General features: G+C 42.5%; 2 protein-coding genes across 7 annotated transcripts; one reads left to right on the top strand and one right to left on the bottom strand.

Moving 5' to 3' along the window:
- Positions 1-15,235: 15,235 nt before the first annotated feature.
- LOC307024112 (uncharacterized protein) lies at positions 15,236-22,583 on the bottom strand. 6 transcript variants are annotated; one of them, XM_079657946.1, is made up of 12 exons: positions 22,487-22,582; positions 20,745-20,838; positions 20,160-20,274; positions 19,843-19,977; positions 19,561-19,647; positions 19,078-19,185; positions 18,673-18,736; positions 18,346-18,407; positions 17,799-18,001; positions 17,224-17,383; positions 16,336-16,442; positions 15,236-16,094 (listed from the first exon to the last, which is right to left on the bottom strand). In XM_079657946.1, the coding sequence occupies exons 2-12, from the start codon at positions 20,829-20,831 to the stop codon at positions 15,909-15,911; spliced, it is 1,314 nt and encodes a 437-aa protein (XP_079514072.1). In that variant the 5' UTR covers positions 20,832-20,838; positions 22,487-22,582; the 3' UTR covers positions 15,236-15,908. The 6 variants fall into 6 exon arrangements, 4 of the variants coding, with proteins under 4 accessions (XP_079514072.1, XP_079514071.1, XP_079514074.1 ...); XM_079657945.1 differs by lacking the exon at positions 22,487-22,582 and adding an exon at positions 21,372-21,561; XR_013803839.1 differs by lacking the exon at positions 22,487-22,582 and adding an exon at positions 21,372-21,561 and having other exon boundaries at positions 15,970-16,094; positions 16,336-16,467.
- Positions 22,584-48,642: 26,059 nt separating this feature from the next.
- Positions 48,643-127,373, top strand: LOC307023402 (leukemia inhibitory factor receptor-like). Its single transcript, XM_079656632.1, has 18 exons — positions 48,643-48,775; positions 48,874-49,028; positions 102,544-102,695; positions 102,894-103,032; positions 103,126-103,395; positions 103,487-103,613; positions 106,302-106,441; positions 106,551-106,693; positions 106,978-107,131; positions 107,237-107,298; positions 110,470-110,692; positions 116,410-116,589; positions 116,687-116,788; positions 116,889-117,050; positions 122,197-122,325; positions 122,476-122,569; positions 122,675-122,726; positions 123,912-127,373. Exons 2-18 carry the CDS (start codon positions 48,959-48,961, stop codon positions 124,395-124,397), a joined length of 2,685 nt encoding a protein of 894 aa, XP_079512758.1. The 5' UTR covers positions 48,643-48,775; positions 48,874-48,958; the 3' UTR covers positions 124,398-127,373.
- Positions 127,374-144,179: the final 16,806 nt, after the last annotated feature.

The following is a 144,179-nucleotide window of genomic DNA, read 5'->3' as shown; positions in this document are numbered from 1 at the left end:
AAAAGTCACTTTTAGGGGCGAAAAACAGCCTCTGTCCACTTCGTTAACAAACTGATAGGCAAATGGACAAAAGTGGGATTAAAGCATATGCGGGACCCCCGCGAGCTCCAGACTATGTGCATTGTGTCGGGGACCCCCGTGAATGATAAGACCCATCATTTAAATGCAAAAACCCCCATTAAAAGTCACTTTTAGGGGGAAAAAACAGCCTCTGTCCACTTCGTTAACAAACTGATAGGCAAATGGACAAAAGTGTGATTAAAGCATATGCGGGACCACCGCGAGCTCCAGACTATGTGCATTGTGTCGGGGACCCTCCACAATGATAAGACCCATCATTTAAATGCAAAAAACACCATTAAAAGTCACTTTTAGGGGCGAAAAACAGCCTCTGTCCACTTCGTTAACAAACTGATAGGCAAATGAACAAAAGTGGGAGCGGGACCCCCGCGAGCTCCAGACTATGTGCATTGTGTCGGGGACCCTCCACAATGATAAGACCCATCATTTAAATGCAAAAACCACCGTTAAAAGTCACTTTTAGGGGCAAAAAACAGCCTCTGTCCACTTCGTTAACAAACTGATAGGCAAATGGACAAATGTGTGATTAAAGCATATGCGGGACCCCCGCGAGCTCCAGACTATGTGCATTGTGTCGGGGACCCTCCACAATGATAAGACCCATCATTTAAATGCAAAAACCACCGTTAAAAGTAACTTTTAGGGGCGAAAAACAGCCTCTGTCCACTTCGTTAACAAACTGATAGGCAAATGGACAAAAGTGTGATTAAAGCAATTTTCGGGACCCCAGCGAGCTCCAGACTATGTGCATTGTGTCGGGGACCCTCCACAATGATAAGACCCATCATTTAAATGCAAAAACTACCATTAAAAGTCACTTTTAGGGGCGAAAAACAGCCTCTGTCCACTTCGTTAACAAACTGATAGGCAAATGGACAAAAGTGGGATTAAAGCATATGCGGGACCCCCGCGAGCTCCAGACTATGTGCATTGTGTCGGGGACCCTCCACAATGATAAGACCCATCATTTAAATGCAAAAACCACCGTTAAAAGTCACTTTTAGGGGCGAAAAACAGCCTCTGTCCACTTCGTTAACAAACTGATAGGCAAATGGACAAAAGTGTGATTAAAGCAATTTTCGGGACCCCAGCGAGCTCCAGACTATGTGCATTGTGTCGGGGACCCTCCACAATGATAAGATCCATCATTTAAATGCAAAGACCACCGTTAAAAGTCACTTTTAGGTGCGAAAAACAGCCTCTGTCCACTTCGTTAACAAACTGATAGGCAAATGGACAAAAGTGGGATTAAAGCATATGAGGGACCCCCGCGAGCTCCAGACTATGTGCATTGTGTCGGGGACCCTCCACAATGATAAGACCCATCATTTAAATGCAAAAACCACCGTTAAAAGTCACTTTTAGGGGCGAAAAACAGCCTCTGTCCACTTCGTTAACAAACTGATAGGCAAATGGACAAAAGTGTGATTAAAGCAATTTTCGGGACCCCAGCGAGCTCCAGACTATGTGCATTGTGTCGGGGACCCTCCACAATGATAAGAGCCAACATTTAAATGCAAAAACCACCATTAAAAGTCACTTTTAGGGGCGAAAAACAGCCTCTATCCACTTCGTTAACAAACTGATAGGCAAATGGACAAAAGTGGGATTAAAGCATATGCGGGACCCCCGCGAGCTCCAGACTATGTGCATTGTGTCGGGGACCCTCCACAATGATAAGACTCATCATTTAAATGCAAAAACCGCCATTAAAAGTCACTTTTAGGGGCGAAAAACAGCCTCTGTCCACTTCGTTAACAAACTGATAGGCAAATGGACGAAAGTGTGATTAAAGCAATTTTCGGGACCCCAGCGAGCTCCAGACTATGTGCATTGTGTCGGGGACCCCCGTGAATGATAAGACCCATCATTTAAATGCAAAAACCCCCATTAGAAGTCACTTTTAGGGGGAAAAAACAGCCTCTGTCCACTTCGTTAACAAACTGATAGGCAAATGGACAAAAGTGTGATTAAAGCATATGCGGGACCACCGCGAGCTCCAGACTATGTGCATTGTGTCGGGGACCCTCCACAATGATAAGACCCATCATTTAAATGCAAAAACCACAGTTAAAAGTAACTTTTAGGGGCGAAAAACAGCCTCTGTCCACTTCGTTAACAAACTGATAGGCAAATGGACAAAAGTGTGATTAAAGCAATTTTCGGGACCCCAGCAAGCTCCAGACTATATGCATTGTGTCGGGGACCCTCCACAAAGATAAGACCCATCATTTAAATGCAAAAACCACCATTAAAAGTCACTTTTAGGGGCGAAAAACAGCCTCTGTCCACTTCGTTAACAAACTGATAGGCAAATGGACAAAAGTGGGAGCGGGACCCCCGCGAGCTCCAGACTATGTGCATTGTGTCGGGGACCCTCCACAATGATAAGACCCATCATTTAAATGCAAAAACCACCGTTAAAAGTCACTTTTAGGGGCAAAAAACAGCCTCTGTCCACTTCGTTAACAAACTGATAGGCAAATGGACAAAAGTGTGATTAAAGCATATGCGGGACCCCCGCGAGCTCCAGACTATGTGCATTGTGTCGGGGAGCCTCCACAATGATAAGACCCATCATTTAAATGCAAAGACCCCCATTAAAAGTCACTTTTAGGGGCGAAAAACAGCGTCTTTCCACTTCGTTAACAAACTGATAGGCAAATGGACAAAAGTGGGATTAAAGCATATGCGGGACCCCCGCGAGCTCCAGACTATGTGCATTGTGTCGGGGACCCTCCACAATGATAAGACCCATCATTTAAATGCAAAAACCACCGTTAAAAGTCACTTTTAGGGGCGAAAAACAGCCTCTGTCCACTTCGTTAACAAACTGATAGGCAAATGGACAAAAGTGTGATTAAAGCAATTTTCGGGACCCCAGCGAGCTCCAGACTATGTGCATTGTGTCGGGGACCCTCCACAATGATAAGACCCATCATTTAAATGCAAAAACCACCATTAAAAGTCACTTTTAGGGGCGAAAAACAGCCTCTGTCCACTTCGTTAACAAACTGATAGGCAAATGGACAAAAGTGGGATTAAAGCATATGCGGGACCCCCGCGAGCTCCAGACTATGTGCATTGTGTCGGGGACCCTCCACAATGATAAGACTCATCATTTAAATGCAAAAACCACCGTTAAAAGTCACTTTTAGGGGCGAAAAACAGCCTCTGTCCACTTCGTTAACAAACTGATAGGCAAATGGACAAAAGTGTGATTAAAGCAATTTTCGGGACCCCAGCGAGCTCCAGACTATGTGCATTGTGTCGGGGACCCCCGTGAATGATAAGACCCATCATTTAAATGCAACCCCCATTAAAAGTCACTTTTAGGGGGAAAAAACAGCCTCTGTCCACTTCGTTAACAAACTGATAGGCAAATGGACAAAAGTGTGATTAAAGCATATGCGGGACCCCCATGAGCTCTAGACTATGTGCATTGTGTCGGGGACCCTCCACAATGATAAGACCCATCATTTAAATGCAAAAACCACCGTTAAAAGTCACTTTTAGGGGCGAAAAACAGCCTCTGTCCAATCCGTTAACAAACTGATAGGCAAATGGACAAAAGTGTGATTAAAGCAATTTTCGGGACCCCAGCGAGCTCCAGACTATGTGCATTGTGTCGGGGACCCTCCACAATGATAAGACCCATCATTTAAATGCAAAAACCACCGTTAAAAGTCACTTTTAGGGGCGAAAAACAGCCTCTGTCCACTTCGTTAACAAACTGATAGGCAAATGGACAAAAGTGTGATTAAAGCAATTTTCGGGACCCCAGCGAGCTCCAGACTATGTGCATTGTGTCGGGGACCCTCCACAATGATAAGATCCATCATTTAAATGCAAAAACCACCGTTAAAAGTCACTTTTAGGTGCGAAAAACAGCCTCTGTCCACTTCGTTAACAAACTGATAGGCAAATGGAAAAAAGTGTGATTAAAGCATATGCGGGACCCCCGCGAGCTCCAGACTATGTGCATTGTGTCGGGGACCCCCGTGAATGATAAGACCCATCATTTAAATGCAAAAAACCCCATTAAAAGTCACTTTTAGGGGCGAAAAACAGCCTCTGTCCACTTCGTTAACAAACTGATAGGCAAATGGACAAAAGTGTGATTAAAGCATATGCGGGACCACCGCGAGCTCCATACTATGTGCATTGTGTCGGGGACCCTCCACAATGATAAGAACCATCATTTAAATGCAAAAACCACAGTTAAAAGTCACTTTTAGGGGCGAAAAACAGCCTCTGTCCACTTCGTTAACAAACTGATAGGCAAATGGACAAAAGTGTGATTAAAGCAATTTTCGGGACCCCAGCAAGCTCCAGACTATATGCATTGTGTCGGGGACCCTCCACAAAGATAAGACCCATCATTTAAATGCAAAAACCACCATTAAAAGTCACTTTTAGGGGCGAAAAACAGCCTCTGTCCACTTCGTTAACAAACTGATAGGCAAATGGACAAAAGTGGGAGCGGGACCCCCGCGAGCTCCAGACTATGTGCATTGTGTCGGGGGCCCCCGTGAATGATAAGACCCATCATTTAAATGCAAAAAACCCCATTAAAAGTCACTTTTAGGGGGAAAAAACAGCCTCTGTCCACTTCGTTAACAAACTGATAGGCAAATGGACAAAAGTGTGATTAAAGCATATGCGGGACCACCGCGAGCTCCAGACTATGTGCATTGTGTCGGGGACCCTCCACAATGATAAGACCCATCATTTAAATGCAAAAACCACCGTTAAAAGTCACTTTTAGGGGCAAAAAACAGCCTCTGTCCACTTCGTTAACAAACTGATAGGCAAATGGACAAATGTGTGATTAAAGCATATGCGGGACCCCCGCGAGCTCCAGACTATGTGCATTGTGTCGGGGACCCTCCACAATGATAAGACCCATCATTTAAATGCAAAAACCACCGTTAAAAGTAACTTTTAGGGGCGAAAAACAGCCTCTGTCCACTTCGTTAACAAACTGATAGGCAAATGGACAAAAGTGTGATTAAAGCAATTTTCGGGACCCCAGCGAGCTCCAGACTATGTGCATTGTGTCGGGGACCCTCCACAATGATAAGACCCATCATTTAAATGCAAAAACTACCATTAAAAGTCACTTTTAGGGGCGAAAAACAGCCTCTGTCCATTTTGTTAACAAACTGATAGGCAAATGGACAAAAGTGGGATTAAAGCATATGCGGGACCCCCGCGAGCTCCAGACTATGTGCATTGTGTCGGGGACCCTCCACAATGATAAGACCCATCATTTAAATGCAAAAACCACCGTTAAAAGTCACTTTTAGGGGCGAAAAACAGCCTCTGTCCACTTCGTTAACAAACTGATAGGCAAATGGACAAAAGTGTGATTAAAGCAATTTTCGGGACCCCAGCGAGCTCCAGACTATGTGCATTGTGTCGGGGACCCTCCACAATGATAAGATCCATCATTTAAATGCAAAAACCACCGTTAAAAGTCACTTTTAGGTGCGAAAAACAGCCTCTGTCCACTTCGTTAACAAACTGATAGGCAAATGGAAAAAAGTGTGATTAAAGCATATGCGGGACCCCCGCGAGCTCCAGACTATGTGCATTGTGTCGGGGACCCCCGTGAATGATAAGACCCATCATTTAAATGCAAAAAACCACCGTTAAAAGTCACTTTTAGGGGCGAAAAACAGCCTCTGTCCAATCCGTTAACAAACTGATAGGCAAATGGACAAAAGTGTGATTAAAGCAATTTTCGGGACCCCAGCGAGCTCCAGACTATGTGCATTGTGTCGGGGACCCTCCACAATGATAAGACCCAACATTTAAATGCAAAAACCACCATTAAAAGTCACTTTTAGGGGCGAAAAACAGCCTCTGTCCACTTCATTAACAAACTGATAGGCAAATGGACAAAAGTGGGATTAAAGCATATGCGGGACCCCCGCGAGCTCCAGACTATGTGCATTGTGTCGGGGACCCTCCACAATGATAAGACTCATCATTTAAATGCAAAAACCGCCATTAAAAGTCACTTTTAGGGGCGAAAAACAGCCTCTGTCCACTTCGTTAACAAACTGATAGGCAAATGGACGAAAGTGTGATTAAAGCAATTTTCGGGACCCCAGCGAGCTCCAGACTATGTGCATTGTGTCGGGGACCCCCGTGAATGATAAGACCCATCATTTAAATGCAACCCCCATTAAAAGTCACTTTTAGGGGGAAAAAACAGCCTCTGTCCACTTCGTTAACAAACTGATAGGCAAATGGACAAAAGTGTGATTAAAGCATATGCGGGACCCCCACGAGCTCTAGACTATGTGCATTGTGTCGGGGACCCTCCACAATGATAAGACCCATCATTTAAATGCGAAAACCACCGTTAAAAGTCACTTTTAGGGGCGAAAAACAGCCTCTGTCCAATCCGTTAACAAACTGATAGGCAAATGGACAAAAGTGGGATTAAAGCATATGCGGGACCCCCGCGAGCTCCAGACTATGTGCATTGTGTCGGGGACCCCCGTGAATGATAAGACCCATCATTTAAATGCAAAAACCCCCATTAAAAGTCACTTTTAGGGGGAAAAAACAGCCTCTGTCCACTTCGTTAACAAACTGATAGGCAAATGGACAAAAGTGGGAGCGGGACCCCCGCGAGCTCCAGACTATGTGCATTGTGTCGGGGGCCCCCGTGAATGATAAGACCCATCATTTAAATGCAAAAACCCCCATTAAAAGTCACTTTTAGGGGGAAAAAACAGCCTCTGTCCACTTCGTTAACAAACTGATAGGCAAATGGACAAAAGTGTGATTAAAGCATATGCGGGACCACCGCGAGCTCCAGACTATGTGCATTGTGTCGGGGACCCTCCACAATGATAAGACCCATCATTTAAATGCAAAAACCACCGTTAAAAGTCACTTTTAGGGGCGAAAAACCGCCTCTGTCCACTTCGTTAACAAACTGATAGGCAAATGGACAAAAGTGTGATTAAAGCAATTTTCGGGACCCCAGCGAGCTCCAGACTATGTGCATTGTGTCGGGGACCCTCCACAAAGATAAGACCCATCATTTAAATGCAAAAACCACCATTAAAAGTCACTTTTAGGGGCGAAAAACAGCCTCTGTCCACTTCGTTAACAAACTGATAGGCAAATGGACAAAAGTGGGAGCGGGACCCCCGCGAGCTCCAGACTATGTGCATTGTGTCGGGGACCCCCGTGAATGATAAGACCCATCATTTAAATGCAACCCCCATTAAAAGTCACTTTTAGGGGGAAAAAACAGCCTCTGTCCACTTCGTTAACAAACTGATAGGCAAATGGACAAAAGTGGGATTAAAGCATATGCGGGACCCCCGCGAGCTCCAGACTATGTGCATTGTGTCGGGGGCCCCCGTGAATGATAAGACCCATCATTTAAATGCAAAAACCCCCATTAAAAGTCACTTTTAGGGGGAAAAAACAGCCTCTGTCCACTTCGTTAACAAACTGATAGGCAAATGGACAAAAGTGGGAGCGGGACCCCCGCGAGCTCCAGACTATGTGCATTGTGTCGGGGGCCCCCGTGAATGATAAGACCCATCATTTAAATGCAAAAACCCCCATTAAAAGTCACTTTTAGGGGGAAAAAACAGCCTCTGTCCACTTCGTTAACAAACTGATAGGCAAATGGACAAAAGTGTGATTAAAGCATATGCGGGACCACCGCGAGCTCCAGACTATGTGCATTGTGTCGGGGACCCTCCACAATGATAAGACCCATCATTTAAATGCAAAAACCACCGTTAAAAGTAACTTTTAGGGGCGAAAAACAGCCTCTGTCCACTTCGTTAACAAACTGATAGGCAAATGGACAAAAGTGTGATTAAAGCAATTTTCGGGACCCCAGCGAGCTCCAGACTATGTGCATTGTGTCGGGGACCCTCCACAAAGATAAGACCCATCATTTAAATGCAAAAACCACCATTAAAAGTCACTTTTAGGGGCGAAAAACAGCCTCTGTCCACTTCGTTAACAAACTGATAGGCAAATGGACAAAAGTGGGAGCGGGACCCCCGCGAGCTCCAGACTATGTGCATTGTGTCGGGGACCCCCGTGAATGATAAGACCCATCATTTAAATGCAACCCCCATTAAAAGTCACTTTTAGGGGGAAAAAACAGCCTCTGTCCACTTCGTTAACAAACTGATAGGCAAATGGACAAAAGTGGGATTAAAGCATATGCGGGACCCCCGCGAGCTCCAGACTATGTGCATTGTGTCGGGGGCCCCCGTGAATGATAAGACCCATCATTTAAATGCAAAAACCCCCATTAAAAGTCACTTTTAGGGGGAAAAAACAGCCTCTGTCCACTTCGTTAACAAACTGATAGGCAAATGGACAAAAGTGTGATTAAAGCATATGCGGGACCACCGCGAGCTCCAGACTATGTGCATTGTGTCGGGGACCCTCCACAATGATAAGACCCATCATTTAAATGCAAAAACCACCGCTAAAAGTAACTTTTAGGGGCGAAAAACAGCCTCTGTCCACTTCGTTAACAAACTGATAGGCAAATGGACAAAAGTGGGATTAAAGCAATTTTCGGGACCACCGCGAGCTCCAGACTATGTGCATTGTGTCGGGGACCCTCCACAAAGATAAGACCCATCATTTAAATGCAAAAACCACCATTAAAAGTCACTTTTAGGGGCGAAAAACAGCCTCTGTCCACTTCGTTAACAAACTGATAGGCAAATGGACAAAAGTGGGAGTGGGACCCCCGCGAGCTCCAGACTATGTGCATTGTGTCGGGGACCCCCGTGAATGATAAGACCCATCATTTAAATGCAACCCCCATTAAAAGTCACTTTTAGGGGGAAAAAACAGCCTCTGTCCACTTCGTTAACAAACTGATAGGCAAATGGACAAAAGTGTGATTAAAGCATATGCGGGACCCCCACGAGCTCCAGACTATGTGCATTGTGTCGGGGACCCTCCACAATGATAACACCCATCATTTAAATGCAAAAACCACCGTTAAAAGTCACTTTTAGGGGCGAAAAACAGCCTCTGTCCAATCCGTTAACAAACTGATAGGCAAATGGACAAAAGTGTGATTAAAGCAATTTTCGGGACCCCAGCGAGCTCCAGACTATGTGCATTGTGTCGGGGACCCTCCACAATGATAAGACCCATCATTTAAATGCAAAAACCACCATTAAAAGTCACTTTTAGGGTCGAAAAACAGCCTCTGTCCACTTCGTTAACAAACTGATAGGCAAATGGACAAAAGTGGGATTAAAGCGGGACCCCCGCGAGCTCCAGACTTTGTGCATTGTGTCGGGGACCCTCCACAATGATAGGACTCATCATTTAAATGCAAAAACCACCATTAAAAGTCACTTTTAGGGGCGAAAAACAGCCTCTGTCCACTTCGTTAACAAACTGATAGGCAAATGGACAAAAGTGGGATTAAAGCATATGCGGGACCCCCGCGAGCTCCAGACTATGTGCATTATGTCGGGGACCCCCGTGAATGATAAGACCCATCATTTAAATGCAAAAACCCCCATTAAAAGTCACTTTTAGGGGGAAAAAACAGCCTCTGTCCACTTTGTTAACAAACTGATAGGCAAATGGACAAAAGTGTGATTAAAGCATATGCGGGACCCCCGCGAGCTCCAGACTATGTGCATTGTGTCGGGGACCCTCCACAATGATAAGACCCATCATTTAAATGCAAAAACCACCGTTAAAAGTCACTTTTAGGGGCGAAAAACAGCCTCTGTCCACTTCGTTAACAAACTGATAGGCAAATGGACAAAAGTGGGATTAAAGCAATTTTCGGGACCCCAGCGAGCTCCAGACTATGTGCATTGTGTCGGGGACCCTCCACAAAGATAAGACCCATCATTTAATTGCAAAAACCACCATTAAAAGTCACTTTTAGGGGCGAAAAAACAGCCTCTGTCCACTTCGTTAACAAACTGATAGGTGTTGTGTATTAGTAGAAAGAAATTAATGAAACAAGGGACAGAGGCTACGGGTACTCAACTCTTTACTGTTCGTCATGCTTAACTGCCACAGCATCAACTCCCGGGCTTACTCTTCTTCTCTCAACATTGTATGTATACTCTGGTTACACTTTGCCCCCTATTGGTAGGAGTATATTAGAACACAACATTTCCCCCCTTCTTAAAAAGAGTTACTTCTCCCCTTGAACAGCATGCATAACATTAGCATTTTAAACAGACACTTACGTAGTAACCATGAAACCATCTGTAATGATAATAACTTCACATATCACAATATGCAGAACATTTTCAAACATTAATTCAACCACAGTTTAAGTGACATAGTCCTCAATCCAAACAGGCTGCTTTCTGATTCGCTGGTTCCTGCTCTGAGCACCATGCACTGTAGCTGGCTCAGCAGGCCTCACTTCTTCTGATGGAGGAGTGAATGTTTCTGGAAGCACCGACAGGTGTGAAGCATCCCAGGTTTTTCCATTATCAAGTGTGTAACTGTGAGGTCCTTTCTACTTGGTCACTTTCAGAGGCTCACTGAACTTTGGCTTTCCCTTTTTGACATGCAGCGGGTTTCTCACACGCACCAGGCTTCCCGGATGTATTTTGGGAATCTTGGCATTTCTTTTTGCATCAGAATATGTTTTCATGTGCCACTGTTTCTTTTCCACTCTGTCTCTCAGTTCCTGATCCTGAGTATCCGTAAGCTGTGGCAGGATTGAGAGTTTGGTTCGCATTTTTCTTCCATACATGAGCTGGAACGGAGATGTCCCTGTAGTGGCGTGAGGTGTAGCTCTGTAGACCTGAAGAAACTCAGCAACGTGAGCTTTCCACGGAGCGTTCTCTCTCTGTGCCGTGAGAATGCTTTCCTTCAGCACTCTATTTAGCCTCTCCACCGCTCCATTTCCTTCTGGATGGTAGATTGTAGTCCTGATGTGTTGGATGTCTCTTTCTTCTAGGAAAAAGGCGAGTTCTGAGGATGTGAATTGTGGACCGTTATCTGTCACCACAGACACAGGGTTCCCTTTTTGGCTGAATACTGATCTCATGAAGGTGATCACTGTTGCAGTAGTGCATCTTGGGGCAAAACACACTTCTGGCCATTTTGAATAGTAGTCCGTCATAGTAATAGCAAACTTACAGTCCACCGGACCAGTCTCAAATGGGCCCACGATGTCGAGGGCAAGCTTTTGCCATGGCCCCTGAGGCAGAGGGACTGGTGTCATAGGTGCAGGGTTAGTTTTAGCTGTTTTATCATTCATCTGGCAGGACACACAGGCAGCGATAACCGATTGTACCAGTGCATCCATTTTAGGCCACCAATACAAGTCTCTGAGTCTCTGTTTTGTGCGTACAATGCCTTGGTGGCTCTCGTGTGCTAAGGATACCATGTGTGAGTGTAGCTTTACTGGAACAACTAACCTGTGACTCCCTCTCAGAATGAGTTGTTCATGTGCAGAAAGTTCATTTCTCACCTGGTAGTACGGCAACATGTTAGCAGGCAGGCCTTTGGATGAAGCTGGCCACCCGTCTGTCATGTAGTTGCGTAGCTGACGTAACTCTGGACAGGAAGTGCAGGCATCTGTGAAGTCAGACGAGGGAACAGCAGTCAGCAGGGCAGAGACAGCAGCAACCATCTCTGGTTCCGTGTCTGAGGTGCAGTCCTGTCCGTGTGGCAGTGGCAGGCGGGAAAGGCAATCTGCTGCATGGTTCTGAGCACCGGGTCTGTAGACAATATCATAGTTGAAGCAGAGTAGCCTGGCCGACCAGCGTGCTACTCTCATACCAGCTCTCCCCATGCCTTTTGTAGCCAAGAGTGTGGTCAAAGCTTGGTGATCAGTCCTTAAGGTGAACTTTGTTCCCCACAAGTAGGTTCTCCAACGCTCTGCAGCCCACACACAGGCCAAAGCTTCTTTTTCTACCACAGAGTACTTTCTCTCTGCAGCACTAAGAGAGCGCGAAGCAAATGCCACTTTTCTTTCAGTGTTGTCACGATGTATCTGTGTCAGCACCCCACCTATGCCATAGTCTGAGGCATCTGTAGACACTATATGGTGGGCCGTGACGGGTCAAAAAGAGCGAGTGATGAACTGTCTGTGATGAGTAGTTTAACCTGCTGAAAACTACTCTGTGCCTCATCAGTCCATGTGAATGTAGCTCTGCGTAGCACATCTCTCATTGGTTCCACCACAGTTGCATAGTTCTGTATGAACTTGGAGTACCACGATGTTAGGCCAAGAAAAGACCTGAGAGTCACTGGATCACTGGGTGATGGAGCATCCCGAATAGCTGCAATGTGGTCATCATTTGGCAGCAGACCTTCCTTGCTTATGCTGTGTCCTAGATACGTTAGTTTGTCCTGGTAGAATTTGCATTTATCTGTGTTGAGACTTAGTCCAGCTTCCTGCAGTCGGTACAGTACTGCTTTCAGGCGGGTTTCATGCTCAGCACGGCATGAGGAGTAAACGATGATATCATCCAGATATGCCTGCACTCCAGGTAAATCTTTCAGCACCATGGACATCATCTTCTGAAATGCTGAGGGTGCTGATGCTAGCCCATAGCAAACTCGCTTGTACCTGAAAAGTCCCTCGTGAGTAATGAAAGCAGTCAGATCTCTGCTGTCCTCATGCAGTGGAAGCTGGTAGTATGCATTAGCCAGGTCGAGGGTTGAGAATATGGTAGCTCCTCTGAGTTCTGAGAAGAGCTCCTCCATGTGTGGAATGGGGTAGCAATCCATTATGACGGCCTTGTTAGGCTCCCTGAGGTCTGTACACATCCTTATTTTAGATGAGTTCTTTCGTTGAGTCACAACGATCGGTGATACCCAGGGAGAGGCATCTATTTTTTCAATGATGTCAGCATCAAGAAGGCGCTTTAACTCTGCAGAAACAGCATCTCTGACTGAGAATGGAAGCCTTCTCAATTTCTGCTGTACAGGCTTCACCTCATCTTTCACTCTTACTTTGTGTACTACGTTCCTAACACAGCCCATAGGTAAAACTGTATTAACAGGTGCAGATGCAGTAGGTGTCGGTGTAGTAGGAGTTGCAGGTGGGGTTGTTATCTCTCTGACTGTGTGCTCTGACTTCAGTACCACTCTGTTTCTCATGATGACCATTTCCAGTGCCTCAAACAGGTCCAGGCCCAGCAGTATTGAACCTGACTTCACAATGAAAAGGGTAGCTGAGGCAGTATTTCCGTCATGGAATGCACGTAAATGCAGTTTCCCTAGTACTGGGATTCTCTGTCTTGAGTATTTGACTAGAGGAACCTTTGTAGGTTTCAGTGGTATGTGACTGAAATAGGTCTCGTACACATGAGCCGGCAGCAGTGACACTGAAGAACCAGTATCTACTATCATCTCAAATGACTGGTTAGCAGGAGAAAGTCCCAAATCTACAGTGCACATTATTTTCTTCTCTTTTGGGGCAGAATTATTCAGCAATAAAACAAACAGTCAGTTCTGGAATAACGACCTCCCTCACTTCACGTTTTTGTTCTGAACGACACACTTTGGCAAAATGCCCAGTTTTTCCACAGGATTTGCATATTTTGTTTGTAGCAGGGCATTGTGTGGAATTGGCCATATGTTTATCTGAATCACATCTGTAACATCTTCGTGCTTGCTCAGACTTTCTCTCACCTTGCCTTTGTTTACTTGCAGCGGGACGTTTTTGTTCCCATTTTGGCGCGCTGATCTCTCTCACAGGCACTTCACTGTTGGAGAACTCGGCCACGTTGCGCGCCGCCATTTCCACCTGATTTGCAATCTGAATGGCTTTATCCAGTGTCAGTTTGTCTTCTAGCAGCAAGCGTTCACGTATGCGTCCACTGTAGGCTTTTTCCACGATCTGATCACGCAGCATATCCTGTTCTGCATTTCCAAATTCACAAAAAACGAGCATTTCACGTAGCGCAGAGACGTACTGTGCAATTGTTTCATCATGTCTCTGGGCTCGTTGGCGGAACCTGTGTCTCTCCGCAATTACGTTTACCTTCGGCACAAAATGCGCCCGTAGTGCAGCCACGGCATGGTTGTATGTAGTTCCCGTTTCAGTCAATGTGTAGAATATCCTCTGTGCTTCGGTTCCGACGCTGTGTAGCAGCGTTGCACGTATACGGGTATCCGGCCACTTGGCTCCTTCCACGTCGATCACTAGCAGATAGTTTTCGAACATTTTTAGCCATGTTCCAAATGGCATAGTAGGTTCTCCCGGACACTGAAGAAAGGTGGGAGGTAAAGGAGTAGAAGCCACGGCCATCCTCGTCGCCAATTTGTTGTGTATTAGTAGAAAGAAATTAATGAAACAAGGGACAGAGGCTACGGGTACTCAACTCTTTACTGTTCGTCATGCTTAACTGCCACAGCATCAACTCCCGGGCTTACTCTTCTTCTCTCAACATTGTATGTATACTCTGGTTACACTGCGCCCCCTATTGGCAGGAGTATATTAGAACACAACAATAGGCAAATTGACAAAAGTGGGAGCGGGACCCCCGCGAGCTCCAGACTAAGTGCATTGTGGCGGGGACCCTCCACAATGATAAGACCCATCATTTAAATGCAAAAACCACCGTTAAAACTCACTTTTAGGGGCAAAAAACAGCCTCTGTCCACTTCGTTAACAAACTGATAGGCAAATGGACAAAAGTGTGATTAAAGCATATGCGGGACCCCCGCGAGCTCCAGACTATGTGCATTGTGTCGGGGACCCTCCACAATGATAAGACCCATCGCAAAAACCACCGTTAAAAGTCACTTTTAGGGGCGAAAAACAGCCTCTTTCCACTTCGTTAACAAACTGATAGGCAAATGGACAAAAGTGTGATTAAAGCAATTTTCGGGACCCCAGCGATCTCCAGACTATGTGCATTGTGTCGGGGACCCTCCACAATGATAAGACCCATAATGTAAATGCAAAAACCACCATTAAAAGTCACTTTTAGGGGCGAAAAACAGCCTCTGTCCACTTCGTTAACAAACTGATAGGCAAATGGACAAAAGTGGGATCCCAGCTAACAATTGCACGTGGCTGCCACGTTACAGCCACGTGATGCTGTTGTTGTGACAACGTGGCAATTTACTTGGAGGTCACGTGATTTTGTATGGTTGAAATAACGTGGTCACCACATTGAAATGTAACGTTCACACCACCTTTAGACCACTTTCTATTTGCAATTATATTTTCTTTCGATTAGCTTTAATTATGTCAAAGTAATCAACACAACTCAAATTTTAATAATACACTTCTTAGACAATTTTATTTGCATTTCAATGGTTCAAATGCATAATACATCATGACATGATTCAAATTGACAGATAGATATATATCAATAAGAAATTCCATAAACCCATAATTAATTTTAGGACATGTAGACAGTAGAATGATATTTTTTATCATATTTCTACAATTATGGAAATTTAAATATTCTCTGCAAACTTAAGGTGTATAAGTAACCAGTTTAATTTGTATGTTCCTGAACAAAAGAACATAATGAAGCCATGGTCAAATGTAGTAACACAAAGAGGGATATAAATGATATCAATTGCAATCTCTTTATATGAAGGCATAACAGGTTTACCTAAACTACTTTCTAAGTACCTCAAGGAAATAACCTAACAATAGATAAAACATTGTCCAAGGTAATACAATTATAGCTGGCCAGCTGAACATTTGTGGCTTTCGAACCGAGACCTTGTAGACTAAATGAACATTTACGTTGGTGGCGCTATATGTATTTAATCAGTTATTATATATATGAATGGCAGTAACATGTATCTACTATGTAGGTGAATTTAAATGAAATAAAATATTTATTTATTCAGTTATTATATTTTTTGTACAAGCTGGCCGAAACGTCCGCCCCGACAAATATACCTGGCCAAAACGTCCGTTGGCCGAAACGTCCGTGCACCAATGACCAGGCATAATATGTGAAATGTTCATCTGAATCTGTATCTGTATCGACTGCAGATGCGACGCTCTTCCTTCTCTTTGCAGCAGGTTCCTAAAAAGCAAGAACGCACATTAGGGAATACATGGTATATTAGAAAATAAAATCCTTAATTGTTCCTAATTGATGAGTAGTGATAATGATAACTAACTTTGTGAGAATGCAAAGATTTAAGTACTGATGACACATACTATATGTCAAAGTGGAAAATGTATGTGATATGTAAATGCTTTATTGACAGACATTTGGAGAGATGGACCAAATATTTAAGTAAGTCACTAGAATCCACTATCACCTTGTATTTTGGCCCTCCTTTTTTCTTCGGTGCATATTTTAGATTTTCGGACAGTTGCTCCTCCACCTCGGAAGCCTTGGCTTTAGGATGGTTTTTCAAGCATGCTCCTGTAGGAAAAGTAGCACCAAACTGCTAACCCCAAGCAATGCACGGAAGAAAGGAAGAGTAACAAGTATATGTACAGGTGAAAGAATTAACACTAAAACAACTATTCCTCACAAATCTAAACTAAATAATCCTAAGGCAGTTTTATATGTTAATATTTGTAATTAGAATGGTATTCACAGACGAACACAGGATACATCCCCCAAATCTTTACTGGCACCAAATATTCAAGATGGCCAGACAAATGGGTTTCTTGCTGAACCATTTCCCTCATTATCATGATCACCCACTGGGGACCAGTATCTCGCACTTGGGACCAATATCCCCATTAGCGCCGATGTAGGATCAATATCCCCCATTATCACCCACCTGGGACCATTATCGCTAACCGAGATGATTACCCCCCATGAACAGCTGAAAAATGTACGCGGTAGTATGGCCAAACCCCGGAGAAAATGAAGAAAATCCAAGATGGCCACAACAATAAAGATATAAAAATAGAATCAGCACCAAAATCATGAGGGTTATTGGCCCATGGATGACCAATACTCATACAAATAAGTAAATTAGAATGTCACATAGTTTTGAAAGATCCACTAACGAAGATGCAGACCCAGACACGTACCCACTCATGCACATGAAACATAACATCCCCAAAATGGTCGTTTCGGTTATAATAAATGATAATCAACATGTTATATTGAGTATCTCTGGAGTGCATCAGGCGAGCTTCATAAAATACTGAAGAAGCAATTGCATGCCATTTATGACTTAAACACTTACTGATGAGGACCTTGGTGACCGACAGGTCAATCAACGCGTTCTTGCCCTTCTTTCCCTTGAGGCTATACGTTGACCATAAGGCATTGGTTCCCAACTTGGAGAGCATCCTCCGGATGGTGTCTCCGATGTTGTGGCCACCCAAGGAAGTCATATAGCATGTCTGCAATGTAGATAATTAGTTTTCTTAGTAAAAAACCCTTGAGTACCTCCAAGTGAAAATGCTAAATTGTCAGATATATATAACAAAGGCAGCATACTACTACAGTTTTGAAATAATTCAGTGGTCCCAATTATGTCTATCTATCTATCTATCTATCTATCTATGCCTGCCTGCCTGCTGCCTGCTTAGGTGCCTGTCTGCCTGACTGTCCGTCTTCCTGCCTGTTTAGCTGTCTGTGTGCCTGCCTGTCTGTCTGCCTATCTGTCTGTATACTTGTCTGTATGTGTGCCTGCCTGCCTGCCTGTCTGTCTGTCTTGGTGTCTGCCTATCTGTCTCTTTGGAAGATGGAGTTACTTCTTCATAAAATGTAAGCGATTCTTAACAAAATAAGTTTTTCTTTCACAATGGAACATACCAATTGTCTCTTGAAGGCCTTATGTGTAAGCCTCTCACAAAGCCTATCCAGCTCCTCAGTACTGCTGACAGGGTCTGGTAGTACATCGTCCAACTCCTCTCCTGCTGCTCTGCTGGCACTTGTCAAGAAGCGCAGCATTCTAAGGATTTCCCCCTGTGACTCTTCAAGGTTTTGCATACGCATCAGCATCCTGCTCTGGAATCCTGTAGCAAGATAACACAATTCCACATTTTTAAATACTATGCTTAGAATTTGCATCTATTCACCCACATACATGTATAATGCATTAAGGCAATTGCGACAAATGATTCATTACATTTCATGTTGCGTTGAAGTTAAACACATATTTCAAGCAACGGCAAGTGCTAGATCCCAAGCTAAACGTAAATGGAATGAGAAAAAAATGCGAAAAGGATGCCATAATCATCAATCAATTTGTCTCAAAAGAACACAATGTTTAGAATGAAGAAATCAAAATTGAATATTTTCTGGATCACAATTTTGAAAAATATTCTTGAAGTAAAACTGTTACATTAGGCTTTGTTACCTGTCGGCTCACTTTCAGGATTTATTGCAGCAGATGTAGAAGCTCTGGGTGTTGTGGGGGTGCTGAAAACATTACATGAAATTATTACTTCACTGCAGTACATGCCAACAGTAAGCCATAGTTACATGGCATGAGTAGTAACAGAGATTCGCTACAGCTTAATATCAGATTGGTCTAATGTACTACATGTACTAGTCTAAATGCTTTAGCACAGGGTGACTGTACCAATGAATGGCCTAGACCAATCATGGTGAGCAATGAGATATACATGTACGTACTACTCTCAGTAAATACTTGGGTAAAACTACAAAGCCTCAGATTCCTTACCTGGTATGGAAGGGTTGCTTTCCTCCACGATGATCCTCAGACAGTCGTGCACTTGAAGTCATCACTGTATACAGAGATAGTAATGTCATTAATTTATAAATGTCTGTATCAGAATATTTAAATTAATATAAAGTGAAAGGCTAAATGGAGCAAAGTGAAAACAGTGGTGCCCCTTTTGAGTGACCTCATTTTAAGACCACCTCTCTTGGGAGACCACTACAGCATGCACCAATGGCTACACATCCCATGCTATTGAACCTCTTATGAGAGACCACCCTTTATGACAGATCGGTTTGGCTTGGCAGATGGGGTGGTCTCTCAAGAGGACCAATGTATATCATTACTCGAAACAGTTTTTTTTTTTAAATATGAAGACAAATGCACAATGTCAATAGTCCTAAATACCTGATCTTGTGTCACTGTTAGGACACACAGGAGACTGGATTCTATGCCCAGAAATAGACCTGGAAGGGGTACTGGTACTTGGTGATATCGCTCTCGGTGCAGAACAGCCTTAAACAGAATTTAATGAGTGCGGTTATCGATAAAACATTATTAATGCATTTTTCATTAGGACATGAAAGCAATACTTTATTTTCACTGCAAGAAGATACTCCCAAAATATCAATTTACCGGTACTGATCTACCTGGTACTGCATAAATGTCTGTACCAAAAAGTAATCATTGTTCTATATGTCAAAATAGCCCATAGTTAGCCAGTTAGATACTGTGTGTAAGAAAAGGTTGGACCTCCTGGGAATAAAATTAGCATACAAGCAAATGCTGTTTTTTTCCTTTTGTGACTCAAGCTTCATGTTGAAACTAAAATAATTGAAATTAACAGTTGAGGATATAGCTCTACTTGATCCTTGTGCCAACCTCATTTACCATTTGTCCGTTGAGGAGGTGTTGGTAGCTCGGCCAGAACTAGAGCAGGGACACTGTCACTTGCCTCCAGTATCTCCCCTTCTTCGTCTGTATTAATATTATTTAATAAAGATTAACAGGTGAAGTGAAGCACCACATTAAATGACATTTAATAAAGAAAACTGAAAGGGTTAATATTTCTTATTCCGTTGAACTGTTTTTCTATTAATTTGTGGCAATTATGAAGCCATCTATGTCGTCACATATTTAAATATACTCTTATGCCCAATTCTCTGTATTTACCATCAGCATCTTCAGTTTCTGAAACCTGAATCTTTGCAGGCTTCTTAGTTTTCCGTCGACATTCTTCTGTGTCAGTCTCTACATTGGAGGTATCCTCAGCCTTTCTCGCCCTTTCTTGAGCCTTCTCATAGGTGTCTGAAGTTGGAAACAATATGTTATATTAAGAGACATGATATACTGACAAGGTAATAAAATTAACGTTATTCTGTTTCCTTTTTTCACTTCAATTTATTACAGTTCCCGCTTAGTACACAAAACTAGCATGAATTATGTACTTAATCTAACGTTTCAAACTGTAAATATTAAATGCTTCCTACCTCCAAATGAAAATATCCTAACTTCATAAAGCTTCCATTTCTCTTTGTCAGGCAGCTCCCCTCTCCTGGCTTTTGAAGAGGCTCCACCCCTTGCTGGCCAATAGCAACACAGACGCTGAAATATAACAGCAGCGACTGAATGTAGTTAAAATGTTTTAATGAATTGCGTAGTGATATACAGTGGTCCTGTTTTGAGATCAAGGGCTATACATCCCATGTTATTGAAACTCTGATGAGAAGTGACCTCTCTTAAGAGACCACTTTTTTTGGCCCAAGGGGTGGTCTCACGAGGCCTGTAGATAGTAAAGATGATAAAAGCTTAAGGCGCAGTCACCGAAATGTCACTAACACCCCCCCCCCCTTGACTCCTGACTAGTACACCTCCACTGAGTGTGGAGGGAGTGGAAAAGTGCGTCCACCAGTGGAAAAAGGGCCAAAATTCCTCTAAAGGGGGAAGAAAAGCCCCCTAGACACCACCGCCCCAACCAACCACATATGTGAAACGCTTTAAGTTCCATTTTTTATCAAACGGCTGCAAACCCATATATTTGACAATGTTCCAAGTACATGCATGTATTTACTTACATCTCTTGTTGACTGTATCCATGACTTGAGGACGACTTCAACAGCCATCTCGTCCACAAACTCTACTACAACAAATTCGCCCGACATCTTTTACCTGAAGACCAAGACACAAAAGCTGTTTATCACTAAGCTTACTATCATATATTTAATTGCTACATCATCTGTGGTATACTTTGGATAAACTATAACCCATGCAGAACAACTAAATACTACTAAACTACTATAATCTGATAATGGCGGTTACGAGGGCTGGGCGCAGCGTGGGCGCGCGTGGCTAGCTCTATTAGGCTTGCACCTGGTCAGCCTGTCGTAAATTCCTTTACATTCCCATAGAGTACGTTCGTCTATTAACTGGGTAGTCGCTATCTATTGAAAAGTCGGGACATATCTCAACCAGATATAGATCTCCCACGGATTTAATGTAAGCTTTGTTCACACAGCCCAGCGGCCCTGCTGAAAAAAACAACATGGAGGCCGAGTCCGAGATTAGGCCACACATGAGGCCACAAGGCACCTGCTTAATTTCGGCAGAAAAAGTGTAAAATATGCTGAGAGCTGTGCATAGAACACTCCCCCATATGTTCATGACCCGAATTACAAAACTTTAAAAAAGGATGGCTTCCTTACCTGCAAGTATATATTGAAAGTTCTTGACTTGAATAAAAAAAACGCGGTTTAGGCCTAACTTTCCAGAGATTGACAGCGTGTCCTCGTTTTCGCAGATCCGTTTAACCGTTTGTAGGTCGCTGAACGGCATTAATTTTAACCAGCGCTAGTGGGGGCATCGAGGGACAGGAAAGGGTGTCGAACTGGGAAAAACGATCGAATAACTGTCTGTTTTGCAAAAAACATCCCATCTTCTGGGAGAATAGATGGATATTTGAGGGACTATATAATTTGTATGCGTATGGATCGACCAGGATGTGAAGTGGTAAATCCAGAACACTGAGAAAGGGCGCGAACGAAATTTGCCGTGATTGGTTGAATTCTTAGGCTGGTGAGAGCATATACAGTTATAAACATCAACAGCAACAAATGGACGAACAATATTCAACTACATAATAGAGTAGACTCCATCTATTTGCATACAAATCATATGTATGTGCACCCACTTGCATGGAAAGGAAAACGTTATATTTCAACGTGGCCACAACCAGTAGCGTGGCGTGGGGAAAAAATTAGGGGAAGCCAATAATACGTCCTTTCTTTTGGGGTGGGGGGGGTGTGGTGGTCAATGTAATAACGTAACCAGATGAGTGATTACAGCGCCCGGTATCATTTTACACACATTTGTATCATACAGATGCAGGACTTACACACGCCTGTTATCTGACCGACAGGTCCGCACGCACTCTCCAGCCGAAACTCTAACAAGCATTCATTCACAAACTAAATCAGGAGACCTTTAACGTTTTACGTCCGGTTCGCTCCTTTGTTCCTCGCTGTAAACGGCTCCAGTTTGGGCATTGGCCTGTCATCAGATTGTATTTGTTGTTGCTGCTGCTGCAGCGGAAGTTTAGTCCAATTATTTTTGATTAAATACTCCAAATCTCCACCCTCCATAATTGCACTTGCTTCAGTTGCTTGCTACTTTCTAACGGCGGTGAGAGTGGTGCAGTGACGCTATCTATCTTCTATCGATTAGATTTATGATTCGAAAATTATAAAAGTAGGGTAGACATGTGGATATTATCCGACTGAACAAAACGTGCATTTACCGAACAGGTTCGTTTTCCACTCACCTTTTTTCAAGCTATTTTCCAAAATCCTATGGAGAAATCCCATTGCTTTTTTGTCGAGGGAAACCGAGCGCAGCTTACTTCCGCTTCTTGGGACGCGTCACTGCACCACTAAATGTATGCGATTTGATTGGATTGTGAGGCAAGGGAAGCCAGCCGCCTCTGGCTTCCCTTGGCATGGCCCTGACCAATCACAGGTTGGCAGGGACATGACGTGAGCCTCATCTGATTGGTCAATCCCTCCATTTTTTTTCACCAAGGGAAGCAAATTTCGGCTGGCCTCCTCTCGCAACAGAGAGTGCAATCTACTGTTTCACCATAACATCTAGAGGGGCGCTGTTTCACTATTTGTAAAATACTCAATGAGAATGGAGGAGAGACGGGCCGGCAGCAACACACAACAATGAATTTCCGAAACTAAACGAAGTGTTTTTATTTATTTATTAAAATTATAACTACAATCCGAAAAAACAGGGGAAGCCTGGCTTCCCTTGGCCTCCAGGAGAAAACGCCACTGGCCACAACGTGGTATTTATACGTTATATTTCAACGTGGCCACAACGTGGTATTTTCTTTGTAAAACCACCCAAGTAATATTTTTTGCACAAATTACTATCCTTCAAACTCATATTCTGACAAAAAGGAAATAAATTAATAAATCTATAACATTAAACAAATCAGTATTTTTAGACGGGTGCTTGTGGTGAACCACAACGTTGGGGCCACGTGGCTACCACGTTGTGCACACTTAGACGGGTGCTTGTGGTGAACCACAACGTTGGGGCCACGTGGCTACCACGTTGTGCACACTTAGACGGGTGCTTGTGGTGAACCACAACGTTGGGGCCACGTGGCTACCACGTTGTGCACAGTGCCACCAAACTACCACTTTTAGGCCACGTGGTGGCAACGTGGCGTGTTAGCTGGGATTAAAGCATATGCGGGACCCCCGCGAGCTCCAGACTATGTGCATTGTGTCGGGGACCCTCCACAATGATAAGACCCATCATTTAAATGCAAAAACCACCGTTAAAAGTCACTTTTAGGGGCGAAAAACAGCCTCTGTCCACTTCGTTAACAAACTGATAGGCAAATGGACAAAAGTGTGATTAAAGTAATTTTCGGGACCCCCGCGAGCTCCAGACTATGTGCATTGTGTCGGGGACCCTCCACAATGATTTCCAGGAGAGATTCCATGTTAAATTATATCCTGCAAAATGACAGGCTATAACCCAGGAACAAGTGTTTGAAAGGCGGGGAAAAGTTGTTTAAAATAGTCTGATACCTCCAGGGCGCATCACCGCATTTTACAAGCCAGGGAAGGTGTCTGAATCCTGGGTAAACATATTTTAAATAGTCTGACACCTGGCACTGTATTTGCCCCTGGGAACCTTCAAGGTTATATTCATGTTTTATTATTTATTTAATAATCACATGATTTTTACAAAAACAGTATACACAGTATACATATATACAATAATAATAATAATATAACAATATACATAATAAAAACATGAAAAGTGGTGAAAATGAGAAAATGTATCCGAAAATAATGCCTCATAATGCGGGCATGTGGACAGTAGCCAGAGACTCACAGGCACACACACATGCAGAGATCCAGGGGGCGGAGCACATGGCTTTTTTTACCCAGAAATAAGTCTCTGAGAGGCGGGGAGACTCAGAGGACAGGCTGCGTCACCTCACTTTGTAACCCAGGAAAAGAGCAGGAATTCTGGCTGCGTGAGTGTTAAAAGTGCATTCATCTGTGTTAATCTGACAGCCGCAGAGGTGCTGACGGAAAACAAGCGGAAGAAATTGATTATTTTAACCAGGAATAAATGTTTGCAAGGCGGGGAAAGTGTTCCTGCAGCCCCTCCATAACGGTAATAATGATTAGAAATGATTTCCAGGGCAGAAAGCGGTTTTTAAATGTGGAAAAAAATATGTTAAACTGTTTAAAAAGCACAAAGTGATTTGAGTGCAGTACTCATGTGTCCCCACAGGAGGGCGCATCGTCCCAAGGAGCACAGTGCATGGTGACAAGGTACGATTTATACCCTAAAATAGCATGCTAAGCGTGGGTGGATTAGTTTCAAAGCAAGCACACTCTACTCATGTCAGACTTACATTAAAATAGACCGGGAAAAACATCTCTATTTAGCCCCTCACAGAGCCCCAAAGGACGGACTAAGCAGCTCCAGCACGGCTCCTTCACATGCACACTCTGCTCATGTCAGACTTACATTAAAATAGACCGGGAAAAACACCTCTATTTAGCCCCTCACAGAGCCCCAAAGGACGGACTAAGCAGCTCCAGCACGGCTCCCTCACATGCACACTCTGCTCATGTCAGACTTACATTAAAATAGACCGGGAAAAGCACCTCACAGAGCCCCGAAGGACGGACTAAGCAGCTCCAGCACGGCTCCCTCACATGCACACTCTGCTCATGTCAGACTTCCATTCAAATTGACCGGGAAAAGCACCTCTCTTGGGCACCTCACAGAGCCCCAAAGGACGGCCTAATGACCTCCAGCCTCTCTCCCTCACATGGAGCTCAGGTTATGTCATACCTCCAGGAGAGGGACCGGGAAAACCACCTCTCTGTAGCCCCTGACAGAGCCCCAAAGGACGGACTAAGGACCTCCGGCAACAGTGGTACTTCCATAACCTCGTGCACCGTGAGACCCCGGGCCCCCGGATTTAAGCACTCCCCCACGGACTAAACCCAGATGTTCACACCCTACAGAACTTCATGCCCCTGGTTACCCTAAAGGGGGTGGATTTTGCGGTGCTTTACCGTCCGCACATCGACATCCATATTCGGCCTTATTCACGACACTACCACCCCTTCTTTGGAGGATATTCTCATGCTCCTGGTAACCCTTTAAATAGTCTGATACTGTCAGGGCTCATCACCGCACTTTACAAGCCAGAAATAATGTTTAAATGGTCGGGGAAAGTGTTTTTAAACGTCTGGAAGAGAGTTGTAGCCTGTCATTTTGCAGGATATCATTTAACATGTAACCTCTCCTGAAAATGCACAGAATATGTCAATGTCCAGGAGAGATTCCATGTTAAATTATATCCTGCAAAATGACAGGCTATAACCCAGGAACAAGTGTTTGAAAGGCGGGAAAAAGTTGTTTAAAATAGTCGGAAAAGTGTTTTTAAACGTATGGAATAGCGTTTTAGCCTGTCATTTTGCAGGATATAATTTAACATGTAACCTCTCCCGGAAATGCACAGAATATGTCCATTTTCAGGAGAGGGTCAATGTTAAATGATATCCTGCAAAATGACAGGCTAAAACACCCAGGGATACGTGTTTGAAAGGCAGGGAAAAGTTGTTTAAAATAGTCTGATACGTCCAGGGCGCATCACCGCATTTTACAAGCCAGGGAAGGTGTCTTAATCATTGGTACACATTGTTTAAATAGTCTGATACCTGGCACTGTATTTGCCCCTGGGAACCTTCAAGGTTATACTAATGTTTTTTTATTTATTTATTTATCACACCATTTTTACAAAAACAGTATACAAAATAAACATAATAACAACATGATTACAACATGATTAACAGGGGCCTGGGGGCCATATTAGCCGTCTAACTTGTACAGTGCACCGGGGAAAAAAGGTTGAGTCCACGGCCCCTTTCCCCTCATCAGGAGTATCAATCGGTCCTGAAGAAGAGGTATCGCTGCTCTCCGCCCCTGAGTCCTCTTCGGAGGTAGCTGACGGTGGTAGACCTCCTTCTGATGATGATGCTGCAGCAGCTGCTGCCGCCGCCCTGAACATGGAGCGGATCTTCAATGCCTCCTTTAATCCAGGCGTATTCGTGTAGAACCGGTCTGCAGTGCTTACGTCGTGGCACATAAACCTAGAGAGAATCAACCTGCTTTCTGGATCTTGGTGATTCTTGATTTTGTCAGCCAGGGCAGTGCGCAAGATGGTGAAGGTGACGGCTGTTTCTAGCCCAGCATCAGCCCAAGCCCTCTTCAAGTGAGCGTTCAGGTTCTTGGAAGCCTGCTTCCCCGATGTGAAAAGGAAGAATTCACTCTGAGGACCCGACAAGCCCTCTTTTATCCCCATCCACTGCATGACCCAGCTAAACTCCTTTATTGTAAGCACCAGCTGTGCTTCACCAAATGTCTTGGCAGTCTTGTGATCCTGCACATGGATGATGTAGCCCTCAGCAGTGCCCCTTCTGTCCGCCTCAAAGACCTCCGTGTTGGTCATGTTTGCGTACACACCCGGACGGTGGCCATACAGGAGGCTCCAATGGAGGGTTAGATAGCCATATAGCAGGTACTGGGTGATTGAGGTCGGATTGCTAGCCATCAGGTCAAGGAGATCAGGGATGCGCTTCTCAGCGGCCGCCATGGCGGCGAGAAGCTCCGCCTGGCTCGGCAGACGATCCAGCTTGTCCCTCTTCACCTTAAACTGGTGGAGAGTGACAGACTTTTTCAAATCTTTAATGTTGGCTTTCACCTCTCTGATGATGTGGGTCATATCAGACTGGGTGAGCCTGCACCCCCGGAGCTTTGATGCAGACATGTACCTCAGGAAATGGTTCACAGTCTTCAGGAACAACAGCGATGTTGTGACTGTCCGGCCCGACTCTGAAATATACTCGCTCCAGCCACGGACCCTCTTTGTGTCTTTTAGAAACAGCCAGTCTGACAGCCGGTCAACACCATGGGCCATGAATACTAGGAAGTTCTTTATCCGGCTGACATTGGACATACAATTCTCTTTCCGTTTTACTGTCGGTGCGAGACCCTCACAATGACCTCTGTATGTCTGAATGTACGTCTCCATGCTTTTAGGCAACGTGATTTCACGCATGGTATTCCCCCGTCCCTTCCCAGTGGACCATTGATTTTGGGGAGAGGGCCAGTCCTTAGCCAGATTAGCTTTCAGCTTATTGGAGACAGACGCACGGGTCTTCTGGCATACAGGGGTCTCACTACAGGAGGCTTCTACGGACCGCATGACAGTCTTCACCGGGGTCTTGCTTCCGGAGGCTTCTGGGGACCGCATCACAGACTTGAGAGGGGTCTCACTCGCAGAGGCTTCTATGGACCGCATGACAGTCTTCACCGGGGTCTCACTACCGGAGGCTTCTGGGGACCACATGACAGTCTTCACCGGGGTCTTGCTTCCGGAGGCTTCTGGGTACCGCATGACAGTCTTCACCGGGGTCTTGCTTCCGGAGGCTTCTGGGGACCGCATGACAGTCTTCACCGGGGTCTTGCTTCCAGAGGCTTCTGGGGACCGCATGACAGTCTTCACCGGGGTCTTGCTTCCGGAAGCTTCTGGGGACCGCATGACAGTCTTCACCGGGGTCTCACTCGCAGAGGCTTCTATGGACCGCATGACAGTCTTCACCGGGGTCTTGCTTCCTGAGGCTTCTGGGGACCGCATGACAGTCTTCACCGGGGTCTTGCTTCCGGAGGCTTCTGGGGACCGCATGACAGTCTTCACCGGGGTCTTGCTTCCGGAGGCTTCTGGGGACCGCATGACAGTCTTCACTGGGGTCTCACTACAGGAGGCTTCTGGGGACCGCATGACAGTCTTCACCGGGGTCTCACTACCGGAGGCTTTGTCGGACCGCATGACAGTCTTCACCGGGGTCTTGCTTCCGGAGGCTTCTGGGGACCGCATGACAGTCTTCACCGGGGTCTTGCTTCCGGAGGCTTCTGGGGACCGCATGACAGTCTTCACCGGGGTCTCACTACCGGAGGCTTCTGGGGACCGCATGACAGTCTTCACCGGGGTCTCACTACCGGAGGCTTTGTCGGACCTCATGACAGTCTTCACCGGGGTCTTGCTTCCGGAGGCTTCTGGGGACCGCATGACAGTCTTCACCGGGGTCTCACTACCGGAGGCTTCTGGGGACCGCATGACAGTCTTCACCGGGGTCTCACTACCGGAGGCTTTGTCGGACCGCATGACAGTCTTCACTGGGGTCTTGCTTCCGGAGGCTTCTGGGGACCGCATCACAGACTTGAGAGGGGTCTCACTCGCAGAGGCTTCTATGGACCGCATGACAGTTTTCACCGGGGTCTTGAGAGGGGTATTGCTGCCGGAGGCTACTGTGTTCATGCCGGGGGTACTTGAGATTGCTACGCCCTTAAATCGTATACATTCTTCGTCTTCCTCAAGCAGAGCAGCAGTGGCATTCTGCTTCCTGGGTTTTAGACCCTGTTTTAGCCTGGAGCGCAGGGTCTTCACCTCATCAATGAGGGCATCCTTCTGAGCCCTCAATGCCACATTGTCCAGCCTCACCTGCATGCAGTCGTCTTCGTCACACTCGGCATGTGGGGAGAAGGGTGGAGGGTGCACCGGGTATTCCTTCTCATTGTCTATATCCAATAATGTAGCCATTCCAATGATGGGATTAGTCTCTCAGAGGTCATGGAGCAACTGCATGGCCACACTATGCTTCAGCCTTGCCATGACCTGATGTGCCTCATCTCGGGAGAACTCAGGGTGGTCACGAGTTACATGACGGTGTAGTTTCTTCCCAGCATACGAACACCCTTTGATGGGACAAGGTTTGGTCCGAACATTTATTCTACCACTGGCCATTTTAAGAATGATGCCTCTTTCCTCTAGGTTCCTTACTGCATGTTTGTGCTTAAGGTGCTTATTCAAAGCCAGATAGCGGAGACTGCACACCGGGCATTCGGTCAACATCCTTCCCAAAACACACACAATGAATTCTATTTAAATGGTTTTCTGTTTCTCCGTTTATATGCGTTAGCCAACTGGTGATTGCAACCATGGGTCCGATGCTTCAATGCAGGGAACACGGACCAAGGGGAGGACTTGGGTTACCACCTGGTTAAAATGGTCCCACCTCCGCACCAAAGCGGGGCTGGTGATGGGTCCGATACATTGATTGTTTTTTGTTTCATGGTTCTGCCACGAGCTCACAAGACAGTTTTGGGTACAAAAACGTAGGGATAACAGTACCTCCGGGCGCTCCATCCCGCTCCAGCTTTCGCCGCAGCGGGGGGAGGAGGCATTGAACCCCTCGCACCTGCCCCCGGAGGAGGCAGGGGAGTCAGGTACCCGGAGGCGCACGGTGGACGGCCAGGGCGAGACCGCCACACCGCACTGGAGTCAGAGTTCCGAGTTTTTTGAGCCAGGTCCCGGTGAAATGCAGTACGGAGCACCCGGCAGGAACCTCCAGCAGACCCCCCCGCGCGGTTCCCTCGTCCCTCGGAAGAGGCGGAGAGGTGGGTGTTTTTCATCTGCTGGCGGACTGCCGGGGAGAACGTGCTGCTCGGGAGCCAGGCTCAGAGTTAGTGGCAGTGAGAGCCTGTGCACCTGCCTTTTACAGCAGGCACGCGCTGGTATCGGGGTGGGGAGAGATGGTAGAAGCAGAGGCTGCAGAAACAGCCAGAGCCTTCCCCTCTAACACACCCCTCATTTGGTTCATGAGCACTGGGCAGAGTCCCCTGTCAACTCTCCTTATATTCCTCCGGAGACCAGTTGGGACATGGCAGCATCCCAATTCGCCTGGTACACCATATCGTTAAATAAGCTCAGTAATGTACTGCACAACATCACATGGGTAAAATGAGCTACGTAATGCCCTGCAATATCACATTTGGTTTATTTCCAAAAAGCCTGGAAAAAACACATATCCGTCATGTCCTGTAAAATATCATTCTTTGTTTATTTCCATCCTTCAGGCAAATACACATATCTTTGTCCGCTCCAGGAGCACCCGCAGTTTGGATGAACCGACCGCCAAGCACCGGAAGCTGGACCCAGGGAGGAGGCCCTCCGATGGCGGGTCAAATTTGCTGATACCGCAGCTGGCTGGACACTAGCCGTAGAAGAACACCCGGACGGGACCAGGCATGTCCCTCTTTGCAGACAAGCATATATGCGCTCCGGCATTCGCCGCTGACTTTGTCAGCCCCAGGAGCAGAGTCAAACCCGCAGTTTGGATGAACCGACCGCCAAGCACCGGAAGCTGGACCCGGGGAGGAGGCCCTCCGATGGCGGGTCAAATTTGCTGATACCGCAGCTGGCTGGACACTAGCCGTAGAAGAACACCCAGGCGGGACCAGGCATGTCCCTCTTTGCAGACAAGCATATATGCGCTCCGGCATTCGCCGCTGACTTTGTCAGCCCCAGGAGCAGAGTCAAACCCGCAGTTTGGATGAACCGACCGCCAAGCACCGGAAGCTGGACCCGGGGAGGAGGCCCTCCGATGGCGGGTCAAATTTGCTGATACCGCAGCTGGCTGGACACTAGCCGTAGAAGAACACCCAGGCGGGACCAGGCATGTCCCTCTTTGCAGACAAGCATATATGCGCTCCGGCATTCGCCGCTGACTTTGTCAGCCCCAGGAGCAGAGTCAAACCCGCAGTTTGGATGAACCGACCGCCAAGCACCGGATGCTGGACCCGGGGAGGAGGCCCTCCGATGGCGGGTCAAATTTGCTGATACCGCAGCTGGCTGGCCACTAGCCGTAGAAGAACACCCGGGCGGGACCAGGCATGTCCCTCTTTGCAGACAAGCATATATGCGCTCCGGCATTCGCCGCTGACTTTGTCTGCACCAGGAGCAGAGTCAAACCCGCAGTTTGGATGAACCGACCGCCAGAGCACCGGTACGAGGCCGGGCCGGCGGAGGCCTTCCGATGGCGGGTCACGTTTGCCATTCGATCAATGTATTTGCAGACAAGCATATATGTGGTTGTTACGCAGGATCAAACCGGTAGTTTGATGAAGTAGGGTGCTGTGCCCGGAGCAAGGCCAATTGCTGAATGCCGCAGCCGACTAAGGCCGCTATGCCACAGTGGAGGATGAGAGAAACAGGTGTTTGTCTTGCATTCTGCGGCGAAGTGGGGAGGTGGAACTTCCACCCAGCTATGGAACCCGTGGTGGGACCCCTGAGTCAGACGGTTCGTCTTGGAAATGCTTCATATCGGTCGGCCTGGGAGGTAAGAGACATGCAGGGTAACGGACACGCAGGGTTACCCCCACGCAGCCCACGCAACACGGAGGAGGCAGGGGAGTCTGGTACCCGGAGGCGCATGGCCGCAACAATGCACTGGAGTCAGGGTTTCGAGTTTTTCGAGCCAGGTCCCAGTGAAACGCAAGACTCCAGCAGGAGCCTCCAGCAGACCCCCCCCCGACGTTTCCCTCGTCCCTCCCGGCCATCAGAGTCGAACCCGCAGTTCGGAGGAACCGACCGCCCGAGCACTGGCACGAGGCCGGGCCGGCGGAGGCCCTCCGATGGCGGGTCGCGTTTGCCATTCAATCAGTGAGAAATTAGAAGAGGAAGGAAAAAAAAAGACTAACTTGTCTTTTTGGAGTTCCATAAAAAATGGGTGAAAATGAAAAAATGTATCCGAGAATAGTGCCCCATAAGGCGGGTAGAGTCCCCTGTCAACTCCCCTCGCATTCCTCCACACTCACAAAGTAACACTTTACTTTTTGGAGAACCATCAAAAATGGCTAAAAGTGTTGAAATGTATCCGAGAATAGTGCCCCATAAGGCGGGTAGAGTCCCCTGTCAACTCCCCTCGCATTCCTCCACACTCTGAAAAAGTCAGAGTTATTTTTTGGAGAACCATCAAAAATGGCTAAAAGTGTTGAAATGTATCCGAGAATAGTGCCTCATGAGGCGGATTGAGTCCCCTGTCAACTCCCCTTGCATTCCTCCACACTCACAAAGTAACACTTTACTTTTTGGAGAACCATCAAAAATGGCTAAAGTGTTGAAATGTATCCGAGAATAGTGCCCCATAAGGCGGGTAGAGTCCCCTGTCAACTCCCCTCGCATTCCTCCATACTCTGAAAAAGTCAGAGTTATTTTTTTGGAGAACCATCAAAAATGGCTAAAAGTGTTGAAATGTATCCGAGAATAGTGCCTCATGAGGCGGATCGAGTCCCCTGTCAACTCCCCTTGCATTCCTCCACACTCTGAAAAAGTCATTTATTTTTTGGAGAACCATCAAAAATGGCTAAAAGTGTTGAAATGTATCCGAGAATAGTGCCCCATAAGGTGGTTAGAGTCCCCTGTCAACTCCCCTTGCCTTCCTCCGGAGCCCAGTTCAAAAACTTAAAGTTTGGTAAGAACCATGCTGGGGGGTCTCCGGGCCACAAAATGTATCCGAGCCAGAGTGCACATACAGCGGATGAATTCCTCCATGAAGTTACACAGCCGTTTTTTTTCTGAGTCCTCTCAAAAACCGGGTTTCCGATTTCGTGCAGACAGTAGCTTGGAAAACATGAACGTTTTTTTACAACGGAGGAGGGGAAGTCTGGATTCCCCTCTTCGTTGTACATTGCAACGGGGGAGGGGAAAAGTGTTCGGGGCTTCGTCCTGAAGCGCCGAACACTTGAGCATCGGAGCCCCTTCTCCGTTGTAATTTCAAAAGTTCATTTTTTTGATTATTTTAACCTGACAAAGTCATCCAAATATGTCGCTTGTATAGCCCAAAGATATATAATGCAAATACAATAAAATAGTAAAAGGTACAATTGTGCTCTGCATTAACCGGAATTTGATTTATAAAGCCCTGAAAATGATTAAAAATCATTTTCCAGGGGAAAAGTGTTAAAACGCCTGATTAAAGCATATGCAGGACCCCAGCGAGCTCCAGACTATGTGCATTATGTCAGGGACCCTTGTGAATGATAAGACCCATCATTTAAACGCAAAAACCACCATTAAAAGTCACTTTTAGGGGGAAAAAGCAGGCTCTGTCCATTTCGTTAACAAACTGATAGGCAAATGGACAAAAGTGTGATTAAAGCATATGCAGGACCCCAGCGAGCTCCAGACTATGTGCATTGTGTCGGGGATCTTTGTGAATGATAAGACCCATCATTTAAATGCAAAAACCACCATTAAAAGTCACTTTTAGGGGGAAAAAACAGGCTCTGTCCATTTCGTTAACAAACTGATAGGCAACTGGACAAAAGGGGGAACACGGCCCAGCCGCTGCTCCACTGCTCCAGGCTGTGTGCACTGTGTCGGGGACCCTTGTGAATGATAACACCCATCATTTAAACGCAAGGGCCACCATTAAAAGTCACTTTTAGGGGGAAAACGCAGGCTCTTTCCATTTCGTTAACAAACTGATAGGCAAATGGACAAAAGTGTGATTAAAGCATATGCGGGACCCCAGCGAGCTCCAGACTATGTGCATTGTGTCGGGGACCCTTGTGAATGATAAGACCCATCATTTAAATGCAAAAACCACCATTAAAAGTCACTTTTAGGGGGAAAAAACCGGCTCTGTCCATTTCGTTAACAAACTGATAGGCAAATGGAAAAAAAGTGTGATTAAAGCATATGCAGGACCCCAGCGAGCTCCAGACTATGTGCATTGTGTCGGGGACCCTTGTGAATGATAAGACCCATCATTTAAATGCAAAACCCACCATTAAAAGTCACTTTTAGGGGGAAAAAACAGGCTCTGTCCATTTCGTTAACAAACTGATAGGCAAATGGACAAAAGGGGGAACACGGCCCAGCCGCTGCTCCACTGCTCCAGGCTGTGTGCATTGTGTCAGGGGGCCAGGTCAAACCCCTCCATGCACACCGCCAGAACCAGAACCTCACGCCCCTGGTGACCTTAAAGGTGTTTGTCTTTGTTTGTTTTTGTATTCCACATAGACAGGCTGGGGTTCAGCACCACGGACAGAGCCTGCCCGCTACCTCCAGGCCGCATCACCACATTTTACAAGCCAGGAAAGGTGCATGGATCCTGGGTAAACATTGATTAAGTGTTTTTAAATGTGTGGAACAGTGTTTTGTCACTTTCAAAACTCTCCTGTCATTGACCGGAGAATTTGGGTCGATGTTGTATTCAATCTGGCCATTAATATTCCAGTGAGACGAAGTACGTACATTGACCGGAGTGATCCCATGTTAATTTTGTCCAAAAACCGGAACATTCCCTACCCTAGAACCTCTCGATGGCCCCCGAATGCCAAGTTGCTTGAAGCTAGAGTGAGAGTTACATTAACAATGCGCTCCACGACCTGTCTCCAAAATTGGGCGGCATTACGCACATTCCTCTCCATGTCAGCGTCTATCGTCTACGCATGCCTCAAGGTGTATTTGAGTGGATTCATGCCTCTCAATTTTAGTAGAAAGATGTTTCCAGTCTTTTATTCCGTTTACCCATGCATTGTTGTAGAACGGTGCCTTTCGGTTGGTTAAAAAGCCAGCAAGGCTCACAGTAGCAGCAGTCCAATTTTGGGGAATAGTACATCCAGCTGCGTGGAAATTTCATCCCAACTTTAGTGGTGGAGGTGTAATAGCTTTCTGAAAAGCAACGGTTATCCTTGTCTTTGGGAAATGGACCTTTGCGTTTGCATCGGCCCATTTTAAGGATATATCTTTTGATATTGGCGTCCTCAATGTTTTCAAAATAGTTTGCCGGATCAGTCGGAAAACGCTCCAGGACACATCAAGATCCGTGGTCTGAGTTTCACCCGTAGGCGTAGCGGGAGGAGGAGACCTGTTGCTGCTTTCATTCCCAGTGTCCGGTACTTCTTCACCTTGCGGCGCAGCAGGTAAGGAGCCGGAGGGGGAGGGGTGCGGCTGGTCAAGCATCAGGCCTGGCTCTCCTCTAGACGAGCAGCTAGCAGCTGCTGAGTCGTCCCTATTATCATCATCAATACAGCCGAGCGACAGAAAAGGAAATAAGCTAGGCGGCCGAGCTACACGAAGTAACAACAACCATATGATATCAACATTTACCACAAACTCACATTTTCTTGTTGACAGTGTGTGTCCGTGATTGTAGCCAACCTGTAAATCTGGCTAACCCCCACTAACGTTGTTGGCGGGCTGGGGCTCGGGGATGAAACACGGCTGGCAGTGGCAACAACTTCAGGTTCACCTCCCGCAGGAGGAGGAGTAGGGCGGAAAAAAAATCCATCTAGCTTGGGCAATTTGGCTTTTCCTTGGTCCTTTTTATCTTTTTCTTTGCGTTTTTTAGCTCCACTTTTATGTTTATAACTGCTCATGCTTAGGCAGTGCTCTGTTGAATGACAAGTGATTGAGGATGACGTTGACGTTCATTTACGTATGATGTTGATGGATGGCTGTTGATGACGATTTTACCCAAAATACATTTGGAGACAATAGAAGGGATTCACTTGCAATTTTTCATGTTTTAATGTTAAATGTGAGTGTGAAAATAGCAGCACAAGTTCAACTCATATTATAGTCTACAATGCTTTATACCTAATATGACCACGAACGTCAGTGCACTCAGTGGCGCGAGGCAGCAGGGCCTGCCGGCGAATATCTCGGGGGCGGAGACTGCTGCCTCGGCGACGGGCCCCCATTGGGTCCCGACCGTCCCGGGCCCTGGGACCCCTGCCCCTACAGCCCCTCCTGAAGCTCCGCCCCTGCCTCAGACGTTTCTTGCAAGATGTTGCGTTTTGCGCCCGGTACCGGGGGAATGGGGCTTAACTTGTGTTAAAGCCAGACCATTTTAAAATATAACTCTAATTTTTTCATTGCACAACATTTGTGAATAAACTCAATTTGTGATTGTTATGGCAATAATATTTTGTTTATTTTTGTTGGCTTAATTTTTTATAAAGTCCTCTTTTTGTTAAGCTAGTTGTTTCGTCCTTGTGAGCGCCTTTTGTTAATTCCACCACCTACTCTGTTAAGAGGAATTACTTGAACTGGGAGAAAATAAATATACATTTTATATTCAAGACTTTTTCTCTGCGTCGTGCATTTGGGTTCATCAGTTTGTGTCGAGGTCCTGACATGGCGTTAATGGTAAAGTAATACTTATTAATAACTTCATTAATGAGGATGATTTTTTGGTTTAAATTTGTTTCAATATTCTCTGAACTGAAAACTATAGAATATATTAACTAAATATCATTGAATCAGCTAAATTAACTGAGCATATCATGATCATATTTCTAATTGTGACATAAATCCCTCCAGATTTTCTTAGAAATGTTACGGTTAATGTACCGATGTGACACTAGGCGCATTAACATCGCAGTACTTTTCCCACAAAGGTTCATGAGAACTTAGTTCATGAGAACTCTTTAGTTCTCATGAACTAAGTATAGATCGCGTTCACACCGGAATAAGTCCCTGAGGGAGGATTAGGCAAATGAAGCCGATGACGTCACTTCATCTTCTTCTGCTTTGGATTTACTGGCAGGCCGCAAACAACTTCATGGCGTATACTGCCACCCGAAGTCCCCGGCCGGAAGTCCCCGGAGTTGGGGACTGACTTCAGTAGAAGCTGCTGGGACTCCCAGCTGCTTCTACTGAAGCCTTCCGAATAAATCGCCAGAACGCCGACACCTCCTCATCTCCACCGCTCCCATGTTTTCTTTTGTGTTGCCATAAGTTAGTCTCTCTGCGTTTGTGCGCTGGGCTAATGCTAATAATGCTAATGCAAGGATAATAAAATATCGGATTCCCAAAACTTTTTGGGAGTTTTACGGGGCGTGGCTTGCATTCCGCCCAGCCAATAGGAACCTTTTTCTTCCACGAAAGTACCTGCTCTCTAGCAGGGACGGAAAAGGGGGTAAAGAAGGTTCTGATTTCTAATTTTTGTTCCGGCTCTTTTTGGTGTGAACGCGACATTTCGGAACTATATCGGAACTAAAGTGGGAAAAGTACTACTGTGTGAACGCGGCTATTAATGTGACAGCGATATTTATCTTATTTGTTTCATATCAATGTAATCAAGAAATGTTTTCACAACAGGTTATATGTAATAAATGACATGTTGTGTAAGCTTTATAATTCTTAAATGGCTTTAATATTACCTTTAGCAACAAAAAGCAAGCTTCTGAAATGTAGCTTGTTCTTTCACATGTGTTAGCCTGACACATGGACATGTTGGACATGTTGTTATGGGAACACAAAAACACATGAACTGGCCCATGACAACGAGACTGTTCAGTGACAATTACATTGTGGTTTTGCATTAAAGTTATTAATTAACAAATGCTTGCAAAAATGTAATAGTTATCATTAGGAATGAAAACATTTTAATTTCTCTATGATAAATGAATAATTGTCTTTTGCTATGTTTAACAACAGACAAATCATTAATGAATTGTCCCTTATGATACCCCAGTGAAACCCTTTGTCCTTCCCACCCCTTCAACTAACTCAGTTTAATAGAAAAATAAACAAGACAAACAAGTTAGTGGTCTGAAAATAACAATATAAAGCCAAGCTCACTGTACCCTAGAAGTGTTTTTTTCCTTAAGCTAGCATGTGGTAATGTTAGTCTGATGGAATAAAGTAGTCCACTGCTGAAATGCTACTCTAAGTTCTTCTCTTCCAGGTTGATAGTGTATTTCCAAAACAACATTCTCTTTTACATTTGATGATAAAACGCAACTTCATTGAGAAAGTAAAAGTACACCACCGGGTAACTGGGTAACCTTTGGTCTTTGTTTAGGCCTTGGTTCACACAGTTTCCTGGACTAACAGTAGTAGTTGTTACTTCAATAATGTTTGCAGCTCCGCCGTTGTGTTCGATGAATAACATGTAAACAAAACATTGTAAAAGTTTCTGAATTCATCAAATAAAAATGCACATTATTTAAAATGGCTGACTTCAAACTCAAAACATTATATTACAACGCAGGGCTAGCTCAAAGGCACACAGCACTTAATACAGTCTATTATTTTAGTGCCTGTTTTTGTCAACCTCCTTATTATGCTGTCCTGTAGCTTTCATTGGACAGCTGTGTTTACTTTCCTAAACATGGCTAGTCGCATAGCATCATCCATGTGGACTCTAGTTTGTTCATGCTTTTTAGTTTTTTCTGATATGTGCTTTAAGTCACTCACATCTGTCTGGATCCATGCTGGGTCTGGTCCATAGACTGGGCTGATCCTGACGTTTGAAAAAGGAGGCTAGGGAAGCTAAATATAGCACTGGCGTTGCTACAGGTAGTTAGTCTTCTAGCTAAACCAGCTCCTTGAAAAAGAGCATGTCTACTGCCTTCCTCTGTCCTTAACTGCTGCCTATGTCAGGTTGATCAGGTCCGAGCTTGTCAGGATTCTTATGTTATGTCACGTTTGTAGTTTTGTATTGTTTGGGTTTATTTTGCTGTTATCCCTGTCTTGTTTTCTTCCTGGTTTATTGTCTGTTCCTTTTCCCTGGGTTTTTCCTCCTTTCGTTAGTTTCCCTGGTGTGTCTAGTTGTCTTATTGCATGCTAGCTCCCTGCCTTCCAATTCCCGTTATGACAACACACGCATCGGAGTGGTCCCAGTGCCTACTCCTGTCCAGGAGTCGTTCTCTGGAACTCGTCTTGCTTTTGCAGGTCCACGGAGCCTCGAAACGGCTCCTAAAGGAAGGAGTCGCAAGGCCAGGTTAGCAGCCCAAGCCCAAAGAGCCATGGTTCCAGAACCAGTTCTGGCCCCAACAGCCATGGTTCCAGACCCAGTTCTGGCCCCAGCAGCCATGGTTACAGACCCAGTTCTGGCCCCAGCAGCCATGGTCCTTGCCCCAGAACCGGCCCACACAGCCATGATCCAGGCTTCAGTTCCGGTCCCCACAGCCATGGTTCCCGGGTCCAGAACCGGTCCATACAGCCATGGTTCCGGCTCCGGTGCCGGCCCCAGCAGCCATGTTTCCGCCTCCAGAACCGGACCTTACAGCCATGTTTCCGGCTCCAGAACCGGACCTTACAGTCATGATTCTGGCCCCGTTTCCAGCCATAGTTCCGGCCCCAGTTCTGTCCCCAGCGGCCATGGTTCCGGCCCCAGTTCTGGCCCCAGCGGCCATGGTTCCGGCCCCAGCCGGCGGTCCTGCCAACCCTATGTCCTGTTCCGTTGGAGGTTCCGCTGGGGGTCCTGCCAGCTCCATGTCCAGTCCCGTTTGAGGTCCCGCTGACTACTCTCCGGCCGGGGGTCCTGCCAATCCTATGTCCTGTCCCGTTGGGGGTCCCGCCGACTACTCTTCTGCCGGGGGTCCTGCCAACCCTATGTCCTGTGCCGTTGGAGGTCCCGCCGACTACTCTCCTGCCGGGGGTCTTACCAACCCTATGTCCTGTCCCGTTGGGGGTCCCGCCGACTACTCTTCTGCCGGGGGTCCTGCCAACCCTATGTCCTGTGCCGTTGGAGGTAGGCCTGTCACGATAATTAATTGTGTTGGACGATACATTTTTCTGGAAATTATTGCGATAAACGATAATATTGTCGGCACCGTTTTAAGACCATTTTAGACATAATGATAATATATAATAATAATTAAAGTACATCCTTTCAAACATAACCTTTTATTGAACATTCAACATTGCAAATGAAATGTGAAATAATATTAAAATATATAAATTAATAAATAAACAAATTAATTAAATTATAATAAATTAATTAAATCACACACAACCAAAACAATAAATTAAATAGAGTCAGGCTGGAAAACAGAGCTTTCTCTCTCATATATATATATATATATATATATAAATAAATAAATAAATAAATATGAGCACACATTATCTCACCAGCAAAAAAAAACTCCTAAAAAACAACAGTCAAGTGTACAGTCCACTGTCAAAGACCCAGATGCCTCAACAGGCCATATCCAAATCTATTTTTCTAAGTTTTCGAGCAAGGAACACCAACATGTTTGCATTGTCGGTCGGGCGGGGGCTCTTCATCTCCAGCTGCCGTGTTTGCTCCCAGCTGGGAAAACGGAATGGGGTGGTTGTGTTGGGGTGGTTAGGTGGTTTAAAATGCGTGGTATTGCCTGCTTTTGTCGCTACCTTTTTTAAACCAATGCGACACACCGCCCGGCTCATTCAAGTCCGTAGGTTCGCCTCGTTGATTTGGTTTGAATCCAAAATACTGCCACACCGGAGAATCAAGATGTGTCGTTAGGTTTTGTAACCAATTCCATTTCACTTTAAATTCCCCGCAAGTAAGTCACACGTTGTCTCCCGCTTGTCGCTATATTATTAATTTGGCTGCGACGCTGCTGCACATGCACGCGGAGTGTCCTGACCTGGCTGTGTTTCAGCCAGGTCAGGCTAAAATGCTGGTCACATCTTTATGTAAACGGAAATGTATCGAACTCAGAAAAGTTATAGAGTCCATTTTTATTTATCGTACGATAAGTCAATTTATCGATTATCGCGACAGGCCTAGTTGGAGGTTCCGCTGGGGGTCCTGCCAGCCCCATGTCCAGTCCCGCTGGAGGTCCCACCGACTCCTCTTCTGCCGTGGGTCCTGCCAACTCCATGTCCTGTGCCGTTGGGGGTCCCGCCGACTACTCTTCTGCTGGGGGTCCTGCCAACCCTATGTCCTGTGCAGTTGGAGGTCCCGCCGACAACTCTCCTGCCGGGGGTCCTGCCAACCCTATGTCCTGTCCCGTTGGGGGTCCCGCCGACTACTCTTCTTCCAGGGGTCCTGCCAACCCTATGTCCTCTGCCATTGGAGTTTCCGCTGGGGGTCCTGCCAACTCCATGTCCTGTCCCGTTGGAGGTCCCGCCAACTACTCTCCTGCCGGGGGTCCTGCCAATCCTGTGTCCTGTTCCTCTGGGGGTCCCGCCGTCAACTCTTCTGCCGGGGGTCCTGCCAACCCCTTGTGCTTTTCCGTTGGAGGCCCCGCCATCACCTGCCTCGCTGGGGGTCCTGCCAACTCCTGGTCCTCTTCCATGGGGGATCCTGCCGAAGCCTGTCCCACCGGCTCCGTTTCCTGTTCGGCCGACACCGGGTCCTGCCCGGCCTCCGGAGCTGTCTGGTCTTCGCCCTCGAGCCCGGCCCGCTGAGAGCCGCGGTCTTCGCCCTTGAGCCCGGTCCCCTGAGAGCCGCCGTCTTCGCCCTCGAGCCCGGCCCCCTGAGTGCCGCGGTCTTCGCCCTCGGGCCCGGCCCCCTGACTCTTCCTGCCGCGGTCTTCGCCCTCGGACCCAGCCCCCTGACTCTTCCTGCCGCTGCCTTCGTGCTTGGCCCCCTGAGTTCTCCCGCTGTGGCCTTCGCCCCACCATGGACTCTGCCTTGCCCCCGGGCCGTCCGCCCGAGACCCCCACCTTGGACTCTGCCTTGCCCCCGGGCCGTCCGCCCGAGTCCCCCACCTTGGACTCTGCCTTGCCCCCGGGCCGTCCGCCCGAGTCCCCCACCTTTCCCCCGGGCCGTCCGCCCGAGTCCCCCACCTTGGACTCTGTCTTGCCCCCGGGCCGTCTGCCCGAGTCCCCCTTCTCGGCTTCTGCCTTGCCCCCGGGCCGTCCCCTCCACCCACCCTGGTGGCCCTAGTGTTGCCTGCCCGGCTGTTTCTCGTCTTGTGATTACCCCTCCCTGTATTAAGTCTTGTCTTTTCCTGTGTTCAGTGTTGGTTCGTCTTTTGTTTGTGGATTAAGTTCTCCGGTGAGTGTTCTGTTCAGTCGAAATTAGTATTATATCCTTGAAATAAAGGTGTTTTCAGTTTAAATCTGCATTTGGGTCCTGCCTGCTTCACACACCGTAACAGAGCTGTTTTACTTTCAGCTTTCCCACCAGTGTCCTCCTGTCAAAGGGTGTTTATTTAAGTGATTAAACATAATTTTCCGTCTCCATATTAGCTATCTAGTTTTGCTTACACTCCGTCTCCGTCTAACTCTCTCTCATTCAAACTTCAATTACTCACTCTGGCCTCCAGATGCCCCCTAGTTTTTGGCGATGTCAACAGCTGCTTTGGGCGCAGTTTGGCCCCGAGCTGCTCCTATCTGTTTCATTGAAGAGCTGCGCCTATCTTTTGAATTAAAGAGGAGCGGACTGCGCATGCACCTATTATTCAACCCAGTCTCATGGCATTTCGTGTTCACCAACACGATTTTCCCCTTTTTTTCGTGTTACACAGCACGATTTTAAAAGCAATGTATATATAGGCCTACTTTGTTTCGTGCCTGCAGCACGTCTTTTTCTCCGGTCGGGTCGTGGAAGACCAGAAGCTGTGTGGTTAATAAAAACATGTTCTTACTCAATATCAAGCCACAATTATTGCTTTTATTTTAAATCGTATAATTTCGGACTTTTGTTGCCGTGTGTGAGGAAAATAAATGGGGGCTCAGAGCCTCAGAATACTGAAATCTGTATTTTTTTAAATCTTTTTTTCCTTCTAATTTGTTATTCTTTTCAAAATAACACACTGTTATTTACTCACCAATAACACACAATTATCCTTGCTTTTATTTATTGGTTTAATTCCATAATCTCTGGCTTTTTTGGTGTCCGTCAGGAACTGAATTTCAAAATAAAAATAACCGGAAAACAGACGTAGGCCTCTAGGAGTTTAGGATGGCCGAAGACACTACACTACCCAAAATCCCCAGCTATCCTTTAGGACTACAGTCCCGTGATTCATCTTCAAGCTTTGGAATTGGATGTTGGAATTGCAGTGCGCCAAGGTTACGCCGAGCGTCAAACAGCTGCTTGAAATGGAACAAAAACACGCCAGACTATCCAAAACTGGAATCGCCCCCCCTGAACTACACATGCTGGCTATTGTGTTTCGCAAAATGTTCTATGGGACGTCTCTGCTGAACGTTTTTGTTTTTCCCACAATTAGAAGTTGCCAGTATTAAACACATTGGTGTTATCAAATGTAAAACATAAAATGTATAAATAGGTGAACACCGCTTGTGTCCATAATGCGCAGCATTAATATATACCCAGATGCAGCTCATTGTTACTTTGTAATTCTACTCCACTACAATTCAGAGGTTAACCTGGTATTTTTACTCCACTACACTTATTTGTGTTACTTTGCAGATTCTGATTAATGATGTGAAATATAAACAACCCTTAAAGCAGACTTGAGTACAATTACACCTGAGTACAATTCGGAAAAAGGTGATTGTCAAGTGCCAACAATCAGGAGAGATATGTGATAGTTGGTGCTTGAGAAGACTAAACATGTATCTGCAATTGACATGAATGGAAACGAGTAATAAAGTATATTCATTACTCGTTATTCTCTGCTAATAGTTAATTAAAGACTGTATATTATGGCAATTTTGCACATCCCTTTCAAGATTTCAAGATTTTCAAAGGTTTATTAATACATATACACAACTACGGTGTATGCAATGAATGAAAATCTTGGGTCACAGGTTCCTCAACAGCGCATTACAAGACATCTATCAATATGCGTGTGTACCTCCACCATTAAACTGTCATATTCTGCACATTTCTTCTACTATCTACATACATAAATGCTTCAACATAGTTAACATTGCAGGAAAGCAATATATTAGACTTTAAGTACTTTGTCAGGCTTAATATTTATCTGTAGATAGATACCCCCAACGTTTTTTTCTTATTTAAAAGAAGACCTTAATCTAAAGTATTATTTAATGTTTAAATAAAGGTTAATTCATTTTTCTGTTTTGCACCTCCTCCTATTAATATCTTTGTACATCCTGAACTACACTGTTTTATTGTAGAGATCACTTATAGTATCTTCTTGATTTTTTATATTTTATATTTCTATCACAGACCTTCTACTTTCCGCCTATGAAAGTATGTACTCTTAACATTTTTTTAATCAAATATAACACATAAAAACAATAATTCAATAAGCTGCACAAAAGGTACACACAGCCATAATAACTTTGTATTATTAGTGTAGGACACTTATGTATGTACAACATCTGAAGATGTGTAGTAGGGCTGTGTGATTATGGCAAAAATCATAATCACGATTATTTGTGTCAATAATTGATATCACGATTATTTTGACGATTATTCATTGACCATTTATTGAACTATTTATATTTATTTATTTATATATACTAGTAGTACTATTTTTTATACCAATAAACAAGATCAACAAATATGTTGGAGCGCACTTCCAAAACCATACTAAACATATATTAATATGATAAATAAAAATAAATTAGACCAAAATAAATTAAATCAAATATGTTGCAGTGCACTGTCACAACCAGTGGTGTAGTGGGCGTTGGACGTGGGGGTACGCCGTACCCCCACTTATTTGGAGCATGATCTTTTTTTCAATAGTCTAATAAATATAAAATCATTGCCAGTCTTATCAGTTGCAAATATGTATTTGTTGTAATAATGACAAAAACATAATACATTTCACAGTAATTATAATAAAAAATAAAAACGATTTCCTTAAAAAATTACGATTCGTCATCACGCCCGTGACCCAGCGGCGCCCGCCGATTTTGCGGCAGCTCTTTCCCTCAAGAATGCTAACGAAAAAGCTCTATAATGGCAGGCAAACATTTTTTACTTGACTTATTTTCTAAAAAGAATATCATTCACAAGAAGAAAGAGGCTAGCAGCACCGAAGCTACAAGTGAAGCTGCTACTAGTACTACATCATCAGAAGACCCGCCTAAAGACGTGGATAATGCTAGCACTAACGTTACGAGAGAGAGAGAGAGAGAGAGAGAGACAGAGAGAGATAGAGAGAGAGAGATAGATAGAGAGAGAGAGAGAGAGAGAGGTCTGCTTAGTTGCAATACTGTAGCTTATGCAATTTAGACCTATAAATTGTCCATGTTTTTGAGTCTGTGTGTATGTTGTGAGCGCAGCACCGTCTGCTTTTTGCAGTACAGTAACTAAAGTAGGATTAAGCATACCGGTAGCTTCTGTAGACCTATCTGCCCGTTTTGTGAGTGCGTGCGCACTTGTGTGGCATTGTTTGGAGCTAATTAAAAAAGCGTCCCCCCAGTAAAAGAATCCCCACTACACCACTGGTCACAACCTACTGATACTCCTTAACATATAGCCAACATTTTTGGTAAAACATATTCAACATATTCCACTCAGTTAAACGTTGAAGGCTGGCCAACCGTCATGGTCCAGAAGTAACAGGAAATACATGTTGAACTACAATTTAAGACCAAATAAAAATGTTTTGGCCACCATGGCAAATGCTGGTAGTGCTGCCCATGTCATCTGCCCATGTTTGCAAGAAACACCAGCCTGTTTACATGGTCTGGTTTCAGAGATGAGCGCAGGCAGGTGACAATATTTCCACCTGTACTGAAGACCCTCTCTGAAGAGGAATGTGTGGCAGTGCTGCCACATATGACACAGGAAAAAAAGAAAAGACTCTGAACCCTTTCTTTGCCATTATATAAAAAGAGTGTTGCTACAAAAGTATAAATTAGGCTTACTAATAAGACAACTCAGATCTGAAGCTACACAGGAATCTGCTGCCAAAGTGCAATAAAAAAGACAAAATTAATAAAATCAAACCCATTTTTTGTTGCATTTTATTAGAGTATAAAAAGAAATGCCTTTAAAATAGAATGCAAGCAACATTTTCTTAACCTGAATTGATAATAGACTATAATCAATTTAAACAGAACAGATCTGTTTGCATTCTTATACCATTTTGTACAATAATTATAATGAATAAGTTCAAACAAACTAAAACTTACAGCTGATTAATAACGGTATCTAACTTGAGTTTTTATTATATCAAAAACCTGTTGAAATGCTACTGTTATTTTTACTGTAAGGCTAGCGCGCCGGCAGCCTCCAGAAATGCTTCTTTCACAACTTCGCCGTCTTTGAAAGACTGCATGTGTTTCGCAAGAACGTGACTGACACGATAAGATGCTATGGTAGCAGCCTTGCTCTTGTTGTTGGGCCTGGTGAAAATGGACTGCTGTGCATTTAGCTGTCCTTTCAGCGTAGGGCAGAATTAGGAGGGAATTCCGTCTCATAGCGTTTGTGCACTGTTTGCCGCTCCTAAATTACCCTTCTTCGATAAAGCCACACTCGCATTGCAGATGAGACAGATGGACTTTGAATTGTAATAGATACAAAAATAATCATCCTCCCACTCGGAGTGAAAATTATATATTTTGGGCTTTTTTGCTTCTGCCATAATTGCGGTCTTGTGTGTTTGCGGACTGTCACTCCTGTTGACACGGACAACGTCAGCAAAATAGTGCCCACTGCCCACCAGCCATGCCCCAACACATGGGGTGAGGCCGGCCAATCACAAAGCTTTGATGCATTCAAGTGCAGTATTCTGGCACAGGAAGATTATGTTACAGGACATTAACGATAAAACTGAATATTGTTGTTCTATTTATAGACACATCTCGTGATCGACTGGGAATCTCCCCGTGACCCTTCTTTTTAACGAGTTGCTGCTCTTGTTCTGACATCTTCGCTCGCGCTGAACACTCAGAACACATGTCACTCCCACGTGGCCGAGTGGGCTTTTAGGGAGGGGCGAAAGCGCACCCAGCAAAATAATCGTATTTTGTCAATTATGCTGTTTTCATAATCGTGGCAAACCATAATCGTAATCGCGATTAAAATACGATTAATTGCACAGCCCTAATGTGTAGTTTTATTCATGCTTTCACATAATTTTTACAGCATATTGCTATACTATTTCAGACTCAGTATTTACATTTTTATATTCAAAGAAAATCAGTAATATCTTTAAAAAAGTCATTTTCTATCAGCTGTGCACCGTTATGGTGTAAATATAACCTATCTATGAATTAGATCAAATGTAAAAGGCAGCCGAATTAGTGTTGATACTGCAAGGAGACGTATTGTGTGAAGAGAAATTGAAGATGTTGTTTAATTGTTGATATATTTATGATCCACGTCAAGTATTCAGTTTCGGCGGCATTTCTTCCTGTTTTTCCAAAGGTCTTCTCATCAGGGCTCTATAAATAAAGAACTACAGCAGATCTGTAATATGTAATGCAACCAAACCGTGTATTACAATGCCGTTATGTGATGACTTTCAAAGAGAAAAGCAAGAACACTCAGAATTAAGTATTATTTTATTCTTTTAAAATGTTTTCCGGATTTCATATCATATAAACACCAAATCCCAGCATGCATTGCGGCTAAAACATCCAATCAGCGAGCTTAAACCATAGCTGAGGATCTTGGGTAATCGCTCGAAATGCGTACATCTGTTTCTGGTTATTTTTATCTTGAAATTCAGTTCCTGACGGAAGCCAAAAAAGCCAGAGATTATGGAATAAACAAATAAATAAAAGCAAGGATAATTGTGTGTTATTGGTGAGTAAATAACAGTGTGTTATTTTGAAAAGAATAACAAATTAGAAGGAGAAAAAGATTTTAAAAATTCAGATTTCAGTATTCTGAGACTCTGAGCCCCTTTTATTTTCCTCACAGACGGCAACAAAAGTCCGAAATTATACGATTTAAAATAAAAGCAATAATTGTGGCATGTTTTTATGAACCACACAGCTTCCGGTCTTCCATGACCCGACCGGAGAAAAAGACGTGCTGCAGGCACGAAACACATTAACAGTAGAAATACAATGCTTTTAAAATCGTGCTGTGCAACACGAAAGAAAGGGGGAAATCGTGTTGGTGAACACGAATCAATAGATTAAAAATCGTGTTGGTGAACACGAAATGCCATGAGACTGAGGTTGTATTATTATTATTATATCGAGAGTCAATGGGCAAAGATTTCTGCGCCCCAAGCAGGAAACACGTGACTGATCAGTAACTTTAGACATCGTAAAACTATTTTTATCGATATGTTATCATATATTATACATTTAAAGGTTGGGTAGGTAATTTTGGAGAAACCAGCTCGAGTGAGCTAGAATTAGAAAAAATCTGCCACTTCCTTACAGAGCCCCTCATCCAACACACACAAACACGCACACCAATGAGGGGACGAGATAAGTTAGTGCACAGATTGAAGGCTGACAGGCAGGTCGGCCATCCAGTTATTTTAGCCGGCCCGGCTAAAATGATTGGTCGTGCTTTTTACAGTATTACGGTTTCCAAAGATGACATTTTTATGGATTTTTTTTACTGAGCTATTTTAATAAATATTTCCAAATTTTCTGTACATTCTCCAAATGGTCATAGGTTGAGACTTTTGTAGCTAATTATAGGTCTTCGCAAATTGAGCAAAAATCATGGGTCCTCCACTGACTTCTTTCTGGAGAGTCATTCAACTGCACATCGTCCCTTGATCAGAGAGTGCTCAGTAACAGTCTGCTATCCTTAGCTGAACCTGTTTTTTCAAGTCATTTCCGGGAATCAAAACATTGTGAGCACATGTCTGATCTGGAATCTCTGACTCACTATTACCAGAAAGCAGCTTCTCATTTCCTGCATCAAAGTGTGCAAGGATTTCACAACCCTTATGACCTAAAACAGCAAATGGATTTCCAAAGAATGCCTCATTGGCTGCTTGTAAATGGAGTGTTTCTTCAGGGAGTAACTTGATACTTTCTTCTGTTGGATTCTTAGCATCTAAAGCCTTTAGACTGAATGCGTACTCATACCATCCATAACAATCAGTCTGACTTCTTCATGTAAGTACGATTTATGCATCCTTATAAAAATGCCTTGGGAATAAGCTTTTTTAAAGGATTTCTTTTTTTGACACTGACATTTTTATTTATTTCTTTAGGTATTAGCAGTGTGAAGTGGATGTTTTTGAGATATTTTTTATTGTGAAAGCACATTTTCCAAGAGGACTGGCAAACTGGGTTGTGATGATCATTTGGATTGTATTGCTTTCACTGTTCTGCAAGAGCACACAAGATGAAAAAAGCCAAGAAAATGGTGAGTGTGTTATCCTTTAACTTTGAAAAGCATATAAGTACCAAGAAATGCAATCTTTAAAGCTAATTATACCATATAAATAGGAAAAACACACTTTTTGATGTCTTTTATACATAAATGTGTCCCCGGTGTGTAAGGAGACTCACAACCAGTGGCGGCTGGTGGAAAATATTTTTGGTGGGGCTATGGAATTAGGGACCAAACCATACTAGGGCGGTCTGGGGGGATCCTCCCCCGGAAGAATTTTTTCAGAAATTCCCCCTTAAATTATGACTTCTGGTGATGTTATCTTCAGTGTGGTTAGCTATGAATCTTCCAAAACTGTGCAACAGTAGGCCTACAGGCCCACACAAACTGCAGAACACTGGTGCTTTGGGAACACTCAAATGATTTAATTCCCATTAATAATCAGGAGACTAAATGCGAACATTGTGTGTGTGTGTGTGTGTGTGTGTGTGTGTGTGTGTGTGTGTGTGTGTGTGTGTGTGTGTGTGTGTGTGTGTGTGTGTGTGTGTGTGTGTGTGTGTTCACCAACACGATTTTCTCCTTTTTTTCGTGTTGCACAGCACGATTTTAAAAGCAATGTATTTCTACTGGTAATGTGTTTCGTGCCTGCAGCACGTATTTTTCTCCGGTCGGGTCGTGGAAGACCGGAAGCTGTGTGATTCATAAAAACATGTTCTTACTCAATATCAAGCCACAATTATTGCTTTTATTTTAAATCGTATAATTTCGGACTTTTGTTGCCGTCTGTGAGGAAAATAAATGGGGCTCAGAGCCTCAGAATACTGAAATCTGTATTTTTAAATCTTTCCTTCTAATTTGTTATTCTTTTCAAAATAACACACTGTTATTTACTCATCAATAACAAACAATTATCCTTGCTTTTATTTATTGGTTTAATTCCATAATCTCTGGCTTTTTTGGCGTCCGTCAGGAACTGAATTTCAAAATAAAAATAACCGGAAACAGACGTAGGCCTCTAGGAGTTTAGGATGGCCGAAGACACTACACTACCCATAATCCTCAGCTATCCTTTAGGACTACAGTCCCGTGATTCATCTTCAAGCTTTGGAATTGGATATTGGAATTGCAGTGCGCCAAGGTTACGCCGAGCGTCAAACAGCTGCTTGAAATGGAACGAAACAACGCCAGACTATCCAAAACTGGAATCGCCCCCCCTGAACTACACATGCTGGCTAATGTGTTTCGCAAAATGTTCTATGGGACGTCTCTGCTGAACCTTTTTGTTTTTCCCACAATTAGAAGTTGCCAGTATTAAACACATTGGTGTTATCAAATGTAAAACCTAAAATGTATAAATGGGTGAAAATCGCTTGTGTCCATAATGCGCAGCATTAATATATACCCACATGCAGCTCATTGTTACTTTGTAATTCTACTCCACTACAATTCAGAGGTTAACCTGGTATTTTTACTCCACTACACTTATTTTAGTTACTTTGCAGATTCTGATTAATGATGTGAAATATAAACAACCCTTAAAGCAGACTTGAGTACAATTACACCTGAGTACAATTCGGAAAAAGGTGATTGTCAAGTGCCAACAATCAGGAGAGATATGTGATAGTTAGTGCTTGAGAAGACTAAACATGTATCTGCAATTGACATGAATGGAAACGAGTAATAAAGTATATTCATTACTCGTTATTCTCTACTAATAGTTAATTAAAGACTGTATAATGGCTATTTTGCACATCCCTTTCAAGATTTCAAGATTTTCAAAGGTTATTGACTTATCATATACACAACTACGGTGTATGCAATGAAGGAAAATCTTGGGTCACAGGTTCCTCAACAGCACATTACAAGACATCTATCAATATGTGTTTGTACCTCCACCATTAAACGGTCATATTCTGCACATTTCTTATACTATCTACATACATAAGAGTATAATTCATATGTATAATATCAGATAAAATAAGTGCTTCAACATAGTTAACATTGCAGGAAAGCAATATATTAGACGTTAAGTACTTTGTCAGGCTTAATATGTATCTGTAGATACCCCCAAAGTTTTTTTCTTATTTAAAAGAGGACCTTAATCTAAAGTATTATTTAATGTTTAAATAAAGGTTCATTCGTTTTTCTGTTTTGCACCTCCTCCTATTAATATCTTTGTACATCCTGCTCTAAACTGTTTTATTGTAGAGATCACTTACAGTATCTTCTTGATTTTTTATATTCTATATTTCTATCATTGACCTTCTACTTTCCCCCTATGAAAGTATGTACTCTTAATATTTTTTTAATCAAAAATAACACATAAAAACAATAATTAAATAACGTGCTTTAACCACTAGGCGGTGCACACAAGGTACACACAGCTATAATAACTTTGTATTATTAGTGTAGGACACTTATGTATGTCCAACATCTGAAGATGTGTAATTTTATTCATGTTTTCACATCATTTTATAGCATATTGCTATACTATTTCAGACTCAGTATTTACATTCTTATATTCAAAGAAAATCAAAGTCCTTTTATATCAGCTGTGCACCGTTATGGTGTAAATATAACCTATCTACGAATTAGATCAAATATAAAAGTCAGAGGAGACGTATTGTGTGAAGAGAAATTGAAGATGTTGTTTAATTGTTGATATATTTATGATCCACGTTAAGTATTCAGTTTCGGCGGCATTTCTTCCAGTTTTTCCAAAGGTCTTCTCATCAGGGCTCTATAAATAAAGAACTACGGCAGATCTGTAATATGTAATGCAGCCGAACCGTGTATTACAATGCCGTTATGTGATGACTTTCAAAGAGAAAAGCAAGAACACTCGGAATTAAGTATTATTTTATTCTTTTAAAATGTTTTCCAGATTTCATATCATATAAACGCCAAATCCCAGCATGCATTGCGGCTAAACCATCCAATCAGCGAGCTTAAACCATAGCTGAGGATCTTGGGTAATCGCTCGAAATGCCTACGTCTGTTTCCGGTTATTTTTACAATACAAGGTGTTCCTATATATATATATATATATATATATATATATATATATATATATATATATATATATACGCGGCGGAGGTGGGGAGGTTCCAGCTGGGAACCTCCCGGACCCCTGGACGGTGCGTCTTGGTCACGCTTCATATCGGCCGGCCCGGGAAGGAAGAGACACGCAGAGTGGGGGAAGTCCCCCACCCCAGCGCAGCACACCCTCCCGGCCATCAGAGTCGAACCCGCAGTTCGGAGGAACCGACCGCCAGAGCACCGGCACTAGGCCGGGCCGGCGCGGAGGCCCTCCGACGTTTACCATTCGATCAGTGAGAGGAGAAAAACGCAACAAAAATTGTCAAAATCCGTTAATATATGGATGAGTGGTGGTGGTGGTGGTGGGGGGGGGGGGGGGGGGGGGGCTGGACACAGGCCGTGGGGGGACTCCCGAGACTGGGCAATGTAAAAAAATAAAAATGAATAAAACCGGGGAAAATAGGGGGGAAAGTGAAAAAAAGTGTCCGAAATAGGCACTCGTGAGGCGGGCAGAGTCCCCTGTCAACTCTCGTTACATTCCTCCATGGTGTCATTTTAGCGAAAAACTTTTACGAGAACCAGGCTGGTGGGGTAAGGGCTTGACCAAGGCCGACCCAAAGTGCACGGTGAGCGGACTCATCACGTCCGTGATGAGTCAATTCCTGTACTGACCAGGGTTCGTACGGGTGCTTGAAATCCTTAAAAATGCTTGAAATTTGACGTGGTGTTTTCAAGGTTGGGAAAGTGCTTGAATTTTGGGAATGGTGCTTGAATTTGGGATAAAGTGCTTGAAAATGTAAATTCTTTACTTCGCTTTTTAGATTAAAAGAAAATAAAGAAGTCGGAGCCAGCTTAATTGCTTCGCTTTTACATAAAACAGCTCCGCTCCGGCCTTCCCGCGCTATGCGCGCGACCTGCAAGTGTTTTTGTTAGGTGTGTGACCTGGGCATTCTGATAAGTGATAGATGACAATATGCCAGGAGGTTGCAGTTTCAACGAGCGTTGGCTAGCAGAAGACAAATACAAGCCATGGATAAGACGAGGGTCAAGCCCATGAGTAGTGTTAAATATGTTCTTTATTCTCGCGTCCAGGAGAGAAGCTTTAAAATGAGACTAAATGGAGTCTCTGAAAAGATTCAAATGGGATACTTTAATTAAAAAAGGCGCGGTAATGTTACAGACAGAATATTGTTCCGGCAGAAAACAGCTGTGATCTGGTTCTCCTGAGCAAGAAGAAGACAGCGGATCTCTCCTCCGGCGCTGCTATATATATCCTCTGCTGGCTCCTCCCCGCCAGCCGGCTCACCTCGTCTCCAATGTCCGTTATTGCATTTAAACAGAGGATAGGATTCTTTTCACATTCAATATATGCTTAACACGCCGTTTCTCCTCATATTCTCTTTCATCACTTTTCATTTAACACATTCTAAACGCTGTAATCAATACTCTAACAATACTTCTCGGCTCGTTTGGTTTCCGGTCATTCCGGATGTTGCCACATGCTACTCTCGTCTGTAAACAATAATGTATTCAAATAAACTGTACTTTCATTTAATATTCATCATTGTAGTATCTCGACATCTGTCGTTGTAGTGTTAAATCAGTAGGTTTCGGTTTTCACCACACCAAGTCATTTCGCTTCTCAATTCATCTCTAGGAAATCGTATATTAGCCACATGCTACATGCTAACCGTAGATGAAGGATTTTCAGAATAAAAGCTTAACTGCTTGTGCACAAGAATTTCTGGTTTTTCAGTATAAAAGAGCGTTTAAACTGACGGTATGTTTAAGCTACATTATACCATCAAAACATTGATTTTAATTTCTAACAGTCCCTCCTTACACACCTAAAAGGTGTGTATAATACTGAAATCAATGAGTTCTTCATCTGAACTTTGCATATTACATATTTCATATTAACAAACATACAATCGAATGGAATGGTTTCACAGCCGGCTTTACAAAAATACAAAATAAATTCTTGTCTGTGTTCAAACATAAAAGTTTTCCCTTGTGCATAACTTCTAGTGTTTACATTCAATATCATTCTTCAAAATAGCAGCAATGGCTTGGTATCAGAAAATTTCTTCCTCCCTCCTTTCACAGAAACCGTTCTCATACCACGCTCAGTGTTAAGGCACTTGTTTTTACAAAGTGAAAAGAAACAAACCATTTTAGAATAGCAATGATTTATACAACATGAAATCTACCATATTAGAATAGTATAAAATAATAAAGTCAAATAAAATGGACTATCTTAGAATAGTGTAAAATTAATTGGAATAATAAAAATATTAAAAATATACTATCTTGGAATAGTATGAAGTAAATTGAAATGGATTCACTCCATTTTAATTTTGCTCACTTCTTCACATGATTTCATCATTTAAAGAATCACATCGGCTGGACATTCATTGATCAATCTCATCTCCGAACATCCATATCATTTAAACTAACTCATCATTGTCATCCACATCTGTATACGGGGTGGGTCGTCTTGTTCTGCTAGCATTTGTAACCGTCTCCTCCTGAGAAATTTACCCTCCCTCCTTTCATACCATTTAAGGTATGAAAGTAATATGTTCTCTAGAAGGGGCCGTCGTGATCAATCGGTACGTTTTACTCTGGGGTACGGCATTCTAGACAGTCATTTCTGGGAGAAGATTTTGGTCAGTTACAACAGTTGTAGAGTTTCATCACTTAAAAGTTCCTACTCAGTACCTTTGGGTGGTCTGTTCTAATGCAGTGATAGAGTCCCTGAAATGGTGTGAAAACTTGTGGAATATCAATAACTCATTATATTAATTTATTTTCAATTATGGTCTACTTAAATAACTATGCTAACCCCTTTTACAGTGTGTGGAACCTTGGGTGCCCGAGCATGTGATAATTACTCCCTCCTTTAACAAGGATTTTAAAAACAAGTCATTTCATTTATGGTTTGTAGTTTAATTCAGGAATTTACACCTATGGCAGATATGTTTCTCCTTTAAATAACATCTCTAAAAGTCAGGTCATCTGGTGAATGGATGACCTTTAGGAGCTGGTGGCGCTTGTCTTTTAAAACTCATACTCTGGTGCCGTGCGCTCCCTCTGAAGCTGCAAGTAAGATTTAAAACATCTGCAGGGTGGGTTGAGCGACCCCTTCTCCCTAAACGATGTTTGTTGTAACAAATATGCACCATCACAGTGAGTGATCCAAGGCCCCGCATGTATTACTCCCAACTACATTAGTTTTTTTTTTTTTTATTAAACTTTGCTTTCGCTCTTTGCCCAGTGTCATTTTAAAACTCTACATCTTGGACGCGAAACAAATGTTATTTCCACCTTAATCTTCCCTCCTGAGGTAATAACCATGCTACAATGGAGAAATCAATACTCTAGATTGGAATACCATCTTTGGCTTGGTACTAGCTCTACCTTTAACATTTTCCATACAAATAAAGATGTGTCTGCTTTTATAGAGTGGTTACTAAAACCATCCCTTTAAACTGTAGGTCTATACTGTAACAAGTTCAATCTTCCCCAAATTCACACATGAATAAAAAAAAACTCTTAAAGAATAATTTGTTCATATGATGAAAAGATTGAATAATATGTTCTACCCTCAGTGTGTTTTTAGGGTTATTTAATAGTTTCCTCTTTTTTCTTTATAAATTCACCAATTGATTAATTCATGGCTAATAAATATTTTTCTTTACGTATTTCTCGTTGGTGAATAAGTGTGTTTATGTGTAAACTCACTCACTCCCGTTTTCCTTCTCTCCCCCTCTGGTTGTCAAGCCACGACCCCCTCACATTCTGCCGGACCATGCCAACTCCTCCGTTCTTTCCTCTCCTCCGTCCACCTGCTCTTGGATCCTTCCGCTGTAACTCTTCTCAGTGTCCCATCTGCTTTGCTTTTCATCTCCTCCTTTACAGTCTCTACTTGGTTGCATGGAGGGCGTATTCCGCTCTCATGTCCCACACTCTGCTCTTGTGCCCAAATCTTGTGGCTCAGCTTGGAACTTCATGTCCTGTGGGGGACCGATGAGAGTGTGCCTTTTTATGTCACCTGGTTTTGGTTCTTGGTGCCTCAGGTGGAGATAGTTCTGGATGCAGCGTTGGAGTTGTTGGTTCAGCTCTGGTTCTCTGTCTGTTCTATGGAGGAGGAGGAGTCTTCCGTGGTGAGGTCTTTTGTCTGCTTGGACGATGGGGTCGTAGCGTTCTGACAGGCGGAGAGAGAGAGAGAGAGAGATCTCGGGAGGCATTACGTATAGTTAAATTCTAACACACTGAGGTAAAATAAATCCAACCTTTTCCACTCTATTTTCCTAATCTTACTATCCATCTTAGTTGTTAAATGTCATCTAAACACAATTCATGTCTACTAATAATTTTACCATATCCCTAAACATTGCCTTCACCCACTGTAACATGTTTATTCCAATTAACTCTTTCAGGAAACCATTTTCTTCTATAAATTTAAATACCTAGATGTTTCAAGCACCACATATTTCACACACTATAAAAGAACGTCTCCATATTTTCTCCATCACTTTAAATCTCACTGTTATTTAGAACCGTAGTAACTTTTGTGACTGGACATATCTGCAATGTCGCCACTATCTGCTGGGGAATCTTGTTCATAGAGTTTGTACGTACAAAGCTGTACTTGTGGGTTAGTAGCCTGTGTCTAACAATCATTTTCAATAATTGTGCTCAGGTCACCGATCGGTTGTTCATAGCTTAACAGGGGGTGTTTCTGGTACAGACTAAAACATGGATCCAGTGTATTTAGAGATTCCCCTAATCTGTAAATCCCCATCACTTACATATCCCAATCACTTAAACCCATCTCATCATTTGATACAAGAACTGCATATAAGGGGGTGAATCATCTTGATTATAACCGCCTCTTGTTTGGGACCGAGTATTTCTAACTCCTCCTCTTGTTGCTCAGCTGATCTTTTGGCTCTGGGGATAAGTGAAAGTCTCTGAAACACAGCTGGAGTCTTGTTAGTGATGTGGGCATTCTATGAGTGAACTAATGGATCCATGTCTTACATAATATTGTACTCCCCTTCCAACCAGAAAGGTGCCAAGTGTAATGAGCACAATCAACAATGCTATTCTGACTCTTATCCCTAGGGGACCCCACAATTGGTTTGGCTTTGTTCTCATCATCTCTATTTATTGTTTTGTTCCAGCTCTGCCAAATCAGTCCTAACTCCCAATAATGTTCTGTAAGTTGCCAGTGAAGGGTGACAATGTGTGAGGTGGTGTCAATTTGCTCCTTTTTCTTTACCTTTAAACCGGAGTGCGTGTGAAGTTTGTTACAACCTTTCACGCTTCCGTCCACCGGGGATCAGCCCACTGTCTTTTGTGAACTTTCACCCTCACCCAATCACCTGGCCGAACAGGAGTCTCTTCTGGTGTCTCGTCTGGTATCTCTGTAGTTTTCCTAGCCTGCTGTGTAGACAAAACTTGCATAATATTACTCAGAGTTCTGACATATTCATCCACTTCTATTTGTCTAATATCTAAAACTGGACCACTCCCTCCTTGGAGAAGGCCCGAGCTTCGGCATACCTCTTGTTGACTACATGTTATTATTTATTAACTACAACGTCACTGAAATCAACATATCTGTATAATCATGACACTCCCTCCTTTGAGCATAAAATGCTCAATTAATATTGCAATGATTACCCTATTCTGTACAGGACATGTAAAACTCATAACGTTGCATTAAATAAATATAACTTCTCCGTGTACCCACAAGGCGTACAAAAATATCGTATGATTTATGGTTTTCTGATGGTATAAATGCATATTCACTATAAAAAAAATCAGCAATTAGCACTTCTAATAGTTTACTTGTTTCAATAATGGCTTTTGTAATGGTATTATGCGTCATCGTTGCTGCGAAAAACAATACCTCTGGTGTCGCTAATGCGTCTCGATAACTCTAGGATTAGAGGATTGGTTGACACTGCTGAACTAACATCTGATAAAATAATATTTCTCCAAACTGGAGGGAAAATATGAACTATTCTCTCAGAGAGTGACCTGCATGAAGGGCTGGTGCCCCTCACTCAAATGAGATATTGCCTTACGCACAACACCACAAATCAGTAAAGTTACTCAAGAATAAATAAATAAAGACTGATTCTTGAAACTGTTGTAAAAACCCTACAACTTCTTCATCCAAGCTCTCAATCAGTGTTATGTTATTTAATCTGCGGCTCATGCCTTAAAACAGACACTTCAGACCGATTATAAAATTGTGTTTATGAGAAAAATGTAATCTGACTCCATAAATCAAATAATTGTTTGATTAAAAACTGCACTTCTGGCTAACAATAAATGAAGTTCCCCTTTAAACACAGCCCCGGTCTTCTGACGGGGTCCATCTATGTACTGGCTGGAAAATGTTGGGCCAGTCTCCGTCGCTCCGTCACTGTTCTCCCGTTAACAGTCACTCAGTTCAGCTGGGTTCTTGTTGACTTCTTCACTGGTTTGAGACAAGCGACCCTATCGGACACCTCCCTTTGTAGCCAGACTTCACCACAGCAGAATCGAGTTTCTGTTTTCAGGTCTGGACAGCTTCACGTCAGGTGTATCGCCGCCCCTTGCATATTTTGGGTGGAAGCCCGTCTTCTTGGCCTCACTAGTTGTGTGGACACAATAGTTTTCTGTGTGGGGGAACAACATCACTCGTAATGTATTTTCCTTCTCATAATTACAAAAATAGTCTACTAAATGTTCTACTCTGCTACTTCTAATCTGTGGATGCTCTGTGTAAATGCAATATTCTACTCACTATCTTTTAAATAACATTCAACCTCTCCCTCCTGTGGTGACATATGTGGCTCTATGTAGCTGGATTTCCAAATACTCGTTCTCCAGTGGAGTCCTCCCACACTCCTTCACATCTCTTCAGGAAGGCATACATGTCTTCCCCCGGTTCTTTTCTCAGGCTGTTGAGGGCATGTAAACTCCGTGTTGTTGGGTAGATGTGACGAATAGCAGCCCAATAATTCGACCTGATGTAGTTGAATGGAGTGTCATCTGGGTCATTTGTGCAATTGGCCTCGGAATCTATTGCTCTCACTTCAAGTCGTCTTTCAATCCGTCCGAGCAGGGCCCTCATGTCTCCCAAGCACAGGTGGTCCTGGGCTGTGTATCTCTTCAGATCATTCACCCACTTCTGACCTCCTTTCGTGAGTGGAGGTAGCTTTGACACTAATGCTTCCATGTCCCTGTGAGTCCATGATTTGTATCGAAATCCTCCTCTTCCAGCCGCTATCAATGGCATGGAGGTATATGCACCGGTTCTTCGTTCTTCTTGTTCTCTCTGTTGTCTATCTGCAACAATGTCATTATGGGCTTCAACTGCCTTTCGTCTCTCTTCCATTCCTCTGTTGAGTTCCTTTTTCATTATTCTGCCGAGTTCTTCCACATGTAAGCTGTTTGTCAATCCTTGGCTGGCATCTTCCAGATGGAATACCAGACTTGCAACCATAGCTTTTCTTTTTTCCGCTCTGTTCATAGCAATGTTTACAGGTCCATACCAAGAGGGTTGTCCGGCTTTGATCCATGCGTTTTCCTGTTGTAGATATTCAGCATTCTCATGTTCAACTACAGCTTTTTCCGTTGGTCCAGGTTGATCATCTGCTGGAATCAATCCTCTCGTTTGCCACTGTTCTAACAGTTTCTCCATTTGGTTCCATGTCCTCTGTCTTTTACTTGAAACTGTTAAAGCAACGGATCTGATTTTTACCCTTTCCTTGATATCTGCAGTTGAGCCTGGCCCTGCGTCGAGTCTCAACTTAGTTTGTTTTGGTGACATGTTCTCTAATTATTTATGAACTTATCAAAGATGAAGCACTAATCTTCTGACTAGCACCTTCGTTGCTGTTCGTCCGAACTTTAATTGTTTTTTTTTTTTTTTTTTTGCTCAAAGTTTTATTATTTTTATAGATTTTTTTTTTTTTTTTTTTTTTAAGTTTAAGGTAAAATATTAATAAAGTTAATTAATATATAAAAAATATGCAAAATTAAAATATGAAATGTTAAAATAAAGTTGTACCGTGTATGGTTTTGACTTTGAAATATGAATTTGGTTCAAAATCACAATGTTATGGTGTTTCCGCTATTTGGGTAATAATTCTGTACTACCACCAGGATGCAGGATGTCTTTCATGACAGCCAAATCTTCCACGAATCCTGAGTTGGTTAGGTGCTTGAGAAGTCCCTTGTATTTTTGCCTCTCAAGATCATTACGTGATGCGTTCTCACTGGATGTTTTAAAATGGAGTGCTAGTGCGGGGAAATCTTTCCATACAGCTTTTACTGTTTTAAAGCTGCTGGCAACCCATCTGATTGTGAAAATTTGACCTATTTTAAGTATTTCCATGTTGAGCTCGGCCGCTGCTTCTTTCAGCAATCTGGAATTCCTGGTTGACTGATTGTAGAGTGAGTATAAATGTGAAATAAATATCTCAAAGTGATTAGTGCCACCCACATCTTTAAGAGCATCTTTGACTGAGAGTTCTAGTCTGTGCGCCAGGCAGTGTACAGACTGCACGTTCGGAAAATTGTTTTTGAGTCTGACGACAAGCCCACTGGCTTTTCCCTTGAGCACTGCAGCCCCATCGGTGGCTATGCTTATTAGGTGCGTCTTCAAAAAGTCATCATCCATTCCAGCTTTATATAGACTCGCCATCATCGAGTTATAAATTGATTCAGCATCGACCCCATCTGTGAGTTCCACTATATCCAGGAAAACATTATCTACATCCCCCTTACCACTGACATCACATCTTACGTAAATGATTAGATAGGGACGACCGTGAACGGTACTTTCATCAATTGTGATTGATACCTTTGAATCCATTTCTTTCACATTAGAGACGAACTTGCGGCGCATTTCCTTTGCAATGTGACTTATTATTTCTGCGCATGCATGGTCAGATTTGTGGATATTCCCAACTTCGGCTCCATTCAGCTCCTGCATTGTCATGAGGGGGTTGAGCTTTTTATAAGATAGCCTTTCCTTTGCTACGGTGTAAGCTGTTCTAAACGAGACTGTTGTTTTCTTGAGTAAATCGGACTGTACATCAATAAAACAGTTTGGGAGGGTTTCTTTGTCTTTCATCTGTACTATTTCCACTGACCTTGTGTGGGCCTGGCTGTCCCTGTGTTTGTATATCTTCTTTCGTAGCTGTTTTGCATCAGGGCTAGTAACATCACCATTGATCCATTCTTCCGAGAGGTGTAAACCCGGTCCCTTTTCTGAGAGTAGCAACGTTTTTGCTTTCCTACACACTAAGCATCCTAACTTTCCAGCCTTAATGTCAAGCCAAGGGTTGCGGTCTTTCCATTCGCCCACTTGCTTCGTTGTCCAACCACCCGGCGGAAAGTCACTAGCAGCAGTAGCAGCTACCTCCGCAACTGCTGCGTCTTCTGAGCGCTCTGCCTCAACTTCGCCTCCTTCTGGGGAGTGACTGGGCGGGACAGGAGCCCCCGACTCGCTAACGGTTCTGGTAGCGAGTGCTGTGCTAGCTGCTGCGTCATCAGCATCATCTCTGGGTGTCTCTTGGTCATCTCGTGGTGTCACTTTTTTGGATGTGCGCGAGTGAAACACTTTGGTTTAGCTTTCTCTTAGACATTTGAGTCCTCTAATGTAACGTCTTTCTCTCCTCTTTGCCGCATGGCTAATTTGCATAATTTGTGTCCGCGTCACGCAGCGTACCTGTGTCACGCGGCTGGCTCTGCTTTTGACAGCCAAAATAGAAGTTATTTGTGAATAAATGTTTTGAATTATGAATACTGGACATAGTAGGCTTAAAAACATTTTAGTGACCATTGCAAGTGACAAATACATATTATAATTTCAGACCCCCCCTAAATGTTGCTGTTAAGGCTTTCAGGGGGGCTCAGGTGTTAAACGGGGGGGTCGAGCTCCCCCGGACCCCCCCGTATTTCGCACACTGGGGGAAACTATTCTGCACCCGTGCAACTGTATGTTGGAGCCATACACTGTATATTGGTTGGAGCGTAAGAGAAAATCGACGGTGAGCATCAACCTCCAAAACCCTTTCGAGGGCTACAAGAAACGAAGTGAGTAGCCTACAAGATTGAAGCTGGTCAGATAACGAACGAGTAAATGAAAACAGAATGAGGTGGAGAAGTGTGTGTGTGTGTGTGTGGGGGGGGGTGTGTGTGTGGAGTGTGTGAGATTAAAATAGCCCAATTGCTTTTACAATAAATAAACATTGAATGTGTTTAATTGAATAGTAAAGGGGGTTAACGTTAGTGGCAGGTTGTGTGTGAGAGAGAATAAATAAGACAGCCCAATATTTAAAAAAAACGGTTATTCTTTTTCCCCGCATATTTAGCATATTTCGCAACTTTCCGCATATTTAGCAACTTCCCGCAATTTCACCGCATAAAATCACATAAAAACCCCGCATTTTTAATCGCATAATCAAGGATTTTAGCCTGCATAATCAAGGAATTTAGCCCGCATAATCAAGGATTTTTGCCCGCGTTTTTCTGGAGGGTCTACCTCTCCCTCAGCACAAATGCAATTCCAAAAATATGGAAGTCAGCTTTTGTCCTGCCTTTACTAAAAGGAGGGGAGGCAACTATTTTAAATAACTATAGGCCAATCTCTAAATGATCAGTTCTGGCTAAGGTTCTTAAACGCCTAGTTAGTGAACAAGTGAAGGTGTTTTTATGTACAAATAGCATCCTGTTTAAACATCAGTCAGGTTTCAGAAAGCAACATAGCACCATCACTGCAACAATGAAATTCATGAATGACATTACAAGTATTTTAGATAATAAGCAGAGTTGTGCAGCTCTATTTATTGACCCTTCCAAAGCGTTTGATACCGTCAATCATCGCATCTTAAAGCAGAGGCTACTCAGTATTGGCATATCCAGCCATGCAGTGGGGTGGTTTGTGAACTACCTCTCTGAAAGGTCCCAATGTGTTCACTTTGATGGGCTGTTTTCTGAGTTGTTAAACATTGCTAATGGTGTTCATCAAGGTTTTGTTTTAGGTCCTCTTTTATTCTCCATATATCAACAATTTAGCTGAAAATGTGAATGAAGCTACTTTACATTTCTATGCGGACGATACCGTTATGTACTGTGCAGGTCCCTCCATTAAGAAGGCTGGTGTTAAATTACAGGCTGTTTTCAAAATTATTCAGACTCAGCTCGCTGAGCTTAAGCTTCTTTTAAATGTTGATAAAACCAAGGTATTGCTATTTTCAAAAGCTAAAAAGACACCAGAGCCTGTTTTAGACATTGTTACTATGCAAGGACAAGTACTTGAAGTGGTTACCTGTTAGAAATACCTAGGTATCTGGCTTGAGGATTGTCTTACTTTTAAACTTCATGTCAATAACCCAGCTAGAAATCTTTGGTTCTAAAGACATTCTGAGAATGTTACAGTCATTGTTCTTGGAAGGTTTTCCGCGGGAAGTTTTTGTTTGGTTCCCAGAACGTTCTTCTGAAAGGTAGGATAACATTCTCTGAAAACATTCTTAAAATGTTTGGTGATAACTAGGGATGCACCGAATATTCGGCCACCGAAAAATATCGGCCGAAAATAGTTAAAAAGGCCCTTTCGTCTTTGCAGTTACACCCCCTCTAGAAATGTCAGCTGAGCACGTTTTACAAATCGCAATCCGCGGCTCTTTCTCTGATATTTTGAACTATCTCCAAGCAGCAGACATGTTGGCTGTGAACCAGCCGCGAGCATGGTCGCGCGCCGTGCTTGTCGCCGTTTTTTGATTACGTCATCACAACAACACGTTAGGTTACCAAACTTATAGGTGCATTTGTTGTTGTTGAAGGCCTGGTTACAGTCTTTATTTACACAATTTTGTTGTAGGCCTACTGGCCTAGATGTTTATGCAGTTTTAAAGCACCTTGGCTTTGGTCTGAATGCACTTTGTTGTAGTTATCCTACAGAGAAAAGAAAATGCACTTGACTTGGAATTAATGTACTGTATGCATTCAAAAGTGCTGAATAAATGTTTTATGGACCCATAATAGTGATTATTATTTAAGTTAAGTTTTGCCATAATCATGTCTTTTTCCATAATCAGGTAGCTGAACAACATTGGTAAAAAATGTATACATTATATATTTATATATATATATATATATATATATATATATATATATATTTCTATTAATCATTTTCAAACTTTCGGCATTCGGTTTTCGGCCAACTGTTTCCTATTTTCGGTATCGGTTTCGGCCAAGAATTTCCCATTCGGTGCACCCCTAGTAATAACGTTCTTCAAATGTTTTTGATAACATTGTTAGAATATTATGCCCTACTATAATTAAAACGTTTTCAGCGGGAGGTTTTATTTTGGTTTCCAGAATGTTCTTCTGAGAGGTAAGATAACGTTCTTTAAAAACATTCTTAAAATGTTTGGTGATAACCTTCCTAAAATGTTTTTGACAACATTGTTAGAACATTATGCCCTACTGTTCTTAAAATGTTTTCAGCAGAAGCTTTTATTTTGGTTCAGAGAATGTTCTTCTGAAAGGTAGGATAACGTTCTCTGAACACATTCTTAAAATGTTTTTGCTAACATTGTTAGAACATTATGCCCTACTGTTCTTAAAACATTTTCAGCTGCAAGTTAGATTTTCTATGTTGCCAGAATGTTATTATTTTAGAGAAGGATAGCATGGTTTATGTTAAACAAGTATGCAAATGTTCTGTGGTAACAATTTACTAAAATATGTTTACATTATTAGAACATAAAGACATAGTATTCGTGTAATTGTTCAACTCAAAATTCCTGGGTAAGTGGACTGACCACTGTGGTCATTAGGATGATTATGACAGTTTACTTAACTATTGGAATTGGACTATTAACACATGTAAAAGGATGACTCGGAATCAGCTGGTGAAAGTAACATTTGTTTATTAGAAAAGGGGAGCTGGGAGTGGAGGTTGGTTATGGCGGCAGTGGGAAATAGTAGTGATGGCAGTTTGACACTGAATCTTCGAACGGAGCTTCAACCCTGGATTTCCTATTCCATAGAAGCAGTGCTTCGAAGCTTGCTTCAAATCACGTGACATGTGACGTCCGAAGCAGCAACTGCTTCAAATCACGTGACATGTGACGTCCGAACCATCAACTGCTTCATTTCCTGAATGAATCAACTCACTGGTTCGCCGTCCAATCAGGTGATTCAATGCACTGCCTCGTCTCGATTCTGACAGGTGACAGGCTGAAACAGTTTCAAATTTGAGCGCTTCAACACTTTATAACCGCTCTAAACAATGTGCAATTTGTGGGTTGTTGTCGTACAGTAGTTTGCATTGTTGCTGTTGAGTTGTTGTTGGCATTGCATTTGAATTGGATCATTATAGAGCACGCCAGGAAGAAAAATAGGTCGTTCTGGCTCGTGAAACACTTCGAAATGTGGAGAAGTTGTGAACAAAAAGACAATGAGTAAGATAAAAACACTTCAATGGTTTAAGGAATTGATAGACCAGTGGATAGAGCCGGCGGCCAGGATGTGGCGATATCCTCCGCGCAGCTGGTTCAAAGCTCGGAATAGTTAAACTTGTAATCATTGCTTTTCAACTTTAATACTTTAATAACTGATAAAAGGCCCTCTCCGCCCAAAAAAATGTCAAGCACTCTCTAGTCTCTTCTCAATAACCCAATACACACTATTATCAATCTTTAAGTGCAAATAGAACATGATATTCAGTCTTAGTGTGTGTGTATCGAATATTTTTCAAGGCAAAGATACGTTAAACCCACTGCAGCCTTGCACTTCGCCAGGAGAGGTCACTGTAACTGAAGCTTCGAGAAATGAACCTATTTCCGACACAATTGTCCAAGTGGATCGACGCTTCATTCAAAGCTTCATTTTGCCATCACAAGGAAACAGTTGTTCCAGGGTGGGTATAGAGGCCTGGCTGGTCTTGGGAGTGTGGAAGGCCTTGGATTCCTCCTGGGAGAGACACACAAATGAGTGTGAGGCAAAAGCAGGCAAAGTTGTCAAAGAATATGCTGGTAAAAAGGTAGAGCGGCACGCAACAAACCGTTCACGGCAACAAACCGTTCACGGCAACAAACCGTTCACGGCAACAATCCGGCAGGGACTGAGTGCAGGCTGCAGGTTTTCATAGTGTGGCTGATGAGCAGGTTGCAGGTGTGGTTGATTGGAGATTGCTCCCAGCCGTGTAGAGCAGACCAGCAGGCAGGTGGGGGGGGATGCACTAACCTACTAACAGGGGTTTCAGGGACGGGCAGTGATAGTCGGTCCATTCTTCTATATGTCTGTCTTTGGTTTTCTAAGTGTTATTCGATCCATATGACAATAGAGATATGTGCATACACATTACAGTATGTCTTAGTTAACCTTAAACCTCAGAGGAACATTATTTGAAATATTCAGCATCCTCAAAAGGTTCTTTGAACATCAGATTAAAACGTTTCTTTAAAACATTATTAGAACCTCTAGGTAACGTTAGCCAAAGTTGTGAGAACATTCCCTGCTAGCTGGGCACTAGGATTATTTTTGATAATTTACTTCACTATTGGAATTTTACTATTAACACATGTAAAATGATGATAATACATCAATCTTAAAAAGTATTCAACATAATTACTTTTTTTCATTGATTTATTCATTGTGCAAACTCAGCAATTTCAGTTAACATAATATTAACATGACGCAGTTGAAAGCATCATTACAATGTTCAGTGCATGATAAACATAAAAACAAATGCTGCCTCACAAACGTTTCAAAGGAAAAACAATAAATGTTCATCGTTAATCTTGATCTATTCAGATGACGGACTGTGACAACAGCTCGGGGCTCCTCTCAGGTGCTGCTGCAATTTCCTTTGGCAGATGGACGGATGATCCGTCTTCAACCTGCATTATAAAAAAAATGTAAATTCAAATGAGAATCATTTCTGATTTAATAGAAGTTTTTTTTTTTTTTAAACAGCGGAAACTATTTATACGCATCCCTCACAAACCACACACAGCCATATAGCATTATCTAACAGTTATAAACTACATACGAGACACAACCTTTATAGTCAGAAAAAAAGTGTGCTTTTTTTCTGATATTTTACAAATATGATATTATGAATACTGTGGGCCTACATACTTTAGTGCAATTATAAGTGCATGTGAGTGAATATTGGCATGCAAATTCGTATTATACAAATGTATTCATTGTCTCAATGCGCTCATATGGCCATTATGCAAATGCACCAACTCGGCTGCTGGAGGAGAGTATCAACGTTAATCGGCGATATTCCTGGCGACTAAAAGTGGCTTTTGACATGAAAAAATACAAAAATAAACCTATTTGGTTTTCTGAATGTTATTCTATCAGTATGACAATAGAGACATGTGCATAATAGATATTTATGACATTTAACATCGTTTTCAAACAAATGCTTAACACTGACCTGAGTCCCTCTGTGGGGAGCATATTTTAATGTGTCTGCCACACAGTCTTCCGCAGTCTTATTTTGTATGTTGGGGTGGTTCTTGCTACAGGCCTCTAAAGATAAAGAAAGACAAAGACATAAAAAAGAATTGGAAAAGGCAACATTTTCTGAAGAAAATGTGTGTGCTTTCTTCAGCTTGAAAAGTTGAACGTATTTAAAGCAGTACTTGATGTAACTGAAGAAAGACTTTAACTTATTGAGGGAGTAGTTAAAGTTTGTGGAAGCAATCATTTTAAATACTTGAAGCAGCAGTGGAAATACCTCAAGCAGTAGCTGTATATAAAGCAATGCTTGAAGTAGCTGATTAAAATAATTATTTCAATGAATTAGTAGTTGTAGCGTAGTAGTTTGAATATTTGAAGATCAACCCATATATCTCTTAAAGTTCTATAATAACAATAAGATCTTTGTTGGGTCAAAAGATTGTTGTGAGATCACTAGAAACATTAAAAACAAACTTACGGACGATGACCGGATACATAGCCAGGTCCTCAAACAGCTTCTTCCCCTTGCGACCCTTTAAACTGTAGTCGGCCCACAGGCCATTTGTCCCAATTTGTCTCATAATCCTCCTCACTGTGTCACCTGGAGTTTTACCTCCCAAGAGACAAAGAAAATTAATCTGAAAAGAGAAAACAATACAGAAAATGTATGATCTTATAGGATAAGGCTCATATTACAGTGATTTTCTGTTCCCTCAGTGTTCCTTTTGTTCAACTAAGAGAAGGTCAAATTCATCTTTAATATTTTCTAACACCTTATCCTAACAGCAAATGTAGTGAGCGTGTTAACCAAAATAACTGAATGCGTCCATTATAATCAATGAGGTTGTCTGGACAGGTTGCAGGCGTAGCAAGCTATGTGACATCTTTCTCCGAAGCATCAGTGGATACTTGGAATTGTGTTGTTGTGTCGTCTCTTCCCTATTACTCACTAATTTTGGCTATTTCCCAAATCATAATAAAAAACAACCTCCCAGCAGCTTGCAATTCCATGCAGCCAGTACACGTGGATGCAATTGGGACAAGGTGTAAATAAGAATCAGGCAAGTAGTTGTATACCCAGCCCAGTAACACATATCTTGAAATCGAGTTAGCGGACACTTATGGCGTATCACATTAATTACACAAACACAAAACTCAAACTCAAAAGTTTACTTTTCGTGAAGGCCAAGTCATGAGGAACTCTTCGGCTCAGAGGGCAGAATTATAACTAGGTTTTAGTTTCTTTAACTTGTCTTTAATTATTTTGCTGACACAATTATTTAAACAGCAACTTGTAGGTTTTTTTTTTACTAGATTTATGCTTAACCTTGTCTGGAAATTACAATTAAAAAAGTTAATGCAGGATTTTATATGTTTTACAAGACATAAGGGCAGGAATTCAGAGGGAAAGGAACCGTTTTGAGCTCTGCTACTAAAAACTGCTTTTTTAAAAACGTCATACGTCAAACGCGTCATATTACATCACATGGGGGAGCATCTTTCTCGGACTCCTTCTCTGCCCCGTGGTAGTAGTTTGTAGTTGATTTGAGCGGTTGTGATTTAGTGAGCTGATATTTTTTCGGTCATTTGACATTGCATTTCACCATTTTTAATCATGGTGAGCTGGAGTGTGTGCAGGTTGCACAATTATAAGGTTGTGGTCCGTCATATGCATACAAATATACATTTTCAACCTCTTCTGTGTCAAAACTAGCATTGTGATTTGTGATCCATGTTTATTAATACGTTCATGTGACTTCACAGGCGGGTGGTCTTTTACAGATGTAGCACTTAATTTCAGACAGTTTGAAACGCGAGGGCCGTGATTGGGACGTTATTCATTTGTTTTAAAGCTCAATAAATAACAAAGAAGACCTTTGACCGGCACTTTTTATAATTTTGTCCAGAAGATTTAAACTTTAATACACGTTGACCTCTGCCCCATGGATGTATAATAAGAACTGGATACAGCGTGGGAGGCGGGGCCTCATTTATTCCTATGAGAGTTGCTTGGCCCATGATGATAAAAAGGCCCAACTTTTGAGAGAGCGAAACGTCACAGATTACCCGGCATGCCTGAGAAGTACCCGTATGTGCGCTCATAGCGCATGCGCAACTTTAACCAAAATGCAAAGAATTATTGCACTGTATATATATATGTATATTAATATATATATATATATATATATATATATATATATATATATATATATATATATATATATATATATATATATATACAGTGCAATAAGCTTCTTAGTGCAATAAGTAGCTACAGGGACGTTAATCTAACGTCGGTAATATTAATTTTATTTAATACAACATTTACGGTACAAGATTTAATCATACAACCCATGTAGTATAATATTTTAGAAATGAGGAATTACAGCAAACATGTGCAATATATCCATTATTACAGCTCCGTGGGATGGCAATGAGACAATATGGGTCCGTTGTTATTGTGCATCCATGGGTAAAGATAAACGCATGTAGTGCTGAACCTGCTGAACACGTAACATGAACGTGCCGGGCGGCGCGGTCCCGTGGGTTAGATGCGCGTTCATAATGCAGAGGGATATAACTCTCAGAATAACGTTATTGGCACATTTTTACAACTTGAGGAACTAATGTTTTTTATCAGGGCTATACAAGTGTTCATACTGGGTGGTTTATTTAGTTTAAAAAAAATTATCCAACGATTTACAAACCATTCTTTCCCCGTGGGAAAAATGGGAAAAAGTGTTTCCGGGCCCAGCAACCTAAAGGAAGTGTAGTACCGCCGTTTGGCCACGACGAATATTCTACTCAGAGTCCGGCGCACTTCCTTGGGGCTTGCTCGGCCCCCACCGCGGAGAATAAACAGAACCATGACAACCATGCTTCTTCGCTAATTTTATGCCACTGGTCCGTGGTCAGGCCTGGGAAGCGACGGGAGACGCTGGACTCAAGTGTCTGCCTCACATTGAGGGGAAGGGGCATTTCCCCTTTGCTCCCGCTCCAGTTTGTGATTCTGACCATGTTCTCATAGGTTTCAAATGGCAACATGGCCATGAACATATCCCGCTATTAGAATGCAATTTTTAAAAACATAGGGTGCTACATAACACACTTTCAGGAAAAGTCACGGACTGGGAAACTTTAATATTTTATTGAAAAAAGTTACATTGCACACACATCACATCACACAAATTGACCCGATTGGCGGTTCTAGTGTTAAATAAACTCACTAATTAATGAAACCAGTTCAATACGCATTATTCTTATCATTCTTTATGAGCGCAGAAAGTCTTAAAATCAGACGGCAGGCAGTTACAGGTGTGTGTGTGTGTGTGTGTGTGTGTGTGTGTGTGCGTGTGAGCCTTATGTGCCCATCCCCCCATGTGAATCACACATAGCTCTGATCACCTATGATAAATGGGCCACACCTAATCGCTGGCTATTCAGCCACAGAGCTCCCTCTATGCAAATCAAATTGTAGACGGTGTGAAAGCAGTGAGGCCTGTGAAGACACCATTGCAGTATTCGAGTCTACTGAAGATACAAGTTTAAAATCAGACCTGTTTTTTAAAGGAAATCTGACGGCAGGCAGTTAGCTGTGATCACCTATAAGGCTTGAAGTTACTTCAGATGCTGAAATATTTTAATTTTTCAAGTATAAACATACAGTATACAACAGATATACATGCATACAAATTATAACATCACATTTGTGTTATTAATTTGACAAATAGGACAGAGGGTGCAGCACAAACAGTACGAAACAAATAGAGAGCTTTCTGAACATCAGCAGGAGAGGACTCTTTCAAGACACTAGTAAATACTGAAATGAACATTAAATGTCCTCTTAAAATGCAAGTTTCTTCGTGAAACTTCCAACATAAATGAAATTCTCACTAACCTAAAACCTTTTTTTTTTTTTAAAACATGTCACTGTAGAGACACAAAATACTTGAACATACAAATGAACAACACCAAATTGAGCTCACTTTCTACACTCTTTGATGATCTACCTCCTACCTAGTTTGTTTTTTAGTCCATGTATTTTGGCAGAGGCTTGGTCTGGCTGTATCTTCATAACAACCCTCTGGATAAACTCAAATGAATATTTCATTTCCAGAGTATACTGAAGATTGAAGGAATATATTAGTCCAAGAAGCATCGCAAAGCCACATCTTTCAGGTTGTGGAGCACAATTGTCTCCTCGGCCAAAACTGCCACATTGAGGATCTGCTGAGGAAAGGCATCCCATTCACCTTCGTAGCCTATGAGTAGACCAACTTGCATCACCTTCATGGCTTCCTCGAGAGTGTCTCCATGAGCCTTAAAAAAGGAGAAATAAAAGTGAGCTCAGTGTACTACAAGTACTTTTTCTCTACAAAGCTAATTAAGAGGCTTCTGCTATAAACATAGAAGCTAAAATCTACAGTTCACAGTGTAAAAGTGCAATGTGATGGAACATCATTTCAACTGCCTCTCTTTTCACAGTTTGAGCTTTATATTTATTTATATTATTTAATAGTTACGTTTTCTGCCGGTTTTTGTTTATATTAAATGTATCATTCTTTATTGCAATTATTTTAGTTAAATTAAGGTAATTGTAAACATTACTTTTGAAGGAAACTTTGGGCACAGGGTGATTTGGGTTGATTTATGTTAAAATGTACAATTACATAAAGTAATTCAAGACAGTTATGATCTTACATCACACATCCTGATGACATTTTCCTGATTTTTGCCAGACATGTAGTGTGATAGTCCCAAGAGAGCAGCAGTCCTCCTCCTCTTATTTGTGTCCTGCAGGACAACAAATGCAGTGGGATATAAACATTTGTAGCAAACAAATGGTGGCGAAATTATGGTCATCAGCATCTCCACTTACATCTTTCTCAAGGCAGTCCAAAAGGCCTTTTAGTGCCAGCTTCTTTCCAGTCCTGGACCTTTGTAGACCTCCAGCAATGCCAGGCCATCAAGTCCATCCAGAAACGATGAAAGCAGGTCCGTAGTGACAATTCTCTGGAACTCTGCCTGAATCTGAGGAGACACAGACATATAGAAAATATTATACCAACAGTCTGCAACTGTGCATGTTGCCTTCTCATTGTAACTGGAAAACCTGCACAACTTACAAGTCCACTTCATCCAGTTGCAGCAAAACGGAAATCTTTGAAAATCTTTCTGTAATAGAGAACACACATTTAGGTACATTATGAAGCAGGCATTAATAAAGTAATAAGAACTGAGAACATGACAAAGAATAAGATGCACACAATTACAACAGTCACGTTGCCCATAAACTACAAGCCTTGGCTTTCACAATTACAATATTATCCCTGAATTCATATGATAAAGACTTAAACAGTACTTCATTTAAATAAATAAACAACTTGAAATGTTCATCTTTGATTGATGAGGCATATTCAATCTAATACATTCATGGGATGCATGTAATAATAACAGGGAAAGGTTAGTGTGCATCCACATAGAGCATTTTTGTGTCTACGTGCATGCAAAATATATCAATGAAAAAACTATTATTCGTTTTAACAAAACTTAAAAGAAATTGTACAATGGTTGTAATTGTTGATTATTTGCTTGCAGTTATTTTCCATAGACTATTCAGTGGATTATTATAGTTTTTTTAGTAATAACTTGACTACCTCTGAAAGCAGAAGTTTAGGAAAAATTATTGTTCATGTATAAATATTATTTATTTTTATTATAATATAAATATCTAACAATTACAACCATTGCACATCTTATTTATTATTGTGGGTGAACAGTAACCTTTCCCTGTGTTATAATTACATACATCCCATTAATTCATTAGATTAAATAACAATAATCTCATCAATCAAAGATCAACATTTTTAAGTGCCTTGAGCACCGACTGTTCCCGCTGTTAGAAACGGCTGATATTAAGAAACTTCAGTGCGCAAGTCACAGAACGAAATGCATTGTGGGACATGTAGTTTATGGGCACCATAGTTCAATAAAATAAACTAAATATATTTATTTCTTTTCTATAAAATATTTTCTAAAAAGCAGAAATACACATTTGTCTCCATTTCAAGAGTGGAACATAGCATTTGTACACAATATAAATGCTATTTGTGAACACAGTTAGCATTTTACTCGTTCAATGGCGCGAGGCACCCCCTCTGTATCTGGGCAGGTTTAGCGTGAGCTGAACCAGAAAAACGTTGCAAGGATAGAATCACTTTAACACTTGCTCGGCCTTAACAAAAAACAATCTTCAAGTCCCCTATACTTATCCACAAATAACATCCATTTCAAAGCCATGGCGGGGGCTAACAAGCTACAATTCTTAGCCGAACAGAGAGCCAGGACACGGCTAATTACTGGCAGGAACACACACAACCTCACCGAAACACGTTAATTTAGCTTAAATATTTAGCCGAACAGAGCCAAGACACGGCTAATTACTGGAACGAACAAACAAAACCTCTCTAAATTAAGCTACAAATATAGGCAGTTACCATTTAAACCTTTTAAAAATTCATAAGCATCATACATAAGAGTAAGAATACTTGAAACTTATTTATTTAATAAAGGTTTAGATAATCATAATCCTGTAAAGTTAGCTTGGTTAACCGATATTTTCATAACACTGCCCTGAAATAAAAACTCTTTTATAAACATTCAAACACCAATTAGGTGTGAATTTAACTCCATTTAGCTACTTTTCGTTTTGCCTGAAACCATTAAATATGCAACCACTCACCTGACTTTGCCTGTCCATCAGTGCATGGGCACGGGAAGGGGGGTGCTGAGGGCGCTGCAGCACCCCTTAGTGGCAGGCAGGGGGTGCGTAGCTCTCCTGTCTGAATTATTATTTGACGGTTATTGCTGCTCCCGCTGTGCATAATCTGTGTAATATGGAGCCAATAAATTCCACATTGTTGGTAAAATAATATTTTGGCCTGCCCCGAATGTTTTTTCTGTAGCCCCGGACAATTCTACCTCAATAATATAATACATTAACCGTGCTTTACGTGAACCTCATCAAGACACTAGAAAGGACGGCAGGACTGTTATTTCCGGTGTTCAGTGAATGCAACAGAGGCAAGACACCAGACCAATCAGAGAGTTGCATGGAAAGAAAAGTGTGCTTGTGTCATTCAAGCTCGCGGCTCTGTGTGTGTGCGTAAATAGCGTATTTAGTGTGTGTGTGAGAGAGGGGGAGAGAGAGAGGGACCGGTGCCAGCACCAGGGACCGTGTTGTTAGCATCTAGTTAGCTAGCTGCACTAACGGACATACGGAGCTGTTTGTTCCACAACAAGCTGGAGGAGAGCTCTCCTCTCAGACTGAGAGGCTCAGTGTTTAGATCAGGGGTCGGCAACCTTTTTGATATGAAGTGCCATTTAAAAAAACAAATTTTATCAGCGTGCCAACGATCGATCGAAAATTATCAAAGTGGGGGGGGGGGGGTTGAGGAGCTTGACGCTCGTCAACTATCAGCAGGAGGGCGGGGGAGCCTCGCTGCGTCCCTTTAAGAGAGAGAGAGAGGGGTGTGGCTTGTGCATGTGTGTGTGTGGATGGTACAGCGACAGTGTGGGAACGTGTGTATTTTTCTGGAAGTGAAACGAGGAAGCAGAAAAACAGAGGTCTGTGATGTATTTTGTGAAGCAGAAGAACAGCTAAATAAATGCAATGGCCTCCCAAGAAGAGCTCGCCTCTCTCCAGGCATTTAAGCTAAAGTGAGTTATTGAACCTGAAGCTTGTTGCTGCTGCCCTCCTCGACTACGGTCTGGGAGCCGACAGGAAAGTTCAACACACAGATGGCCAGTCCGCCCCTTTGTAGCATATTATTTCGATGAGAAATGAGCTGATCGCCACTGGACTTTAAACTAAATACACTCACGCAAAAACTGCGGCATTTGTACAGCTCCTTATGGGTACTGCAATTAGAGAAGTGCTATCCTCCGTGGTGAAACGATCAGCACTGCACCGCGGAGGAAAGCGGCAGAAAGTCACCTGGAGATAAAGAGAGCGGGGCTGCGTTGCGTGCATGGCTTCCTTCTGCAGGCAACGGGGAGACGCGCTCTGGCGGCGGTCTCGTTCAGGATCCGAAAATACAATTTAAATATTTTGCACACTTATTCCACTTATTCCTAGTTTGCCACTGGTTACGGTGCCGCGTGCCAATGCTGGCACGCGTGCCAGGGGTTGCCGACCCCTGGTTTAGATAGTTAACTTTAGTCTAAGTTATCTCAGTGGGTCTCAAACGGTTTGGTCAAAAATTATTCAAAAGATTATTTCCGCGGCACACCTTCATATTATCATTATAGTTATAAAAAAAATAAGAGAATAAAGGAAAAACAGTTATGAAATACTATATGGCAGTAAAACAAGAATACAGTTTGAAAGGGGAGTGATTTGTAAAATATCCATAAAGAAAAAGAACATCTGCTTACAGTTGTGTTTCATCTGGGTGTTGAGAGATGTATCCATAGATCTCTTAATGTTGCTCTCAAAGTGGACCAGATTAATGCTTTTAACTTCAATATTTAAAAAAAGGAAGTTCTTCTTTTGATAATGGTGAATCAAACTCTGTGGTTCACTTGCTGTATATCGTAAACAAAAAAAAAAATACTTGTGTCCCTGTTAAATGCATTCAATTAATGAAAACAACTATGAGACCGGGACTATTTTCACCGGGCAGGAATATGTCAACACTACTGCCATGTTAAGAGGCCATGGAAAGTTTCAGAACATTATTACTCATCACAACTCACTGTTCAGTCAAATTGACTTCATAGAATGTAGAGCTCATTGAACTGGCTTACAGAGCTGAGTTGAAATAATAACAACTTATGAAATTAAGTAGAAATTGCATAAATTGATATGTTAAGTGAAAGTAACTTAAAGACAAAAGTTTCAACAACTTAATGATCAAATCCTTTTTTACAGCGGCTCCATAATATAACTGGCAAAAATGTAAGAATGTCATGCATCGGCCTACAGTGGGAAAATGGTTTAATCTGTTGGAATAGAGTATAAATATCAAATATCACTACTTTTCTTCTAAATGAAATGCTGACATTACAAAATGCATGGTTTAATGTAATGTAAACATTTACATTATTATTATGATTATTTAATATTTAAAGACTATATTTTCAAACGCTCTTCAAAGCAGTTTCTGTCAACTACGAAAGGCAACATCATTTCTGTATTTCTGAATGAAGCGCCGTCTCCTGGTTAAAACCTGAAATTGAAAATCTGGCAACGCCCTCTTGGAAAATAGTGGGAGGGCTTAACATTCCTCTATACTGGTTTTAGGCAGGTCGTAGGCAGGAAGCTGTAAACTGGAGTCTGAAATGAAGTGCTACATCTGTATATGGAAGTAAAAATGTCTTACAAAAACAACACCAGATGTCACTGTAGTGTATACTTATGTCTATTTTTTGGGAAATCTAGTGTTTAAATCATTTTCCTACACATTTATTCACTGGGGTCTCTAACCTGCAAGTTGCTCTTTAAACAATATCTTTTGTTTGTATGGCATTCAAAAAGAAAATGTGCTTAAAATAATGACAGAACTAAAATAATGAGATGTGGTAAATGTCAATTTGCCTCATTTCTGAATGTTTAATTTACTGTAAATAATTTGAGTTACATCATTATCTTACCTTTTTGTAGCACAAGTTGCTTTGTAGTCCTGTCCATGTGGTAGAAACATAGACTGTGTATATTAATGGACGTAGTGTCCGTGACGTCACCCTGACGTAGCATCTACGTCAGAGTCTAATCCCGCCTGCTCCAAATAAGGGCAAAGAGGCGGAGCCGAGGCGGGACCTGCTGCCTTCAAACTGGAAGTAAACAGAGCTAGCTCAGGCTAAGAAGCTAAGCTAACATGAAATACATGCATAACAAGTTACTGCTAACAGTGTAGTTCCCCTATATAAACGTTACATTCATAATCAAATGAGACAATCTGCAAGAGAATTAGCTATATTTTGTTATTCTTAATGCTTATCATTCACACGTTAAGAAAAGACGGACTCCACCGCCCGGACCTAACGGAGCCGCAGTGGGCTAGCTCCGGGACGCCGGCTGGAGCTAGCCCCCTGCGGCTCCGTTAGCTCCAGCGGCCACCACTGGGATAATTGGGTCCCCTATTGACATTTTGCTCCCGTTTATTATGGGCATCATAGCCATAGACTATAAAAGTCTTATCCAAGGCTGAATCATAAACTAAAATGTATATGTATGTATAAAAGGTTACATCCTTAGCTGGCTAATAAGTAACAAGCTAAGCTACCAAGCACACAAACACCTGTGAACGGGACATGTATAATATTATCTTTTTAGACTTCTTGGAAGTTCTGTTAGTACATTCAAGCACACAGCACAACATTTTAATTGTCTGGTATTTGTAACAATATTCCCTAAAAGGCACAATCACCATGAACACGGCCAAAGCTAAAGGGTCAAGTACAGTAACTACAACTAACTAACGTTGTAGCCTCTATGGTTGTAGCCTAGCAGAGTGGACAAGTTGATGTTAGCTGACAGTTAGGCATGTACATGTCCATCAAAGTGACCACGCCCTAATTTATGCAAAAGCTTTAAGGCTTAATATGAATTAAACAGATGAGTTGAGAAAAAATTCACCCCCCCAATCCATATTCATGAAGGGGGGAACTAACTATACAGAGAATATGGAATATGGTTTTTTAACCACGATGTAAACATGTTTAATTCTGCTCTAAAGTTGGGCATTTTAACATTGGGGTCGATGGAAATTGCTCCCTTCTGCAGACTGCTCCTACTGGCCACTAGATGAACTGTAGTTTGAGGCACTTCCGCATTGGCGTCCCGGCTCTTCCCCAGAGTTTGCCGCTTGGGTAGAAATGAATTCTCCTCTGGTGTGGGCGGGACATAATTGTGCTCTCTCTCTATGATATGGTGTATGAGATTGACACATCAGTGGAACCAATGACAGCGCTCCAACTACCCTTCGCCCTTAAACCCATTAAAACTGACCAAAATTCCGACATTTTCCATCTTAATTTCACTAAAGTCTATATGTATATATACACACTACCAGTCAAAGGTTTGGACACACCTTCTCATTCAATGGTTTGTGTTTATTGAAAAGTTGTTCTACGTTGTAGATTAATTCTGAAGACATCAACACTATGAAAGAATACATAGGAATTATCTAGTTAACAAAAAAAGTGTAAACAAATCCAGAATATGATTTTTATTTTAGATTCTTTAGAGTAGCCCCCTTTTGCCTTGATGACAGCTTTGCACACTCTTGGCTCCTCTCATCAGCTTCATGAAGTCGTCACCTGGAATGGTTTTCAAGTAACAGGTCCCTTTCCTTCTGAATGTGTTTGAGAACATCAGTTGTTTTGTGCAGAGGTAGGGTTAGTGCACAGTGGAAAGCCCTATTTGACTACTGTTGTAGTGTTAATATTTCGCATCACGTTCAAGGTTCAAGGTATTCATTTTTGCCATACGAACAATACAGTGTAGTATGACAATGAAAATCTTAGGCCACAGGCTCCTCCAACAATGCAACACAATAATACAGATAAACAGAAAAACATAGTGCAAGTAAATAGTAAATACAAAAATAAATAGTTTAAAAAAGTGAAATAGTGAAATAGTGCAATAACAGTCTATACGGAAGTTATTAGAATATGATATATTAGATAAATAGATACATAATTTCTAAGTAGCAGCAAGATGGATGTATGGATGTTGTCACATGAACATTTATAAAAATGAATAAACCTCCTGAAAATATTTTCAGAATGTTGCTTGGAGAATGTTCTTCATTTGTTATCATGTAACATTGAGGGAAAGTTCTATAAAAGAACATTTTAAATGTGTTACCCCAATAACGTCCAAAACACATCCTTAGAATGTTGCAGGCAAAACGTTCCACCTTTGTTAACATATCACATTAAAGGAACATTTTATAAAACACTTTCTGTCATCTCAGGCGTCATAACATCCTGAAAATATTTTCAGAATGTTGCTTGGAGAATGTTCTTTATTTGTTTTAATGTAACATTGAGGGACCGTTTTATAAAGAAAATATTTAATGTGTTACCCAACAACGTCCAAAACACATCCTTAGAATGTTGCAGGCAAAACGTTCCACCTTTGCTGACTTATCACATTAAAGGAACATTTTATAAAACACTTTGTGATCTCAGGCCTCAATAACATCCTGAAAGCATTTTCAGAATATTGCTTGGAGAATGTTCTTCATTTGTTATCATGTAACATTGAGGGAACGTTTTATAAAGAACATATTTAATGTGTTACCCAACAATGTCCAAAACATATCCTTAGAATGTTGCAGGCAAAACGTTCCACCTTTGTTAACATATCACATTGAAGGAACATTTTATAAAAAAACTTTCTGTCATCTCAGGCCTCAATAACATCCTCAAAACATCCTCTGAATGTTGCAGTTAAAACGTTATGTCTTAGTTAACCTTAAGCCTTATAGGAACATTATTTGGAAAAATAAACATCCTAAAAAGGTTGTTTGAACATCAGATCAAAACGTTTCTTTAAAACCTTATTAGAACCAATAGGTAACGTTAGCCAAAGTTGTGAGAACGTTCCCCGCTAGCTGGGAACCTGCTTAAAAAGCTGAGGTTTAGACAAGGTTTCTTTTTTAGAAACAAGTCCTGTTTCTCGCTTGAGGCCAGGAAAAGGCTAGTCACTGTGACCTTTTTACCTGTGTACCTATGGTGATTTGTTGTATATGAATGCACCTGCCCATTGCCTGAACAAGTTACATGCCGCCTATCACAGCGCACTGAGATTTGTCACAAATTGTAAAGCACTTACTCATCACTGTACCCTGTATGCCAAGGCAGGTTTGCAATCACTTACTGTAAAGAGGCTCAGTCTTTGGTACACGTTTATTTATAAAGCTTTGTTGGGTAAACTCCCGTTTTATATCTGCTCTCTGATAACACATAGAGTTGCAAGCAGCTATTGTCTGAGATCGCATGATGTACTATTGTTAGATGTGCCAAGAGCAAGGACTGTCTTAGGTAAGACAGCTTTTATGTGCACAGCTCCACTTGCTTGGAACAATCTTCAGCAAGAATTGAAACTGAGCAATCTCATTCCTCTGCATGTTTTTAAAGCTAGGCTAAATGAAATGCTCGTTGATACTATGGGCACTTGTACAGATGTAGCACTTCATTTCAGACTCCAGCTTACAGCTTCCTGCCTACGACCTGCCAAAGACCAGTATAGAGGAATGTTAAGCCCTCCCACTATTTTCCAAAAGGGCGTTGCCAGATCTTCAATTTCAGGTTTTAACCAGGAGATGGCGCTTCATTCACAAATACAGAAAAACAAGTTTCATGGACTTTCAGTTGTGTTTTGAAAAGCATTTGAACACATCCATATTTTAGATCAACTAAAGTATATCTAATCTTGTAATATATAGTCTTTATATATTAAATAATCATAATTATAATGTAAATGTTTACATTACACTTCTTTATTTGTTATGCTCATACTTTAAACTTTTCAATCGTTTGCTTTAATATGCAGTATATTTTTTGTATATTTTTGTGTTTGCTTCCTCCTGCTCCCTTTCGGACACATACTGTATGATTTATTATTATTATTAATATGAAGATATTATTAAGATAAGATAAGATGTTACTTTATTGATTGAACATTTTAGTTTAGAATGTGCTGTCCCACGGTAATTCAGAAGGCTCACTGGTCACATTCCGACCATTATTTAAAACAATAGGTGCTTTCAAACCGTCTACAGTTTGATTTGTATAGAGGGAGCTCTGTCAGTTTTCGAATTACCCATTTGCTTTCGGGGAGCCCTATTTTTCAGAGCACATCCTGCTACTAAATATGTCACACGCACGCTCTGTTGACTGGCGCAGCAGCGCGGATGCGATCAATTGCTATAAAAACACTCTTCTACTAATACAGACGGTGTCACTATGCCGGCGGATGTGACCGTTGTTGAAGCCTCTTCAGGCTCCGCATCGGCAGGCCTCTCCCTCGGTGTGGAGCTGTCAAGCTCGACCCTAACGCCGCTTACAGCCGGCCAACTAAAAGTTGTTTTCCGTTCACGTTGTCATTTTTAGACTCCTTCGCTTCTTTGCTTGTGAATCCAAAAGCTGTGACGCTTGGCTGTTTTCGTTTTGCCATATTTTTTATTACAAAGCCAGAATTAAAAAAATATCAATATGAACATTTCAAATACCGCGCCGGCATCACCGCCATAACCATAAGTAAGAATGCAGCGCTGCGACGTACAGATGGCAACAGCCAGACATATTCACAAATATAAAACAAATATTCAGAAACTGTAATGAACAATAACTATTATTTATTTCAAGAACTATTATTTACGTTATATGCACGATTGTTTTGGGCTCCCCCTATTTATCTCAAAGTCAGCCTTCAGGGGAGCTCCCTCCCTCTTCGGGGGAGCCAAGCTCCCCCTAGCTCCCCCCCATTTCGAACAGTGTCTGTGGCTGAATGGCCAGCGATTAGGTGCGGCGCATTTATCATAGGTGATCAGAGCTAACTGCCTGCCGTCAGATTTCATTTAAAAAACAGATCTGATTTTAAGACTATTTCTGCTCTCATAAAGAATGATAAGAATAAGAATAATGCGTATTGAACTGGTTTCATTAATTAGTGAGTTTATTCAACACTAGAACCGCCAATCGGGTCAATTTGTGTGATGTGTGTTGTGTGTGTGCAATGTAACTTTTTTTCAATAAAATATTAAAGTCTCCCAGTCCGTGACTTTTCCTGAAAGTGTGTTATGTAGCACCCTATGTTGTTAAAAATTGCATTCTAATAGCGGGATTTGACGGGTTTAGGTAGGCCTATACAAAAACGAATTTAGCAGTTGAACATAAACGTCAACTAACTGAGGGGCACTTGCAATGACAGTGTTGTGTCTAACTGTAAGCTTGTCACTCAGAGTAACCTACCGTTAATTTAGCTGCTGGAGAAGAAAGATCAAGGGGGGAGGGGGGGAGAGAGCTGTGGTGGGCCATTAGTTGTGTAAATACACAGCTGAGAGCTGCCGTTTCATTCAGACTGTTTAAAAAACGGTAACAACGGACAATGTTTCTTAGCGGATGCATGTACATTTAAATCAATACATACAACTATTTTTTAAATCAATACATACAACTATTTTTTAAATCAATAAAAACATTTTCTAAATACAAAAGCATTTAAATTAATATTGGGAGTCATGTCGTTACTTTGTTGAGAATGTGGCCGTGTAATAAGCGGGATAATTTTCAGCGACTTGTTCCTTATGGGGAAAATAACACCCGTCATGTGTGTGGAGAGGTGTGTGTGGTTAAAACACTTTCATGAAGTGAAGGAATTTCCTTCTATAAAACAGCTGTGGGCAGCAGTGAGTGTCACGGACATGAATTCATAGATCAAGGCAGACTGGTGCACACACTCTCCTGTCCTGCCAGGCGACACGCCCGTTCTAAGCCGTGACCCTCACTCCTCACATCCAAAGCATCCCCAAAAAGTGTATTATGTTGTTACATCTCAGATGTTATGTTTCCGTTGTGCTCTGTCTATGTTCAGTGATGCAAACGTGTCACCTTTCGGCGAAATTCGCCATTTTGAATCCAAAATAAGTTGTTTGTGTGATTCATGTACATCTGCAATAAAAATATTTTTGGTGTATGGGGGGGTCTGGGACCCGGTGTAATCTGCGGCCGTGAGCTGTTATGTGCCATCATGACACGCATGGTGTTCTTTTTTTATATATTATAATGAAGTACGAGCTGTGTGCTCGAGTCTTCCTGCCTGTCGGCTCTGCTCATGGATGTATAATAAGGCTCTGCTGCTCCGAGATGATGGTCTAGCTTCAGCAGCTACATTACCTACGGGTGCGTTTGTTAATATTAACTGTGCGTCCGGAGTCACTGTGGCACAGACTGGACCGCTGGTGAACAGCTGTTAGAACGGGCCGTTCAGGTGTTCAGAGCAGAGCTCCCTGTCGGAGCGGCAGAGCGTGATGTGAACTGAAAAGTTTTTCTGTGGCAATATTATTTAAGGAATCGTTGAGCTAGCTAGCTAGCATACATTGTCACTATCTGCTAACGTTAGCTTTAGCCTTCTATTTCTAATAATTGTTTTCATAGGCTATAAACAGAGGTGGTATAAGTATACAGAGGCGCGGGAAGGTATTTTGAGTGGGGGTGCTGAGGTGCTGGACTCCAGTGAACACTATTACGGGCACTAGCCTATAGAGCACGCACAAAAAGACTCCCCACACGCAAACACACAGTAAACACGCGACTGTTACAATGAAGGCTCGATAATCAGCTCACGGCATATAGGCAGGGGTAAAGTGCTATTTTTTACGAGAGGGGAGCGGACCTCACCTCCTCTAGGGCGGTCCAGGGGCATGCTCCCCCGGGAAGATTTTTTTTAAATATTGAAGTTAAAAGCATCAATCTGGTGCACTTTGAGAGCAACATTAAGAGATCTATGGATACATCTCTCAACAACAAGATGAAACACAACTGTAATCAGATGTTTTTTTTCTTTATGGATATTTTACAAATCACTCCCCTTTCAAACTGTATTCTTGTTTTACTGCTATATAGTATTTCATAACTGTTTTTCCTTTATTCTCTTATTTTTTTTATAACTATAATGATCATATGAAGGTGTGCCGCGGAAATAATCTTTTGAATAATTTTTGACCAAACCGTTTGAGACCCACTGAGATAACTTAGACTAAAGTTAACTATCTAAACACTCAGAGAGTCCTTTAGCTCACCTGAGCCTCTCAGTCTGAGAGGAGAGCTCTCCTCCAGCTTGTTGTGGAACAAACAGCTCCGTATGTCCGTTAGTGCAGCTAGCTAACCAGATGCTAACAACACGGTCCCTGCTGCTGGCACTGGTCCCTCTCTCTCTCCCCCTCTCTCACACACAGTAAATGCGCTATTTCTGCACACACAGAGCCGCGAGCTTGAATGACACAAGCACACTTTTATTTCCATGCAACTCTCTGATTGGTCTGGTGTCTTGCCTCTGTTGCATTCACTGAATACGGGAAATTACAGTCCTGCCGTCCTTTCTAGTGTCTTGATGAGGTTCACGTAAAGCACGGTTAATGTATTATATTATTGAGGTAGAATTGTCCGGGGCTACAGAAAAAACATTCGGGGCAGGCCAAAATATTATTTTACCAACAATGTGGAATTTATTGGCTACATATTACACAGATTATGCACAGCGGGAGCAGCAATAACCGTCAAATAATAATTCAGACAGGGGAGCTCCGCACCCCCTGCCTGCCGCTAGGGCGTGCTGCAGCGCCCTCAGCACCTCCCTTCCCGCGCCCATGTAAGTATATATATATATTGTACTTGAGTAAAAGTAGAAGTACTCAGATCTTGTACTTGAGTAAAAGTAGAAGTACTCAGGTCTTGTACTTGAGTAAAAGTAGAAGTACCCAGATCTTGTACTTGAGTAAAAGTAGAAGCACACAGATCTTGTACTAAAGTAAAAGTAGAAGTACTCAAATCTTGTACTTGAGTAAAAGTAGAAGCACTCAGGTCTTGTACTTGAGTAAAAGTAGAAGCACACAGATCTTGTACTAGAGTAAAAGTAGAAGTACTCAGGTCTTGTACTTGAGTAAAAGTAGAAGTACTCAGATCTTGTACTTGACTAAAAGTAATAGTCCCAGAGTGTAGGAATACTCTGTTACAGTAAAAGTCCTGCATTCAAAATGTTCCTCAAGTAAAAGGAGAAAAGTATTATCATCAAAATATAGTGAAAGTAGCGACAGTAAAATTAGTCATTGTGCAGATTGGTCCATTTCAGAATAATAGATATGATATGTTTTATAATGATTGATCATGAAAGTGTTCTCAAAGCTGGTAAAGGTGCAGCTAGTTTGAATGACTTTGTATACTGCAGGGTAGCTTGTGGATTTACTCCAGGTGGAACTAAAGTCGGAATTAACACTTGATTATATTTCAAATCATTCATCCACATCTGTAAAGTAACTAAAGGTATTACATACATGGAGTGGAGGAAAAGTACAGCATGTACCTCTGAACTGTAGTGGAGTTGCAGAACAAAGTAGCAAAACATTGAAATACTTAAATAAAGTACAAGTATCTCAAAATTGTGCCCATGTGGCTATAAAGATAAAAAGACTTAAGCCTTGCACAGAGGCATGAAAATACATTTTCAAAATGCTCAACAGTGCTGCCAAAATTATAAACTGACTGCTACACAATTTAAAATAAATGCTTTTATATATTTCTATTAGATGTGACTATTTGGCGTTTCTGTTACTATTAACACTGCTGCTTTAGTTGTTCTGACTGCTAAAATCCTCTGTTATTCCGTGGGGTGGGGGAGCCGGGGGCTCGGATCCTTGTCACCTTTTTCATACCTGATGAGTTTGCATCCCTGTATGTTAAAAAGCCTCAGTCACCTTAATTAATGTAATAAAAACATCTCAGGTCAGTAACACTCAAAGCTAAATGTGCAATACCGTGTTCAGCTATGTTACTATTTATAATGTTATTGTTGTTACATATTGGAATGATTTCTTAACTTACAGTAGGCTATTTTTTACAATGTGTGTTGGAAGGATTTATTAAATTACAATGAATATTGTCATTGTTGAAGGCTTTTAGAGAAGGGTGAACTATAAGCCTGAATTACATAACATTTTATACCTAAAAACATAAAAGCCACAATAAATAAATCACAATTTTTCTAGTTATTTTTACCTCCCGTATTGCTTTCAACCCACCAGCTTTTATGGTGTTGTTACGTCACTAACTGTAAGCTTGTCACATACAGTCTATGGTCACTCAGAGTAACCTACTGTTAATTTAGCTGCTGGAGAAGAAAGATCAGGGGGGGAAGGGGGGAGAGAGCTGTGGTTGATGGGCCATTAGTTGTGTAAATACACAGCTGAGAGCTGCCGTTTCATTCAGACTGTCTAAAAAACGGTAACAACGGACTATTTTTCTTAGCAGATGCATGTCAATTTAAATCAATACATACAAGTATTTTTTAAATCAATAAAAACATTTTCTAAATCCGTAAAAGCATTTCAATTAATATTGGGAGTCATGTCGTTACTTTGTTGAGAATGTGGCCATGTAATAAGCGGGATAATTTGCAGCGACTTGTTCCATATGGGGAAAATAACACCCTTCATCCAGATGAGGATCCCTCCGCTACGCTTTGGGATCCTAAACGACCGAGGAAGCTCGATTAAAATATACATATTTTTGGTGAATTACTGAGTTTAGGCACGTTAATAACGTTTTAATGAAGTTGAATACAGTATATTCATATGTGTCAGTGATTTCATGTCAATTCGGCGAACATAAACATAAATGATCGTGGTGAAGATGATGATTAAATTAGGATTAAAAATCGAGATCCGGGCTGCATTTCCTCCCGTTCGTTTTTTTCGAATAACAAAATTATTTTGTTAAATAACAACATGGTGATTTTTTGTAAATGATTACATGTCTCTTATTTAGTACAGTAGTATGATATCCGTGACATATGGATCTTAACAAAGTTCCGCTGTACATCCAGCGTACTGTATCTGGCTTTATTTCACATGAGCTCCAGTGTGGAACCCCACTGCACCCCCTGGTGGATCAATGATCCATTGCAGCTGGCTTCATTATAATTACATTTATCTATCACGGGGGCGGTCTCAAGTCAAGCTGGAGGTTTTCCCTTGAGCGAGGGCAGATCACGTACCAATCACGGCCCCTCGCGTTTCAAACTGTCTGAAATGAATCGCTACATCTGTAAATGTCTATAACTACGTAAATGTATCCTGTAAATATAATGTATGATGTCCTTTATTGTTTTATGTTTAATGTGGAACCTATATGCTGCAGGTCTCCCTTGAAAAAGAGATATATGCAGGGGTGCACATAACTGGTACGCAGGTACGCATGCGCGGCAAAAATCTGAATTGCGTAACGTCACTTGTGTCACTACGCGCCTTTGCGTACCTCAAAACATCTAAACAAAACACATATTTCGTCTACACGAGTTTCTTGTCAACAGTCAATGGAGTAAACTACGAGACATGTTAAAAAAAAACAAAGACATTAAGCAGCTACGTTGCCGTTTCGCTCCCTGCAAAAAATCTTCGGACTTTCTGTGGCTGACTGAACTGGGTGCTGGCCGAGCCGCGCAGGACATAACCGACGGACCTGTGAAGCTTACAGGAGGCAGAGGCTTAGATCACCGGACTACAGAGTTGGTCGCAGTGTGACAGAAAGGGTTAACGTCGGTATGAACAACAGAATTGTGCCAAAACTCCGCCAACTGGCTGCAGTGGGAGACTCCTCTGTGCACATTCTGTGCCCCGCGCACACACTGGAGAACTGCGCAAAATCAGCTGATCACAACGTTCACGCTCTGTGGTCAAGCTGCTGCAATTTTATTTCCAACAAAGTGGAGTAAAACACACAGTTGCAAACTTACTCAGGGTGTTATGGAAGAGTTTTAAATCAGACAGAGGTGTAAGAAGTACTCAGATATTGTACTTGAGTAAAAGTAGAGTGTTACTCTGTTACAATAGAAGTCCTGCATTCAAAATGTTACTCAAGTAAAATTAGAAAAGTATTATCATCAAAATATAGTTCCCAAAGTACCAAAAGTAAAAGTAGTCAATGTGCAGATTGGTCGATTTCAGAATAATATATATGATATGTGTTGTAATGATTGATCATTAAAGTGTTCTCAAAGCTGGTTAAATTAGATCAAAGTCAAGTAAAGTACAAATATCTCAAAATTGTACTTAAGTAGAGTACTTGAAGAAGTGTACTTAGTAACTTCCCACATCTGAAATCAGATATGACTTCAAGTCATGTGATCATTTCTTAGTGTTTGATCCTTCCACTTGGCCTCAGGAAATGCTAGGACTTCACAGTTTTGGCAAGAAGTTTTGGAGAAAGCAAATCGGAGGCTTAAAAAGAGACAGGGAGGTGCATCTTCATCATCTAGCATGCAATAAGTGTAAATAGAGGACAGTGAAGGAGACACTGAGGAGGACCATGCTTCGTATGGGGTGAGTACCAAACGCTGTCTCCTGGTACTCATCTGAGTAACTCACAAAAAAAGTTATGTGCACCCCTGGATATATGATCTCAATGGGACCAATCTGGTTCAATAAAGCTGGGAAATGAAATGAAAAGTGGCTGATGAGCAGGATGCAGGTGTGGTTGATTGGAGATTGCTCCCAGCCGTGTCGAGCAGACCAGCAGGCAGAGCGAGAGACACACAGTAGAAACAAACACATACAAACACTAACAGGGGTTTCAGGGACGGGCAGTGACAGTCGGTACGTTCTATTTCGTATATGGCTTCGCCCAGCTTCTATGAGTAAATGGCGCAGCCCTCTAAGGCTATCGCTATTGGGTAATCCCCCTGCGCACCCACGCAGCACTGAAACACTTGTAGTCCACGCCCACCCGCAAGGTGGGCCCCGCCCTCGGGCCTCCTTCCGGTATAAATAGGAAGGAGGCCCGGCAATCTGCTCCCTCTTTTCTTCAGCGAACCCTCTGCAGTTACTGAAGCACAGAACCATGAAACATCATGAGCAACAACTGCATCCGAAATTGTCCCTCATGTGGCTCAGGATATATCATGAGCTATGACCAGCACGCAATATGCGAATCCTGCCTGGAGCCAGAGTACGCGGACGCGGCTCTCAGCCAGCAGGTCGCTTGCTCACATTGTGCCCGTCTCCCATCAGCCGACAGGCAGCGAAAAGCGGACGCTCTAGCTGCTGCGGCCGACGAGGACGATTTGCCTGTCCAGCACGTGGACGGCAGCATGTCCCTGGAGCCGAGTGCCGGGCAGGATTCGGACGACTCCTACCCCGTCTCCCTCCATGGTTCACCGTGCGGTTCTCCCCTCCCTCCTCTCCTCCGGACGGGGGAGAAAGAGTCGGAGCAGGGGGCTGGTTTGGCGGCCGAGCATGCGGTCCCCTTCTCCGTCGCCACAGGACGGCGCCCTACGTTGAGGTCCCCCAGAGAGTATGTCGCCCGCCAGGCCGACCGAGTGCACCAGTGTGCCTTTCTGGCGGCGGCGAATATCATCGCACTGCTCTCCAACTCAGGGGCGACACTGGTAGAGCGGTCCACCACCGAGGCAGAGGTAATCAGCAAGGCGGCCAGCACGGCGCTTACTCTGTGCGCGTCCGTCGCTGTCTCCCAGGCGAGGATTTCCGCGTGGGTGACACAGATCCAGCGCCACCTGCAGCAGGCGTCTGTTTCGGAGACGGCCAGAAAAGTGCTACTGGACGCTCCAATCAGCCCGTACGGGCTGTTAGGACCCCAGTTCCACGCCATGGTGGAGTCCATGAAGACGGCCGCGGAACAGGCGGACGGCATTCGCCAACATGTCAGCTGGCTCCAGCCTGCTGAGCGCCCAGAGCGGCACCAACGCCCGCAGCAGCCACGGCGTCCACGCCGGCCACAGGAGGCCGCAAGCGGAGAGACGCCCACAGCAACCGCCTCTGCGTCAAACTCACCCTTCGGCGGCTGCAGGAGCTCCGTCCCACGTCTCCGCTCCCCTGCCACCCCAGATACAGGGTCTCCCGGCGGCGAGTCAAAGGGGAGTGAGGCTCCCCCGCTCCTGGTCTGCTCCGCGAGAGCCTCCGGGGAAGCAGAGCCGGTAATTAACCGGCTGCCACTAATCTGTTGATTAAGTAGACAGCAGGGCCCCCGTCCGAGATACGCCTCCTACACACGGTCATAATAATCCATGAGCGCCGTTATAACGCCTCATGTGGACAGCACTACACACACCTCCACTCATCCCCTGAGCGTGTACACGCCTCATGATGACAGTCGGAGTGAAACGCAGAGTGTGTAGGCTTCCTCGCAGCCCTTTCGCCTCGGGCAGCGGCGGCGAGGGCAATGGCGTGGCTCGTCACCATGACAACCAGCACAGCACATCACAGAGAAGCCAGAACGGGGGAATGAGCAGTATTCCAGGCTGAGTGCCCCCAGCGGCAGCGCCCGCAGCGCCACAGCGCCTAGGGCTTGCTGCAGAAGCCTGCTGGTTTTAACCTATCAGTTAATAAACTGCAGAGCTCGCTAATTAAGCCAACTGCCACTAATCTGTTGATTAAGTAGACAGCAGGGCTCTCTGCAGAAGCCTGCCGATTTTAACCTTGGTTAATAACCTGCAGAGCTCGTGGCATTCCTCTGTCTGAGATACGCCTCCTATACACGGTCATAATAAACCCATGAACGCCGTTATATAACGCCTCATGTGAGCAGCACTGCACACACCTCCATCCATCCCCTGAGCGTGTACGCGCCTCATGATGAGAGTCGGAGTGAGACGCAGCGTGTGGAGGCCCCCGCGCAGCCCTTTCGGTCCAAGCACACCTTGGGTTGACTCACGCCCTGTGTAAACCAGCTGCCTATAACCTGTCGGTTAATAGCCAGCAGGGCTCGTTGCTAAAGCCTGGTTTTAACCTGTTGGTTAATACATTTCAGAGCTTGCGGCATTTCTCTGTCCGAGATACGCCTCGTACACACGGCCTTAATAAACCCATGAGCGCCGTTAACGCCTCATGTGGGCAGCACTGCACACACCTCCATCCATCCACTGAGCGTGTACGCGCCTCATGATGAGAGTCGGAGTGAGACGCAGCGTGTGGAGGCCCCCGCGCAGCCCTTTCGGTCCAAGCACACCTTGGGTTGCCTCACGGGCAGCGCCGGCAAGGGCTCTGGCGTGGCGTGGCTCGTCACCATGACGACCAAAAACACATCTCGAGCACGTGCGCCCGCTCTTAGAGTTTTTCTCAGAGTGGCAGCGCGTGTGTCTGATGGACAGATGGATGAGCAGGGTGATCAGCAGAGGATACGTCCTGCAGTTCGGCTCTCCCCCCCCACAGTTCAATGGGATACAGGAAACACTCCTGTTATCCCAGAAGCTATGTCTTGCGCTCCAATCCGAGCTGCTGGAACTCCTGTTGAAAGAGGATATTTCCAGGGTTCCTCAAAGGGAGGAAAATCAGAGGTTTTCACTCCCGTTATTTTTCTAATCCCGGAAAAGACTTGGGGAATGAGACATCCTCGATCTGTCAGTATTCCACATGCTGACGATCAAATAGGTGCTGGAATGTTTTCACCAGGACGACTGGTTCACTTCCACCTGAAGGATGCATACTTCCACGTACCCATCATCCCAAAACACAGGACATTTCTGCGTTTTCTCATTTCAGGGAATATCAGACCAGACAATAGTCTGCCGTTCGGATATTTCCTGGCTCCTCGCATTTTTGTGTAGAGAAGGCTGGAGCCACAGAGGAGGGATGAGAGTGTGGTTTTCTCTGGACGACCTGCTATTTGCTGGCTCGCTCCAGAGAGGAAGTCGCTTTACAGACGGTACATCTCGTATCGCATCTGTCAAAGCCTGGGTTTCATGATAAATTGGAAGAAGAGATGTCCTCTTCCCTCTCAAACAATCGTTATCTGGGAGTGGAATTAAACTCAGCCAGCATGAGAGCGCGGCTCTCGCGGCAGCGAGGGGAGGAACCTCTCATCGCCTGGGCGTGTACGCGCCTCATGATGAGAGACGGAGTGAGATGTAGCGTGTGGAAACTCCCTCGCAGCCCTTTTGCCTCACGGGCGGCGGCAGTGATGGCGTGGCTCGTCACCATGACGACCATTACGGCACATCACAGAGAAGCCTCTCCCCCCAGCAGTTCCATGGGATACAAGAAACACTTGTCGTGGATATTTTAAACTCGTCAATACTGTAAAGATGTACAATGAGAGTAATCAATAATAAACTGGTGAAAGCAGGCAGCGTTGTCTTTTAAGTTCTTTATTCGAGGCGCCTCGAAGGTACATGTCTCACAGAGTATAGAGTAGTCTGCAGGAGTGCACACAGGGTATAATGTGTGTGTGTGTTTTATAGAGGACTGATGCTGTGCAGGAGGTAATAAAGATAAAGACTTTGACAGAAAACTGTTATCTTACAATCCTCCCATAGGGAGGACCGCATTCTTCAGGTACGACCTTGGCGGGATGCTCCCTTGTGGTTCAACAGGTCGAGTTGCTCCAATACAATTTCTAAGCATAATATAATCATTTGGCTTTACCATATAAAGTAACATTAGAAATTGCCAACAGTGTCATGCGCGGTTTTTACTCCGCCATTTTTCTAAATCTCGGAAAAAAACGGGGGAGTCGCCCCGTTGCTGTACAATCAATGTGTTGATTCGCACAGACAACAGGCCACGGTTATGGAAGCAGCCTACCTCAATCGCCAGGGAGGAGTACGATCTGCGCAGCTTCTGAACGCAGCCAGGCGGCTGCTGTTCTGGGCGCGCACACACGTTGCTCTCATCAGAGCAATGTTTATTCCCGGCGAATTGAACAGAGGGGCTCGCAGAGCGCAGCAGCCGTGTTATGCGAGGAGTACGGAGACTCAGACCTGTGTCACGCGCACTGGCGCCTCATTGGGATTTGGTTTTGGTGTTACGCGCACTAAAGCAAAGCCACATTTGAACCTTTAGACCAGGTTCCCCTTAAACCAGGGGTGTCAAACTCAATTTCATCGCGGGCCACATTCACATTCACAAAGGTTGCACTCAAAGGGCCGGTTGTAACTATACAAATATACATATATAAATATATAATATATATATAAAATAATGTATTAAATTACATTATTGCCTCTGAATTGGTTTATTATTGGATAGGATAATAACTTAGTAATGAACTACGTCTGAAGCCAGAAGTCCAGGGAAAATAATTGCAAGTCTCTTCAGTGTGTATGTCACAAAACGAGATGCATTGTGGGACATGTAGTTTATGGGCAACCTGCTTCTGTAAAGTGGCATGTAACCGTGTAATATACGTGTTATATTCTTTGCAAGCTCTTGCGGGGCCACATAAAATGAAGTCACGGGCCGGATTTGGCCCCCGGGCTTTGAGTTTGACACCCCTGACTTAAACTGTTGTCAGCCAAAGTAGTATTACTTTTGGCTCTACAGATGTAGCGATTCATTTCAGACAGTTTGAAACGCGAGGGCCGTGATTGGTACGTGATCTGCCCTCGCTCAAGGGAAAACCTCCAGCTTGACTTGAGACCGCCCCCGTGATAGATAAATGTAATTATAATGAAGCCAGCTGCAATGGATCATTGATCCACCAGGGGGTGCAGTGGGGTTCCACACTGGAGCTCATGTGAAATAAAGTGAGATACAGTATGCTGGATGTACAGCGGAACTTTGTTAAGATCCATATGTCACGGATATCATACTACTGTGCTAAATAAGAGACATGTAATCATTTACAAAACATCACCATGTTGTTATTTAACAAAATAATTTTGTTATTCGAAAAAAACGAACGGGAGGAAATGCAGCCCGGCTCTCGATTTTTAATCCTAATTTAATCATCATCTTCACCACGATCATTTACGTTTATGTTCGCCGAATTGACATGAAATCACTGACACATATGAATATACTGTATTCAACTTCATTAAAACGTTATTAACGTGCCTAAACTCAGTAATTCACCAAAAATATGTATATTTTAATGGAGCTTCGTCGGTCGATCAGGATCCCAAAGTGTAGCGGAGGGATCCTCATCTGGATGAAGGGTGTTATTTTCCCCATATGGAACAAGTCGCTGCAAATTATCCCGCTTATTACATGGCCACATTCTCAACAAAGTAACGACATGACTCCCAATATTAATTGAAATGCTTTTATGGATTTAGAAAATGTTTTTATTGATTTAAAAAATAGTTGTATGTATTGATTTAAATTGACATGCATCCGCTAAGAAAAATAGTCCGTTGTTACCGTTTTTTTAACAGTCTGAATGAAACGGCAGCTCTCAGCTGTGTATTTACACAACTAATGGCCCATCAACCACAGCTCTCTCCCCCCCTCCCCCCATGATCTTTCTTCTCCAGCAGCTACATTAACAGTAGGTTACTCTGAGTGACCATAGACTGTATGTGACAAGCTTACAGTTAGTGATGTAACAACACCATAAAAGCTGGTGGGTTGAAAGCAATACGGGAGGTAAAAATAACTAGAATAATTGTGATTTATTTATTGTGGCTTTTATGTTTTTAGGTATAAAATGTTATGTAATTCAGGCTTATAGTTCACCCTTCTCTAAAAGCCTTCAACAATGACAATATTCATTGTAATTTAATAAATCCTTCCAACACACATTGTAAAAAATAGCCTACTGTAAGTTAAGAAATCATTTTAATATGTACATCTTCTGATGTAACAACAATAACATTATAAATAGTAACATAGCTGAACATGGTATTGCACATTGAGCTTTGAGTGTTACTGACCTGAGATGTTTTTATTACATGAATTAATTTGACTGAGGCTTTTTAACTTACAGGGATGCAAACTCATCAGGTATGAAAAAGGTGACAAGGATCCGAGCCCCCCCACCCCACGGAATGACAGAGGATTTTAGCAGTCAGAACAACTAAAGCAGCAGTGTTAATAATAACAGAAACGCCAAAGAGTCACATCTAATAGAAATATATAAAAGCATTTATTTTAAATTGTGGAGCAGTCAGTTTTTAATTTTGGCAGCACTGTTGAGCATTTTGAAAATGTATTTTCATGCCTCTGTGCAAGGCTTTTTATCTTTATAGCCACATGGTGTAAAGTAACTAAGTTCATAAACTCAACAAGTACTATACTTGGGCACAATTTTGAGATACTTGTACTTTATTTAAGTATTTCAATGTTTTGCTACTTTGTTCTTCTACTCCACTACAGTTCAGAGGCACATGATGTACTTTTCCTGCACTCCATGTATGTAATACCTTTAGTTACTTTACAGATGTTGATGAATGATGTGAAATATAATCAAGTGTTAAATCAGACTTTAGTTCCACCTGGAGTAAATCCACAAGCTACCCTGCAGTATACAAAGTCATTCAAACTAGTTGCACCTTTATCAGCTTTGAGAACACTTTATGATCAATCATTATAAAACATATCATATCTAATTTTCTGAAATGGACCAATCTGCACAATGACTACTTTTACTGTCGCTACTTTCACTATATTTTGATGATAATACTTTTCTACTTTTACTTGAGGAACATTTTGAATGCAGGACTTGTACTGTAACAGAGTATTCCTACACTCTGGGACTATTACTTTTACTCAAGTACAAGATCTGAGTACTTCTACTTTTACTCAAGCACAAGACCTGAGTACTTCTACTTTTACTCCAGTACAAGATCTGTGTGCTTCTACTTTTACTCAAGTACAAGATTTGAGTACTTTTACTTTTACTCAAGTACAAGATTTGAGTACTTCTACTTTTACTCTAGTACAAGATCTGTGTGCTTCTACTTTTACTCAAGTACAAGATCTGAGTAATTCTACTTTTACTCAAGTACAAGACCTGAGTACTTCTACTTTTACTCAAGTACAAGATCTGAGTACTTCTACTTTTACTCAAGTACAATATATATATACTTATACCACCTCTGTTTATAGCTTATGAAAAAAACTATTAGAAATAGAAGGCTAAAGCTTACGTTAGCAGATAGTGACAATGTATGCTAGCTAGCTAGCTCAACGATTCCTTAAATAATATTGCCACAGAAAAACCTTTCAGTTCACATCACGCTCTGCCGCTCCGACAGGGAGCTCTGCTCTGAACACCTGAACGGCCCGTTCTAACAGCTGTTCACCAGCGGTCCAGTCTATGCCACAGTGACTCCGGACGCACAGTTACTATTAACGAACGCACCCGTAGGTAATGTAGCTGCTGAAACTAGACCATCATCTCGGAGCAGCAGAGTCTTATTATACATCCATGAGCAGAGCCGACAGGCAGGAAGACTCGAGCACACAGCTCGTACTTCATTATAATATATAAAAAAAGAACACCATGTGTGTCATGATGGCACATAACAGCTCACGGCCGCAGATTACTCCGGGTCCCAGCCCCCTCCATACCCCAAAAATATTTGTATTGCAGATCTACATGAATAACACAAACGACTTATTTTGGATTCAAAACGGCGAATTTCACCGAAAGGTGACAAGTTTGCATCACTGAACATAGACAGAGCACAACTGAAACATAACATCTGAGATGTAACAACATAATACACTTTTCGGGGATGCTTGGGATGTGAGTGAGGGACACGGCTGAGAACGGGCGTGTCGCCTGGCAGGACAGGAGAGTGTGTGCACCAGTCTGCCTTGATCTATGAATTCATGTCCGTGACACTCACTGCTGCCCACAGCTGTTTTATAGAAGGAAATTCCTTCACTTCATGAAAGTGTTTTAACCACACACACCTCTACACACACATGACGGGTGTTATTTTCCCCATAAGGAACAAGTCGCTGCAAATTATCCCGCTTATTACACGGCCACATTCTCAACAAAGTAACGACATGACTCCCAATATTAATTTAAATGCTTTTATGGATTTAGAAAATGTTTTTATTGATTTAAAAAATAGTTGTATGTATTGATTTAAAAAATAGTTGTATGTATTGATTTAAATTGACATGCATCTGCTAAGAAAAATAGTCCGTTGTTACAGTTTTTAAACAGTCTGAATGAAACGGCAGCTCTCAGCTGTATATTTACACAACTAATGGCCCATCAACCACAGCTCTCTCCCCCCCTCCCCCCTTGATCTTTCTTCTCCAGCAGCTAAATTAACGGTAGGTTACTCTGAGTGACAAGCTTACAATTAGACACAACACTGTCATTGCAAGTGACCCTCAGTTAGTTGACTTTTATGTTCAACTGCTAAATTCGTTACTGATAAAAAAGGGCTTCTACTGTACGTAATTACCTTAACACTAGAACCGCCAGAGGTTTTTGTATAGGCCTACCTAAACCCGTCAAATCCCGCTATTAGAATGCAATTTTTAACAACATAGAGTGCTACATAAAACACTTTCAGGAAAAGTCACGGACTGGGAGACTTTAATATTTTATTGAAAAAAAGTTACATTGCACACACACAACACACATCACACAAATTGACCCGATTGGCGGTTCTAGTGTTAAATAAACTCACTAATTAATGAAACCAGTTCAATACGCATTATTCTTATTCTTATCATTCTTTATGAGCGCAGAAATAGTCTTAAAATCAGATCTGTTTTTTAAATGAAATCTGACGGCAGGCAGTTAGCTCTGATCACCTATGATAAATGCGCCGCACCTAATCGCTGGCCATTCAGCCACAGACACTGTTCGAAATGGGGGGGAGCTAGGCGGAGATTGGCTCCCCCGAAGAGGGAGGGAGCTCCCCTGATGGCTGACTTTGAGATAAATAGGGGGGGGCCCAAACCAATCGTGCATATTTGTGTCACACAGATTAGAAATGTTGAGTTTCTGTAAATAACAGTTCTTGAAATAAATAATAGTTATTGTTCATTACAGTTTCTGAATATTTGTTTTATATTTGTGAATATGTCTGGGTGTTGCCATCTGTACGTGGCGGCGCTGCATTCTTACTTACGTTGCTATGGTTATGGCGGTGATGCCGGCGCGGTATTTGAAATGTTCATATTGATATTTTTTTAACTCTGGCTTTGTAATAAAAAAATATGGCAAAACGAAAACAGCCAAGCGTCACAGCTTTTGGATTCACAAGCAAAGAAGCGAAGGAGTCTAAAAATGACAACGTGAACGGAAAACAACTTTTAGTTGGCCGGCTGTAAGCGGCGTTAGGGTCGAGCTTGACAGCTCCACACCGAGGGAGAGGCCTGCCGATGTGGAGCCTGAAGAGGCTTCAACAACGGCCACATCCGCCGGCATAGTGACACCGTCTGTATTAGTAGAAGAGTGTTTTTATAGCAATTGATCGCATCCGCGCTGCTGCGCCAGTCAACAGAGCGTGCGTGTGACATATTTAGTAGCAGGATGTGCTCTGAAAAATAGGGCTCCCCGAAAGCAAATGGGTAATTCGAAAACTGACAGAGCTCCCTCTATACGAATCAAACTGTAGACGGTGTGAAAGCACCTATTGTTTTAAATAATGGTCGGAATGTGACCTGTGAGCCTTCTGAATTACCGTGGGACATCACATTCTAAACTAAAATGTTCAATCAATAAAGTAACATCTTATCTTATCTTAATAATATCTTCATATTAATAATAATAATAAATCATACAGTATGTGTCCGAAAGGGAGCAGGAGGAAGCAAACACAAAAATATACTGCATATTAAAGCAAACGATTGTAAAGGTTAAAGTATGAGCATAACAAATAAAGAAGTGTAATGTAAACATTTACATTATGATTATTTAATATATAAAGACTTTATATTACAAGATTAGATATACTTTAGTTGATCTAAAATATTGATGTGTTCAAATGCTCTTCAAAACACAACTGAAAGTCCATGAAACTTGTCTTTCTGTATTTGTGAATGAAGCGCCATCTCCTGGTTAAAACCTGAAATTGAAAATCTGGCAACGCCCTCTTGGAAAATAGTGGGAGGGCTTAACATTCCTCTATACTGGTCTTTGGCAGGTGGTAGGCAGGAAGCTGTAAGCTGGAGTCTGAAATTCAGTGCTCCATCTGTATCAGCGAAAAGGGTGAGTGATTTCTCTGCTCTCTCTGTGGCTCCGTCAGGCCTCCGGATCCAAGAAGATGGCAGTTCAGCTGCCCTAACCCGGCTTTTATGCCAAAAGTTAGGGCGTTAGAGTCATGAGTGATCACCTTGGATGGCTTGTTTCCCCCTCCTCACAGGTCGGAGGAAGAAGCCGCGTCTCATCTCCTCTGTCCTGTGCGCGCGCTGTCCTGCTAGTGGCGCGCACGGCTGCCTTGCGCCATTCTCAGCGCCTGTTTGTGCATTGTAGAGAGCGCACGATCGGGCAGCCTCTGTCTGCACAACGGCTGTCACACTGGCTGTGTGAAGCTGTGTCACAGGCATATGTGTCCTCATGGGGTGGATCCCCCGGAGAACATCAATGCGCACTCCACCGGAGGAATGTCCTCCTCCACGGCTTTGCACGGAGGAATGTCAGTGGAAGACATTTGCACTGCTGCATCTTGGTCTTCCCCCTGTTCATTTATGCAATTGTATTTAAGGGATGTCTCCCATTCCTCTTTGACACACCCTGTACGGAGTGTCTTGTCAGAGTGAGTGACGTCAGGGATCCAGCTCAGCGCTCTCCTGTCTGACACGCAGAGAGCTGTTGTTCCCCTTCTATGATCGCTGGGCAAGGTGGGACCTTTGTCTCCACTTTCTCACAGCGGCTGGGTATGTATTGTTCCCAGCCTTCATCCCGTCAGGGAAGATAGGCATGTTTTGCTATGTTCCAGGGACGGTGATGCCTGGCGGGCGACATACTCTCTGGGGGAGCTCAACGTAGGGCGCCGTCCTGTGGCGACGGAGAAGGGGACCTCTTGCTCGGCCGCCAAACCAGCCCCCTGCTCCGACTCTGTCTCTCCCGTCTGGAGGAGAGGAGGGAGGGGAGAACTGCACGGTGAACCATGGAGAGAGACGGGGTAGGAGTCGTTCGACTCCTGCCCGGCACTCGGCTCCAGGGACATGCTGCCGTCCACATGCTGGACGGGCAAATCGTCCTCGTCGGCTGCAGCAGCAAGAGCGTCCGCTCTCCGCTTCCTGTCGGCTGATGGGAGACGGGCACAATGTGAGCAAGCGACCTGCTGGCTGAGAGCCGTGTCTGCGTACTCTGGCCCCAGGCAGGATTCGCACATTGCGTGCTGGTCATAGCTCATGATATATCCTAAGCCACATGAGGGACAATTTCAGACGCAGTTGTTGCTCATGATGTTTCATGGTTCTGTGCTTCAGTAACTGCCGAGGTTTGCTGAAGAAAAGAGGGAGCAGATTGCCGGGTCTCCTTCCTATTTATACCGGAAGGAGGCCCGAGGGCGGGGCCCACCTTGCGGGTGGGCGTGGACTACAAGTGTTTCAGTGCTGCGCGGGTGCGCAGGGGGATTACCCAATAGCGATAGCCTTAGAGGGCTGCGCCATTTACTCATAGAAGCTGGGGTTACAGTAGGTAACCTCAGTTCCTCTATATTTCTGTCGGTCTCAAATCTAAAGGGTGCAATAACGATTTGTATCCAATATGCATAAACAGCGGACGCAGCCCTCACAAACCATACACAACCAGATAGCTTATCTAACAATTAGAACCTGCATACGAGACACAACCTTTATAGTCAGAAAAAAGTGTGATTATTTTCTGATATTTTACACATATGATATTATGAATACTGTGGGACTACATACCTTAGTGTGCATGTGAGTGAATAGTATGCATAAGTTTGTTTTTATACGTCCTATTCATTGTCTCAATGCGCTCATATATCTTTGGAAAGTTATCACCAAAAATGTTAAGAATGTTTTTAGAGAAAGTTATCCTACCTTTCAGAAGAACATTCTGGGAACCAAACTAAAACGTCCTGCTGAAAACGTTTTAAGAACAGTAGGGCATAATGTTCTAACAATGTTATCAAAAACATCTTAAGAAGGTTATCAAAAACATCTTAAGAAGGTTATCACCAAACATTTCAAGAATGTTTTTAAAGAACTTTATCCTACCTTTCAGAAGAACATTCTGGGAACCAAAATAAGAAGTCCCGCTGAAAACATTCCTAGAACAACGAATGGTAACAAACATTTATAGCTGGGAACTCACACATGCCACCGCAAACATGCAATATCTGCTTACAGCTTACCATGAATTACGTGCTTGTTTGTTTTTTTCAAAAGGAAAATATGGTGACATCAGATTTTTTTAAAACATCCTTTTCAAACAAATGCAACAAGTTCGTTTTTTAAAGCACTCTAGAAATAAATCTGACGTTGACCATGACCGTGTTAATATTTGCCATAACAGGAACGTTTTATAAAAAAATAATAACATCCTGAAAACATTTTCAGAATGTTTCTTGGAGAATGTTCTTCATTTGTTATCATGTAACATTGAGGGAACGTTTTATAAAGAATTCATTTAATGTGTTACCCAACAACGCCCAAAACAAATCCTTAGAATGTTGCAGGCAAAACGTTCCACCTTTGTTAACATATCACATTAAAGGAACATTTTATAAAACATTGTCTGTCATCTCAGGCCTCAATAACATCCTGAAAACATTTTCAGAATGTTGCTTGGAGAATGTTCTTCATTTGTTATCATGTAACATTGAGGGAACGTTTTATAAAGAACATCTTTAATGTGTTACCCAACAACGTCCAAGACACATCCTTAGAAAGTTGCTGGCAAAACGTTCCACCTTTGTTAACATATCACATTAAAGGAACGTTTTAGAAAAAAACTTTCTGTCATCTCAGGCCTCAATAACATCCTGAAAACATCCTCTGAATGTTGCAGTTTAAATGTTATGTCTTAGTTAACTTTAAACCTCATAGGAACATTATTTGAAAAAATAAACATCCTATAAAGGCTCTTCGAACATCAGATTAAAACGTTTCTTTAAAACCTTATTAGAATCAATAGGTTCTAAGCCAAAAGTTGTGAGAACGTTCCTCGCTAGCTGGGGACCTTATTTCAAGCTATTTTCCAAAATCCTATGGAGAAATCCCAATGCTTTTGTGTCGAGGGAACCCATGCACAGCTTCCTTCCGGATTTTAGGACGCGTCACTGCACCACTTTATACAGTTGCATAAACTTCACAGCGGGCGGAACTTGTCATAAAGTCCGCAAAAATAAAGCCCACCCATTTAGAGGGAAGATGTGATTGGTCAATTGTACTGTCATTTGACATTACTCTCTCATTGAGTTACTATAGTGGGCCTTCTGTGAATGTACAGAGGGATCAACAAGCTCTCCCGTCTTCCCATAACTCGCAGAGACGGCATTTAACCCTTCACATTCCAACAGAAACTGAACAGGCAGATTCAAAGAATTCATTTCTTTGGAAATGTTATTTTACTTCTTTACATTTTCTATGATCATTTTCCTTAGGTTTCCTTTACTGTGGCCCTCAGAATGTGACCCTTCAGCACTCTGGTTGGATGCTCCTGTTATCATGGGAAGACCAGCCTTCATGCTCTGCAGTACAGGATGTGCTCATCTATCAACTAGTGGTTCTCAGAACAGGCCAACAAGTCCACTATGTAAGATCATTATTATCACACCAACATTGCTGACTTCCATAACAATGCAGCTTCTGGGCTATTTTACCTAAAAAAAACATGTGTTCTTGTATGTTGTGTTGTACGCCAGATATCTTGTAAAGATAACCAAGACAAATGTAAACGAGTGATATTGGACAATATAAATCCATTTCAATTTTTTATGGATTGACTTCTAAGGATGAAGTTTCTGTGACATCCGACCAGATAGAATCAACCCACTACTGGAACTGGACTTCCTCTTTGGCCTTGGAGTGTGCTTCCCATTCAGTCAGGCTCAGGTCCCAGACAAGCCCTTGGAAAGAGCAGACAATTCCTGGTTAATATTCAAATATTCAAGCTATCATTATTGCACATTTCATAGTGCAACAGTCCTTCAGATGCTTTATTTCACATTATTATGTTTTTGCAGGGAAGCAAACCTCGGAAGGGCCAGAGGTTTTTCCAAAGGACGAATGGTTCAAGGTTGGCAGTACAGTCACTTTCTGCTGCATTCTGCCTTCAAGGGAAGCCTTCAGCACAATGTATCTGACTGGCTATGATGGAGCACAACTGAAAACTACCAGCAATCAGACATATGCCCTGACCGTCCATCTGAATCAAGTGTCAGAAAACAGCTGTACCAATGTAATATGTAAAACAAAAACAAACAAGGAGAATGGTGCCTGTGTTTATATTGGCTGTAAGTATGACTTGGTGCTGAAAAGTAGTGTAATATCTGTGTAATAAATGCTAACCGTCTAAATGTTTCTATCCGTGGCATCGCCACTCAGACCCACCTCGTTACAGAGACCTTCGGTGTGAAACCCGAGATTTGGAATCAGTTGAATGTCAGTGGACAGTAGAAGGAGGAAAAGGCCGGCCCTTTAAAAAGCCAAAAGATCCTCAGCTTCTGGGAAGGTATATTAAAGAGCACATATCCTGCTCATTTTAGGTTCATGTTTGTACTTTCTGCTGGGTGTGTACTAGGACATGTCTTCATGCTTTACTGTTCAAAAAGCTCTTTATTTGTCTCATAATGCCTGTGCTGTAGCACCTCTTTTCACCCTCTGTCTGAAACCAGAGCCCAGTCTGTTCTGATTGGTTAGCTGGCCGTCTCTGTTGAGATTAGTCAACTGCTTAGAGATGTCCCGCCCCTTAGCCTATCACGTACAATGTGTTGGAGCACTTGTCAATGTAAGTAGAGTGTACAGGGATTTTAGTCTTTGCAGACCATTTACACACTCAAGGAAAGGGAAAACCCTGAAAAAACCCCTAAAAGAGCCTCTTTAAAATGTAAGAGAAACACACAAAAGAGTATTAAAGCAAATTACAGAATAACGATTTGATATTTAAACTAAGAGCAAAAAGTGTTCTCCTTGAATTAGTGAAGCACACCATGTTTTCAGAATCATAATGGACAGTCCAATCTATGTGTATAACCAATGGTGAGTGTTAGGGGTTTCACAACTACCAATATTTACTAGTCGACTAGTTTTTCAAAATAGTAGTCGACTAGTCGACTAGTCGTTACGTCATAATAGAGACACACAAAGAGAGGTTTACAACTGTATTTTCTATTGGAACTCATACAGTAACATTAAACACTGCATTTTAATTTGTGTTACATGGCTGAGTAAATAACAAACACTGGACTCACCAAAATCGACAGCAAAAAACTCTTGTTTACATAAATGCCACGTAAATCCAGTGCGCAACAGCGCATTGCGCAACACTTCACTGTCCTCCACGATAACGTCCACCTTTCCATATTTTTGGTTTGAACACCAATGCATCGACATGTGAGGGAAGGAGGCTTGACCGCTTTCGGGTGACAGTGTTGCCTGGCAGGGAAAAAACCCTCTCACTCGGGGTGCTTGTGGCTGGAATAGCCAGGTAGCTCCTCGAAAGCGGGGGAAGCGGTGCACGTTTTCTGCCCACCACTCCAGTGGATTATCCATTGTGGGGATATGCGGTGTCCGCTGGCATTAATCCTGTAGCTCATCATCCGCATCACTGTTGACCCGTGTTTTCTTGCTGTTCCTTTGCCTCTGTTCAGTGCTGACGCCAGTCCGTTGCTCACTGGTGCTAGCATTACTGCTAGTGCTAGCTGTCGGCAGCGGGTGTTTCATCTTCAGATGGTTGCGCATAGCAGATGCATTTGTATTGTACTTCAGTACAGCTGTACACAACTGACACTTCACTGTGGAGTTGGTTACATCTTCGTTGAAGTACTGCCATACATAAGAATGTTGGACGTGTTTTGTAGCATTTTGCAGCACCTCGTTTACCTCCATTTTTTTCCACGACTAGTCGACTAGGGCCTAAAGCGCCGACTAGTGGTAAAGGTAGTCGACTAGTCGACTAGTCCATTAGTTGGTGAAACCCCTAGTGAGTGTGTAAGAATGAGCTGGTGGCACCTGTGTAGCAGTAAATGACACGTGTGTGTGAGAGACTTTTGTGTTTCTGCCCCTGCAATTCCAGCACACGGTTGCAACATTGTTGATAAATTCAAGCACAGACACCTGTCTGCTCTCATATTCCCGCATTATGTCTTGCGGGAACCAATCTTAATTTTGTTCACACTCTATCCAAGCTGCAAATTTGGGGCGGGACACAATAAATAAAGCTTCGCCAGTTTGGGTCCTTATCACAACTGATCAAGATGGCCAAAAGATTCTCTGTTCAGAGGGCCTTGCAAATGATTTTGGAAGAGAGAGAACCATTTGATGATGATGTAGAGCAGCGGTTTTCAAAGTGTGAGGAGCGCCTCCCTGGGGGCGGCGCCAGAGAGCTTCAGGGGAGGCGCAGCGTGAGTGTCACTTGCACACTTTTGGCTGTCTGTGGAGACCGAGTTCCCCCACCTCGCTGATAGCCGGCACCGCCCTTTATTTTTTATGTTTTTAAATGACATCATTTAAGTTGCGCTGACAGGTGACCGAGGTCCGTTCAGCGGCCCGTTTCCACGCAGCGAGGCTCCCCCCCAGTTGACAGTTCACGAGAAACAGCAGTGAGTCATTTCAAATGGCATGCTCAAAAATGAGAAAGTTAGACAGCAAAAACAGAGCATTTAATTACATTTTCTCTTACTGGACCTCTTTGAAATGCAATTGAATACCCCTGCATTATAGCAACAACAACAATAATAATATTAATAGCAATAATAATTGCGAGGGGAGGCTCACCTTCCCACACTTTGAAAAACCCCGATGTCGAGGAACAGGAAGATGTTTCAGAATGTGAGGATCACATTTCTGAGAATTCTGAGTCCGACAGTGACTTTGAAGAAGAGGATGAGATTGAGCATCAGCTAGTTACAAAAAAAAGAGGTCAGCAGGCAAAAAAACGAGTAGCACTTTAGTGAAAAGTTAATTAATGTGATCTAACAAATGTAAAAGGGCAAATATTAACCATGTATATGATATATGATGAATCTATCTACATCTATTGAGTATTTTAACATAAAATAGTTTGATTGTGTTGAATTGAAGCCAAAAAAGACAGCGGGGCCACCAGACCCACCCACGAACACTGGCTGAGTAACAAAAATATGAACACCACACAAGGGATATGTAAGAAAAGTGAGGTAAACTGTCTTTCATCTTTCAGGCCATGCCCAATGCCGTCTGAGGGTAGATGCTCTCAAAAGGTGGAGAAAGTAGGTGTTGGTGAGAGAAACTGGAGATTGACAGCACAAAATGAGTTTGGGAAGGCTGAGCTTTCAGACACTGCAGACCTATCCAAGAGAGGTATGCCTTTTATGAAAACAAGCATTGATTTGTGAAATTTGTAAAATTAGATTGCTGACATTTTTTTTTATCTTTGAATTCAGCTGAAGTTCTTTGTCTTTTGTTTCAGTGCATATGTTTGCTCCTAATGGAGTGAAAGCTTTGACTGTGAATGCCAGAAGTGTCATCCTGCAGTGGGACTGGACAGTGCAACAGTACAACATTCTCAATATGACTTGCCAAGTACACATGTGCTGTGGTGAAATTACCATTGTAAGTTGATAAAAGAAGGATGCTGATACATTAGCATCTTCATTTCTTAAATATATTTTTAGGCAAGAGAGTGTCTTTATTGGAGGTGCAGATTTGAAGGGGGGATAGAGGAGAGCAAATTGCCTGAGATGTTCAGCAGGGCTCAGAAGTCAAACTTACTTGGTAGCGGACACCAACTCCTCTAACCACCTAGTTATCAAATGGCTTTATTAGCTTTAAAATAAAGTAAAATCCATTTCTGAACTACACTACCGTCCTCATTATTGTCAATATTGTGTTCCCAGATTGAACACTTTGGAGTTGGTCTTAATTGTGCAGTTTTGAATGGCTTGATACCAAATTGGACGTATAATGTGACAGTAAGATGTGGAACAGCACAATATTTCTGGAAATGGAGTGACTGGAGCAAGAAAGTCCTCTTTCAAACCTATGGTGATGGTAGGAAACTTAAAAAGGAAAATAGTTTAAAATGTTATCCTATAATGGCAATATAACAGACAATGTTTCCATTTTATGGTCACTGATTGTATATTTGTCCCACAGTTCCAGAAGCTCTTGATGTGTGGATGCAGATGGAGGGCAACCAAATAAAGATTATCTGGAAAGTAAGTCAGATTTGAAGGCATCACTTTCTCATTATTTGCTATTTATTAGTTGATATACTGTATTTGTGGACCCTATTAAATAATTTGGGTTTATTAAAACCCAAATTATTTTTTAATTCATGGCATCCCAAAAGTTGTTCAAATTATTGACTAAAAGAGTAAACTGTTAAGCATTATAAAATAAAAATGATTAACCATTTTCAAGAAGCTTTATTGGTGATTGTGGTGCAGCATAGAGACACGCTCGTGCACTGTTAGCACTGTTTTATGCATGCCCACTGAACCTCGCGGGAGCGCGCACAGCGTAAAGCAAAAACTCTCAGACATTTTAATGATTTGTACAGCAAAGTTAAGTTTGGAAACGGTATCATTTCCTTTTTGGCAGGCATGCATAACGCGGCATAACACCGGAGCCTCGCTGCGGGGAAGCTTTGACCATAGGCGGAGTTTACTGACGTCAGTACACAGTCCCAACTATTGCATGGGGTGCTATGGATACAATAAAGCCAGCGCTCACCGCACTGAGTTTGACTTTTCCAATGCCCGCCGTACACACACACTCATATGGTTTGTTCTAATCACTCCCCCCAACAGTGCATTACATAACTGTACAACTTATCATAACTGTGCACATCTTATACTTATTTGATAACTACTATATCCCTTGGTTACTTGAACACGCTACAATATTATTAACCAGTGTCCTACCTTATTAAAATATTGATATACAAAATATTTGTATTGGAACAGTTTTCGACATAGTAATGATGTAACATATTTCAGCAACTAGGGGGGGCAATGCCCCCCCTGTCCCCCCGCAAAATCCGCCTAAGCCTTTGACGCTGTTCCAAGTTTGTTCTAATCTGTCAAAATTAGGGACTGCTTTCAGACGGAAAATATTTGGTTAACGCGACCTCTGGTAGTAAATGACACTACATTGAACTACGCATTACAATGGCTATCAGAGAAAATAAGTAATAATTAAAATATTTGTGTGGCTTTAGATATATAAATATAATTATATAAAGTAGGCTTTACTACATTTTGAAAAAAGAAAATCTGAATTCTTAACATTGTGAAGCAGGCAGAAATGTATTGGTCTTGGTACTTAATATGCCTGTTCTTATGGTGGCTCCTGCAACTGTCAGTATACAGTATACATCGAACAGGACTTTGGTAACTCTCATTCACTGGGTTCCATTTTTCAAAAAGACCAATCCATGAGATCAATGAGAAGTCAATGGTGACATTTTTCTTCCATGAGGTATTAAAAGCGGAAAATCAAAGGGATTCAACAAATAGTAGAAGAGCACACGTTTTCCCTTGTTTGTGAGTGCTGTAGAGCAGGGGTTCCCAAAGTGGGGGTCGCGACCCCCCGGGGGGTGGCGAGAACCCGACTTGGGGTCGCGAGATGATTACAAAATAAAAATGGAAAATTAAAAAAAAATAATCAAAAAAATTAATAAATTTTTTGTAATCAATTTTTTTTTTTATATTATTATTAATAATAACGTTTGCATAGACATTTTTCAGGGGCGGACTAGCAATCTGTATAATTTCCCCGCAACGAGGCTCCCCCTTTGACAATCTAGCGCAGTGTTTCTCAAACTTTTTCATACCACCAGGACCACTTAACCAATAAAAAACACTCAAGGACCACCTAACTCCACAAATATCTAAAAACAATAGGCCTGCTTACCCATTCCAACAGTATATAACAAATTACAGCCTAATAATGACAGCTTAACCTTCTCTATATCGCCTCGTTCACACATTAAATCAACAATACAAATACAACTACAGATTGTATAAGCATTTAGTTCAAATGCGATTTAAAATCCTCTAAGGTTTTACACCTGTTATTATGAAATGTAGACTACATTTATTACGAGTTTATATCCGAGCCAACAGACTCACAGATTGTTGGCTACTGAGAGATATGCAAAATACACTGCATGTAGTACGACACAAACCTCCGCTGTGGATTTTCAAAACAAAATACAATAAAACTATGGTCGCAGGCCCAAGTTTAACTCTCTGAGGCCTGCATGGTCTGCCTACAAAACAAAAATAAAAAAACGTTTATGCAGCCCCAACAACAACATCAGATGCATATATTAGATAATAATCTCTATCTCACTCCTAACACATCTAAATCTACTTTCAGCATGGATACATGTTCATAAAATACATCCATTGTTTGTTCTATATGCTTCTTGAAATCCTAAAAAATACATCGTTTTTCTAGAACAGATTACAAATCGCCTGAAAATGGTACAAACAAGTGGCAACATGTTTGACGAAGGTTTGGCGCTGGGCTATATCATGCAATCGAAAGTGAAACTTAAGCTTGCTCCATTGCGGATATATTCCCACGAGAGGGCGGAAAACTGAAATTAATTCACGACCCCCTTCGACAGGGGGTCGCCAGTCTCTTGCACTGTTATTTTGGGGGTCGCGGGCTGAAAAGTTTGGGAACCCCTGCTGTAGAAGAGGTCATATAAGCTGAGTATAGCATCTTCTGCTGCTCCAGACAAACTGCATTAAGTTGCGGAAGTACAAAGTGTGTGGACCCAAAAGCACGGAAGAAGATTGAAGGGATAAGATTGATGAAGATTGTGCAAGGGAGTGGGATGTCTTTAATTCTGTTTCCTACCCACTTTTTCCACGTTGGTTTCACCACTTAAGGAGGAAATGCATGTTGTATTGAATCCAGTAGTACGGATTGATTGGAAAAATGCGGCTCCGTGGATGGCTGCTGTGTCTCGAGCTCCTCTCCAACATTACATTTTTATGGTTTTATTTTGGTGTTTGTTTTTAACTTTTACGCACTGGACCATGTTTATTCTCCTGTCCGACAAGGATCTAAAGCTCTCCCTGGCCCTCTATTTGGCAAATTGGCCCACATTTATTGTTTTTTATTTGATGTATTGTTTGCTGTCTTATATATACAGTATATTTATGTTACATTGTTGGAGGGACCTGGGATTTAAGATTTTAATTTCTTGAACTACACTGTAGTTTTGAGATGTTGACCGCAGGCAGTATGAAACATTCCAGAGTACCAATGTGGAGCCAAGAGGACTGTTCCATAGCTGCAAACTCATTTTATAATTGTTTCTGTGAATGTTTCAGCAGGTAAGCTGATGTCCTAATGTTATCTCTCTCCAGATGACACAGGCCAAACTAAGTCATGGACTCATCAAAGGCTATGAAGTGATCTGGAGAAAGACCACAGAGAAACAACAACACCATAGAACCAACTTGGCTTTCAACAAACAAAGTTTTTCCCTCAGTCTGAACAGTACTAAAGAATATATCGTCACAGTTACAGCTAGGAATATAAACGGCAGCTCAACTCCATCCACCATCACCATTCCCAGCCTCAATCCAGGTATTAAAATAACAGAATTACAGATTTCTTAATATCTGGCAAGCATGGGTGTCACTTTGTTTTTAACCTGTTAAGCCCAATTCCCCCAATTCCCCCACTGCACTGGTAAGGTAAAACCAGGCCGACTAATAAGTGCTTTCTTTGTAACTTTGACCTGCTTGACTGAATACACAAAAAACAATGAAGAAAGAGTTATCTCTGGGCTGCTTCAGTGCCAGCTGCTCCCCCCGGGACCCGAAAATGGCGTAGCCTGTACTTCAACATCAATGCATACGAATGGGCTCGATATATGCTGTATTGAACCAATAAACTAACACAAACTAACTATATCACTATAACATGATGATGATGATGATGATGATGATGATGATGATGATGATGATGATGATGATGTTGATAAAGAATGCATCTAACGTTCCGCTGTTCATTATAATACAAACACAGAGCATTAAACAAACCATCATGCTCTTACTTTGAAATCGTGAGGTAATGTCGTCAACAGCAGGCCATCACGTATTTTCCGAAAATAAAGGTAGGATAACGCTTTCTAAAAACATTCTTAAAATGTTTGGTAATAACCTTCTTAAAATGAATTTGTATTTATGTTGCCAGAATGTTATTATTTTAGAGAAGGATAACATGGTTTATGTTAAAGAAATTATGCAAATGTTCTATGGTAACCATTTACTAAAATATGTTTACATTATTTGAACATAAAAACATAATATTCCTGTAATTGTTCAACTCAAAATTCCTGGGTAAGTGGACTGACCACTGTGGTCATTAGGATGCTTATGATAGTTTACTTAACTATTGGAATTTGACTATTAACACATGTAAAAGGATGACACGGAATCAGCAGGTGAAAGTAACATTTGTTTATTAGAAAAGGGGAGCTGGGAGTGGAGGTTGGTTATGGCGGCAGTGGGAAACAGTTGTTCCAGGGTGGGTAGAGGGGCCTGGCTGGTCTTGGGAGTGTGGAAGGCCTTGGATTCCTCCTGGGAGAGACACAAAAATGAGTGTGAGGCAAAAGCAGGCAAAGTTGTCAAAGAATATGCTGGTAAAAAGCTGGAGCGGCACGCAACAAACCGTTCACGGCAACAATCCGGCAGGGATTGAGTGCAGGCTGCAGGCTTTCATAGTGTGGCTGACGAGCAGGTTGCCGGTGTGGTTGATTGGAGATTGCTCCCAGCCGTGTAGAGCATACCAGCAGGCAGAGAGAGAGCCACACAGTAGAAAGAAACACATACAAACACTAACAGGGGTTTCAGGGACGGGCAGTGATAGTCGGTCCGTTCTTCTATATGTCTGTCTTTGGTTTTCTAAGTGTTATTCGATCCATATGACAATAGAGATACGTATGTGCAGAAACAAAAAGAAAAACTTGGGGTATAATGTTCGAACAATGTTATCCCCAAACATTTTAAGAATGTGTTTAGAGAACGTTATCCTACCTTTCAGAAGTACATTCTAGGAACCAAAATAAAACTTCTCGATGAAACCATTCCTAGAACAATGAATGGTAACATTCTCAGAATGTTTTTAGAACCAACAATGTCTAGCTGGGAACTCAGACATGCCAACGCAAACATGCAATATCATGAATTACGTGCTTGTTTTTTTCTAAAAAGGAAAATATGGTCAGATTTCTTTTAAACATCCTTTTCAAACAAATGCAAAAACTTTGTTTTTTAAAGTGCACTACAAATAAATCTGACGTTGACCATGACCATGTTAATATTTCGCATTTCACAGGAACATTTTATAAAAAAATAATAACCTCCTGAAAACATTATCCAAATGTTGCTTCCAAAATGTTCTTCTTTGGTTATCATGTAACATTGAGTGAATGTTCTATAAAAGAACATCTTTAATGTGTTACCCCAACAACGTCCAAAACACATCCTTAGAATTTTGGAGGCAAAACATTCCACCTTTGTTGACTTATCACATTAAAGGAACATTTTATAAAACACTTTCTGTCATCTCAGGCCTCAATAACATCCTGAAAACATTTTCAGAATGTTGCTTGGAGAATGTTCTTTATTTGTTATCATGTAACATTGAGGGAACGTTTTATATAGAACATCTTTAATGTGTTACCCAACAACGTCCAAAACACGTCCTTAGAATGTTGCAGGCAAAACGTTCCACCTTTGTTAACATATCACATGAAAGGCCTCAATAACATCCTCAAAACATCCTCTGAATGTTGCAGTTAAAACGTTATGTCTTAGTTAACCTTAAACCTTATAGGAACATTATTTGAACAAATAAACCTCCTAAAAAGTTTCTTTGAACATCAGATTAAAACGTTTCTTTAAAACCTTGTTAGAACCAATAGGTAACGTTAGCCAAAGTTGTGAGAACGTTCCCCGCTAGCTGGGATGTATTTATTATAAACGTTAGTCCTTAACATCTATCACTGTGTATATCACCATTCAAACATATTTTAAAAGTTGAACAAACCCCACACAGCTCTGTGAAATGTTGACTTTATTTAATCATTTCAGTAAAAACTAACATTCATATTTCTCTTTTGGATTATAATACTGATGAACGTTAAAAACAAAGCATTTTGGCAACTTACCACATACGTTTTAAAATGCTTAATAACCACCGTAAGTTTCATGATATAATTTCTCCGTCATAATCGGTTGTTTCCGTGAACGGCCAACTGTTGTGTGATGGCGAATGCTGCGGCTGCTAGGCATTGTGGGGCAGCATTTTCTCCTCTCCTTTCGGTAAGTGAGGTTCAGTGGTTCCTAAGCTAAAGGAGTTTATAAAGGAAGTTTGAAACCTCCTTTCCTATCATGTAGAGCAGTGGTTCTCAACCTGTGGTACGCGTACCACTGGTGGTACGCCAGCTCCCGCTAGTGGTACGTGGAGGAATCTGACATATATAAAAAAAAAAAAAAAGATTAATTAATATATATATATATATTTTTTTTATTCAAAGGTGCGGTCGGTAATTTTGGAGAAACCAGCTCGAGTGAGCTAGAATTTGAAAATACACAACCGGAAAAAATATGCCACTTCCTTGCAGAGCCTTCCACAGATGACATTTTTTAAAGGATTTTTTGTCAAAGCACTTCAGATATCCATTGCTATCGGGATGTTAAGAGCATTCCATGGAATATAACAAAAGTGTATCTCGAGCCGGTTTCTCAAACGTACCTACCCCACCTTTAACCTTTACACATAACACAGACATATAAAATACAGGAAACAGAACTAAGTAAACAAAAAGACGAAAAGCAGTGGCTACATTGTGCACATTTGGGACATTAAGGTACACTATTATTACTGCAAGAGCAGCTGATGGTAAGGACCTCAGACAACTTCAATTTAAAACAGGCTATAGGGACAAGTGCCATCAGTTTGAGGCTTGATTGAATAACATTAATTAAAAAATAAATCATACTATCAACATACTACAACGAATGAAAATAAGCTTGAGATAATTGAAACTGTGGTTTAAATTAGTTCTAATAGGCTATTGCTGTTTTTAGATTTAGAAACGAAAACATTTTTTTTTAAATTTCTGGCGTTGCTAATTACGACCTTACTACCCGCTAACGTTGCAAGCAAGCTAAAGAAAGAAGAAAGCTGAATGATGTTAAAAACGTGGCTCAAAACGGGAGGTATTCGGAAGAGAGGTACAGAGGAGAATATTACCAGCTAAAGTGAACAAGTGAATGAGGAGGAGGACAGTCATCAACCGAGCACAAGCGCAGGCTCCACAAGCAACGCAAAAGTGATATGCACAGCCGCTGTGATGGAGGAGAGAAGTGACTCAGGAAGAAGGCATTTGCTCAAATAATGGAGAGAAGGCTGTGACCGAGGTCAAACACTGAAAAAGCACACACTTGTCCTTAATTGTTGTCTTTTTTCTTATCTATTTTCTTTTTTACTTTGCCACCACAGAAATGGCAATAGCAAACATCAGCAGACTGAAGATGAGCTATTAGCCCTTAGGCTCATCTGCTCCTGGAGGCTTTCATTATTATTGTGGAACTGAATTCCCAAGAGGACATTTTCTGTTACGATGAAGGTGGTTGCAGGAGGCCTAAATTCAAACTTTGGTATAGGTCCAGGAAATGACATGTGTGTACAGTTAACATTTGTTGTGTGAGAATAAGTTATTATTTTGTTCTTTATATTCTCACTTGTGGTGAGAGAGAGAGAGAGAGAGAGAGAGAGAGAGAGAGAGAGAGAGAGAGAGAGAGAGAGAGAGAGAGAGAGAGAGAGAGAGAGAGAGAGAGAGAGAGAGAGAGAGATACATTTGCCTCCGAGTCCTGCATGGACTGTATTTTATCATTGGTCATATGGTGGTACTTGAAGAGCCAACTATTTTCTCGGGTGGTACTTGGTGTAAAAAGGTGGAGAACCACTGATGTAGAGAATTTGAACGGCACTTATTAAGAGTTATGCGCCCAAACATCTTAAGAAAGTTATCACCAAAAATGTTAAGAATGTTTTTAGAGAACGTTATCCTACCTTTCAGAACAACATTCTGGGAACCAAACTAAAACTTCCCGCTGAAAACGTTTTAAGAATAGTAGGGCATAATGTTCTAACAATGTTATCAACCACATCTTAAGAAGGTTATCAACAACATCTTAGGAAGGTCATCAAAAACATCTTAAGAAGGTCATCAAAAACATCTCAAGAAGGTTATTACCAAGCATTTCAAGAATGTTTTTAAAGAACGTTATCCTACCTTTCAGAAGAACATTCTGGGAACCAAAATAAAACGTCCCGCTGAAAACGTTTTAAGAACAGTAGGGCATAATGTTCTAATAATGTTATCAAAAAGATCTTAAGAAGGTTATCAAAAACATCTTAAGAAGGTTATCACCAAACATTTCCAGAATGTTTTTAAAGAACGCTATCCAACCTTTCAGAAGAACATTCTGGGAACCAAACTAAAACTTCCCGCTGAAAACGTTTTAAGAATAGTAGGGCATAATGTTCTAACAATGTTATCAACCACATCTTAAGAAGGTTATCAACAACATCTTAAGAAGGTCATCAAAAACATCTTAAGAAGGTCATCAAAAACATCTCAAGAAGGTTATTACCAAGCATTTCAAGAATGTTTTTAAAGAACGTTATCCTACCTTTCAGAAGAACATTCTGGGAACCAAAATAAAACGTCCCACTGAAAACATTTTAAGAACAGTAGGGCATAATGTTCTAATAATGTTATCAAAAAGATCTTAAGAAGGTTATCAAAAACATCTTAAGAAGGTTATCAACAAACATTTCCAGAATGTTTTTAAAGAACGTTATCCAACCTTTCAGAAGAACATTCTGGGAACCAAACTAAAACTTCCCGCTGAAAACGTTTTAAGAATAGTAGGGCATAATGTTCTAACAATGTTATCAACCACATCTTAAGAAGGTTATCAAAAACATCTTAAGAAGGTCATCAAAAACATTTCAAGAAGGTTATTACCAAGCATTTCAAGAATGTTTTTAAAGAACGTTATCCTACCTTTCAGAAGAACATTCTGCGAACCAAAATAAAACGCCCCGCTGAAAACGTTTTAAGAACTGTAGGGCATAATGTTCTAATAATGTTCTCAAAAACATCTTAAGAAGGTTATCAAAAACATCTTAAGAAGGTTATCACCAAACATTTCAAGAATGTTTTAAAGAACGTTATCCTACCTTTATGTCAAACCTAAGTTTCAAAGAGTCTTCATTTTCAGCTGGACACAGAGTGAACACTTCTCGGATCATTGGCAGTAACAGGGGCTTCAACCTGTCCTGGTCTGCCAGTCCTGCCGCCAGCTGTGGGTACATAGTGGACTGGTGTCCTACGTCAGGGCCTTGCACTGTGGACTGGCTGAGAGTGCCTCCCAATAAGACCAATGCCAAAGTATTTTCAAGTAAGTTGTATTATTTCCCCACAAAACAGTTATCAATGTAACATTACATTTGATTGTGTTACAGCACAACAGCTCTCCTGTTATTTCTTTACCCCAGAAAACTTCACCGACGGACAAAGATTCTCATTTTCCGTGTACGCCTGCACCCAGGGAGCTCCACTGCTACTGGACAAAAGAGAGGGCTATTTCACAGAGAAAAGTATGATTGAATCAATTGACTTTTCTGTGGACAAATGCTTGCATTACAAATGTGTCAGTGGCATAAAATAGTACTTACACTGTTTTACCCATTTTGTCAGGTATAAAAGAAGGCCTGTTTAAGTCATTGAAGGGGAAACAGCAGGATTCCGATTTTGAAGTATCCTGGGACCCTATATATCTAAAAGAGCAGACTGCTTTCATACAAGGATATGTCCTGTATTGTTTGGACAACAGCAATACAGTCATCAATTTCAGCACAGGTAATGATAATAATGCATTTTATTTACACTGAACAAAAATATAAACGCAAGAGTTTTGTTTTTGCTCCCATTTTTCATGAGATAAACTCAAAGATCTAAAACATTTTCTATATACACAAAATAACCATTTCTCTCAAATATTGTTCACAAACCTAAAAGAATCTGTGATAGTGAGCACTTCCCCTTTGCCGAGATAATCCATCCCACCTCACAGGTGTGGCATATCAAGATGCTGATTAGACAGCATGATTATTGCACAGGTGTGCCTTAGGCTGGCCACAATAAAAGGCCACTCTGAAACGTGCAGTTTTGCTTTATTGGGGGGGTCTGGGGGGGTAAAAACAAAAAGTGTTGCGTTTATATTTTTGTTCAGTGTATATAGGCACCTTTTTAAGGCTCTGAAAGTCATCGTAAAAAGGTACAAAAACAAAATACCTGCAATAAAACAAGACATAATCAATAAGAACAGAGGATGTGTGATGAATAGTGATCAGGGTGGATATGTCAGTGTGAAGAAAAATGTTTTGAGACGTGATTTGAAAATGGAGAGAGAGTCAGTATTCCGGATGCCCGGTGGGAGGAAGTTCCAGAGGAGGGGGTGCCGAGCTGCCGAAGGCTCTGGACCCCATGGTGGTTAAGGGAGACCAGAGAGAAGAGAGAAGAGAGTTGCAGTATTTGATGCGTGGAGGGACCAGGGCAGTGGAGGCGCAAGGGTATGGCTGGGGTAGGCTACAGCCATACCAAGAAATGGCTTAGCCCCACCTTAGCCCCACCATGAAAAATGATGTTAAAGTAAGCAAAATAAAGTCTGTCAACTCGCGGAGTAAATTGCACAGACAGCAGTTTGTAAGATTGATTTCAGTAGCCACTTGTCTGGAAATACCGAAGACTAGAAACGGTTTTGAAAACTTTTGTCACGTAGTGATCGTCTTCTCAATAAAACATCTTTGATAATGTATTCTGGCCAATCAGAATCACGATAACGGCGTGGTGTTGTTGCAGGAAGTCCCGACGGAGAATAATGTTGCTGTAGTACATCTCTATATACATTGATACAACATTACGTGTTGATAGAAATCAACACGTAATGAAATAAGACCCCACGGTTTGATGATTGATAGGTGTGTGGGCTGTCTTTCATTTTGACACACAGAATAATGGGGGCTATCCACCCTTATCCACAAAAGTAATTCGCAGAGCCTCTTCCCTCTTCTCTCTGTGAGGAGCAGCAGGTTCAGCTTTCAGAACAAAGTAACAAAAAACTAAAATGGCATTCATTTTTTTAAATGTGTAGTAATAGATTTTTTTTTTTTCTTCTCAAGAGAGTACCAGAATGTGTATTTTATGTTAGTATTTCAAAAAGTCTCCTGGGGGAGAATCCCCCCAGATCCCCCTGCAGGGGTTGGGTTTTCAACATGTCAACTCTTTCACCTTTGGGGAAATTGCAGAATTGGCTCCAGGTCGCCCTTTTTATTTACTACAAGACAAACTCTTTATTTCATACAGTTCAATTTGGATTGAGACAGGGAAATAATCTAAACCTGACACGTGTCGTTTCACTGTCAAGGGGGACGATATAGCGTGTATGTAATTACATGGCAAATACTGAATTGAGCCCCACCACTGTATGGGTTAGCCCTACCATAGATTACCCAACAAAAATACTCTGGATCCGCCACTGGACCAGGGTGTGAACAAGGATGGCAGTGCTGTTCGGTGTGAGGGACGGCGGAGGCGGTTAATGCTACGTATATGGAAATAAGCAGACCGAATGACATAACTTATGAGAAATTTGAAGGAAAGTCTGCTGTCGAGGATGACACCCAGACTCTTAACCTGAGGGGAGGTCGAGACTGAGGAGTTGCCGATGGAAATGGAGAAACTGTCAGGTTTGGTTAGGGTGGATTTGGTGCCAATGAGGAGAACCTCAGTCTTATCACTGTCATGAGGAGGTTGTTAATGATTTTCACCAGAGATGTTTCTGTGCTGTAAAGGGGACGGAAACCAGATTAAAATTGTTCGTAGAGGTTATTGTCCGACAAATGGGTAGGGTCCTTGGATGCATTTGTTTTTTTGGGGTCTGCACCAAGTTTCTTAAAGATCTCCTATCATGCTATTTGTAGGCATATATTATGGGTTATATTATATGGGATCAGATATGCAAATATCATGCATTTTAGACATTCCTCATATCCCTCTTTCAGCCCTTTTAGAAAATGGCTGATTCTCTGCTGGACCCGCCCCCTTTTGAGCACCGCCCACACTGTCAGTTCTGTGACTAAATGCTGTCGTGATTAAACGCCATATCATGTTCCAAACCACTTCATGGATTATTTCTGAAACCGCATGGAGCTCAAATGCTTCTTTTCTTGCGGGTTTAGGTGAGTTCCTTTTTGTATTTCTTGCTTTTTTACACATACTTTCTCCAGTAAAAGAAAATGTTTTAATGTCGATTAATCGCATGATGTCCATAGTTAATCGCGATTAATCGCAAATTAATCGCACATTTTGTATCTGTTCTAAATGTACCTTAGAGGAATATTTTTCAAGTTTGTAATACTCTTATCATGAGTGGACAAATATGCTTTATGCAAATGTTTGTTTATTATCATTGGAACAATGGCAAATATTCTCCTGAATATTTTCAATACAACAGCCTGGCACTTCTCTCTCTCTCTTACACTCTCTCCCAACCCTTTCTACTTATTTGCACTGATCCAGTTGCTCAAACAGACAAGCCTGTTTAAAGTTGTCGGCGAAATGCAGCTCCTCTGTCTTCATCTTCAGTCAAAGCATGAGACTGAAGTTCCCAATGTGGGTCAAAATAATGCGCTGTGATGTGCAGTCGACACGTTGGACACGATCCAAATTATCTAACGCAGCCCCTCATCCTTCACAATGTTAAGCTGTAGCCACCCATGTAGCTATCGCTGTTGTTGTCCAGGCGTCTCCCCGGCAAAATTTCAAGCGTGGTCTGCCGCAAATCAGTTCGAAACCCGCCTCGGCCGCCACTGCGTCAGGCCGTTGTGTCCTGGCAAAACACTTCACCCTAATTTGCTCCTGTGGGTATTGTCCACAGTAATAACTGTTACATGTCTAATATGTGTGATATGTCATGTAAAGCGCTTTGAGCACCTGGAAAAGCGCTCTAATGAAAATGTAATGAATTATTATTATTATTATTATAAAAGACATCAAAAGGTGCATTTTGCATGATAGGACACCTTTAATCCCTACTATAGTTGCCACTGTCTACTGTACACCTAAGCCAGATAATGATTTCACAAATGCATTTGCTGCTTTCCTCACGCATCTCTGCTCACTCTCCCCTAACATAATATGGCTGGGAGATTTTTATGAAATGTGGATATTATGAACAATGCAAAAAAAAAAACGCAAGACAAAAAGCATTTGAGCTCCATACTTTTTCAGATATAATCCTTGATGTGGTTTGGAACATGATATGGCATTTATTCACAGCATTTAGCTGTATCTGCCAGAGCTCAAAGAGTGTGTCTGCGTGCTCCAAAGGGGGCGAGGCCAGCAGCTACTGACCCAGAATCACTTCTCTAACGGCCCCTACACACGGCGGCGTGCGTTGAAGCTTCAACGCTTCTGCCCATTCACTTGAATGGGGTGACGTCACGCTTCGCCGAACTGCTTTGTGGGAGCAAAGTGTAGCAATGTTCTACTTTTGAAGCTTCGACGGAAGCGTCAGCCAATCGAATCATATGCCAGTACAAGCTCTAGCCAATCAAACCATGTGCTTGTGTGTCCGGGGAGGGAGATTCATGTGATTGGTTTGTGAGTCGAGTGTCAGACACGCCCACCGGCAAGCTTCAACGCATGCCGCCGTGTGTAAGCTTCCTAAGAGGGCTGAAATAGAGGGATATGAGGGATGTCTAAAATGCATGATCTGTTTGGTATTTTGAGGAAAACTAATCAGACATTTTTTTTTTTTTTTTTATACAGTATATCTGAGACCCATAATATATGCCTGAAAATAGCATGGTAGGAGATCTTTAAGTTGTAAGGCAAGTGATTCAAATGAGCGGTGCACAGAAACAGACAAGACTTCAGATTCTCGCGGTAAATCTGCAAGAGACCTCCCCTCTCCCGGTGGAAAGTGGTTGACAGACAAACCCAGGAGGAGTAGATTCATTCAACTGTGAAAAGTCATTAGGTTTTTGCCACGTTTCAGCCAAACAGAGAAAGTCAGACTTACATCAGGAGAGTTTGGAGAAGAGGACCCTTGCTCGTAAGAGAACGAATGTGGAATAATCCAAAGTTGACATCAGTGTGGTCGTGTCGTTGTTTAGTTCTAACGTTAGCAGACCTGGCCTAAAAAACATTAACATATTTTAGACCACTTAAAGGTCCCATAACATTGCCATTTCTAGTGGTCATAATTCCATTTTTGAGGTCTACTAGATTTACATCGTTCAATGTTCCAAAATCACATTGGTTTCTCATCTCTGTATAGTATGTGTATTCACTCTCTGTCCTAAACGGCTTGTGTGAGCTGGATTATTGGTGTCATTTCCTGGTTGCTACGTGGGGTCTGCGAGACAGCAAGACACCTCGTTACAGGGTGTACTTTTTGAGGGTTTGTAACTTTGCAGACTGTTTACACGCATAAAAAGCTACATAACACACAAGGGGACGGTTAATAACCAGAAAAGCATGTCATGTGACCTTTAAATACACACAACCAGGAATCTTATGTGCGGTTATCCAGATGTTTGACGCGTCATTTATTTAGATTACTCATTTATCCACATGCAAATAGGAAAAGAAATGAGCAACTTGACTTCTGTTTACTACATAGTGATATAAAAACAACCATCCCACTGTAAACACTGCCCTAGAGTAAATACTGTGCATTAAAAAATGCTTTGTATGTCCTTATAGCTGCATACAGTCACAATATATTATGTAATAATATATCATTTATAAAGTGTTTGTATGCCACATATATTCTGATATATAGAAAATGGTAAATTGGTATTTTTGATGGAGTGTTACTTTTATATTTACAGATACAAGGCAAAGCACAACAATTGAATTGGGTTAAATTGTGAGCTTTTTGGGTTTTCAGGATATTTATCAGTAATAACAATCTCTTTTGCTCTGCTATTTTGCTCAGACGATCCTGACTCCACCAGCCTGAGAGCAAGAAACCTTAAAATGGGTTTCTACAATTTCACAATGAGGGCACAGACGTCAGTTGGAGAATGTGGCGCTGCATTCATTACTGCCACCTTGAACTCACCGAGTATGTCTTTCTCCCTTTCAGCCTACAATTTCTCTTTCTAAACAAATCCATATTCTTGACTAAAACTATGGAAACACTACACAGTCATGTATTTGTTTCTTAATTTGAATGACCTGTTCCTTATCAGTGCTGTTTGTTTGAACTCACCAGCTGAAAACTTAATAGGCGCAGTCCTTATTCTCCTGGTCACTGTTTTTGGTCTCCTTTCCCTCACAACTATGCTTTGCTTCAAACACTGGACATGGTAAGTCAAAATATCAACTCTTGTTCTCTTCTCTCAATTGTTGCTTCTTTTGCTTACATAAAAAAAAATGTGTGACTTATTGCCATGCATTCTTACAATCCACAGTATCAAACAGAAGGTCTATCCTCCAATCCCAAAGCCGGTGTTGACATCAGCGGTAGGTCCTTACAACTATGTCTTAAAGGGGCACTTCAATAGTTATGCGTAGCTTATTCGCCCTGAAGTGTATTACTCAAACCGAGAACACTGTTATTTCATGTATATAATATAGTGGCTCGGCAAGGAGGTTACTAAAGTCTAAATGAGCTTGAGACATTATTGACCAAAATCCTGTGTAAGAACACATTGGTTAAAAGGGCGAAAATTGTGATCATTTTAAAAAGGCAGGAATGCTTCAATAACAGATGACATGAATGGAATGGGATTTAGTGTTTTTGGATCTTGGCTTGTGCTAGGAGGACCCTCAAGAATATATGCATTGATTTTTACAAATATGATCGATTTAACCACTTCAGCCCAAATGGTAAATGGTAAATGGACTGTACTTATATAGCGCTTTATCCAGTCTTTAAGACCCCTCAAAGCGCTTTACATACTACATGTCATTCACCCATTCACACCCATTCATACAGAGCAGTGTACCTTACTCTATAGGACCTAACATTGACACACATTCACACACCGTTGGCCATGCCATCGGGAGCAACTCAGGGTTAAGTATCTTGCCCAAGGATACATCGACATGTTGACTGCATGGGCTGGGATCGAACCCACAACCTTCTGGTTGAAAGACAACCACACTCCCTCACAGCCACAGTCGCCCAAGACTGAAATATATCTTTAAAAATGTTGGCTCGAATGCCTTGCTACTTTTGTGATTTCTTAACTTTTGCATTATCACTTTTCAAATACTTTGTTTTATGATCAGATACCTGCACAACTATAAAAGTAAGATCACAAAGCTAGAAAATGTTAGCTTGGCTTTCCACATAAGATGCAAACATTTTTAAATATGATCTGCTATATAACGACATGTTAGCATTATTAATTGTTAACATTTTGAAAAGATGTGCAGTTCACTTAAAGCTGTGCATTGCCTCAAAGTGCACAGCTTTGCAGATTTTATAGCATGGCTGTACACTCTTAATCTTAGTGGGTCTCTTCTGAGTCCCCTTTATGGAAGTGCAACACTGAATTGGGGGCATACACCTTTTAGATTTGGTTAAAAAAAGAAAAAGTTGAGTCTCCCTACTTCGCTTCATCATTGTTTCAGAGGTTATCCACCTTTTTGCACTCCAAGCTACCACCCACTTTTAAATTAATGCAAGTTTTTCTCCCCAAGGGTGAACATGGATGTCATCTCCTTTACATGGATCAGTGTCACCACAGTGACGTAGATATTCTGGAGGTTCTGGAGCTAGTGTGTAGTGAAGAAACACCAATTAACGGTTCTGTCCGCCAGGAGAACATATTATTTGTTGTTTCCCAAACTCCAAAGGGTTACTCCAACCAGCCGCAGGAAAAGTGCCCCCCAGATCCCCTGACCGCAACAACTACAAAACTCCCGTCTTTGAAAGGATTACCATCTTCTCCATTTGGAAGTGTATTTTCTAACCCATCCTACAACCTGATAATGAAGCCTGGTGATCGGCAGTCCAGGTCATTTCCTGAGCTTCAGGAAGGAAACAGTTTTGAGAGAAGCATCGATGGATACCAGCCTCAGGGTCTCACAGAAACCTTCCATATAAACCCGACAGAAGAGGATCCGGGGAGTCCTATGTCCTGTGTCTTTACTTATGTTGTGTTACCACAGTCACTTTCAAAATAGCTGGTTCATGCGCAGGCTTTATAAGTTACAAAACAGAAAAACATATATATATAGTGAAACACTTTGTGACAGAGATATCGTCACTATTTGCGTATGACACATGGTAAAACACATTCAAACACACAGTCATTGTGGCGAGTGCATGCACTACAATTACTTGACAGTAAAATTCTTACCAGACATTTTCAAAGTAATCACTAAACAATATTTTGTTAAAGACAGTTTTTTTTTTTTTTATCATACTTAACATAACAATGCTTTCCAATATGCCAAAGTGACCTGCTGTTCTTAGTTCCTGAGTTTGAAACAGCACAACAGAATAGTGTGGCTTTAAATAGAAGCTCAATCAGTCGAAACAGCTGCGCTCAATTGGACTGTACCATCTACTGCATGGGCATGGGTGACAATATTTCTTAGAATTAAATATGTAATTGTTTAGGGCTTTAATGGTCAAAAGTAGTAGCATATGATGACTTCTTCGATTTATTGTGCTTCATAAATGTGTAATTATTTAGATTCATTCATTTGATTGAATAGTTGTTTGGCCTATCTAAGTCTAATAGTGGCTAACAGTAGCTGTAGAGCAGAGAGGTATCTGTGAAATATGTTCTGCAAGCCATATACAGTGGGACAAAAAAGTATTTAGTCAGCCACCAATTGTGCAAGTTCTCCCACTTAAAAAGATGAGAAAGGCCTGTAATTTTCATCCTAGGTATACCTCAACTATGAGATACAAAATGAGAAAAAAAATCCAGAAAATCACATTGTCTCATTTTTAAAGAATTTATTTGCAAATGATGGTGGAAAATAAGTATTTGGTCACCTACAAACAAACAAGATGTCTGGCTCTCACAGACCTGTAACTTCTTCTTTAAGAGCCTCCTTTGTCCTCCACTTGTTAACTGTATTAATGGCACCTGTTTGAACTCGTAATCAGTATAAAAGACACCTCAAACCTCAAACAGTCACACTCCAAACTCCACTATGGCCAAGACCAAAGAGCTGTCAAAGGACACCAGAAACAAAATTGTAGACCTGCACCAGGCTGGGAAGACTGAATCTGCAATAGGTAAGCAGCTTGATGTGAAGAAATCAACTGTGGGAGCAATTATTAGAAAATGGAAGACATACAAGACCACTGATAATCTCCCTCGATCTGGGGCTCCACGCAAGATCTCACCCCGTGGGGTCAAAATGATTACAAGAACGGTGAGCAAAAATCCCAGAACCACACGGGGGGACCTAGTCAATGACCTGCAGAGAGCTGGGACCAAAGTAACAAAGGCTACCATCAGTAACACACTACGCCGCCAGGGACTCAAATCCTGCAGTGCCAGACGTGTCCCCCTGCTTAAGCCAGTACATGTCCAGGCCCGTCTGAAGTTTGCTAGAGAGCATTTAGATGATCCAGAAGAGGGTTGGGAGAATGTCATATGGTCAGATGAAACCAAAATAGAACTTTTTGTTAAAAACTCAACTAGACGTGTTTGGAGGAGAAATAATGCTGATTTGCATCCAAAGAACACCATACCTACTGTGAAACATGGGGGTGGAAACATCATGCTTTGGGGCTGTTTATCTGTAAAGGGACCAGGACGACTGATCCGAGTAAAGGAAAGAATGAATGGGGCTATGAAGGAGTGGCTTCGTATGAAGCATTTCAAGGTCCTGGAGTGGCCTAGCCAGTCTCCAGATCTCAACCCCATAGAAAATCTTTGGAGGGAGTTGAAAGTGAAGTAACGTGTTATGGCAGAAAAGTTCAACACAGCGTATTTTTGGTATATTCCTTTTGAATGCACCTGATATATGGAATATGTGTGAAACGTGAATGAACGAGTCTGTTTTTTATATATACTCTTAAAATAATGTCCCATTTTTAGTATAACCTGTGACTTCTGCCTTGAGTGAAAAGATTACCCGTTAAGTATTTTTCAGAAAGTCTTGTTGCAGTTTCAAGATATTAGAAGAGGCCCATGAGTTTGTTTGTTAATCATCAATGGTCTTTGTAATTAACAGGGGAACTCCAAGAGAGATCTTCCTCAGATATAATGCAGTTAAAGTCTTGTTAAGTTAATGGTTTATTTCCTGCAAGGCTCATAAAGAGGCCTGGAGACCATGGTCCTTTTCTTCTTATTAATAAATGTATTCATTCCGAGTAAGTTGACTTCGAGTTGAAAGGAAGTTCAGAGATGGCCTTAAGCTACAAGAACAGTTAACTTTTGTTAGTTAACTAATCCTATGGCCGTCATGGGACGTTTAAACATTTACAAATATGGCTTTCATAAAGAAAGACATGCTACATTCTGAGGGGCTGCAGGATAAGATGTGGGTATTCATTGCAGTAAATATATGTGTGTGTTTAATTACTTTGTATCAATAATAGCAGTCTGTGTAACAAGAAGCTGGAAATATGAGAAGTGAAACCTTTGTATTTGGATGTATTCATGATTTTTGTGAGCTATGGGGTAGGACTGCTTGAGAGCAGAGGTAATGTTATCCTCGTTATTATTGATATTAAGGTAACTCACATGTGTTATTTGTATAATCCAACTATAAACAACTATATCGTAAACATATCTTTAAGATACCAAAAGTATGTGAAACTATATGTGAATTGAACAAGAGGGGGGAGGAGGCCAGAGAGAGAACTCTATGCAAGAATGTATGTGTGTTAAACTGAGGGGGCCGCAGTGAGGGGAGGAGGGGAGAATGCATGTTGTAACCGGACACCTTAGAATGTGTCTGTCTGTTTGTGTCTGCCAATCAGTGATCTCCTTGAGGGAGTCTCTGCATAACACCTCCCACGGGAACTACAATATGTCTCTGTGAAGTCCTATTCTCGTTCTCTCTTCCTCCTGCTGCCAATACATGTAAGACCTCCCAGCGGGAGGAACCAGAGCCGGGGTAATCCGGATTACTTCGTGATTTTGTATTGTTGTGTTTTACCATTAAATCAGCATATTTGTTATAACCTTACTCTGGTTGCTTTGAATTATTCCTCTGTTAATTTGACCCATTCACAAAAGGACGCGCGGAGAGAAAGGGGGGGGGGGGGCTCAGAGCCCCCCACCAGAGTGTGGTATCTCCTACAAAAGTCTGTGTTGCCCAGCGACAGCCCCAAAACATCAGTGCTAGAGGAGATCAGCATGGAGGAATGTGATTTTCTGGATTTTTTTTTTTTTCTCATTTTGTCTCTCATAGTTGAGGTATACCTAGGATGACAATTACAGGCCTCTCTCAACTTTTAAGTGGGAGAACTTGCACAATTGGTGGCTGACTAAATACTTTTTTGCCCCACTGTATATATATATATAATAAAGATATGTGTGTTTTGTTCTATTTTATGTCATTTCGTTTTTTCAAAATGTTCTGTAAATAAAAGCACTAAAATATATGGCAGTAGTAGGCTGCCACAAGAACAGTAATTCTCCCATAATAACACTTAACAAATATGATTTATTCTTATGTAACAAGACATGAAACTATAAGTGTTAATTGTGTCTTAATAACAAAACATTTGGTATTTCTATCTCAGAACATGTTGTGGGTTATTGACAGTTCAGCTACCAATAGCAAGGTGATTTTTACCTGTATGTTTCATATTTGCACATTTATATTTTTGTAAAATTTGTACTGAAGGTTATACAGGAAACCGTGTACAGGAAGTAGGAGGAAGATAACTGAAAAGCATGGCAGTAGACTACGGCTGCAGTCGAATAGTCCATTTAGTTTAGGAACCTTCCTAACCGAGTGAAATGACCCTGAAGTCCCTCAGTGGCAGCCATGATAAGTGCTGTTTGAATTCTCTTTCTTAGATAGAAATACCAAATGTTTTGTTATTTAGACACAATTAATAACTAGGAAAGGAGGTTTCAAACTTTCTTTATAACCTCCTTTAGCTTAGGAACCACTGGACCTCCCTTACCGAAAGTAGAGGAGAAAATGCTGCCCCACAATCCCTTGCAGCCGCAGCATTTGCCGTCACACAACAGTCGGCCGTTCACGGAAACAAACGATTATGATGGAGAAATTACATCATGAAAGTTACGGTGCTTATTAAGCATTTTAAAACGTATGTGGTAAGTTGCCAAAGTGCTTTGTTTTGAACGTTCATCGGTATTATAATCAAAAAGCGAAATATGAACGTTAGTTTTTACTGAAATTATCAAATAAAGTCAACATTTCACTGAGCTGTGTGGGGTTTGTTCAACTTTTAAAAGATGTTTGAATGGTGATATACTTAAGCAATAGCTCACGACAGGCCGTGGTATATGCTCATTATATAACAGCTAAGGGGTGTGGTTCGGCCCGACGCGAAGCCGATTCGTACTTGTAATTTTATTGAATAGTAACGTTATTGAATATTATTGTATTCTCTTTTTTCGGAGTTGCACTTTGCAGACGGTCCCTGAGCACTCATTTCTTCTCCAGCTGCAGATAGAGACCAATGTAATGTGTCCAGTTTGGAGGACAGCACGTATGGGCTTTTTTTGATCAAAATGTGATTGTAGTTCGTTGTCAACCTTACCACGGTACTTAGGAGACGTACTTTGTGTCTGAACAACGTTTTGTTCATGAGTTATTGATCCGTGAAATCTGAATCTGCCAATATCGTTGCAACTTTACTCAACTCCTGTCAGCTCCGGACTGCGCAAAATGCGTACATGAAGCGCTACGTCATGAACGCAAGAAATCTACCCTCGTGTGGGCGCGCTCATGTGATTGGCTTAGAATTTAGGAGACATCTGATTGGCTATAGATAGAAAAAATTACAAGTACGAATCGGCTGACCGTCAGGGGAGTCTCAAAAAACCCACACACGAATGCACAGCGATCCGTGCACAGAAAGCGGTTTGTGTTTGCAGGTTCAGAGGTTTTAAACGGAAAACAAATATGTGTGGATCAAAAATACACATTTAAAACTTTTTTCTGTATTTGGATTTTATTTACATGTATATGAAACGGAACACATTTGTGTGTGGATTGACAAACACAAGTGTGGAACCGGAAATACAAGTGTGAATCCTTTTGCGGATCATGAAATACAAGTGTGAATCCTTCTGTGTGCATGTGTGTATTATGAGACTGTTCTGAGCCCATACCATACAGGCTCCGGAGCGCACCACCCACGGGCCGATGGCAGCATGGGCGACGTCCGAAACCGTCGAGGCGAGACGGGGACCAGGAGCGCACCACCCAGGCGCCGATGGAAACTTGAGTGGCGTCTGGAACTGCCGTCGAGGTGGTGAAAAAGTTGAGTGTGTCCACATGAGGTCAACCGGCTGGTCGAACCTCCTCTCCGGCACCAGAAACAAAACAAAAACTCAAATTCAGATAGCCGTTAGCACTAGCCGTTAGCCGTTGCCGTTAGCTGGCAGCCATCGGTAGCTGCTAGCCGTCGTTAGCCCCACGTGGTTAGCCGCTAGTCGCCGCCAGCTAGCGCAGCCGGGACGTGCAGCCGCACGCCCCGAAAAAACCAACCCACGAGGCAGCAATCGGCTTGCTGGTGGAATCAGCAGGTCGTGCACGGTCGCCCTGTAGCCGGAAAGCCGATGTGGGAATGGCGAGCAACATCCCCAGCCATTCCGCGGGGCGCGCACCGAGCCTCCAGTCCACGTGCCGGTGGCAGCCACGGACGATTCCAAAAATCCCCGGCATTTCGAGAAAGAAACTTGAGTTCCTTTTGCCGTGTTGGGTTCCTTCCCGGAAACGTCCCAAGACGTATCAGGCCTGAAGAATCTACGAAACAAATTATCTAAAGATATATTAACTATGGATGGCATTAATTTGGCCTCCAGTGAGACTGTAAGGAATCTTGGTGTTATATTTGATCAGGATTTATCCTTTAACGCCCACATAAAATCAATTTCAAGGACCGCCTACTTCCATCTACGTAACATTGCAAAAATCAGGCATATCTTGCCTCAAAACGATGCAGAGAAACTAGTCCATGCATTTGTTACTTCAAGGCTGGATTATTGTAACTCCTTATTATCAGGGTGTACCAAGAAGTCAGTCAAGTCGCTTCAGCTGATTCAAAATGCTGCAGCTCGTGTACTAACCAGAGTTAGGAAAAGGGACCACATTACTCCTGTTCTGGCTGCCTTACACTGGCTCCCTATAGAACACAGGATAGAATTTAAAATTCTTCTTCTCGCCTACAAAGCCCTTAATGGGCAGGCGCCATCTTACCTTAAAGAACTCATTATACCCTATTGTCCTACTAGGGCATTGCGTTCCAAGAATGCAGGGTTGTTGGTTGTTCCTCGAGTCTCTAAAAGTACAATGGGAGCCAGAGCCTTTTCTTATCAAGCTCCACTTTTGTGGAATCAGCTTCCAGTTTGTGTTCGGACGGCAGACACCCTATCCGTTTTTAAGAGTGCGCTTAAGACTTTCCTTTTTGATAAAGCTTATAGTTAGGGCTGATTAGATTCAGCCCCTAGTTTTGCTGATATAGGCTTAGTTTGTCGGGGGACATCTTACTTCTTCCTTCTCTCTGTCTATACCTGTGTACTCTCATGTTCCGATTAACCCAGCTTCCCCAAATTTCTTTCTTTTTGGTGTCTATATACGCCGGGATCCGGAGTCATGGATGATCCTGCGGTCCTGTGTCATGGATTGCGAGTCCTGGATCTTGAGTCGTGGCTGCGGTCCTGGATCATAAGTCGTGGATGGATATCCTCGTGGATTCATCTTCTTATTATACACACATGCATTTCAAAACATTTGGACTACCTATGTTGCAAATGTATTATCTTTTCAATTTACACACGGCATCTATTGCACGTCTGTCCGTCCTGGGAGAGGGATCCCTCCTCTGTTGCTCTCCCTGAGGTTTCTCACATTTTTCCCTTTAAACTGTGGGGTTTTCTCTGGAAGTTTTTCCTTGTACGATGTGAGGGTCTAAGGACAGAGGGTGTCGTATTGCCATACTGATATTCTGTACAAACTGTGAAGTCCACTGAGACAAATGTAACATTTGTGATATTGGGCTATATAAATAAACATTGATTGATTGATTGATTGATCAGGGTCACCAGTGTAGTGCCGAGAGATAGGGAGTCGGAGGCGGTGCAATGGAGGTGTAAAAGGGTATTTTAATAGAGAGCAGAATAGGACATGTTATCGGGTCGCAGCCCGGGTCGACAAGAGAAAGAGCCAAGATAGGGGTGGGCGATATTGAAAAATATATTATCACGATATTTTTCAAGCAGTATCAAGATAGACGATATATATCACGATATTTTTTCATGTCGGTTATTATGGTTATTTTTCAAGTTACTTAACAGTACAACCACCTACAAGGTAACAGAAACTAAAACAAAAAGGAGTAAAAGACGAAAATAGCATTTTAAGCTGGTTTTATTTCTGAAATGAATCCCTGAACGAACAATTCAACATTTTGATATGGCTTCAAGGCACAGTTTCTCAGTATAAAAATGAACTTTCTGAGGTAGCACTAGCAGTGAACATCAATAAACATGAAAAGGAGGGTAAAACATAACTAAGTAAAACATAAAACATCAATGAGGAAAAGTCAGTGCCAAACAATTATAATGTAAACTTTAGACTTTAAGTGCAATAAAAGACTTGAGCATAACTGAAGGGAAAAACTATATAAATACCTTATTAATCAAATATAAGCCAACAGAATCAAACAAGACAATAAATAAAGTGCAATACTGTTTGAATCCTGACTAGACAGATTTAGAGCATGTCTTTCACATCAGTTTTTTTTTTAATATATTTTTTTTCCCAAAATGTTTTTTCTTCAAATTTCTTTTTCAATTTTTTTTATTTTTTATCACGATAGATACGATATCTGTGAAAAAGCATATCGTGGAGACCTAATATCGTCACGACGATATATATCGTCATATCGCCCACCCCTAAGCCCAAGAGGGCACACACTATATATAGGTAACACATAACATGTCCGTGTGGGAACAAATAGCCGCAACTTTAGTTCCCAGTTTGAATTATGAACCAGTGCATAAATACGTGGTCACCACACACTCTAATTTAAATATTTTTTATTAGTAAATAATGATGTTCAAAATAAAATAGTCCCTCCGTTGCCTTCTCCACGCGAGGTGGTTGCTATGCAACAACACTAACAGCTAGCGAACATATTAGACAGAGAGAGTTGATCCATTATTTGGCTATTTATTTACATTCATGTGCATGTTGCCGTTTATTGTGCACCCACTGAAAAACTGTCCAGCATCAGTAGAAAGGCTTACGTGGTGACTTGTATAGGTTGAGGTTGTTCTAGGCTGTTGCTTGGCGTGGCGAGAATATTGCTCCACTTTCTCCGGATCCCGAGATTGGGCTTCCAGTAGCTCTGGAGAGAGCTTTCACACCTGTGGCCACTAATGCTCATAATTTCTCTGCTTTGTTTCAAGACCCGCATCAGAAAGCTTTTGAATGGTGGTACTTTTCCAGTTGGTCTACCTGCTCTTCACGTAGCTCTGCATGTCGTCGTTTAGGTGCTTTCTGCTCAATCCACTCCTCCATAGTAAGACCCTCAAGGAGGTCGAAGTTCATCTTAAATGTTTCCATCTTATGCTTTGTAAGTCTGTTTCGTAACGGAAACATGGCTGAATAAATCTATTTTGGCCTCTGACATTGCCTTAAATGGTTATAATGTGTATCGTTCCGACCGGCCTAATAAAGGTGGTGGCGTTGCCATTTATGTTAAGAATAAGTTCAGTGTAACCACATTAGTTTCCAAATCTATCAGGAAGCAATTCGAATTTTTAGCCTAAAATATAGAAGTGGTAAAGGGGAAACAGGTCATGGTGGTGGGCTGTTACAGACACCCCTCAGCTGGCAAGGACTCCTTGTCTTCGCTAGCAAATCTTTTATCGCAACTAGATTACAATGAAATAGTGCTACTTGGAGATTTAAACTGGGACTGGTTAACTGCAGTGTGAGGATTTTAAAAACCTTTGTATCTCTTTAAATGTTACTCAGATTTTTGACAGTCCTACTCGCCCTAACATTAAGTCCCCTAATAAATCCTCCCTAATTGATCTCATTTTAACTAATGCTCCCTATAAATACTTATCTGTGGGAGTATTTGCGAATTATCTGAGTGATCACTGTGTTGTAGCCACAATTTGGGACACTAAGGTTCGAAAGGTTGAACCTCGTATTATTATTAAGAGAGACATAAAACATTTTGTGGAGCAGGGTTTTGTACATGATCTGTTTGGGTTTGATTGGGGGAAAATTGATCTGTGTGCTGATGTAGAAACTGCATGGTCTTATTTTTATCTTGGTTTTATGGAGATCATTGATAGACATGCACCCCTGCGTAAATTTAGAGTAAAGGGACAAGACAATCCTTGGTTTTCTGCTGAACTGTCCAGTCTCCTTCATGAGAGAAACAAGGCCTGGGCAAAGGCTAGGCAATCAGGCTTAGAGGTAGAATGGCTGCGTTTTAGGCAGCTAAGGAATAGCTTCACTTCAAATGTCAAAAGTGCAAAGTCAAAGTACTATTTGTCAGTTACCACAGAAAACCTAAATAATCCTAGGAAATTTTGGAAAGCCATAAAATCGATATATCCACCAGTGAGATCCGTAATGAGCTACCTCCGTGCCTTACCACAGCATCTGGCTCTATATCGGACAGGGCCACTATGCTAAATTGCTTTAATGAGCATTTTGTGTCCTGTGGCTCTCTGTTTGATTCTGTGACTAACTCTGCTGCTGTGAACACCCCAATCCGTGAATCTGAACAATGTGGTCTGGAAAACCCTTTCAGTTTTACTCCTTTTACTGTCAATGTTGTTCATGAAGCCTTATCTAAGCTAGATCCTAAGAAACCGGCTGGCCCGGACAACGTAGAACCTTTCTTTTTAAAGATAGCTGCAGATTTTATTGCTCTTCCTCTTACTACTCTTTTTAACCTCTCCCTCAGCACAAATGCAATTCCAAAAGTATGGAAGTCAGCTTATGCCTTGCATTTGCTAAAAGGAGGGGAGGCAACTATTTTAAATAACTATAGGCCAATCTCAAAATTGTCAGTTCTGGCGAAGGTGCTCGAACGCCTAGTGAGTGAGCAGGTAAAGGAGTTTTTATGTAAAAATGATATCCTGTCTAAACATCAGTCAGGCTTCAGAAAGCAACATAGCACCATCACTGCAACAATGAAAGTGGTGAATGACATTACAAGTATTTTAGATAATAAGCAGAGTTGTGCAGCTCCATTTATTGACCTTTCCAAAGCGTTTGACACCGTTGATCATCGCATTTTGAAGCAGAGGCTACTCAGTATTGGCATATCCAGCCATACAGTGGGGTGGTTTGTGAACTACCTCTCTGAAAGGTCCCAATGTGTTCACTTTGATGGTCTGTCTTCTGAGTGGTTAAACATTGCTAATGGTGTTCCTCAAGGTTCTGTTTTAGGTCCACTTTTAATCTCTATATATATCAACAGTTTAGGTAAACATGTGGATGAAGCTACTTTACATTTTTATGCGGATGATACCATGATGTACTGTGCAGGTCCCTCCGTTAAGGAGGCTGGCGTTAAATTACAGGCTGTTTTTAACATTATTCAGACTCAGCTCGCTGAGCTTAAGCTTCTTTTAAATGTTGATAAAACCAAGGTAATGCTCTTTTCTCAAGCTAAAAAGACTACAGACACTGCTGTGGATATTGTTACTATGCAAGGACAAGTACTCAAAGTGGTTACCTGTTATAAATACCTAGGTATCTGGCTTGATGATTGTCTTACTTTTAAACTTCAGGTCATTAATCTGCTTAAAAAGCTGAGGGTTAGACTAGGTTTCTTTTTCAGAAACAAGTCCTGTTTCTCATTTGAAGCAAGGAAAAGGCTAGTCACTGTGACCTTTTTACCTGTGCTGGACTATGGTGATTTGATCTACCGATGTAGCACTCCAGATAGGACTCACATGGGTGTGTCCCAGTCAAAAGCCCAGTGGATCCCAGTGGCTGGGGGTGTTGCCAAATTGCTAGAGACCGTTGCCAAATTTCCCCATTTGTTCAATTACAGGATTTAACCATGAGATGGCGCTTCATTCACAAATACACAAAGACAACTGGGTGTTGTAGAACTTAGTCTGTTTGCAATGTTTGCAGCTCTGCAGTTGTGTTTGCTTCTACTGTAGCATTTAATCACTTATTTGTTATGGTTTTCACAGGCTACTACTGTGTAATGAAAAAACATCAATATTTTAGATCAAATAAAGTATATAGTTTGCTTTATGCAGTATATTTTTTGTAATATTGTTGGGGTGTTTTTACACAGTACAGTAGATTGAAGTAAATCAATTTATACATTAAGATAAGATAAGATGGACCTTTATTAATCCCCGTGGGGAAATTCTGTAGTTCAAACAGCAACAGGGTAAGAGTGAAAAATAGGATAGCACAGATTCACACAGATTAATCCAATCAAAAATAAGATGAGTGATAAAAATAATAATAATGAGACACTATGAAATAAGAAATGAATCAAACTAAAATATAATTATCATATCATATATTATAATGTATTGTATTATTAAGTAATATCATACATTAACCCCATTATAGCAGATGCCACATTGAATGGATGAACACATTTATGCATCAATAATTACAACAGAGTATTTCTAAATACAAGTTGTAAAAATACAATATGTATTTAATATGAATAACATAATGATTAATTTCAGATGACTTTTCCCCCCAATACATTTTGGGGGAAGCCGGGAGTGACGTCAATGCGGGAACGCTTCACTGTGCGGCGAGAGAACCAAACACGGACAAAGTGTGTTGTCATGCGTAGAAATGTTGAATTACTGAGTTTAGGCACGTTAATAACGTTTTAATGAAGTTGACTACAGTATATTAATATTTGTCAGTGCTTTCATGTCAATTCGGCAAACATAAACATAAATGATCGTGGTGAAGATGATGATTAAATTAGGATTAAAAATCGGTAGTGAGAGCTGCTGAATTTCCTCCCGTAGGATGTGATATAAAAACAAATCGATTATTTTTGTAGTTGTAAACTCAAGTGGATGAAACTACATTTATTAGTGCTTTCATGTCAATTCAGCGAACATATGATACTTTAAATGATCGTGAGGATGATGATTTAAAAATCGTTTGTTTGAGCCAGTCTGCATTTTCTGATGAGAAAACAAACCAATGCTTTTTGTAGTTGTAGTAGCCTACACCAACATGGATTAAATGTGTGTTTTTTTTACCACAATGTTGGGGAAATTAATGGATAAAATGTACAGATTATTATTATTATTATTATTCCCACTCCGATCGGGACACTAGGTCCACCGTTTCCCCGCAGCGAGGCTCCCCCCGTTGACAGTTTACGTGGGCCAGGCTGGGTGCAGTGGCGGACTGGCCATCTTGTCTGTCAAAATGCATCTTACGTTTCTAACTTGCAATATCATTATTTCCGCTCTCCTCACTCCAGAAGAGCGATCTCCCTAGAGGTTTCTCAATACTCAAATTTCCCCTCCTCGACTCCTATCCTCGACTCCTCTCCTCGAGACTTGGTGCCGCCCACAGGAGATGCGAGTGGAGGAGAGAGGAGTGGAAGCAGCAGGCGGTTAGTGAAATGAGAACTCCTCTCCTCTGAGCGGTCATTTTAAAGAGACGTCCATTAAGGATGACAGGAGGCACAGCAGCACTCTGATGGACAGATGTGTTCATGACAACTTATATATATTTACTTTTAATTCATTGAAAGTGCGGTATAATGAGACAATAACAGGCTACAGATGCGGACATATACACACACACATATATTTATATAAATACAATTTCAGAATCAAACAAGTATGAGAGCACTCTCATAATAACGTAACACAATCAGAGACTGGATATATCCCCTTCCCCACCCCCCTCTCTCTGGTCGCTGAAATGGGGAATTGAAATTACGGGCCAAAAGTTGTATAAGTATTAAAAGTAAGCATAGGACACCAAACCAACTGAGACCCATCTGTCCGCCGCATCTACGCACTGTACAACACACACCTACACACTGTACCACCATACTTGCCAATCCTCCCGATTTTCGCGGGAGACTCCCAATTTCACTGCCCTCTCCCGGTTTCCTCCCGGGGTCGTATTTCTCCCGCATCCCCCCCCCCCCGGTTTTGAAATGGTCCCGATTTCTGAGGTCTCAAACACCTACACACTGTACCACACACACCTACTGCTCCTAAAGCATAATCAGGCTACAGCCGTTGTGTATTTTATTATGTGAATCACTAAATGGTCTTAGAAAAATATCGACTCTTTGTTTGTAGATATCTACTAAACTACAGCATACAAATACAGAAAGTAATGTAGGCCTGTTATACTGAGTGATATATATTGTACACACTGCTCTGCTTTCTGCACAGACCTCACAGCTGTTCTCACTGTAAACATCGCGTTGCGATGAAAGCAGTTACTAATATAATATCCAAGGGATGCATGCAGAGCTGTGATTGGCTGAGATAAGTCGTCACGCCTCCACCGTTCCTGGAAATGCATCCGTGGAGGAGGGTTATGGCTAGAAAGGATCCGTCTAGTGTAAATATGACGTCACGTTCTCGTTGTAACTCTCGTTGTAATCGGAGCGGCTCGGAAACACATCTACAGCAGTAACATGATGCAACATACACATTAATGCAGCAGCAATATTAATAGAGAAACATCAGACATAATAGTAAAACACTGCAAGGGAACATTGTATTGCACCAGGAGCTATCTTGGGACTTTTACTGCGAAAACGTTGACTTACCTGTGAATAAAAAATAAACCATAGTGTTGGTGATCTACAGTGTTGTCATTCTTCTTTGAACACCAGCAAGACCGCTAACACCCTATTTCAACAATCACACTCCCTGTCATTGACATAATTAATAGATAGTTTAGCTTCTCACCATCATTTGCTGTGGCCAACTGATGTTAACGATCGTAACTGAAAAGCTGCCTGCCAAACGTAAACATTCAGCCACGTGACATTCAGCCAAACTCTCGCGAGAGTTTTACACAAGACGGATCCTTTCTAGCCATAACCGTGGAGGAGCCGTGCAGGACCCATCAGTTTGTCCTCGGTTAGAGCTCCTCCAGAGAGCCTCCACGATGCTCGATGCTCGGTCCTCGAAGTGCATTTAGAGAAATGAGATGTCCTTCAAAATGGCGCGCTGAAATTCATTTCCGGGTCACTACCGGAGGACCGAGGAGTCGAGGAGGGGAAATTTGAGTATTGACAAACCTCTCCTGTGTCTGTCTGTGTGCGGGGGGCGGGGCCTAACAGACATGCTGCAGCGAACACAAACCTACAGACTGGGGGTTGGGAGATCACAGGAGGGGGGGTGGAGCTGTGGAATGTGAGCATCCCCCTTGGGAGACTTACTCCTCACATTCCGATGGCCAATTCGTTTTAAACAAAGAGTTTGCAACATGGGGGGTGGGGGCTTCTCAAAAGAGAAAATGCAGATATAATTCACTCTCTCGACTCGCTGGTATCTCGAGCTGAGCGCTCATTGGTGGTTTGTACCCCGTGCTGCTGATGAAACTCTCCATTGGCTCGGCAAAAGTTTGTTGTTGTTTTGTGTCAGTTTTACGTCGCCACTTCCATTCACATTTTTCATAATTGTTCCACAATGTTTATCATGAAATTAATATCCATATATTTTATACTATACTACTTGCACTGCTTACCGTTTTCATACTTTATATATCTTAGCATATTCATACACACTGTTAATACTGCTCACAGGCAGCTGTTACGACTGATTAAACGGGTATGAACTCAAATGCACAACTCACAGAATTTAACAAAAAAAAGGTTTTATTCAAACCAAAGCTCAACGATAGTGGTACAAAAACAAAATTACTCTTAAAGAGGAAAAACACTAGGAGCATGAACAACAAAAATACTTAAACAAGACGTGGCTCAAAGCTCTGCTTGGGGTTAATCCTGGATTGCTAATGCTGGTGGTAGTCACAAGGAACGAAACGAACTGGCACAGGACAAAGGGAGACGAGGACAATAAATACACCAGGTAATGGAGAACAGGTGGAAACAATCAGGGGCGGGGTCGACAATCACAGGAGTGGGAGACACACAAGGAAGGGAGGTCAGAGTATCTGAAACGAGAGGGAAGGTTACTATTCAAAATTAAAGGGGAAAATCACTAGACCCAGACAAAAACTAACTAACATAATTTGCGAGACATGACAGTACTCCCCCCTCTAGGGACGACTCCTGACGGCCCAGGAACCTGAGGGTGCTGGCGAAAAAAGTTATTCATGAGAGTTTGATCCTCAACAAATCTTGATGGGATCCAGGAGCGTTCCTCTGCTCCATAACCCTCCCAGTCAACCAGGAACTGTCTCCCTTTGCCTCTGTTCCGGACCGCCAACAGGCGCTTGACCGTATAGACCAGGCCGCCGTCGAGCATTCGGGGGGGTGGAGGGGGTTTGGCCGCGGGAACCATGGGGCTTTCCTTTACCGGCTTCAGTCGTCCCACATGGAAGGTGGGATGAACCCTCAGAGACCTGGGGAGACGAAGGCGAACAGAGACAGGGTTAATTACTTTGGCCACTGGGAATGGGCCTACAAAACCTAGGTGCCAATTTTCGTGACACCACATGAAGGGGAAGGTCCCTGGTAGAGAGCCAGACCCTCTGGCCGGGCCTGTACTCCGGAGCTGGCCGACGCTTCCGATCTGCCGCCACCTTCATGCGTTCCCCACTCCTTAGAAGAGCCCTGCGGGTGGCGGACCAGATCCGGTGACAACGCCGAACCAGGGCATGGGCGGACGGGACTGTGACTTCCTTCTCGAGGTCCGGGAAGGTAGGAGGTTGATACCCATAGGCAGCCTGGAAGGGAGTCAACCCAGTAGGGGCCGTGGGGAGCGTGTTGTGGGCGTACTCTACCCATGTGAGATGCCTGCTCCAGGAGGAAGGGTTCTGGAAGCTGAGGCAGCGGAGCCCAGTTTCTAATTCCCGATTAAGGCGTTCGGTTTGGCCATTGGACTCCGGATGGTACCCGGATGAAAGGCTCACCGACGTCCCGATGAGGTTGCAGAACTCCCTCCAGAAGCGTGAGATGAACTGCGGACCCCGGTCTGAGACAATATCTTTGGGGAAACCATGGATACGGAACACATGAGTCATCATGATCTCTGCTGTCTCTTTGGCAGATGGCAGCTTGGGTAAGGCAATATAATTAACCATCTTAGAAAAACGGTCCACCACCGTGAGTACGGTGGTGTTACCTTCTGACATTGGGAGCCCAGTGACGAAATCCACGGAAATCTCAGACCAGGGCCGGCTGGGAACCGGAAGCGGCTGGAGCAGCCCCATCTGTGCCCTGGAGGATGTCTTGTTGCGGGCGCAGACAGGACAGGCCTCCACATACTCCTGGACCTCACGCTCCATGGATCTCCACCAAAAACGTTGCTTGATAAAGAATATGGTCCTCTTGACGCCAGGATGGCAGGTGAGCAGCGATGAGTGAGCCCAATGGACGACCTGTGGACGTACAGTAACAGGCACAAACAGAAGGGTTTGGCGGACAACCACTAGGTGCTGGGCTCTCACCGTTAGCTTGCTTCACCACAGATTCTATTCGCCAAGTGACCGCCCCTACCACACGGTTCAGTGGCAGGATGGATTCAGGCTTCTTGGCAACCGGCTCGGGGTCAAACAAACGGGACAGGGCATCCGGCTTGGCGTTCTGGGACCCCGGCCTGTAAGACAGAGTGAAGTTAAAACGGTTAAAAAACAGAGACCATCTTGATTGGCGAGAATTTAGTCTTTTAGCCTTCCTAATGTACTCGAGATTCTTGTGGTCGGTCCACACTATAAAAGGGAGCTGAGCCCCCTCCAACCAATGTCTCCATTCCTCCAGAGCAATCTTTACCGCCAACAACTCACGGTTCCCCACGTCGTAGTTCCGCTCTGCAGAGGAGAGTTTCTTGGAGAGAAAGGCACAGGGATGAAGTTTGTTGTCTTCCTTGGACCGCTGCGACAGGACAGCCCCCACCCCTTCATTTGAGGCGTCAACCTCTACAACGAAATGACGAGTTGGGTCGGGGATGATGAGGATGGGGGCTGAGGTGAACCTCTCCTTGAGACGGCGGAAAGCCTCCTCGGCCTGAGGAGACCATACAAAAGGCACCTGAGGGGACGTGAGAACATGAAGGGGAGAAGCAATGGCGCTGAAACTTCTGATGAAGCGCCTGTAAAAGTTAGCAAAGCCTAGAAAACGTTGCACCCCCTTGCGGTTGTCTGGCGTAGGCCACTTAGCCACCGCACTGATTTTGGCCGGGTCCATCTGGATCAGACCAGGAGCTATGATAAAGCCTAGGAAGGATACAGTCTTAGCATGAAACTCACATTTCTCTGCCTTCACATACAGTTTGTTCTCCAGGAGTTTTTGGAGGACCTGACGTACATGGTGAACATGAGAGTCTTTGTCAGGTGAGTATATTAAAATATCGTCAAGATATACAAACACAAAATGGTTTAAAAACTCCCTTAAAACATCGTTAATGAGTGCTTGAAAAACTCCTGGAGCATTGGTGAGACCAAATGGCATGACGAGATACTCATAGTGCCCTGTGGGTGTGTTAAAACCAGTCTTCCACTCATCCCCCTCACGAATTCTCACCAGATGGTAGGCATTACGCAAGTCTAACTTGGTAAAAATGTTAGAGTCTTGAAGTTGTTCAAAAGCAGTAGCCATAAGGGGGAGAGGATACCTGTTCTTTACCGTAATGTCATTTAAAGGAGAATAATCAATGCATGGCCTAAGGGACCCGTCCTTTTTTCCCACAAAGAAAAAACCCGCCCCAGCCGGGGAGGAAGACGGGCGGATCAGACCTGCACGAAGAGAGGTGTCAATGTACTCTTTCATAGCCTCCTTCTCCGGACCCGAGATGGAGTATAACCTACCCTTCGGAATTGGAGCCCCAGGTAACAGATTGATGGCACAATCATACGGCCTATGAGGAGGAAGGGAGGTGGCGCTCACTTTACAAAATACCTTGGCCAGGTCATCGTAACAGGGGGGAACAGAAGTTAAATCTGGGGTTTGATTCTTGCGGTCCAGGCTATGTTGAGTATTAGTAACCCGATCGGTACTACATTCCCCAGAAACCCCTCCTACTGCCATGTTTCCCACACACTTAAAACAATCCTGTGAACACTCCTGCCCCCACCCCTTAATTTTACCTGACCGCCAATCAACATAGGGGTTATGCTTGGTTAGCCAGGGAAAACCTAGGATGAGAGGATGTTGAGCAGAATTAAACAGGTGAAACGACATGAGTTCACAATGATCATCAATCATGATAGTGACGGGTTCGGTCTTGTGTGTGACATGAAATAGAAGTTTGCCATCCAGAGCACTGGCTTTCAAAGGGGACGACAAAAGTTCAGTATTAAGTCTCAGTTCATGAGCTAATCCCCAATCCATCAGGCTTTCGTCAGCCCCAGAGTCGATTAACACTTTTTGAGAGTTACTTCTTTCATGGCAGATTACCTTTATGTTGGTCAACTTGCGGGGAGGAAAGTATGCCGTGGAAAGACGGCTCACCAGTGCCCTCCCTTTCACTGGTGAGCCCCGTCTTTTACCGGGCGTCCAGAGAGAAGATGACCTTGTTGACCGCAGTAAAAACATCTTCCCTCCAGCAGGCGGCGCCGCCGCTCCTCCGTGGACAGCTTGGAACGTCCCAGCTGCATTGGCTCCTCGGCCTTGTTGGGGGACGCTGATCTCTGGGATGGAAGGAAAGAGGAACGTGGCATGGCAGTCTCCTGAGAGTGAGAAGAGTAGGAGTGCCCTCTAGGGTGGAAATAGGGTAGTGCAGCCCTGTCCTTCTCCCGTTTCCTCTCCGCAAGTCTGTTATCAATCCTTATGGACATGGCAATGACAGAGTCTAGTTCCACTGGCAGATCCAAGGGTGCCAGCTGATCCTTAATAGGGTCAGAAAGCCCATTAATAAAGGCATCGAACAAAGCAGAAGAATTCCAGCCACTATCGGCCGCAATGGTGCGAAATTCCACTGCGTAGTCTGACACACTGCGTCTTCCTTGACTTAACTTGTAAAGAGCCCGAGCTGCTTCCCTGCCTGGGGACGTGTGGTCAAAAATGTTCGTCAGGGAGTCCGTAAACTGTCCCAAAGACTCGCATATCGGCGAGTCACGTGACCATTCAGCCGTAGCCCACGCCGCCGCTCGTCCGGTGAGATGGGAAATCATAAAAGCCACCTTGGATCTCTCCGTGGGAAAGGCTGTCGGTAGTTGGCTATAATGTAAGCTGCAATTCACCAGGAATGGACGGCAGTCATGGGATTCCCCGGAAAACTTCTCAGGCGGAGCCAGGCGGATTGACACGGTGTGGGAAGCGGGCGCCGGGTCCGCATTCGCTTCGGGTCCGGCCGGAGGTGGGTGTGAGGGCTCAGTCTTGAGGTGAGCGAGCAGGTGGCGGATCTGCCCCGCCAGGTGGTTAATCTGGTTTGTAACAGATGACTCGAACTCCCTCTGGCTGTCTGTGACGTGTGATACTCACTGCTGGATGGCCGTTAACTGATCCTCCTGTTGAGCGAGGCGGCCTCCCTGAGAGCGAAGCGCTGCTCTCAGCTGTTCAGAGTCGGCTGGGTTCATGTTTAGGCCTGTTCGTACTGTTACGAGTGATTAAACGGGTATGAACTCAAATGCACAACTCACAGAATAAAAAAAAAAAAGGTTTTATTCAAACCAAAGCTCAACGATAGTGGTACAAAAACAAAATCACTCTTA

Source organism: Notothenia rossii, assembly GCF_949606895.1.
Source record: "Notothenia rossii genome assembly, chromosome: 11".
Lineage (NCBI taxonomy): Eukaryota > Metazoa > Chordata > Actinopteri > Perciformes > Nototheniidae > Notothenia > Notothenia rossii.
Note: the sequence above shows the minus strand (reverse complement) of the source record. Positions and strands in the feature narration are given on the sequence as shown.

Coding starts and splice junctions, on each gene's coding strand:
- LOC307024112 (XM_079657946.1), bottom strand. CDS start 20,831: ATGTCGGGCGAATTTGTTGTAGTAGAGTTTGTGGACGAGATGGCTGTT. Junction 20,275..20,744: donor GGATACAGTCAACAAGAGAT/GTAAGTAAATAC, acceptor GTTATATTTCAG/CGTCTGTGTTGCTATTGGCC. Junction 19,186..19,560: donor ACCTCCTCAACGGACAAATG/GTAAATGAGGTT, acceptor ATTCTGTTTAAG/GCTGTTCTGCACCGAGAGCG.
- LOC307023402 (XM_079656632.1), top strand. CDS start 48,959: ATGATCATTTGGATTGTATTGCTTTCACTGTTCTGCAAGAGCACACAA. Junction 106,442..106,550: donor TGCAGACCTATCCAAGAGAG/GTATGCCTTTTA, acceptor CTTTTGTTTCAG/TGCATATGTTTGCTCCTAAT. Junction 107,299..110,469: donor AAATAAAGATTATCTGGAAA/GTAAGTCAGATT, acceptor ATCTCTCTCCAG/ATGACACAGGCCAAACTAAG.